The sequence below is a fragment of the Coregonus lavaretus genome (genome assembly GCF_964263955.1).
Source record: "Coregonus lavaretus genome assembly, chromosome: 12".
Taxonomy (NCBI): Eukaryota; Metazoa; Chordata; class Actinopteri; order Salmoniformes; family Salmonidae; genus Coregonus; species Coregonus lavaretus.
In genome coordinates this window covers 47,094,970-47,239,148 of record NC_139999.1, presented here as the reverse complement: position 1 = coordinate 47,239,148, position 144,179 = coordinate 47,094,970, and the positions used below count along the sequence as shown (strand labels likewise).

At 42.0% G+C, this 144,179-nt stretch overlaps 2 protein-coding genes and 1 pseudogene across 24 annotated transcripts; 2 read left to right on the top strand and 1 right to left on the bottom strand.

Moving 5' to 3' along the window:
* Positions 1 to 11,696: 11,696 nt before the first annotated feature.
* On the top strand, positions 11,697 to 14,957 carry LOC311138224 (T-cell surface glycoprotein CD8 beta chain-like; the record flags this gene model as incomplete). Its single annotated transcript, XM_084172900.1, has 6 exons — positions 11,697 to 11,745; positions 12,816 to 13,166; positions 13,661 to 13,753; positions 13,930 to 14,016; positions 14,479 to 14,512; positions 14,903 to 14,957. The coding sequence occupies 6 exons, from the start codon at positions 11,697 to 11,699 to the stop codon at positions 14,919 to 14,921; spliced, it is 633 nt and encodes a 210-aa protein (XP_084029026.1). The 3' UTR covers positions 14,922 to 14,957.
* Positions 14,958 to 26,644: 11,687 nt separating this feature from the next.
* LOC311138866 lies at positions 26,645 to 30,124 on the top strand (annotated as a pseudogene). Its single transcript has 8 exons — positions 26,645 to 26,703; positions 27,203 to 27,352; positions 27,509 to 27,659; positions 27,847 to 27,922; positions 28,056 to 28,186; positions 28,466 to 28,504; positions 29,864 to 29,937; positions 30,108 to 30,124. The product of its transcript is annotated as an uncharacterized misc_RNA (transcript).
* Positions 30,125 to 31,114: 990 nt separating this feature from the next.
* Positions 31,115 to 99,741, bottom strand: LOC311138536 (calpastatin-like). 22 transcript variants are annotated; one of them, XM_084173252.1, is made up of 30 exons: positions 99,612 to 99,741; positions 97,645 to 97,734; positions 54,510 to 54,575; positions 52,316 to 52,456; positions 51,828 to 51,923; positions 51,301 to 51,456; positions 49,989 to 50,033; positions 49,780 to 49,881; positions 49,585 to 49,665; positions 49,048 to 49,083; positions 46,673 to 46,759; positions 46,390 to 46,470; positions 45,757 to 45,831; positions 45,191 to 45,289; positions 44,973 to 45,089; positions 44,696 to 44,809; positions 44,268 to 44,381; positions 43,859 to 43,996; positions 43,638 to 43,736; positions 43,331 to 43,447; positions 43,064 to 43,177; positions 42,757 to 42,846; positions 42,490 to 42,594; positions 42,171 to 42,263; positions 40,497 to 40,541; positions 40,231 to 40,347; positions 33,063 to 33,149; positions 32,529 to 32,558; positions 32,298 to 32,404; positions 31,115 to 32,075 (listed from the first exon to the last, which is right to left on the bottom strand). In XM_084173252.1, the coding sequence occupies exons 1-29, from the start codon at positions 99,663 to 99,665 to the stop codon at positions 32,306 to 32,308; spliced, it is 2,688 nt and encodes an 895-aa protein (XP_084029378.1). In that variant the 5' UTR covers positions 99,666 to 99,741; the 3' UTR covers positions 31,115 to 32,075; positions 32,298 to 32,305. The 22 variants fall into 22 exon arrangements, with proteins under 22 accessions (XP_084029378.1, XP_084029389.1, XP_084029393.1 ...); XM_084173263.1 differs by lacking the exon at positions 99,612 to 99,741 and adding an exon at positions 98,811 to 99,194; XM_084173267.1 differs by lacking the exon at positions 99,612 to 99,741 and adding an exon at positions 98,811 to 99,159 and having other exon boundaries at positions 49,989 to 50,027.
* Between the last annotated feature and the right edge of the window lie 44,438 nt (positions 99,742 to 144,179).

The following is a 144,179-nucleotide window of genomic DNA, read 5'->3' as shown; positions in this document are numbered from 1 at the left end:
AGGTTGTTACATCAATCTAATTTCAACATAATCATCAGAACTATGAATACGTTGAAATTGTGTTAAATTCCCCCCAAATATTTTTCATCCTACATTTAATATACAGGTAAATGTCAACATAGTGGAAACACCAACATAGTGTCTTAATAGGGCGTTGGGCCACAATGACCCAGAACAGCTTCAATGCACCTTGGCATAGATTTTACAAGTGTCTGGAACTCTATTGGAGGGATGTGACACCATTCTTCCATGAGAAATTCCATTATTTGGTGTTTTGTTGATGGTGGTGGAAAATGCTGTCTCAGGCACCGCTCCATAATCTCCCATAAGTGTTCAATTGACTTGAGATCTGGTGACTGAGATGGCCATAGCATATGGTTTACATTGTTTTCATGCACATCAAACCATTCAGTGACCACTCGTACCCTGTGGATGGGGGCATTGTCATCCTATTTGGGAATAGCCATGGTAGCCAAAATAATGGCCTTCCCCGCATTTTTATACATGACCCTAAGCATGATGGGATGTTAATTGCTTAATTAACAATGGAACCAGCACCTGCTTTCAATATACATTGTATCCCACATTTACTCAAGTCTTTCCATTATTTTTGGCAGTTAACTTTATATTTTTATATATATTTATATATGTACCCTGTTTAGCTTTGGAAACAAACTGTGTACATTTCAGCTGAGCTATCATGCCAACACATTTAGATGTTGAACAGCTTCCATACTCATTTGTGTAGACTACCTAAATAACATTGAATAGTTTAAAGTAACTTCTCTAACTTTTCTTATGTGAAAGTACATTCGGAGTAAGGTTGGGTTTATGTAGGCTACATTGACATATATTATTTGCCCAAAGGACACCATAATTTCAACGTAAAGCTAGGTATACTATCATTCGTCCATGGTTGATTGAATCTTAATGTATTTAAGTTGAAGTTAGATTAGATGAAAACAGTACTGGTTAATGACTTGTTTCAAATCCAATGTAGAGTTGGGTCTGATATTGTCACGCCCTGGCTCTGGGGACTCTTAAATGTTGAGCCAGGGTGTGGATTTTTCTATGTTTAGTTTTTCTATGTTTTCGTTCTAGATCGTTTTGATCTATGTTGGCCGGGGTGGTTCCCAATCAGAGGCAGCTGTAGCTCGTTGTCTCTGATTGGGGACCATATTTAGGCAGCCTGTTTTGCACTAGTCTTTGTGGGATCTTGTTCCGTAAGGTTTGTTTTGTATTAACCTAGGACTTCACGTATTGTTTGTTGTTTTGTTTGTGTTGTGTACTAAATAAAATGTACGCTTATCACGCTGCGCCTTGGTCCGTGTCTTCAGTCAACGATCGTGACAGAAGATCCCACCATAAGAGGACCAAGCAGCGTGCCCAGGAGGAGAAGATGGCGATGTCGCAGGTGGGCAAATGGTGGTCTTGGGAGGAGATATTCGCGGGCAGAGGGCCATGGGCAAAGGTGAATGCCCAGGCAGGAGAGGAGACTGTGGAGGCGCGCTACAGAGAGGAGCAGCGGCAACGCAGAGGGTACCGGCCGAGGAGGAAGCCCGAGAGACAGCCCCAATAATTTTTTTTGGGGGGGCTAAAAGGGTGGTTGGCGGAGCCACGTACTGTGCCGCGAGTGTTCCGGCACAGTCCTGTACGTCCTGTGCTAGCACCACGCACGTGTCGTGCTAAGGTGGGCATGCAGCCAGGACGGGGTGTGCCGGCTCAACGCTCGTGGCCTCCAGGACCCCTCCTCGGTCCCGTATATCCTGCGCCAGTGCCACGTGCTGTAGCGCCAGTACGAGTGCACAGCCCTGTACGTCCTGTGCTGATGCCTCACACATATTGTGCGGAAATAGGCATTCAGCCAGGACGGGTTGTGTCAGCTCTCCGCTCCAGACCTCCAGTCCGGCCCGGCCCGTTCCGGCTCCCCGCACCAAGCCAATGGTGCGTGTTCCCAGTCCAGCCCGGCCTGTTCCTGCTCCCCGCACCAAGCCAGTGGTGTGCGTCGCCAGCCCGGTCCGGCCTGTTCCTGTCCCTCGCACCAAGACTGTGGTGCGCGTCGCCAGCCCGGTCTGGCCTGTTCCTGCCCCACGCACCAAGCCAGTGGTGCGCGTCGCCAGCCCGGTCCGGCCCGTTCCTGCTCCCCGCACCAAGGCAGTGGTGCGCGTCGTCAGCCCGGTCCGGCCCGTTCCTGCTTCCCGCACCAAGCCAGTGGTGCGCGTCGTCAGCCCGGTCCGGCCCGTTCCTGCTCCCCGCACCAAGCCAGTGGTGCGCGTCGTCAGCCCGGCCCGTTCCTGCTCCCCGTACCAAGCCAGTGGTGCGCGTCGTCAGCCCGGTCCGGCCCGTTCCTGCTCCCCGCACCAAGCCAGTGGTGCGCGTCGTCAGCCCGGTCCGGCCCGTTCCTGCTCCCCGCACCAAGCCAGTGGTGCGTGTGTCCAGTCCGGCACGGCCCGTGCCTGTTCCACCGGTGCCAGCTGCTCCACTCCGGAGCCAGAGCAATCCGCTCCACCGGTGTCCAGTCCAGCTCCGGCCAGCGGGGCCAGACCAGATCAGGGGCGCAACGGGAGGGGGGTGGAGAGAGAGTGGTGGTCACGCCCGGAGCCGGATCCGCCTCCGAGGCGGAATGCCCACCCGGCCCCTACCCTCTTGTGTTTTTTTGTGGCGCGGTCGCAGTCCGTGCCTTTGGGGGGGGGGGGTACTGTCACGCCCTGGCTCTGGGGACTCTTAAATGTTGAGCCAGGGTGTGGATTTTTCTATGTTTAGTTTTTCTATGTTTTCGTTCTAGATCTTTTTGATCTATGTTGGCCGGGGTGGTTCCCAATCAGAGGCAGCTGTAGCTCGTTGTCTCTGATTGGGGACCATATTTAGGCAGCCTGTTTTGCACTAGTCTTTGTGGGATCTTGTTCCGTAAGGTTTGTTTTGTATTGTTCGTGTTGTGTACTAAATAAAATGTACGCTTATCACGCTGCGCCTTGGTCCGTGTCTTCAGTCAACGATCGTGACAGATATTTTTGACATCCTTGATAAAGATGAGCAATAATGACTGTATAAAATAAATAATTTAAATACTGAGCTATATTGTATGCTAAAGAAATTACTAATATAATTGCTCAGAGAAAGAGATTTTGTTTAACAAGTAATATATTTTTTTTCTCAAAAAGGTTGAGGTAAAACTTATTGACACCCCTAAAGATTCTTTTAAATAAATTAGTCAAAGGTTTAGTATTTGGTCCCATAATCCTAGCATGCAATGACTACATCAAGCTTGTGACTCTACACACTTGTTGGATGCATTTGCAATTAGTTTTGGTTGTGTTTCAGATGATTTTGTGCACAAAATAAATGAATGGTAAATAATGTATTTGTCATTTTGATGTTAATGTTATTGTAAATAAGAATATAATATGTTTCTGAACACTTCTACATTAATGTGGATGCTACCATGATTACAGATAATCCTGAATGAATTGTGAATAATGATGAGTGACAAAGTTACAGAGGGTCAAAGATCATACCCCCAAGACATGCTAACCTCTCACAATTACCAATTACAGGGGAGGTTAGCATGTCTTGGGGGTATGATCTTTTAACCTCTGTAACTTTCTCACTCATCATTATTCACGATTCATTCAGGATGATCTGTAATCATGGTAGCATCCACATTAACCCTTTAACAGGCAGCTCAACCGGGCGGATTTTGACAACCAATTTTAGATGAAATTAAACATAGGAATTTTGTTTGTCATATTTTATCATCTCAACCAATGCCATTTAGTAAAATGATCATGTGGTTTTCATTATCGGACAAGAGATGATGCAAAACAACTGTCTGTATCTTGTGAAAGAGAAAATAATAAGAGTGCTGATCTTGTTAAAACAAAAAGGAAAAAGGAGAGCTCACCTCTTTGCTATGCTTGGGCCAAGATTTACCATAGGGGGGCAGCAGTCAATCAATCCAACTCTGCAGTCTCAGAGCCTCTTTCACTACCATGAAAAACCCTAAGATGAGCAAGCACACACATGTTGTCTTCAAGAAATGTACTTTTCTAGTTTGTAAATTAGAATGCATATCTGTTATGTTGGCTATAAAAGGTATCAGGTCCTTAGGAATTAAGGCTGAAATTAGTTTACTATTAGTTAGCTACAATGCTGTAGGACTATGTTAGTCTCAGTGTAATAACATTACCAGTAGGAGGAAATAAAACAAATGTGTCTCTGATTGAATGTAGAGGTTGCTTGATACCTCTATCTACACACCGGTAGATCTCATTTCGAAGAGAGTGAGGATCTCTAGAACAATGTTCTGCAGAAAATGCAATGTGTGTGCATGTGTGTGTGAGCTTGCACTTGTGTTGGGTCAAACAGGTGCAGGAGGTAAAAATGAGGACACTTGCTATGGTTTATTGTAGATTTTAAACTGGGTGGTTCGAGCCCTGAATGCTGATTGGCTGGTTTATTGTTGAATGAATTACAGTTTCTATACAGCAGTTACAGTGGGGAAAAAAGTATTTAGTCAGCCACCAATTGTGCAAGTTCTCCCACTTAAAAAGATGAGAGAGGCCTGTAATTTTCATCATAGGTACACGTCAACTATGACAGACAAAATGAGAATTTTTTTCTCCAGAATATCACATTGTAGGATTTTTAATGAATTTATTTGCATATTATGGTGGAAAAAAAGTATTTGGTCAATAAGAAAAGTTTCTCAATACTTTGTTATATACCCTTTCTTGGCAATGACACAGGTCAAACGTTTTCTGTAAGTCTTCACAAGGTTTTCACACACTGTTGCTGGTATTTTGGCCCATTCCTCCATGCAGATCTCCTCTAGAGCAGTGATGTTTTGGGGCTGTCGCTGGGCAACACGGACTTTCAACTCCCTCCAAAGATTTTCTATGGGGTTGAGATCTGGAGACTGGCTAGGCCACTCCAGGACCTTGAAATGCTTCTTACGAAGCCACTCCTTCGTTGCCCGGGCGGTGTGTTTGGGGTCATTGTCATGCTGAAAGACCCAGCCACGTTTCATCTTCAATGCCCTTGCTGATGGAAGGAGGTTTTCACTCAAAATCTCATGATATATGGCCCCATTCATTCTTTCCTTTACACGGATCAGTCGTCCTGGCCCCTTTGCAGAAAAACAGCCCCAAAGCATGATGTTTCCACCCCCATGCTTCACAGTAGGTATGGTGTTCTTTGGATGCAACTCAGCATTCTTTGTCCTCCAAACACGACGAGTTGAGTTTTTACCAAAATGTTATATTTTGGTTTCATCTGACCATATGACATTCTCCCAATCCTCTTCTGGATCATCCAAATGCACTCTAGCAAACTTCAGACGGGCCTGGACATGTACTGGCTTAAGCAGGGGGACACGTCTGTCACTGCAGGATTTGAGTCCCTGGCGGCGTAGTGTGTTACTGATGGTAGGCTTTGTTACTTTGGTCCCAGCTCTCTGCAGGTCATTCACTAGGTCCCCCCGTGTGGTTCTGGGATTTTTGCTCACCGTTCTTGTGATCATTTTGACCCCACGGGGTGAGATCTTGCGTGGAGCCCCAGATCGAGGGAGATTATCAGTGGTCTTGTATGTCTTCCATTTCCTAATAATTGCTCCCACAGTTGATTTCTTCAAACTAAGCTGCTTACCTATTGCAGATTCAGTCTTCCCAGCCTGGTGCAGGTCTACAATTTTGTTTCTGGTGTCCTTCGACAGCTCTTTGGTCTTGGCCATAGTGGAGTTTGGAGTGTGACTGTTTGAGGTTGTGGACAGATGTCTTTTATACTGATAACAAGTTCAAACAGGTGCCATTAATACAGGTAACGAGTGGAGGACAGAGGAGCCTCTTAAACAAGAAGTTACAGGTCTGTGAGAGCCAGAAATCTTGCTTGTTTGTAGGTGACCAAATACTTATTTTCCACCATAATTTGCAAATAAATTCATTAAAAATCCTACAATGTGATTTTCTGGATTTTTTTTCTCAATTTGTCTGTCATAGTTGACGTGTACCTATGATGAAAATTACAGGCCTCTCTCATTTTTTTTAGGTGGGAGAACTTTGGTGGCTGACTAAATACTTTTTTCCCCCACTGTACATCTGGTGTATTTTTGATCAATGTCTATTGGATCATTGTTATCAAGATTCTGATGTTCCACATTTAATTACTTTTTTGCGAACAATAATACAAACATACAGACGGGAAATAATGCTTGAACATTCTTAGATCTCCTATACTGTGTGTTCCTGAACAGACATGAGACAAAATATTTCTCCATTTCAGCTTTGCGACTCGAGAGCCCAACAAAGGCTTGACTTTTCTGAGGCGCGTATAGAGATGCTCTGAAGCCCCCTGAGATCTCCTGTTTTCAAAGAATCCTGTGGTTTGGTTCCCTGTCTCTCTCAAACCCTCGACCCCCGTAGAGCTGTGCCGTGCCCACATCCTCCTCCTATACGACCCCCACCTAGGCCATGTTTCTCCCCCCAAACCCCTCAGCCCCGACACACACACACACTCCAAAAAACCAAGCTCTATAGCCATGCAGTTCTAGCTAGGCATTAACAGTGTACAATTTCAGAATGCCTTTGCTTTGTTGCAGCAAGGTACATTGTTAAAGGGAGTGTTCACCCAAATTACCAAATGAAAAATGTATTTTGTTACCCTGTAAGCAGTCTATGGACAAGGTATGACAGCAATCCATGCTTTGGTTTTATTTACCTGACCGGACTGTTTCCAAATGCTAACCTTTTAGCATTTGTGGCACAAGTCAATGGTACCGATATGAGCATTTTTCATGCTTCAATTAAGTTACTTATAGATGACTTTGACATGAAGCATGTAAAATGCTAATATCGATATCATTGACTTGCATTTGATTAAGCATTTAGAAACAGTGGCCTGGTAAATAAACCAAAGCATGGATTGCTGTCATATTTTTTCGTAATTTGGAAAATATATAATTTTGTAATTTGGGTGAACTTTCCCTTTAATATGACAAACTCTCTCGCAGGATGACGCTAAACGCCAGGTTCATTAGCAATTATATAACAATAACCTATTTAATGAAATGCATTTCTGAACTGATCCCTGACATTGCAGTTACATCGACTTTTAAGCACTTTTGTTTTACTGCACTGTAGTACAGGTTAACTTTGAATGACCCCAACTGTACATCTTCATCACCCTGCTATATATACAGTGAGCTCCAGAAGTATTGGGACAGTGACACATTGGTTGTTGTTTTGGCTCTGTACTCCAGCACTTTGGATTTGAAATGATACAATGACTATGAGGTTAAAGTGCAGACGGTCAGCTTTAATTTGAGGGTATTTTAATCCATATCAGGTGAACCGTCTAGAAATTGCAGCACTTTTTGTACATAGTCCCCCCATTTTAGGGGACCAAAGGTATTGGGACAAATTAACTTATATGTGTATTAAAGTAGGCTGTAAGTTTAGTATTTGGTCCCATATTCCTAGCACGCAATGATTACATCAAGTTTGTGACTCTACAAACGTGTTGGGTGCATTTGCTGTTTGTTTTGGTTGTGTTTCAGATTATTTTGTGCCCAATAGAAATGAATGATACATAATGTATGGATAGTCCTGAATGAATTGTGAATAATTATGTTATTGTAATTGGTGAGAGGTTAGCATGTCTTGTGGGTATGATCTTTGTGCGTCAGTAACTTTCTCACTCATTATTATTCACAATTCATTCAGGACTATCCGTAATCATTGTAGCATCCACATTAATGTAGAAGTGTTTAGAAACATATTCTTTTCTTATTTACAATAAAAGTGACTCCAAAATGACACAATACATTATTTACCATTAATTTCTATTGGGCACAAAATAATCTGAAACACAACCAAAACAAACAGCAAATGCATCCAACAAATTTGTAGATTCACAAGGTTGATGTAGTCATTACGTGCTGTGAATATGGGACTAAATAAATACTTAACTTTGTCTACTTTAATACACATATAAGTGAATTTGTCCCAATACCCATTGATCCCCTAAAATGGTGGGACTATGTACGAACAGTGCTGTAAAACGGTTCGCCCAATATGGATGAAAATACCCTCAAATTAAAGCTGACAGTCTGCACTTCATAGCCATTGTATAATTTCAAGTCCAAAGTGCTGGAGTACAGAGCCAAAGCAAAAAATTAAATGTCACTGTCCCAATACTTTTGGAGCTCACTGTATCTGTGTAATGTTCTTACTGAAAGGAAATCTTTTGGAAATTAAAATAGAAAAGGAACCAATTTTGGGGATCGTTCCACATTCTATTGAATTGTATCCCTTAGTTAGTGTGCTGTGTGCATATCTCAGGGTGCCCATATAAAGGCAGGCATAAAGAGGATATAAAGATTCTGTAAGTGAACAAAACACGACAGCAGGATCACATGTGGGTTGTCAGTGAGTGGTGGTAAATATATTTGTTCATGAGAACCAACATTAAAAACGTATCCACAACATTGTGAACATCTTGTTGTAAGGTTGTGAACACGTAAATGTGAGCTACTATATTTGCTATCAAATATAATATTTTAATATGAAAAATAGGCTACTTTACTTTACTTAACCTCAAAGCTGCTTCAATACATCTTACAGTGGTAAGGTTCATGCTTTGTTGAAATTGTCAAGACTCCGTAGAATTTTATTGACAGATAAAATTACATTTTCAGGTATTTATCAGATTTAGCAATTACAGAAGTACTCATTGAGCTTCATTGTTGATTGGTTGTGTATTTCTTTGACATGAACTGGAGTTAAGGTAGGTTGATTTGCAGCTGTGCTCCAGTACTCAGTGCGGCTGCAGCTGGGCTAGGTCACACACCTGGCCAGAGAGGTTAGGAGAGGTGAAACTTGGCAATTGTGCAAACTAGTCACACCAGAAAAAACGAGGCCTTCGTTTTAAATGTATTGGTATAAAACAATTCCATATACAGTACATTCGAAAGTATTCAGACCCCTTGACTTTTTCCACATTTTGTTACGTTACAGCCTTATTCTAAAATGTATTAAATAATTTTTGTATTAAATAAACTTTTTTCCTCATCAATCTACACACAATACCCAATAATAACAAAGCAAAAACAGGTTTTTAGAAGATTTTGCTCATTTATTAAAAATAAGAAACAGAAATACCTTATTTACATAAGTATTCAGACCCTAAGAGACTCGAAATTGAGCTCAGGTGCACCTGAGTCCACCTGTGGTAAATTACATTGATTGGACATGATTTGGAAAGGCACAAACCTGTCTATATAAGGTCCCACAGTTGACAGTGCATGTCAGAGCAAAAACCAAGCCATGAGGTCGAAGGAATTGTCCGTAGAGCTCCGAGACAGGATTGTGTCGAGGCACAGATCTGGGGGAGGGTACCAAAACATTTCTACAGCATTGAAGGTCCCCAAGAACACAGTGGCCTCCATCATTCTTAAATGGAAGAAGTTTGGAACCCCCAAGACTCTTCCTAGAGCTGGCCGCCCGGCCAAACTGAGCAATCGGGGGAGAAGGGCCTTGGTCAGGGAGCTACAGAGTTCCTCTGTGGAGATGAGAGAACCTTCCAGAAGGACAACCATCTCTGCAGCACTCCACCAATCAGTCTTTATGGTAGATTGGCCAGACGGAAGCCACTCCTCAGTAAAGGGCACATGACAGCCCGTTTGGAGTATGCCAAAATGCACCTAAAGACTCTCAGACCTTGAGAAACTAGATTCTCTGGTCTGATGAAACCAAGATTGACCTCTTTGGCCTGAATGCCAACCGTCACGTCCGGAGGAAACCTGGCAACATCCCTACGGTGAAGCATGGTGGTGGCAGCATCATGAAGTGGGGATGTTTTTCAGCGGCAGGGACTGGGAGACTAGACAGGATCGAGGCAAAGATGAACGGAGCAAAGTACAGAGAGATCCTTGATGAAAACATGCTCCAGAGTGCTCAGGACCTCAGATTGGGGCAAAGGTTTACCTTCCAACAGGACAACGACCCTAAGAACACAGCCAAGACAAGGCAGGCGTGGCTTCGGGCCAAGTCTCTGAATGTCCTTGAGTGGCCCAGCCAGAGCCCGGACTTGAACCCGATCTAACATCTCTGGAGAGACCTGAAAATAGCTGTGCAGCAACGCTCCCCATCCAACCTGACAGAGCTTGAGAGGATCTGCAGAGAAGAATGGGAGAAACTCCCCAAATACAGGTGTGCCAAGCTTGTAGCGTCATACCCAAGAAGACTCGAGGCTGTAATCGCTGCCAAAGGTGCTTCAACAAAGTACTGAGTAAAGGGTCTGAATACTTATGTAAATGTGATATTTACGTTTTTGCTTTGTCATTGTGGGGTATTGTGTGTAGATTGATGAGGGAGAAAAAACTATTTTATCAATTTTAGAATAAGGCTGTAACGTAACAACTTCCTGCCATCCAGGACCTCTGTACCAGGCGGTGTCAGAGGAAGGCCCTCAAAATTGTCAAAGACTCCAGCCACCCTAGTCATAGACTGTTCTCTCTGCTACCGCACGGCAAGCGGTACCGGAGTGCCAAGTCTAGGTCCAAAAGACTTCTCAACAGCTTCTACCCCCAAGCCATAAGACTCCTGAACAGCTAATCATGGCTATCCTGACTATTTGCACTGCCCCCCACCCCCACCCCCACCCCATATTTTTACGCTGCTGCTACTCTGTTAATTATTTATGCATAGTCACTTTAACTCTACCCACATGTACATATTACTTCAACTACCTCAACTAGCCGGTGCCCTCACACATTGACTCTGCACCGGTACCCCCCTGTATATATAGCCTCCCTACTGTTATTTTATATTACTTCTGCTCTTCTTTTCTCAACACTTTTTTGTTGTTGTTTTATTTTACTTTTTTATAAAAAATAAATGCACTGTTGATTAAGGGCTGTAAGTAAGCATTTCACTGTAATGTCTGCACCTGTTGTATTCGGCGCATGTGGCCAATAAAATGTGATTGGATTTGATTGGATTTCTATGCCAATGATTCTAATTTAGATGTTCATCGGTTGGGACATAGGGAAAAGTAATTGTTGATATTATGGAATTGTTCACTTTCTGTTGGTCCATGAGTGGTACTTTATTCTGAATATATACATCTTTGTGTAGCATCCCCTTTACTGCAAAGCAATAGCAGTAAATCCCTGATGAGGGCTATCGCTGGTGGGGTAAGTTTCTCAAAACCAAGTGAAATTATTTAAAAAGTGTCTGGACACTTCTACAGCATACCTCAATACACGTTTTGAATTAGGAGTAAAAAGTGTTATGTATACAAACTTCAAAGGATGATGTTTTTTATTGTTTTATTTTGTGTGTTAATAGTGTATGAAACAGTCATCTCTTAAGTGACAAATACAGACAAAGCCTTCCGAGCAATCAAGTGGATATAAAGCTTATTTCTTATTTGGGGAAAACTTCTGACATAATGTCATTACATATACATTGAACATCATCTCCTCTCTTCATTACAAGTGTGTGTGTGTGTGGCTCGCTCTCTGATAGGCCTGGTGCATGGCTGTGTGTTGTCACGTAGGGGTGTTACCCAGGCGACACTTGGCCATGTTAGTTCAGTTGCTCCCCTGTTCTCTGACAGATGCAGAAAGGGAAAAGAAAGCAGTTTTGCCGACCCTCAGCTAACACTCGAAACATCACATCACAAATACACAACCTCTCAAGATGACCCCATTGGCACTGGTATGGACAACGGTGTGTTTGTGGACAACAGGTAAGGACCCCAATATTCTCTCTACCTACGGTCAACAAGTTATTTTCTGTTGAGGCCTCAGGAACAGCGTTAGGCCTACCTTGACAACTAGTGAGAGTCAGAATGTGAAGTGTATGTGCTGTTGTTATTTGCTTATCATTCCATTTAGGTAAAGGTTGTTATTTCTATCTAGTCTTGTGCATTTTTGCAAGAAGGTTTCACACAAGGAAAGGTTAAGAGAGTTAGAGGAGCGTTGATGAGGCCCCAGTGTTTTCTTTGTATGAAGTCCTTTAAAATATTTCAGTGATTAGAGTGATATGTTGTTTTAGTGATGATCGGATAAACCTAAAGAAAAACAGTAGGCCGGAGCCAAAATGCACAGACCCTCAATAATTGTCATATCTCCAAAACATGACAGACATTCAAAGACAACCAAGAGCTATTCTTAAATCCAACGAGAGCTCTGCAGTTAAGATATTTATACATATTTCTGTGATGCATTACATATAAAGAAGCGAAGCGAAACAGTTCAGCATTGTCTCGCGCAACGTTTGCTTCATAATGTCACCTTTATAGATAAGTCTCTCTTCTAACCTTTTTGTTGTGTTGCTACATGTCATGGTTCCAAGGTGCCATAATTTAACATTTCCATTCTTGCAAAATGATTGGTTTAAACATAGTGTTTGTGTCTGTATCCTTCCACAACCACAGGTTTTTTGCTTCATTTTAGATGGAGCAATCTCAACCCTTCTTTAACTCGTTCTATCTCGCTTGATGTATTTCTGGTATAATTTACCTGTTGTAAATAAACAGGTTTCCACAACACTGTTGAAAGCACAATAATGTATTTACAGTGAAGCACAAGCAGACAAAGTTTCAATCCTGTACATTTTTTGTCAGGTGAAAATATTGTAAGAGCATACCAGTGTTACGGACATCCGTCATGTCTTCTTATCATTGTGATCTCTGTCCATGTCCAGCATGCACAAATGACAATAGGACCTTATTCCATCAATATTGTTTATGTCTTCTTTGATGTGGCGACAGTTTGTCCATCCAAACTAAACCCCCATTCACTTCACCTTTCCCAGTGTACAGCCTGATACCAACCGAGTCCGACTTCGTCCGCTACCCCCCGATCAACGATACAGAGGTCCTCACCTGTGAGTGTTCAAGCCGCTCCTGCCAGACGGTCTTTTGGTTCCGCACTTTCCACAACAACTCCGGCTTCCAGTTCCTTCTTAGCCTCAACAATGCTGACCGGACCAGCCACGGACCCAATCTGGATAAACACCGGTTCAAGGCCAGTAAGCGTGACAGGGGGATTTTCACACTGCGCATCATTAAGATAAGGGCAGAGGACGCAGGGTTGTACTCTTGTATGCTCCAGAACCAGAAAGAGAACGAGCTGTGGAGGCCAGGAGTTCTTCTCAGACCTGGAGGTGAGAGGAAGCCATTACCCTGCACGGCACTGACACTTCCCATTTTTCCTATGACTGATTAGAGATGAGAAGATTTCCTGATTAAACCAGAATTCCTACATTTCCCTCATAGAACCAGTTACACAACTGTGTAACGCACTCACTCACATCTGCTGTATTATATTTTGAATGGCCCGAGAACACAGCAATTTCCGGATTTTCCATGTTCTTCCGAAATAGTTGAACCTTTGATTCAGATTTCGCTGTGTCCCTTCACAGAGCTGGGTTGGAATTAATTACAAAATGTTGTGAAGTCAGGACGTCAGTGCAGAATTCAGCCTTGATGTAGAAAAGAAAAGCAATTAGAAGTTTCCCTTGCGGCAGTTGCAGATCTTGTGTTACCATCTTTAAGCTTCTTCATCTGTCCAAATCTCTCTACATTATGTTTTGTGTATTTTGTCTCCCTCACAGTGTGTCTTATATCCATCACGTTGTGCATTTTTGTCACCCACCAGAGACTCGCCCAACATTAACCCCTGTCACGAAGCCCAAGCCCCAGGGCATCCCAAGAGGCCGCTGCACCAAAAGCAACTATGAAACCCCAAAAGGTGAGTTTCATAACTTTAACAAGTCTGTCTCATAAGTTGTTTGTTGTCTGTGTAACAAGTTGAATGTGTTACAGGTTACTTTTTGTGTATCTAGTTATGTTAATACTTTACAACTGGTTGAATGTTGTGTTGCAAGCTGCTTAAACACTGTAACAGGATGTTGTATTGGGTTCCAGGCTGTGGCTCCAAGGTTCTGTGGCCGTTGGTTGGAGTACTCCTGACCTTGGCTGTGGCTTTGATCTACACACTGTACTACTTCAGCCGTGAGTGTCTTCTCTCCTTCCTTACCTGCCGATTAAGCAATATAGCAGAATCACCCAGCTCCAGTGCTGTTTGTAATTAGAATTGTCAATTGTCAAAGACGCTACTCACGCAGGGCCTAATCCTTACTTGAGATGCACATGCTTAACTCTCGTGTAAACTGTGTATTGACGTCAATGGAATATTTGCCGGAAAACTTGAGTTACGTGGATATCAAATTAGGAATCCAGCCCGAATAGCCACAAACAAATTTTAATCTGCAACATTTCACATTTCACAAAGCAACGACAATAAAATGCATTATTTTGGGAGTAAGCAACAATATCGTAATTGATGCATTCTGTGTGGGATATTAGTGTACCTGCTCCTCCTATGGGGTTGAATCGGGGAGGCTGTAATGTATTCATGTTTATGACTGTTACTATGCTGTTGTTCTGAATTAGTTTTGTGTGTGTGTGTTACAGGACTACCCAAAAAGTGTCGACATCAGTTTGCCAAGTAAGTTCCATGTGTAAACTTTGCATCCCTGTGATTTTATCCTCTCCTCCTCTCCCCTTTTCTCACAACACAATAAAATATATCTCCCTGCTTCTGTATCAATCTCTGACTTACTCTTTGGCTCTTTGATCTGAGCCTGTACTCATAAAGCGTCTGAGAGTAGGATCAGTTTTGCCTTTTAGATCACAATGAATACGATTGCATGGGCAAGGGGGACCAGGATCCTAGACAAGATACTCTGAGACATTTTGTCAATATGGGCCCTGGTCACGCTTCTAATCTCTAATTTTCTGTGATCGATCTGACTTTCTCTATAATTGACACAATATTTGTCCCTGTATTCATCTCTGTGTATTTCACTCTCTTTGACTGTTTGTATCTGCCTCACAGGAAAAGACCATTGAAGTAAGTCAGAGAGCCCACACTGCAGACTCTGAGACAGTGCTGTATGTGTCCTTGGACCTCCTTCGAGGAATCCAATTGGACTGAACCTGAAGACAGTTTTATTAGCATCTCACTTTTCTATTCTTTGTTCATTACAGCAATGAACTTGCCTGAAAATCCAACTGTCTAAAAGGAAACTCTTAGGATTCTGTCCACAATGTTAATGTCTTTGGCTTTGGTTTTCTAATTATGTGGACGTGTCTAATATACCACATTTTTATGAACAGGTATTACTCTCTTACAGTGGGGAAAAAAGTATTTAGTCAGCCACCAATTGTGCAAGTTCTCCCACTTAAAAAGATGAGAGAGGCCTGTAATTTTCATCATAGGTACACGTCAACTATGACAGACAAAATGAGATTTTTTTTTCCAGAAAATCACATTGTAGGATTTTTAATGAACTTATTTGCAAATTATGGTGGAAAATAAGTATTTGGTCAATAACAAAAGTTTCTCAATACTTTGTTATATACCCTTTGTTGGCAATGACACAGGTCAAACGTTTTCTGTAAGTCTTCACAAGGTTTTCACACATTGTTGCTGGTATTTTGGCCCATTCCTCCATGCAGATCTCCTCTAGAGCAGTGATGTTTTGGGGCTGTCGCTGGGCAACACAGACTTTCAACTCCCTCCAAAGATTTTCTATGGGGTTGAGATCTGGAGACTGGCTAGGCCACTCCAGGACCTTGAAATGCTTCTTACGAAGCCACTCCTTCGTTGCCCGGCGGTGTGTTTGGGATCATTGTCATGCTGAAAGACCCAGCCACGTTTCATCTTCAATGCCCTTGCTGATGGAAGGAGGTTTTCACTCAAAATCTCATGATATATGGCCCCATTCATTCTTTCCTTTACACGGATCAGTCGTCCTGGTCCCTTTGCAGAAAAACAGCCCCAAAGCATGATGTTTCCACCCCCATGCTTCACAGTAGGTATGGTGTTCTTGGATGCAACTCAGCATTCTTTGTCCTCCAAACACGACAAGTTGAGTTTTTACCAAAAAGTTCTATTTTGGTTTCATCTGACCATATGACATTCTCCCAATCCTCTTCTGGATCATCCAAATGCACTCTAGCAAACTTCAGACGGGCCTGGACATGTACTGGCTTAAGCAGGGGGACACGTCTGGCACTGCAGGATTTGAGTCCCTGGCGGCGTAGTGTGTTACTGATGGTAGGCTTTGTTACTTTGGTCCCAGCTCTCTGCAGGTCATTCACTAGGTCCCCCCGTGTGGTTCTGGGATTTTTGCTCACTGTTCTTGTGATCATTTTGACCCCGCGGGGTGAGATCTTGCGTGGAGCCCCAGATCGAGGGAGATTATCAGTGGTCTTGTATGTCTTCCATTTCCTAATAATTGCTCCCACAGTTGATTTCTTCAAACCAAGCTGCTTACCTATTGCAGATTCAGTCTTCCCAGCCTGGTGCAGGTCTACAATTTTGTTTCTGGTGTCCTTTGACAGCTCTTTGGTCTTGGCCATAGTGGAGTTTGGAGTGTGACTGTTTGAGGTTGTGGACAGGTGTCTTTTATACTGATAACAAGTTCAAACAGGTGCCATTAATACAGGTAACGAGTGGAGGACAGAGGAGCCTCTTAAAGAAGAAGTTACAGGTCTGTGAGAGCCAGAAATCTTGCTTGTTTGTAGGTGACCAAATACTTATTTTCCACCATAATTTGCAAATAAATTCATAAAAAATCCTACAATGTGATTTTCTGGATTTTTTTTACTCAATTTGTCTGTCATAGTTGACGTGTACCTATGATGAAAATTACAGGCCTCTCTCATCTTTTTAAGTGAGAGAACTTGCACAATTGGTGGCTGACTAAATACTTTTTTTCCCCACTGTATGTGCTAGTATAGCACAAATGCAGCTTGTAATAGATAAATAAAAATACATTACCTGTAAATACGTGCACACTGTATTTCCATTGTTTTGTGTTTACCATGAATTGCCACCTGGAACAACAATACCATGGTTTGCCTATTGATATTTGGCAAAACTGTACTTTCAATAGAGTCAAAGCAATATGAAGCATTGTATTCTGGTTCAGTAGCCTAATGTGATTATCGTATGTGTCCATCATGTGTTGATGAATAAAATCATTTTTTGTATAATTCATTACTTAATGTCCATGTACTTTCATCTTATCATAGGGACCAGAGAGAAGTGTGTGTGTGTGTGTGTGTGTGTGTGTGTGTGTGTGTGTGTGCGTGTGTGGTATTTCCTTGTTTAACTGTTGAGTGGGAGACTTTTAATCTGCGTTTAAACACAGAAACATAATCAAGCCTTCTCCCCACCATTTCACTTCATATTGCATTGGACAGAGTGGAGAGACATGTAACACTCTATATACAAACTGTCTTTATTGATGTCAACCACAATATTAGTCTATATATAATAAACACATAACGATAACGCTTGTTTGAAACAGCATGCACACCTGCAGCATTTTAATGGGGGGATAAAAACATCTGTCTTCCGTGGTTCTTCAGGTCTCAGTGAGTGAACAAGACCCTTTCCTGTGTGACAGAGAAAGAGAGGGAACGAGACAGAGAGAGGAGAGAGCGAGCGCTGTGCACATTGAGATGCTATCACTCTCTCTCTCTTTGTTCTTTCAACTTTGAGCCCCTCTTCTTGACGCTGAAACAAAACAACCGCAGAGCGACCACAGACCCCGCCACAGGCAGAGACAGAAAGAGAGAGAGAGAGGGAGAGAGAGAGGGAGGAAAAGAGAGAAAACACTGTCGTCAGACATTACAAAACCCTCAACTTTATTAAAACTCCCATTGTGTTGTGTCTCACATGCTTTATTTAATTTGATGTTGTATCATGACAAAATAAATGGGAAAAGTTGACTGCAGTGGTTGAGATGGTGGAAGAGAAGTGGGCTTTAGAAAAGTACACATAGAATTGCAGTTTATAGTTACATGTTATTTTACTGAGTTTTTACCTAATCACTTTGTAATAATTCGGGTAACGTGGGGTAACTAGCCACCTGGGGTAACCCATTTTTCCCCCAACACATTCCCTGGCTGCCACTACTCTTTGCTCAACTAAAAATGTTATCTGTCTCATCTACATTTTTTAAGTCACTCTTAGGTAAGTTTATCAAATATTTTTTCATTTAGAAAAAGTTACACTACCGTTCAAAAGTTTGGGGTCACTTAGAAATGTCCTTGTTATCAAAAGAAAAGCAATTTATTGTCCATTAAAATAACATGAAATTGATCAGAAATACAGTGTAGACATTGTTAATGTTGTAAATGGCTATTGTAGCTGGAAACGGCTGATTTTTTATGGAATATCTACATAGGTGTACAGAGGCCCATTATCAGCAACCATCAGTCCTGTGTTCCAATGGTACGTTGTGTTTGCTAATCCAAATGTATCATTTTAAAAGGCTAATTGATCATTAGAAAACCATTTTGCAATTACTGGCCTTCTTGAGACTAGTTGAGTATCTGGAGCATCAGCAATTGTGGGTTCGATTACAGACTCAAAATGGCCAGAAAAAGAACTTTCTTCTGAAACTCGTCAGTCTATTCTTGTTCTGAAAACAATGATAAACTTGGATTAGCAAACACAACGTACCATTGGAACACAGGACTGATGGTTGCTTATAATGGGCCTCTGTACACCTACGTAGATATTCCATAAAAAATTAGCCGTTTCCAGCTACAATAGCCATTTACAACATTAACAATGTCTACACTGTATTTCTGATCAATTTGATGTTATTTAAATGGACAAAAAAATTGCTTTTCTTTCGAAAACAAGGACATTTCTAAGTGACCCCAAACTTTTGAATGGTAGTGTATATATATAATCTGATTAAGTTAGATCTATAAACTTTTGTATATATATATAGTATATACCATTAGGGGAGCCTAAAGATAAATAATCCACTTGTTTAGAGATCTACATTTTTATCAGTTTTTAATAAAGCAGTTAAATCTAAGGTGAGAGTGTTGGGGGTAACTGTTCTTGCTCTGCATATCAACATGTTCCGATTTATTGCACATGTTCACAACAGCCATTACATCTATCTGGAAGGGTATTTGGCTATCCTAAAGAGAGATGTACTGAACGTGTAATATACATATTTTTTTAAATACAAAGAAGAGTAATAACTTGAGAAGGAATATAATAATAATAAGTCATTTAGCAGACACTCTTATCCAGAGCAATTAGGGTTATGCGCCTTGCTCAAGGGCACATCAACAGATTTTTCACCTAGTTGGCTCGGGGATTAGAACCAGCAACCTTTCGGTTACTGGCACAAAGCTCTTAACCACTAAGCTACCTGCCGCCCCATATATATATCAATGATTGTTACGGAAGCATATACAGTAAAAACTATAATTGAAAAGTAATCCTGTGTTTTAATCTATGGTTTCTGTTTGAGCATAGTAGAAAGAATGTATATCACTTTTATAAATATCCACTTGAACAAACACACATTAGTCTATCAATGTAATAACGATTATATGAAAAACAATAGTACTCCTAAAATTCTTCTTCTCTTTTATGTTTTTGAAAGATAATTGAAGAGAAAATGAAACAACCAAACAAAGATATTTATGATAAAAACAATAGTACCATATTTTAGTTAAAAATGTATATGTTTAATCCTTTGCACAAAATATAACATAAGTATTGTTGAAGATATTGTTGCTTATCTTTCTGCTAGTCTCATAACGTTTAGTATTTGTAGTCTCAGTTGTAGATTGTCCTTCTGACAGCAGCCATAATAGTCAACTTGGGCACATCCATTTCTGTTACTTTTTCTATTGTTACACCAAAGGGCAATCTACAGCAATGGCAAGAACCACATTTATTTACATTTTTCTTTGTTTGGTGTTCCCCCTATCATGTGCACATAGCCTACATCACAGTCCAAGTGCATATTTGGTAAAATACTTTACAGAACGTTTTTCATGTATGATCACTCGGCCATGGCTTGGTTATGTACTGTACGAAACATTGAAGTATAGTTGACTATACACAGTGATTAATTAAACAACGCTAGACAAAACATTACACAAAACATTTTAATGAAGTGCTGTATACAGTTTACATTTACATTTTAGTCCTAAACAAACACAGACAAAGCATTAGCAAAACTTAACGCATAAAGTTAACACATCAATCTTTAGAAATAACAGAAACTAGGTCAACCATGATAATAGATAGCTCTCTCAGACAGATTAAACTGTGAACAAATGATGTTGAAGACTAAATATTTCAAATCTGCATCTTGAAAGGCCTCAATGTCATTGCCATCAGCATTCCCAATTAGAAACCCCTTACCAAAATGTATTTAACTATTGTACTCTTATTTAATTTACAATGGACTGATAATATACTTGATCACTATTGTCTTACACATTATCCTATTGTCTTTCATATTGTCCTATTGTCTTACACATTATCCTATTGTCTTTCATATTGTCCTATTGTCTTTCATATTGTCCTATTGTCTTACACATCATCCTATTGTCTTACACATTATCCTATTGTCTTTCATATTGTCCTACTGTCTTTCATATTGTTCTATTGTCTTACACATTGTCTTATTGTCTTACAAATTGTCCTATTGTCTTACACATGGCCAATTCCATATAATTTTTAGTTTGGTTACACATCTGCGAGTGTATACTGGCATAGGTGCATGTACGTGTGTACATAGGCTGACAGTATGTGTCTTTCAGATTGCAGGCCTGTATAGGACAAAGGCAAAGCAGCTAGCAAGCTACTGCTCAGTGTCAGCTGTCACGGGTAGCCTAGCTGTTTGGAGAAGGAGGTGCTTTCTGTATCCATAAGTGTCCAGATATCCGTGTCCTTTGAATTGTTTGAATCCTTCTCGACCGTAATGTGATTTGTGGATTCAAATAAGGTATTTAAAATCTGTCTGTCTCTGTTTGTCTAGTCAGCCATTGCTACTTACTGTATGCTGAGTTCACCCAACTGTAGCTTCTCCGTCTCTTCCCTTTCCACAATCCATAGTGCCCCTATAAGGGCAAGGGAAATGATCCTAATACTGCTTTTGTTGCATCTCAAATTACGGGAGCCTTCTTCTGACTACATGTGAAAGGCACGTTACTCACACTCTCCATTTGTCTAATGTGGTGCTTGGTGCTAAATGTTCAGGGAACTCTCTCTCTCACTGGCATCCCCCGGTCACCCCCCTCCCAACCCCCACACACACACTGCTTGGGGTCGGAGAGCCCTCGGTGTGACTAAGACAGGGAAGCCCAGGTGGGGGTAGAGAGAAAGCACCAGGGAGGGTTAGGTGAGTCAATGCCGATACAGAGGAATGGAAACTGGCTAACTGTCAGGGCCCCTCTGTCTCTGTTTGACTTGCTCTTCCTGGACACCCACCTTCTAACTACAGAACACACCAACACAATCCCCCCTGCTGACTGAAAAGGTTATGAGTTATTGTCTCACTTAGTACACAGTATTAGGCAATGGCATTCAACATGACATTCAGATTTGTGTTACTATAGGATAATCTAAAGTAAGTAAAAGTGCTCTTTTTTTCCAAAGTAAAGGAAGGGCATGAGGTGACACAACGTTATTGCAACATGAACAAGATGAGAGGAGCACTTCATCTCTAAAATGGAAACTCAAATGGAACAGTTTTTACGCCCACAGCCGCAGGTCTAGTGAAGATTGCTTAATATTGAAGATACAGTGCATTCGGAAAGTATTCAGACACCTTGACTTTTTCCACATTTTGTTACATTACAGCCTTATTCTAACATGGATTAAACAGTTTTTTTCCCCTCATCAATCTAATAATAATAATAATATGCCATTTAGCAGACGCTTTTATCCAAAGCGACTTACAGTCATCCGTGCATACATTTTTACATATGGGTGGTCCCGGGGATTGAACCCACTACCCTGGCGTTACAAGCGCCATGCTCTATCAATTAAGCTACAAAGGATCTACACACAATACCCCATAATGACAAAGCAAAAACAGGCTTTTAGAAATTGATGCAAATGTATTAAAAATAAAACACTGAAATATCACATTTATATAAGTATTCAGACCCTTTACTCAGTACTTTGTTGAAGCACCTTTGGCAGCGATTACAGCCTTGAGTGTTCTTGGGTATGACGCTACAAGCTTGGCACACCTGTATTTGGGGAGTTTCTCCCATTCTTCTCTGCAGATCCTCTGAAGCTCTGTCAGGTTGGATGGGGAGCGTCGCTGCACAGCTTTTTTCAGGTCTCTCCAGAGATGTTCGATCGGGTTCAAGTCCAGGCTCTGGCTGGGCCACTCAAGGACATTCAGAGACTTGTCCCGAAGCCACTCCTATGTTGTCTTGGTTGTGTGCTTAGGGTTGTTGTCCTGTTGGAAGGTGAACCTTCGCCCCAGTCTGAGGTCCTGAGCGCGTTTTCATCAAGTATCTCTCTGTACTTTAATCCGTTCATCTTTCCCTCGATACAGACTATTCTCCCAGTCCCTGCTGCTGAGAAACATCCCCACAGTATGATGCTGCCACCACCATGCTTCACCATAGGGATGGTGCCAGGTTTCCTCCAAACATGACTCTTGGCATTCAGGCCAAAGAGTTCAATCCTGGGTTCATCAGACCAGAGAATCTAGTTTCTCATGGTCTGAGAGGCCTTTAGGTGCCTTTTGGCAAACTCCAGGTGGGCTGTCATGTGCCTTTTACTGAGGAGTGGCTTCCGTCTGGCCACTCTACCATAAAGGCCTGATTGGTGGTGCTGCAGAGATGGTTGTCCTTCTGGAAGGTTCTCTCATCTCCACAGAGAAACTCTGTAGCTCTGTCAGAGTGACCATCGGGTTCTTCGTCACCTCCCTGACCAAGGCCCTTCTCCCCCGATTGCTCAGTTTGGCCGGGCAGCCAGTTCTAGGTGGTTACAAACTTCTTCCATTTAAGAATGATGGAGGCCACTGTGTTCTTGGGGACCTTCAATGCTGCAGAAATGTTTTGGTACCCTCCCCCTGATCTGTGTCTCGACACAATCCTGTCTCGGAGCTCTACGGACAATTCCTTCGACCTCATGGCTTGGTTTTTGCTCTGATATGCATTGTCAACTGTGGGACCTCATAAAATAATGTCCAATCAATTGAATTTACCACATGTGGACTCCAATCAAGTTGTAGAAACATCTCAAGGATGATCAATGGAAACAGGATGCACCTGAGCTCAAGTTCGAGTCTCATAGCAAAGGGTCTGAATACTTATGTAAATAAGGTATTTCTGTTTCTTATTTTTAATACATTTGCCAAATTTTCTAAAAACCAATTTTTGCTTTGTCATTATGGGGTATTGTGTGTAGATTGATAAGGGGAAACAAGTATTTAATCAATTTTAGAATAAGGCTGTAACGTAACAAAATGTGGAGAAAGTCAAGGGGTCGGAATACTTTCCGAATCCACTGTATGTATTGAAGCTAAAGTCATTTTTCCACAATTGTACAGGATGTATAGGCTACAGCGTTGCGCCACAGGTGATGTCACTTGGCTGATCGCATGAGTTAGTGTCTGTAGCCTACACTCTTCCGGTAAGGCTATCTTTGAGTCAGGACTCTTTCCATCGAATGTACAGAAGCTTCGTTTTACATGTCTTAGCTAACGGAAGAGAAACAAACAAGCACTAAAGTGTTAGGAGAAAGGACAGCGGCTTTTCTGAAACAGACCAGTAGAAGACGTCATTGGCTCTGTCCAGCGTGTTGAAACCGTCATGTCCTTGGCTAATTTTTGAGAGGGTGGCCAAACTGCTAATATAATGTGGGCGACACATTCGCCTACGCCAACATATAGGCAAGAGGTGATTATAATAGCCAGTATAGGGCTGGTTAGACTGTAGCGTAATAGCCTATCCATGTTGATACAGTCACATGCGTAAAAGGTGATAAATGAAGTGGATACAGTCTACAATGAGTCTAGGCTACAATTGAGTTGTCTTTTGAAAAATGTCAATGTATCAAAACATTGGGTCCTGCAGGCGGGTTTCCTTGCTCATTTTGTCTCTCATCCTCCTCAAAACCTAGGTTGTCCCCACTGAGTCATCGATACAACAGGTGCAGCCATTCTCATTTCCTCGACTTGAATCATCAATGGAAGTAGGCTAAAGTTAAACGGGCATATTTGTATAACGAACATCCCACTGGGCAGAGACATCAATTCAACCTCTATTCCACGTTGGTTCAACGTGGAAACAACGTTCATTGAACCAGTGTGTGCCCAGTGGGGTGAGTTTGGAGGGTTAAAACTATTAAATATTAAGGCATTAATCCTCTCTCTTAAAGCCTCCATTATATCGAAATTATGTCTAAATCCAAACTGGGTTTCCAGCAGGCTACTAAGAGAGACACATACAATGTTCAAAAAGGGGCTTTTTACCGTTATACAGATTAAAACCAACCATTTCCGGTGGATTGACAATGACACCTTTTTTAAAGTATGCTCCTTTTAAAATGAAACCATACAGAGTTGGGTACAATTCCAATTTCATCCTCCAGAGGCAGAACAAATATTACAGCAAATAATAAACTCCAATGTACTGATAGAGGAAAGACCAATTTGTATAAGGAAGGTATCATGTTTATGAATGACATTGTAAATTGTAAATAAGGATGGTAAAATTGTCACACAAGCAATTAACAAATGTGTATGGAGATGTATTCTCAATACAAAAGTCTAACCAACTCACGCAGCTCTGCCACAAAAATGGAAGAAGCAATTACTCAAAGAAAAAGGAATGAATGGGTTTGTTTGCCATCAGTGAAAACCCATGCACGGTTTAAAATGACTAGTATAAATGTAGCAGTTTCACTGAAGGGAGAGAGGTTTGACAACTATGCCGCATAAAATTCAAGATAGTTGGAAACCGATTTTTGAGGGGTTTATGAACGTATATACAAAACAACAATCGACACATCAATCCGTTATTTTCACTTAAACTATTATATAAAATTATCGCCACCAAAATAATGCTCAATATCGGTGGCGTTGAACAGTCAGCCCTTTTGGTACTGTCCTTCAGTGGCTCGCTCTTGGAGTCAGGTCCAGGGATGGTTGTTAAGTCGTAATGTCTGTGTTCAGATGGACCTATAAACAGTACTGTTAGCAGATCTGGAAAAAATAACACCATCAATCAATGGGAAATATGATTATATTCTTAGGTAGAATATTTATTTTTAGGGCAATCTCGGTAGAAATTGTACAAATACAGAAGTTCAAGACCCTCGTAAGACATCACAGTAAAATAGAAGGATGTATTGCAAAAGGAAATAGTAAAATGGTTGAAAATAGCTGTAAGTAGCAGTAGAATACTTATTGTTGTCCATTAGTTTACTCCAATCAGGGAAGGGTTGGTAGGGTTGGGGAAAAATAATAATACAAATAATAATAATAGGGGGATTAGAAATGATTCAAACAATTAGTTGGATAGAACCCAACATCTATCAATGCAAGTAGGCTGTTGGCATTTTTCGCAAAATTAGATTTGACTTTTGGTGAACTATTTCTTGCATTTAGGGGGCGATATAACCAAACATTTATTCACATCACTCAGTATATTTCATGAATAGGCCTTGTTATTTATGAGCCTTTATAGTTTTAGATTGTTATCTAAATTAATCCAAAAGTTATCCAAATTAATTTGATTCAATGTTATTTTATTTGCACAAGAGAGGAACCTTAAATTGTCTTATAAGCAGAGCCTCACCCTTCAAAACAAAAATAAAATGTATTTCAATGTTATCTTATCTCAAATCATGTCATTAACATAATATTCGACCTACAATTTATTGACCAGCTGCTTACAAAAGTCTTGAGAATCCTCGACAAATGAATAGCCTTTCTTTGAATCTTCTCAGAAGTCTTTCGCAATATTGCAGTAGTTTTTCTTTAAAAAAATAAAAAATAAAATATGTTTCAAAAGATCATAAACTATTTTCAGACACCCAGGTGGCAGTTTATGTTCAAACATTTTAAGGAACTATGGCTGTGTGAAACTATTTCAGGGTTATTTCAGATTTCTAATCTGTTAAAGTCTAGGCTATCTATTAAACTTTGACACCATGCACTGATTTAGGCTGTAGATTATTGAAATATAGGCATATAGCCTAATTTGGACATGATATAGGCCTTCTACATGATAAATACATTATGTTGCAAAGATAATAGTAATACCAGAAAGAAATAAAATATGTTTTTGTTAACATTATTTGAAACAAATATTGTCAAGTCTAGATAATAGCCTTTATAATTATAGGCCTACTGATGATATTTTTCGGATATTCTTGCAATAGATGTTTATCAACGGGGCAGCACAGAATCTCGTCCTCAAAAGTGCATCTGCTGCTCTTGTCTTACATTCATTCCCCCCGTTGAAAGTTTGACTTCCATTCGCATTTGGCCTAGTCTTTACCTAGTTTTTGTCGCCACATTGTGTTGTGGGTTAGCGCACAGACCGCGTGCAGTTTGTGTGCAAAGCCAGCCTGTTGTGAGGCGCAGCGCGGATTGGTGGGCTCTAGACCACCTTGGGGTGCACGAGCTTTGTGCAAGACTCCTGCAATGAACCGGTTTAACAGTGATGAAAAATGACTTGGGGCGGGGTTTAAGGTTGTTTTGAGCTCCTCATGATACCGGTTTCTACATCCCAGGATGAAGATCTTGAAAGTATTGCTGTGCCAAAAGACATGAAAATAGTCCAAAGGTGGATGCAGACACTTGTTTTACTGTTATTTTGTCAAGGTAAGTATAGTATAGCCTACGGGTTTATTCCCTTCAGTGTAGGTTGGATAGTTTAAACTAAAGTAATCGATGGATTTCCATGATGTCGCCAGAATACATGCACTCTCATAGGCCTAGTTCATAAGTGTGGCTATATATAATGTTTTAGCTTTATCAATCTGAAATACAATTAGCCTAGGCCTATATGCACAACGTTCTTGGCATTCATGTAGTAAGCTGACTAAATAGGCTACTTTTATTGGAATAAACAATACCATTGTAATAAATAGCAAAGTCTATTTCTATTTTAATTTCCATGTGAAGGGTCATTTAATTTGTGTTGTAGGTTTGTCTCTAGACTGTCTTTTTGTGAACAAAATAGTTTTAGGCTATAAGCTTGTAACCCCATTGAATAATTGATCACGTTTCAGTAATTTCAGTTTTTTAAATACATCTTTAAATAAGAAATGATTTATGTATTTATTTGTTGAATCTCTAATTTTTTCACAAACGCTATCAAAAACTCTCCAACTGAGTTCTCTAACAGAGAAAATGGATGGAGACCGAAACCTAAGGGCAACATGGTGATTTGGTTTCGAGTGAAGGACAACGCTGGAATGGAGTTTATTGCATCGTTTAATTCCAAGGATGGTATTAAGAAAAGCACAGACTTTTTTGACACCAAAGTCTTTTTACATTTTAGTCATTTAGCAGACGCTCTTATCCAGAGCGACTTACAGTTAGTGAGTGCATACATTTTTCATACTGGCCCCCCGTGGGAATCAAACCCACAACCCTGGCGTTGCAAGCGCCATGCTCTACCAACTGAGCTACACGGGGTCTTCAGTGGGGACCAGATAAGCAAAGACATCTTGATACTGAAGGCTTTCAAAAAGGCGCGAGATAGTGGCGTCTACAGCTGTGCATCAATCAACAGTAACGTGCTAGTGTATGGTGAAGTAACTCGACTTGCTGGGCCAGGTGAGTAGGCTAGCTAGGCTACATTACATAAATGAATTGTATCAGAATAATCAAGTTCTAGACAACAATGGCAACAATGGTTTTTCAATCAGAGGTTTATTGTAGCCAAGGCTATAGCCTAAATAAGTTTAAAACGGTCTGAAAGTTATCCATGCTAACAACACCTCACTTTTTCCTTTTTCTCTAGCCCCTCCACCTACAACAACCACGACGACGCCACCAATGACCACAGCCATAGAGCTAACCAGATCTACAACTACCAAGTTTTGATTCATCATCATCATCATCAACATTATTCTAATCATCATTGATATGGTTGTTTTGGATAACCAAAGTTAAACTGACTGGGTATTTGCCATTATCCAATGTGGTTGAACAAAAATGTGTTCCCTGTTTGACTTGTGTTTTTGCAGTGGGAAAGATGGACCCTAGTACATCCTGTGATCTGATCATTTGGGCCCATTTGCTGCTGGCTGTGGCTTCCTCTTCCTCCTCCTCTTCATCACCATATGCCACTGCAACCGTGAGTCCTGCATATGTGTACACCCACTCATATCCTCATGTACCTACGAAACACCCACTTATATACACTCACCTGAAACACTCTTACCCACCAAGCAAAACAAGAGCATTGAACCTAGTTGATGGAAATACACTGTCACCATTACTCAGCTGTAATTTATGGCATTTTTCATACACTTTCTATATTTCAATGTTATAAGTAAATTATATCATTATTATTATTAATACTATATCACTATTCATTATTATTTATTTTTAAATGTTACAATTATTTTTGCTTTAAGTATAAGAGTAAAACGATGCCCACATCATTACAAAAGAAAGTCGGTTTTTACCTCTTTAGTATGGCAAACATATACAGTCAGGTCTGAAATGATTGACACCCTTGATAAAGATGAGCAAAAATGACTGTATAAAATAAATGATTCAAATACTGAGCTATATTGTATGCTACATTTATATTTAGTAAATTCTTTTTTTGTAAAACAATTGGGAAAGTATATTATTTTATACTAATACAATTGCACAGAGAAAGAGATTTTGTTTAACAAGTTTTAAAAAGGTAGGAGTCAAAATTATGGAAAATGATTGTGAGGATAACGACACAGAGCCTTTTTCTAAAATGTTTTATGAGATTGGAGAACATTCATCCATACAGAATCCTTCCAGATCCTTGATATCCTTCGTCTGCACTTCTGGACTGCTCTCTTCAATTCAAACCACAGATTTTCAATGGGGTTCAAGTCCAGAGACTGAGATGGCCATTGCAAAATGTTGATTTTGTGGTCAATTAACCTTTTCTTTGTGAATTTTAAGTAGTGGTTGGGGTTATTGTCTTGCTCGAAGATCCACTTGTGGCCAAGTTTCAGCCTCCTGGCAGAGGCAACCAGGTTTTTGGTTAAAATGTCCTGGTAAAGTTTATGATGCCGTTGACCTTAACAAGGGCCCCAGGACCAGTGAAGGCAAAATAGACCCATAACCAAAGATCCACCACCATATTTTACTGTAGGTATGAAGTACTTTTCTGCATGTGTTTGTGTTTTTCAACACCAAACCCACCACTCGTGTGCTTGGCCAAAGAGCTCTATTTTCATGTCATATGTCCATAGCACCGGTTCCAATCCAAGTGCCAATGCCTTTTATCAAAATGCAGGCGGTGCTATGGTCAGATGACATTAAAATAAGAGTTATTTGGCCATGCACACCAGTGCTGGGTTTGGCGTTGTTTCTCTGAGCAATTGTAGTAGTATAAAATAATATCATTTCCCCAAGAAATGTAGCATACAATATAGCTCAGTATTTGTATTATTTATTTTATACAGTCTCTTTATCAAGGGTGCCAATAATTATGGACCAGACTGTTAAGACTCTATTCAATCCGCATCACAGAAGTTCAGATTTACAGCGTGATATCAATTTAAAGGCAATGTTCCCGCTTTAGCGGAGACTGCTTTCATGGTAAACGCTGCATATGTCGGCTCAATCGGAAATGACCATGACATTTCTATTGCGGAATCAGTAACGCTTCATCTTTACAGATTGAATAGAACCCTATGTACTGTTATAATGTACGTAGAAATTAGAGAAGGTCCGCACTTTTGGGAGTTTTCTCCCCCCAAACGACCCAACAGAGTTTGTAGTTAGAAAGACAAGTTTGTCTTATATTTTTCTCTTGTACTCAGGCCAAGAAGGGGAGCACCAGGGAAACAACATCCTATAGCCAACAACAAACTAATATATTATTTGGAATATTATGGTTCAGTATTTATAGTAAAGTAATTACAACTATTGCTGAAAAAAACAAGACAGCCCAAAACAACTATATATATATTTAAAATATTGAACAGATTAAAACTTCGACCTGACATTCACAATGTAGTTAGTGATGCTTATGACACAGCTGTTCATTGTCTATTCTTCTCACAGACAAAGATTTCCACTGAGAAAGAGGGAAACAAGATGGTGCAATGTCTCTTTGCTATGAACAATTCAATGGATTCTATTTGATACACTTGAATTGTAACACCTTTTATCTAGTTGAAATAGCCTAATACTCACTCTTCATTTCATCAACATACTGGCTTTATGGCAACTTTGTGAATATGATTCATGTCATTACTCTAATAAATGGAGATGTATTGCTTGTAGCTAAGTTTATACGGATGTAATAAGATACTTTTCACTTTCTTACTTTCATGTTCTGTAAATAATACCAAAGACAAGCTCTGCAGTGATGAATCTTCCATAAAACTAATGTAAAAAAAAAAATGTATGCCTCAAATTGTTGTAATTCTTCCCCATACTATTCAGTTTCGTATATTTGGAAGAAAGTAATATTTTTGGAATACTTGAATGATTGTACCATTGTGTATATACAACATGAGTGTTCTTGTAACTGTAAAGGCATGTTAATGTGAAATTCTCTGTCTCCGTTAATTTATATTACTAATCTCTTACAATCTGAATGATGAAACAGAAATGGTAAAACTACAAAGCTTTTTTATTTTAATTTTTTGTTTACAACTCTTTAAATCTATTCAAATTCTACTCCACAAGCGTCCAAGGCTGTTGCACTCTAAAAACCACCAATGTCAGAGGAGGGAACAGCATTGTAAAACTAAACAAAATTTAAAAACTACTGAGCTGCTTCGGACAATAGAAAGATTTTCCTAATATTACATGTGAAATCCTTTCTAAAATATATATAAGTATTCCCTTTACTGCAACAAAATATACAGTAAGTTGCCTATACCAAATGACCCTCCTACAAATTATGTATCCTACTACTGTACATTTTCTTATTGCCATTTTATTGGCAAAGTACATTTAGGCTACCCCATGTTAGCTACAAAAATTGTGTTTCTGTTTTTCGGTTGTTGAGGCACAAGTAGTTACTACAGACACTTGAATACTGAATACACACAGCAAACCAATTATTTTTCACATATATTTTTATTAAATTAGAATTCCCATTTCCAAAATATCTCTCAAGTTTTGAGTTTGAGACCTGCACCGAAATACTATATGTAGAATTCTGTCATACCAGCTTTTTGAGTAGAAGTGAAAGCCCTTGGGACTGTGTTTTACAGTATACAAACAAAAGCAGTTTACAGAGGTAGTGACCACCCAAGTTTACTTGTAAGTGCACTTTCGGAAACCAATACATTCTTCTACGAGGCAAAGTACACACATATAGACCCTTCTTGATAGATATCGCTTTACAGAAAGTAAATATATAGAATTGCATGAGCTCTCAGATGTATCCGTACCAAGCAGATCATTTCCTGTAAATCCTTTTACACGTTTCAATATTGTAAACTAAGTGTTATCATCAAACTAAGCAGACTATGCTGTATGCTAGTGTCTTATGTTGGCAGTCCACATAACAGAAAACTCGCTTTTCTGTGTAAAACAAGATTGCACAGACATCATAATCCTATATACCCACTATATACTGTTCCTAAACCCAGATCACGCTCACTATTACCCAACATTGTAGCAATGTTGAAGCAACGTCACTGCAACATTGGGGCAATACAGACTGTTAGCTAGGATGGACAGTCAGTCAGGCCACTTGTGGGCAACACCTCCATTTTATATTCCTCACAGGATTGGACAGATGCTCTCTCTCTTTCTCTCTCTCGCTCTCTCTTTATTTTGCTCTCCTCATCTCAAAGGAAAGAAACCAAAACAAGTACAATCTTCTGTCATGTGCGAAACCAAGCAGGAAAGGCGTTGCACACAGTGTGTGTGTGTGTGTAAGTGTGTGTGTGGTCATGTTTGTTTTTCATCCAGTATACATTCTCCACCATTTAGAAAAATAGAATCATCGTTCACAGCAGCTCCCTCTAGTGGCGCCTCCATGTGGCAGGGGACATGTAGTGCGCTAGAAACCTGCAATACATAAAAACAGTCAATGTCACAGGAGAAGACAAAGAAATCCTGTACTAAGACACTAAATCAGACTAAATTGTATGTATGCTAGTACTTTAGGGAATATAAGGAATATAGAAGCCTGCATTGTAGCATCACAGTCACATTGTTTCAAGTTGGTTGAGTCTTGTAGGCTACTTTTGAAATCTGTGCTCCTGAGGTACTTGATGGTCAAGTCCTTACCTAGAGGTCTAGCTCTTGCCACCCTTAGTTTTGGATCCTGGCACTACGTCTGAACTCAGCTTTCCAGACAGGTGGTCTATGGCTGATGGGTCCTCCTCCTGTTGTTTCTGAGACCAAAGGTCAAGTCAATTAGCGGACATTTATATTATATCACATGAATATGGGCATGTATCTCAAATGATTATTAGGATCTAATTTCATTCCGGTTTTCTCAAGGTATAGTTTTCTTACCTTTGACTTAGACCGTGACTTGCTATTGCTCTGCAATAAACAAAATTGACACCTTGTTCAGTGTGGATACAACTTCAGGGAGCGCTATGGTAAAGTGATACGGGAGACTTGTAATACATCTCGATAAGACTAGAGGGCACTGTAAGACAATCAACAACCATATCTGTTTCTCCATAACCAGAGAATCAATGGAAAGTTAGTCTTCCAGTGGAGGCTGGTGGGAGGAGCTATAGGAGGATGGGCTCATTGTAATGGGTGGAATGGAATTAATGGAACGGAGTCAAACATGCGGTTTCCATATGTTTGATACTGTTCCATTTATTCCATTCCAGCCATTACAATGAGCCCATCCTCCTATCGCTCTTCCCATCAGCCTCCACTGTTGTCTTCATATACTAGCAGATCTCATTAGAAATATGTTGAATGTTTTGGGGCATAATATGTCAGCTTCAGAGATATGTAACTACAATGGTTAAATGTCACTCTTTTGACATATTCTAATGAGACCATGTTGCTGCTAGATACCCTGCTCACCTTTGGCTTGTCTCCTTTGGATTTGAACTCAGGGGCATCTGGGAGCAGGGTGCCTGCCAGGTCATCCAGAACAGGGCCAGACATGGGCTAGACAGAGAAACACAAACAGCCAGCCAATTCATAAACCTGCCAACCAACAAAACATCTCAGGGCCTGTATTCAAAAAGCATCTCAGTGTAGGTGCTGATGTCCTGTCTATATAATGTTATTCATTATGATCCAAACGGCAAAACTGACCCTAGATCAGCATTCCTAATCGGAGACTCACTTTGGTGTTTGTTTGTCAGTCTGCAGTATGGGGGGAATTCAGACCCGAGTTACGCACGTGTAAATGGAACTTAATTCCCTTTTTATGCACTTTTCTCTCTGCGCTTATTCTGACCTTGAACTTCAGCATGGGGGAACGCACGTGCCAGCCAGCTATACTTTTGGGGTGGAGATCACAGAAATGGAGGAGTCTTCTGAAGTGTTCCAAGTGGAAAAACCTCAACTTTCCTTTTTTTGATAGAAATAACACCATTCTCCATGCACTGTAATTTATAAATTGATAAGCGCTAGGATAATGAGTAATCCATTTGGAGAATGGGGATTGTTTATACAAATAGCAATTGTTTGATATGATTTTTCCTCATGATCACTGGAGACTAATGTGAAACCAGTCATATGGAAGCAAACTGAAAATCATATCAGCATCATGTATTTCGGCCCCTTTTCCACAGTGAAGTAGGCTATAAATAGCTGTGCCGTTTTTCAGAATTGTAATTGTATGTCCTCGTAATTTGCGGGGATTAAATTTGGAGATCCAAGTAGCCGGCTTTTGGCCGATACAAAAAAAATAGAAAAGCGATAAATAAAAATTGCCGACGGCCAATTGTCCGGGAGAAGAAGGAACAAATCCCATTGCGAAATAATAATGTTTTTTAGCCCATTCATTGATGCCAGTCTGGACATACATTTGACTGGTCATGCTTATCGCTGTAGGTTAATTTGCATAATTTTGTGGAATTAAATTTGCACGTGTGTACAGTATATTCGTTATGTATCTTATTTATCACATGCCTACAGCATACAGAGCCTTTGAGCGGTAAATCTGTCAGACAGCACAAGAGCTGCTACTACAGCATCTCAAACAGCAAATACAGAGGCAACGGAAGGCAGGCTTCATCAGCGCGTCACACACCACTTTGCAATGAGCTGAAGGCAGTATACATTTTGAAAACATATACTTAATTGTTTGAAGCCTGAACGTGTTACTACATATTATGAGGCATGTCTTACCTTGCTTCAAAGTAGCCTAGCCAAAATCAGACCATATCCGTTGAGGCAATTATTTTATATCAACTTTCTTTCATTGTCCAGTAGCCAAAGGCCCAATCCTAGTCATATTAGCAACCCATGCTAGTTGTTGCATATTAGACCTCCCCTCTTTCTAAATTTTAAACAGATATTTTTGTCTCCGTCACATGAAACTGCTCGGATCCAGTCACCCAAGTCATTGACTGTTCTCTCTGCTACTGCACGGCAAGCGGTACTGGAGTGCCAAGTCTAGGTCCAAAAGGCTCCTTAACAGCTTCTACCCCCAAGCCATAAGACTGCTGAACAATTAATCAAATGGCCACCTGGACTATTTGCATTGACCTACATGTACAAATTACCTCGACTAACCTGTACCCCCGCACATTGACGGTACCAGTACCCCCTGTATATAGCTTAATTATTGTTATTTTATTGTGTTACTTTTTTAAACTTTAGTTTATTTAGTAAATATTTTCTGTTATGATGAGTTTCTGGTATTGAGAAGTTCAAGATGCAAGAATTTACTTAGACATTCTGTGGAGATTTTATACCAAGTTTTTATTGGATCACGAGCTCGTGGGTTCATCTAACAAACGGACATGGCTTTGCCCTTCGTCAGTTGAACTTCCCACACATACAAATCTAACCTCCTTTATACTCTTGGTTATACTCCCTTTCACATACATCTGGCAGCCATCATAGCACTCCCTTTCTCTGTTGTCATTACCCTTTGCCCCAGGACATTATATCCTGTCTATCAATCATACTACCATAAACATCAGTAATCTCCTTTGGCATAATGGAATGTAGACTTTCTGTCTCCTAACCACTTATCTAGTAACTCTAACCTGTTCCCCACGATACTATGACATGACATCATTACACTATAAAAACATGATATCAATAACTCTATTGTCTTAAAACTGCATTGTTGGTTAAGGGCTTGTAAGTAAGCATTTCACGGTAACCTGTTGTATTCAGTGCATGTGACAAATAACATTTGATTTGATTTGATGTGCGGTTCGGTTTTGACAACTAATTGCATTATGGAACAAACATTCACGCATAGCCTACAGCCTTGTGCGCACTGCTGCGCCTATAATGTGAAGAAATAATCGTTTATCAATATTTTAAGCTAAACTTTCTGATCTGTTGTATCAGACTCATTGCTTAAAAAAAATATATGTAGCCTAGGCCTACTGGTTGTATGAATTTGGGATCCATTTTCCCACAACTGTCCCAGAGTCTGTTTGGAATAGGCTATTTCTTTCTCGACAAGCTGACCAATAGAATAGGTTAACCTTTCTACTATGGAGGATTTTAGATTGACATAGGCTAGTGACTTTGCTGTTCGTTATTCGTCTTGTTGGCTGAGGAAAGGTAAATGTGGACAGTTAGTCTAACATCTTCAAAGTGCGCATCTGAATTAGGTAAGAAGGACCGCACATCGTTGCATCCTCGACTTGCATGTTCTGTTAATATTAATTACCATTAATAGTGCCTAAAGGCTCTCCAAACCAGTTTTAAATACTTTCCTAAACCCTAAATAATCTACAAGATCAGAGTATTTTTAAATCTACCAATTGGTCCTGAAACAAAGACGAATATGCATATATTTAGATGGCTTTCTTTTATTGATCCCCAATATTCTGAACCCGTTCTCTATATTTTCTAGTCTAGTGAATCTTTCAACAACATTCTTAAGGTACACCGTATTTAAAGGGATGGCTTTAGATAAATGTAGGAGAGAGTGGGGTAAATTGAGCCAAAGGGTTAGTTGAGCCACCCCTTGTTTCCAGGAAACCATACACAAAATTAATAATGTGACCAAATATTTAGGAAGAAGTCATGTGAAAGAGTCTGTGAAAGAAGAAACCACATGGAAAAAGTGGTAAGCAAAAACTGATTTTCACAAAGTCAAATGAATTTATTGTGTTATAGGTGTCATGATGCTTGTATCTAAACCTAGGTAGATAGTTTTAAGATTGATTTATACATCAGTTGGGGTCTCTATAAGCAGTGGTGCAAAGTACTTAAGTAGAAATACTTTAAAGTACTACTTAAGTAGTTTTTGGGGGTATCTGTACTTTACTTTACTTTACTATTTATATATCTTTGACTACTTTTACTTTACATTCCTTAAGAAAATATTGTTTTACTCCATACATTTTCCTTGACACCCAAAAGTACTCGTTACATTTTGAATGCTTAGCAGGACAGGGAAATGGTCCAATTCATGCACTTATCAACAGAACATCCCTGGTCATCCCTACTGCCTCTGATCTGGTGGACTCACTAAACACACATGCTTAGTTTGTAAATTATGTCTGAATGTTGGAGTGTTCCTCTGGCTATCCGTAAATTTAAAAAACAAGAAAATGGTGCCGTCTGGTTTGCTTAATAAGCAATTTGAAATGATTTATACTTTTACATTTGATACTTAAGTATATTTTAGTAATTACATTTACTTTTGATTCTTAAATATATTTTAAACCAAATAGTTTTAGACTCATACTCAAGTACAATTTTACTGGGTGACTTTTACTTGAGTCATTTTCTATTAAGGTATCTTTACTTTTGTATGACAATTTGATACTTTTCCCACTGTCACACCCTGGCTCTGGGACTCATTATGTTGAGCCAGGGTGTGTTCATTTCTATGTGTGTATTTCTGTGTTGGTGTTCATTCTAGTTTGTTGTATTCTATGTTTGCCTGAGTGACTCCCAATCAGAGGCAACGAGTGTCAGCTGTTGGCTGGTTGTCTCTGATTGGGAGCCATATTTAACTGTATGTTTTCCCTTTGTGGTTGTGGGTTTTTGTTCCGTGTTCGGTCATTGATACCGTGGACGTCACGAGTCGTGTTTTGTTTTGTATTTTGACGCTTTAACTAATTAAAGTCATGTTTGTTCATCACGCTGCGCCTTGGTCTACTCCTTACCTCGACCTTGACAGAAAAACCCACCATGCAACGACCAAGCAGCGTGTCCAGGGGCAGCCCTTGGGGTGGACATGGGAGGAAGCGCCGGGAAAGGCCCTGGCGAAAGAGGAGCAGCGTGTCCAGGAGCAGGCAGCCTGGACATGGGAGGAGATATTGGACGGTAAAGGGTCCTGGACTTGGGGGGAAATCCTGGCCGGGATGGATCGCCGGCCATGGAGTGAGACGGTGGAGAGGCGACGGAGAGAGGAGCAACGGTGTGATCAGGGTCGTCGTCGGACGGTCGTGAGGCAACCCCAGAAAATTTTTAGGGGGGGGCACACGGCATGGACGACGGGGCTGACGGAGGAGAAAAGGGGGCGGATCCAGAAGGCCACCAGGCCAGGGGTTCACCGCCCTGTACGTCCTGTGCGGATGCCTCACACAGAGTGTGTGAGGGTAGGCATTCAGCCAGGACGGGTGGTGGCCGCTCTTCACTCCAGGCCTCCTATCCGTCTCCACAGCCCGGTTCGGCCTGTCCCTGCTCCACGCACCAAGCCTACGGTGTGCGTCGCCAGCCCAGCCCGGCCTGTCCCTGCTCCACGCACCAAGCCTACGGTGTGCGTCGCCAGCCCAGCCCAGCCTGTCCCTGCTCCACGCACCAAGCCTACGGTGTGCGTCGCCAGCCCAGTCCGGCCTGTCCCTGCTCCACGCACCAAGCCTACGGTGTGCGTCGCCAGCCCAGCCCGGCCTGTCTCTGCTCCACGCACCAAGCCTACGGTGTGCGTCGCCAGCCCAGTCCGGCCTGTCCCTGCTCCACGCACCAAGCCTACGGTGTGCGTCGACAGCCCAGCCCGGCCTGTTCCTGCTCCACGCACCAAGCCTACGGTGTGCGTCGCCAGCCCGACCCGGCCTGTTCCTGCCACTCGCACCAAACCTACGGTGCGCGTCGCCAGCCCGGTCCGGCCTGTTCCTGCCACCCGCACCAAGTCTACGGTGCGCGTCGCCAGCCCGACCCGGCCTGTTCCTGCCACTCGCACCAAACCTACGGTGCGCGTCGCCAGCCCGGTCCGGCCTGTTCCTGCCACCCGCACCAAGTCTACGGTGCGCGTCGCCAGCCCGACCCGGCCTGTTCCTGCCACCCGCACCAAGTCTACGGTGCGCGTCGCCAGCCCGACCCGGCCTGTTCCTGCCACTCGCACCAAACCTACGGTGCGCGTCGCCAGCCCGGTCCGGCCTGTTCCTGCCACCCGCACCAAGTCTACGGTGCGCGTCGCCAGCCCGACCCGGCCTGTTCCTGCCACTCGCACCAAACCTACGGTGCGCGTCGCCAGCCCGGTCCGGCCTGTTCCTGCCACTCGCACTAAGCCAGGGGTGCGAGAAGTCAGCCTGGTAAGGCCCGTTCCTCCTCCACGCACCAAGGCAGGGGTGCGAGTCGTCAGCCTGGTAAGGCCCGTTCCTCCTCCACGCACCAAGCCAGGGGTGCGAGTCGACAGCCTGGTAAGGATCGCTCCTGTTAAGTCCAGTCCTGCTCCAGCCGGCGGGGCCAGACTGGACCAGGGGCACTATGGGGGGTGTATTGGAGGGTGGTGGTCAAGGCCGGAGCCAGAACCGCCGCCGAGGAGGTATGCCCGCCCAGCCCTCCCCTGGTTTGTTTAGTTGAGGCGCGGTCGCAGTCCGCGCCTTTAGGGGGGGGTACTGTCACACCCTGGCTCTGGGACTCATTATGTTGAGCCAGGGTGTGTTCATTTCTATGTGTGTATTTCTGTGTTGGTGTTCATTCTAGTTTGTTGTATTCTATGTTTGCCTGAGTGACTCCCAATCAGAGGCAACGAGTGTCAGCTGTTGGCTGGTTGTCTCTGATTGGGAGCCATATTTAACTGTATGTTTTCCCTTTGTGGTTGTGGGTTTTTGTTCCGTGTTCGGTCATTGATACCGTGGACGTCACGAGTCGTGTTTTGTTTTGTATTTTGACGCTTTAACTAATTAAAGTCATGTTTGTTCATCACGCTGCGCCTTGGTCTACTCCTTACCTCGACCTTGACACCCACCACTGTCTATAAGCTACAATATGAGGTCCTAAACATAGCATGAAAGTGCATCCTTGTAGCTGTTTGAGCTAATATAGTCAAAATGTTTGAGCCAATGGCCACCATACCCCATACAAATTATGATTACATTTGGTCAGTTTTATGCATAAGTATTTTTGCAATGTGTCATGCATATGAACTCAAGTTCTGTTGGGCTCCCGAGTGGCGCAGCGGTTTAAGGCACTGCATCACAGTGCTTGAGGCGTCACTACAGACCCCCTGGTTCGATTCCAGGCTGTATCACAACCGGCCGTGATTGGGAGTCCCATAGGGCGGCGCACAATTGGCCCAGCGTCGTCCGGGTTTGGCCGGTGTAGGCCGTAATAAATAAGAATTTGTTCTTAACTGACTTGCCTAGTTAAATAAAGGTTAAATTAAAAATATATATATATTGTTTTTATTGTTACAGAGCAGACATCAAGCTCTGTGTATACAAATGTAAAACAAGCAGACCCCCTTGAGGTTCTTGAGAGAGCAGCCAATGAACTGAGAGAAAGGAAGAAGTCCATTTGAGCAGCAGCAAGTGATGGAAAAATAGACTGAATGACACTGAAGAGGTACATTGACAAAAAAGAAAATGAACATGTACCTGTGTGAAAGAGAGGCTACGGTAGAGTAGCAGAGGCACACAAGGTTTTATCTGATGATGACATGGAGTCTGAACTAAATATATTAAGAATTTCGCTGACCAGTTTCATGGGCTTAGTAGCCTCAAATGCAGAGAGTGTGCAAGGGATCCACACCTGCAGAGTGGGTTACGCACCTGCATTCGGTGAGTCTGAATACCAACTACTGAGAAGTGCTTAAATCACAAAGCGTCAAAAAGGCATCGATTTCCTAAGTCTGAATCGGGCCCTATGTACGTACCTCCAGACTGGGCTGTGTCTGCTTTGTTGTCACCACTACTGAGGTTGCAGCAGGACCAGCTGAGGAAGAGAAGTCGCTAGACAAGAGGTCGAGGGCATTGCTGTCATCCATAGATGGCTGTAAGGAAGGAGGAAGATGGTCAGCAGTGTACATACGGTTTACATGAATTCAACATTACTTTTATGAGTTGCACTGTGTTCAACACAGTATGACATTGAATACGACTGATCTGTACGCTTATAGATACAATTGGACAGAAACCTCACCTGCTTGGGTCTAACATCAGCCTGGACTTTGGCCTCTGCCATTGCCTGTGAGGAGAAAATACACAAAACCTTATTAAATATACAGCCTTGCTTACACCCTATATTAGTGTTTCCCAAACTCGGTATTTGCTCCTTTCTGATTTTCTGTATTTTTTTTAAATACTGAATGTTATCAGATCTTCAACCAAAACCTAATATTAGATAAAGGGAACCTGAGTTTACAAATCATACTTATTTTATTTATTTAATTAACAAAGTTATGCAACACCCAATTCCCGTGTGTGAAAAAGTAATTGCTCCCTAACACTCAATAACTGGTTGTGCCACCTTTAGCTGCAATGACTGCACACAAATGCAGCAAAGTATCCCCAAACCATCCAAAAAGTTATACTTTTGACATTACATTTTACATTTTAGTCATTTAGCAGACGCTCTTATCCAGAGCGACTTACAGGAGCAATTAGGGTTAAGTGCCTTGCTTAAGGGCACATCGACAGTTTTGTCACCTAGTCGGCTCAGGGATTAGAACCAGCGACCTTTCGATTACTGGCACAACGCTCTTACCCCCTAAGCTACCTGCCGCCTGTCCATAGAACATTCTTCCAAGAGTCTTGATGAACATCCAGGTGCATCCAGGTGCTTTTTGGCAAACTTGAACCAACTTTTTGGACGAGATGGGTCCCATTATGTCTTCTGAAAACTAAACACTGCTTTCCACAGTAGGAACCTCATACCAACGGTCAAGCATGGTGGTGGTAGTGTGATGGTTTGGGAATGCTTTGCTGCCTCAGGACCTGGACAACCTGTCTTAATAGAAGGAACCATGAATTCTGCTTTGTATCAGAAAATTCTACAGGAGAATGTCAGACCATCCGTCTGTGAGCTGAAGCTGAAGTGCAGCTGGGTCATGCAGCAAGACAATGATCCAAAAGCAACACATTTGAAGTTTTGGAAGGGCCTAGTCAAAGTCCAGACCTAATCCCAATTGAGATGTTCTGGCAGGACTTGAAACAGGCAGTTCATGCTTGAAAACCCACAAATGTCACTGAGTTAAAGCAGTTCTGCATGGAAGAGTTGGCCAAAATTCCTCCACAGCGACGTGAGATACTGATCAACAACTACAGGAAGCGTTTGGTTGGAGTCATTGCAGCTAAAGTTCGCACAACCAGTCATTGAGTGTAAGGGAGCAATTACTTTTTCACACAGGGGCATTGGGTGTTGCATAACTTTGTTTATGAAATAAATGAAAAATAAATGAAAGAAGTATGTAATTGTTGTGTAATTTGTTCACTCAGGCTCCCTTTATCTAATATTAGGTTTTGGTTGAAGATCTGATAACATTCAGTATGAAAAATATGCCAAAGTAGAGAACATTTGAAAGGGGACAAATACTTTTTCACAGCACTGGATATACTGTTAACCATTTAGTCCTAATCCAATATAAAAACAAAATACGAAAGTGGGCAGAATTGTACAGTATTACTTATGTGTTATTGTGGAACGTTCACGTATGTAGAAGAGTGTAAAATAATGTACGGGCCATTTAGTACCATTTTATTTGGTGTATTGCATTCACCACATATTAGCGTTAGCATTTACTTTATCATCAGCACATTACGTTAGCATTTTAAGGATTACCCCTTTTATTTCCTACTATAACCTTGTATATGTTACCTTTAGGTCTTCCTCTGTGGTCCGGTACTCAGCTGGAAGGCTGTCATCTCTCTCCCCCATCTTGATAAGCCTCTCCTCCATGATCTTCTTCTCCTAGAATAAGCAGAGAGCAGACTCGGGTGAAATAACAGATAGCATTAGCATTAGCTCATAATAAATGCTAAAGGTTTCGCTGCAGTGAGGTAAGGCTTATTTCTTTACCAAGGAATAGCCTTCAACAGTTGTGTTGCAACATAGTGAATTTCCAGTTGGTCACACTTTAAACTAAATACATCTTGTGTAGGCTTAATGAAGCCTTCATATCACCCTTTATAAGTACCTTGACAATGTCCTTAATTGAGACGGGAACAGGCTCTGGGATAGGAGTCATGTCCATCAGGGTGTCTGACAAGGCATCCAGAGCATCTACCGTCCCTGTAGACAGCTACACACACACACGCGCGCACACACACACACACGGTTACATGTCACTGCTGACAATGAGGATCTGACTGAGCCACTAAATATGAATTAGGCATAGGACAACAATAATCTCACATTAAGTGTGTGTGTGTGTGTGTGTGTGTGTGTGTGTGTGTGTCAGTACCTGGCGGTTAGCAGCAGATTTGACTGCAGGGGCAACAGCTGGGGCTACAAATTCCCCTGCCAGGGCATCCAAGGCAAAGTCATCTGTGGTCTACAGACACAGAGGAGGAGAGGAGAGACGGAGGGAAAAAGTAAGAGCAAGGCATGTATATGTTAAGTGAGCTGTTCTGTTACCGATGAAAAACTAGGAGCCACTTAAAGCAACCAGACATAAAAACACTTATTGGCTGGTCATAGATTTATACAGAGCAGACCAAACACTGGATGGTTTGATAAGTGAGTGACCAATGGTGGAGGGTGTTGTTCACCTGTTTTGGAGGAGCTGGGGGGCAGAGGACAGGAGCCTGGACTGCTGGAGCCACAGAGGAAGACATGAAGTCACCTGACAGGATGTCCAGAGCCTCACCAGAGTCCATGGAGGGCTGGAGAGAGGGGAGGAGCGGACGGGAGAGGAGAGGGAGGAGAGCTGTAGTTATGATTTCTTCTTCGTTTTTATTAGTTCTTCTCATGGTGAAACATAATCGGTCTTTTTATTTATCTCCCAATGACTTGCGCTTTGCGTATATGAGGCTCACCTCTTTCTTGGGAGGAGGCAGGTCTTTGCCTTTGTCCTTTGTGAACCTGTACTCTGGTGGGAGAGTGTCGTCCCTCTCACCCACAAACACACCCGCCTCTGATGTCAGTTTGCCCTCCTACACATCACACACACAAAAACACACACACATAAACACACGTGTATACACACACACAAGCAGAGTTGAAATGAATTATATCTTTTTTTTTAAAGGATCACAGGGACTGATACACGATGTACTGCACTATAAGCTAGTCATTGTAAGAATAGAATAGAATAGGGTCACTTTATTTTCAGTGTATGTATACCGTGACAATGTCCTCAGGTCTGATCTTGGGAGGTTCAGGCGCTGGTTCTGAAGCAGCCAGAGTGTCTCCCAGAGCACTGAGAGCATCCAGGGACATACCCTGGAGACACACACAGAGAGAGAGGGATCAGCTGTGTGCAGGGACTTTTTTCTTCAGTTGAGTCTCTTACTGTATCTTCCTGCGCCTTAGATTTCCCCTGTGTCTACAGGTAGCATGGTTACCTCATCAGTGGTGGTTTTAGTAGATGCTGCGGGTTTAGTAGGTGCTGCGGGTTTAGTAGGTGCTGCGGGTTTAGTAGTGGCTGCGGGTTTAGTAGGGGCCATGTTGGGGGCTTCAAGGTCAAATGTACAGATGGCTATCTATAGACAGGAAGCAGGGGCAAAACACATACACATGATATGACCTGACAGTCCGCGAGGTATACTGTACATCTGCTTATGCATGCACACACGCACCATGACCCGACAGTCGGCAATACACAAGGTACACACACGCCTACACAAGCACTTGTACATACACACACACACACAAACACAAACTATATGATTTGAATACAATGAACGCACACACACACCACATAACTAAACTACAGGACAAACTCAAAATATACAAACACCTCAGTGAGTTTACCTGTGGGGGTTTGTCGAGGTGAGGCAACACGGGGGCCTGGACAGCAGAGGCCTTAGTAGGGGCCACAAAGTCTCCAGCCAAAGCATCCAGGGCTGATAATTCATCTATTTTGGCCTGGGAGAGATAGACTCACATACTTACAGCTTATAATGCCTTCATAAGGCTGTCATAAGATTGACAAAATGCCTGTTATATCATGCCATGAGCATTGATGACAACCCACTTTCTGCAATATCAGTTGATTCTTACTGACATGCCATATTATGATAGCCCTAAAGTAATGGCATTGGAATGACTTTCACTTAGAAGATTACCAACAGACCCATAGAAAATGAAAGTATTGGAGGGGTAATTCGATTCATAACAGAGTTGACCAATTAGGGGATGGTTAGATAAGTGAAAGACCAATGATAGAGGGTGTTGTTCACCTGTGTGGGAGGAGCTGGGGGGCAGAGGACAGGAGCCTGGACAGCTGGAGCCACAGAGGAAGACATGAAGTCACCTGACAGGATGTCCAGAGCCTCACCAGAGTCCATGGAGGGCTGGAGAATGAGAGAGAGAGAGAAAACAGAGTAGAGATGGGGAGAAGTATGAGTACTGTGACTCAAATTTCAGTATACTATAACATTAGATCCCTTTGGAGGTCGCCACTGGTATTTACTATAGGTGTGATGAAAGTGGGACATGAGGCGTTTGATGACTCACCTCTTTCTTGGGAGGAGGCAGGTCTTTGCCTTTGTCCTTTCTGAACCTGTACTCTGGTGGGAGAGTGTCGTCCCTCTCACCCACAAACACAGCCGCCTCTGATGTCAGTTTGCCCTCCTGCAGAACAGAAATGTGCACAAAAATGTTTTACACACACGTACGCACGCTATGCGCACACACAAATGTAGCACAGACGGAATACAAGTCAGTGTGAGTACCGTGACAATGTCCTCAGGTCTGATCTTGGGAGGTTCAGGCGCTGGTTCTGGAGCAGCCAGAGTGTCTCCCAGAGCACTGAGGGCATCCAGGGACATACCCTGGAGACACACAGACAGAGAGAGGGCCAGAGAGGGACATGAAGAAAGAAATACAGACAGAGAAAGGGGGACAGATACAGAGAGGGGGACACAAGGGGTGAGATAAAATGATCAACAAGCACATTGGATGATGCATAGTACAAAAGTAACAGTATTTCACTGGTTAGATAGAAACTGTATCCCTCCTATGACAAACCTTATCTGTCTTAGGCTTGGTGTCCAGTGGGGAGTCATAACCCGACAGAAGTATTACACGGAATAGATATTTTGCATGTAATTCTTTTTTTTGCTGACACAGTACAGTACCCAACCCACCACAAAGCATGACAGGATGCAATGATGAAATACCCAATATAACATTGGAAATGAGCGTTTGTCAGTGTCTATGTAGGGCTCATTACATTGTTACGCATGGCTTATTAATGTGTGATCATGACGTAGGACCTGCTTTCTTTGGTGGTATTTACCTTTTCCACCTTAGTTTTCATGTCTGCGGTGGGAGCAGCAGACTTGGTCACAACAGTAGACTTAAACTCAGCTTTCTGGAATGGAGGAGAGAGATTATTTGATTCCGTTGAATACTGTTTATTGGGTTCTAGTTGAGAGGAAGAGGGGAAACCCTTTGGTAAAAGCTCACTTGAACCATTCACTATAAAGCTGTCTTCACAGCAGCTTCACAGCAGCTTACCTTTACATAACAGTTGTCATAAGCTATTACTGCCGACATCGGTGTACGTCAAAATTACATGACACTGTCATGTTGTATGCAGCAGTATGCAGGGCAGGCTATTCATCAGAACCATCACATAATAACCAGTAGGTGGCTAGCGAGTTAGCAGTCCGACAAGCTAGCCAAAATGTTGCTAGGTGTCATTATGACCATGTTATGTCAATTGACATAATAATAATAATACGCCATTTAGCAGACGCTTTTATCCAAAGCGACTTACAGTTGTGCGCATACATTTTTACGTATGGGTGGTCCCGGGGACATAACCTGACATTAGTGTTCATAACAGTTTACCATGTCATGCTAATTTATTTTACAATACAGTTTTACAATGGAGGATTCAAGTGAAATATCATCACTCTTCATTTACCTTGACAGGAGCGGTTGGAGGTGGAGCGAAGTTGGAGAAGCCAGCAGACAAGGCATCAATGGCAGCCAAGTCCTCCACTTTCTGTTAATAGATTAAATGTCATCGGTTTATAATGACACCTCACTTCTTATTCACAGTATCACTATCATATATTAACATGGAAGAGTCAGGACCGCGGTCTCACCCAAAAGACTATGGGACTAATAATAATCCTGTTACCCAATGTATGTTTCAGGGAAAATGGCCTCTAAGTGATTATAACCTGTAAATAGTGCAGTCTCACCTTCTCCTGTTTCTGAGGGATGGGAGCAGTAGAGGTCTTGAACCCAACGGAGAGGGAGTCCAGAGCATCATCTGTGCTCATGGGTTTCTGATAGAAGTAAACAAACAAAGCATTGTAATACACAAAGGATTCCAGTAAAAGTTGTGTCTTCATAATACACCACTAGATGGCGCTTTAGACTAACTCAAATGAAAGACTGCAGAATAATGTAGACCCTGTGTGGCAGACCAGAAGGAAAAGTACTGACACACCCATCACATTCCCTAGGATCTTACTCACAACCAAGCACTCGGCAAACGACTCTGAGCAGACTCCCTTTACTTAGCATCAGGTTTAGAGCGTCAGTTGTATTACAAAAACCAACACATAACCAATGGGCAATTTTAGACAACTCACTTTTGACAACATATTTGATGGGTAAAAGAGTTTGCCTCATATCCAAAGAAGTTCTTAGAAGCAGAGGTATACAACAGAGAGAACTACAGTGCAAAACAAGGTGTGGCCCAAAGTTGGGACAGAGGGTGAATAAGTGTGTGTATGGGTCGTTCCAAGAAATGGGTGTCTTTTGCGTCCCTTTAATATTTAAAGTAGAAATTGTGCACCAATATTGAATTTTAAAAGCCTGTTATATTAAATGAAGTGACCTTTAATATAGACCACATGAATAATTAAATCAATCTGAAGAATTCAATGTACCAAAATTCTGCATTTTGACTAGTCCCAACGTCAACCCTGTGTCTAAGATTTTAACCCACTTAACCACAAACTTTTGCCAAGTTTCACCAACATCATACAGCCCTAGTTAATTTGTTGCTTTTACAAAGTCATTTCTGAAGATTATTATTTATTTCATGTGATTAGTGATTCATTTACATCTGTCCCTCATTTTAAGGTCAACCCTGTTATGTGAACTGAACTCTCATTTCAATATGGTGAAACTATTCCTTTTAAAATATTTTTTTGCAAAAGAAACATTGAACATATAATAGTCAAATCATAGTGTAAAAGCAGGTGAGCTGGTTCTAGTCTTTTTGGCCATGGTCTGGTTGTTTTGTAACACGTCAAACCTGTTACCAATAGATAGACAGGCACTTTTTGTTTAACAATTGCATTGTTTTTGTAAAGCTTGCATTTAACAGATAATTTTATCCTAAACGTCCACTGAGCGGCGCAGAGACACCATTCAAATGTGTACAGGACATGTTGCAACTTCAGCTTTAAGCACAATTTTGTCTGTCTGTGACCAAAAGAAAGTGGTATTGTTTCAATTCTATGAAATTATTTAGTATTTTTTCATGTTGAGGGCTTTAAATCCGGCTGAGAATATCACAGTGAGATGAAACCACAACGCCTGGATCCGTTAGACTGTCACCGTTCATATGCCGTCTCACAGGCCGGGCTCATTCGCTCAGAGGAAGAATGAATCAATTATTTGTCTGGATAGGCCAGAATATGTGACACATCTCTCCCTATGCAAATGTGGGGTCTGAAAGCCGGAAACTTAAAGTCAGCTGCACTAAGAGAGTGGTAGCAGGGAGCAGACAGATGGGGCTTTCTGGCATTATAAGGCACAGGACCCTACAGCGTTCACAGAGTGCTTTGTACACCAAAATATCAGTCGGAACCGGTCCAGAACCGCTCAAAGTCCCTTACCATCTATTAATAGGCACTTAATATATATATATATATATTTTTTTTTTACCTCGAGATGGGAAAATGAGTTTTCTATGAAGTTGAACATGTGCTCTTTATGACAGATTGTTAAAATTAGGTCAAATCAAACATTTTTGGGGACCAAGTTACACTTCTCAAAAAGCACCAAATTGGTAGAACGGCCTGTATACAGTATGTTTGTGTAGGTGTGTATGGGTGAATAGGTGTGGAGTATGAAAAATATTTATGCACTCACTAACTGTAAGTCGCTCTGGATAAGAGCGTCTGCTAAATGACTAAAATGTAAAAATGTAAAACGAGTAATGAGTGATTGTGTGTTGACTATAAATCCTCTGTTAGTGTGTGTGTGTGTGTGTGTGTGTGTGTGTGTATGTGTGTGTGTGTGTGTAATAGGGTTTGGCACAACTAGAACCTGCTGGTTGAGATGGGTCTATTGTTGTTTGCAGAGCCAACATCCCTCAGTGCAATGCAACATTCCACACTGTAGAGGTAACCAACACTGTCAGAAGAGACCAGGGAATCACGCCTACGGTTTATTTCGTTCAGTGTGTGTGCGTGTGCATGTGTGAGTCCGTTTGTGTATGTGAGAAAGATTGAGAGAGAGAAGGAGAGAGAAAGAGGAAAGGAGAGGGGGAGTCAATATCTCTGTGTTTTCGCCACAGCATACAGTGCATTGCCTGGCAGTTAATACAATGACTTACCGGGACATCCTTTGGCTTGACATCTGCAACAGGGGCCTATGAAAATGAAAACCATTTTAAAAGTTAATAAATTACATAGTTGAGTATGCCTAGATTTAAATAGAATCTGATCATGTTCTGAAAAGAATGACAAAAGATGATTCAAGGGCGGTAACTATACACAGGCTTTTCCAGCCTGGTCCAGAAACTAACCCTAGCCCTGACCCTAGCATTTAGATCTGAAAGAATTGCATACATATGGTAGTAGCTCCATCTTGTTCTCTGATCAGCTTGGTGGACATTTGGCCATATTGCTTACACCTATCAAGTCATCTCCGAACTACACAAGTGTCCAGGGATAGGCTAGGGGCTAGGAGACCTGATGACCAAGAGTTTCAGTCAAATGTGTCATGTCAAAGAGAGCACTGCGGTGCAAAGCTAAAGACACACAAACTCAAAGTTCTCTAACAGCAACAGAAGTGATGATGATGATGATTATGATGAGGAGGAGGAGGATGAAGACTGGAGGAGAAGGGTGATTAAGAGTTAGGGACTGACCATGTCCTCAAATCGGTATGCTGGGGGCAGTGGGCAGTTGTTCCCCCCACATATAACTGCTTCCTGATGGGTCAAGCCATGCTGTGTGACACATGCAATAACACACACTGTTACATTTGGTGACTGGGTGGACACACACACACATCTATTCAACTCGCACTGTGCGCACACACACACTATGTGAGGGTGCTGTACCTCTATCACCTCTGGCCCGGTGTATACAGGGCCTGCAGCGGGGAGAGGCTCTGACGAGGGCAAGAAATCAGCCAGGGCATCGAAGGGGTCCGCAGCAAGCTCCTACACATGATGCGACACAACTCAAACACGAGCAACGCAACTCCATGCCATTCATTTTTGTGCAATATAAAACCCACATAGAGAGAAAACATAGATCTATTATTTACCGCTTTGGCTGTCTTGGCTGCTGGGGGACCTACCTCCACCTGTACCTGCAACCCAGAGCAGGAGAGGTTAGTGAATACAACACTGGGCTACTATATGTGATACTGCTCAGATCCTGTGCCCAACTGAGCTTCTGGGTGGTTGTGGGTTCAATTCAAACAAACCCACATAGGTAGTAGTCACGCAGGAGCAAAAAGCACTCTCTTTTTCCTGTAGTCAAATTAAATATAGAATGGTACAGTAAACCTTCCTCACTGCTTCCACTGTTATAATTCATGGTTACATAGTGTGAAAACAGAGAAAGAATGAGGAAGACACAGGGAAGTGATCAATGATAACCCCCTAACACCAGGGATAGCCCCACCCCCAAGAGTCGCCTTCTACTACAGCGTAGTTAATATCCAAAAGTAATCCGGAGTCTACCTTGGTCTCTGGACCCTTCAAAGAGGCGCCTCAAGCAGCGGCACCGCCTGCAGAAACAGCCTGAGGCAACATAGCAGGATCCTTTTTACCCATGTCAGCTTTGCTTGATGTGGTGGGCACACTCTATAAATGCATATGGCCTATTCCATTAGACTAGGTGTAGAGCAGAGCTCAGAGAGCTGCGCATAATCTTAGTCAAAGTTTAGTAGAGTGATAGGACGATAGTTAACACCTTATCTCCCATAGGTAATGATAAAGGAAAGGCATAAGTACCTAATCAGAATTTGTCATTTGTCGTCACTGTTAAGAAAAGTAATAGGACGGTGGTAAGCACTGCCATAGGGTTTCAAAGAGGGTACAGCGAAACAGAAATACATGAACAGGACCCCATCAACCTAAACCAGGTACGCAAAGCTGGAAGCAATACCCAGAAAGCAATACAAGATGTGGTGCGAAGCAACCAGACGAAAAAGCAAAGGTGGAAATATATTGTGCCTTCTCTGTGTTGATGTGTCAGACTTGACAGGCATGGTTTGTCTTGACGTGTCGAGCGTAACACAAGTGTGGGCATGCTGGTAAGACTCAGTCACATTAGAGCTTGAGAGCAGAAGTGTCCGTTCAATTCCCAGTTAGACACACAGACACCTCCAGGCCAAAACTAAGGAATCCAAAGCAGAGATACGTTTTGAAGTATATCGGCAGAGAGAAAATGGAGGATATAAAGGTGTGGAAGAATATGGAGACAAAGAGAATGACTAAAACCTCAAGGTCTGATGATGACGAAGAAGACATGGAATAATGACGCAGGAAGAGAGTGTTGAAAGGGAGAGTGAGGTTAAAGAGAGCTAGGCCGGGCAAAGAATAAAGATGGAGGAGAAAGAGGCGCCGCACCACACTCATCGACTGTCTGCCATCTACCGTGGCTGTCTGTTTCGGAGACTCTTTGAGCTTCGGTACTTCAGCTTTCCACGGTGTCGCCGCCACTCCTACAATATTTACTCCTCCAGGGGTAGGAGGTGTAGCTTTGGCAGGTTGCATGGGTGCAGTCTATAATTAAGAGGAATGACTTAAAACTCAATGGATACAACACAAACAGAGCAGATTCAATGTATTGACACCCTTTAAATTCAAATATGTAAAGGTGAATGGGGGTCCAGTGAGTGTGAGGTGCAGGGGTTATTAAAATCTAAAGTAGGGTAAAGTTGGCCCTAGACACTAAACTAGGTTCAGTTTTGCATTCACTTCCCATATTGGTTAAGTTAGGCATTTAGAGAAGGTAAGCTGATCCTAGATCTGTGCCTACGGGCAACATCTACCCGGAATCTGAAACCCAGCAGTCATTCAGACTATTAACAGGTCATACAACGGCCAGAGGATGAAACCATTACTATATTTAGGGGAGGGGTGTTTGGCGTTACCTTTGGGGTGTCTTTAGGACTGCCTCTGGTCCCAGGTGTTGGTATGTCAATAATAGTAGCACCTGCTGCCGCAGTGTTAGGAGAGACAAGTGCCGTCTACAAACCAAGAAGCAGGTGTAGAACACATTATGGAAATGTGGTTAGGAAAAACCAGCCAACAACATGTTACGCACATCTCCAATAGACAGTGAAGAGCCCTAATCCCATTCTCCAGCATGTAAAAAAGCTCAGTCAATCAATAAGCTCATTGCGGTCATAGTGAAGAGTGATGGCCAAGCTGTGAAGGAGTCAATGGCAGAGAGCCCAAGCAGATGTAAAGAGCTTGTGACTGAAGGGTTGCAGGTGAGAATAAAGAGTAGAAGAGTGAGATTCCATTTAACAGAGTGTACACTACACCCATGGGAATGCATTTGGGAAGAGAGTTAAGAATGTCAGAATAAGCAATGATTGTCCCACGAGAATCTCCATAGACACAGTAACCAGTCTACCTCTGGCATCATCACTTTGGCCGTTCCTCTCTGCATTGTCCCGGCTGTAGTAGGACTTCCTCCCGCTGCGACACCACTTCCTGTGGCTTTACCCATGGCTCCACCTGGCTTCGTAGCCATGGTCGAGGCGGCAGATGCACTCTGTAATGCAACAAGGATTGTGATTGGCTCGGTCACATTTGATTCCTTTCAGCTTGCGTTATCCAATTGCTTATCTATATCATTCTGTGCCTAGTGACGCTTTCCCCTCAAAAAACTAACAAATGACTGACAAGAACAAAAAAAATTGGAAAGTAAAAATGATGACCATACGGCAGAGTATGTACAGATGCATATAGTACTATACATAACCGTGTGCGTATGCATAAATCTCTACATAGGTATGCAGTGCATGCATTTGATACAAGTGAAACCTGAGTAGCTTTCCTACGTAGCAAACAGTCTGTCACAGCTTCACAAGCCAAAGGAATTTTCACTCTTCCTGGGTTTCACGCGGAGTCAGACACCAGAATAGGTTACATTTTATGTTGTGTTGTCATGGAGTTGGGGGACATGTGAATACGCCACCTCAGGTTGGCATCTCTGCCCTTTGCTGTCACCATGGCATTGTTTGGGCATAGGAGAGAGGAATTTTGGAATAGATTCAGGAAAGTGATTCAGGGAACTGATACAACTTCTCTATGGAAACCAGTTCGGTAATTCCTTTGTCCTGAGTGGTCAACGACCTACCAAAACACCTAAATCAAGGTTGTAAACTTTGGTTACACGTTGATTAAAACCCTTTAATTTTAATTTTTTTACTTTCAGTTCCCCCACTGCCCGCCCAACCCCACAACAACAAAAAACGAAATTCAACCAAAGGAACAGTTTGTCCAATCTGTAGGCCCTATAAATATTGGGCTGGAGACCAGTTAAAGAAGATGCTGTGCAATGTGTGCTGACTATAGGCATTCTCTGTAGTTCATCTTTCTATTTTCTGGAGAGAAAGCAACTAAAACAGTGCTACTGTTTAGCATAAAGCTTTTGAACTGACAGTACATTTTTACATTTTTAGTCATTTAGCAGATGCTCTTATCCAGAGCGACTTACAGTTAGTGAGTGCATACATCATTTTTTGTATTTTTCATACTGGCCCCCCGTGGGAATCGAACCCACAACCCTGGCATTGCAAACACCATGCTCTACCAACTGAGCTACATCCCTGCCGGCCATTCCCTCCCCTATCCTGGGCCAATTGTGCGCCGCCCCATGGGTCTCCTGGTCGCGGCCGGCTACGACAGAGCCTGGATTCGAACCAGGATCTCTAGTGGCACAGCTAGCACTGCGATGCAGTGCCTTAGACCACTGCGCCACTCGGGAGTAGTAGGGAAGACATTGACTGTTGCGGATGGCCAAGTGCATCACTACTGCCTTCCTGAAACCTAGAAATACTGTCCCCCCGGATCCAGAAATACTGTCCCCCCGGATCCAGAAATACTGTCCCCCCGGATCCAGAAATACTGTCCCCTGGATCCAGAAATGCATTGGATTTTCTTATTCTTAACAACCTATTTTAACAGCCCATTTCCTGAATGGGTGACAACATAACAACACTGGTGTGAAATTATGTCTGGAGGTCATCACCTTTACAGAGTCAAGAATTTAAAAAAATGTCCCTCAATAAAGCCAAGCACATAATAAACACAAAATACCAAGCCTATTAGAAATGTATAGAATAATTCAGGATATGTTTAAAACATTCTAGTTGGAAGCATTTACAAAATCAAATGAGCTGAATAACATAAGCCTATATTTCATTCTAAAGCCATTGTTCCACTCCCTGAACATTTGGGTGTGACCAATCCTTTGCCTGAATGGGAGGAAGAGGGGAGTTTTCTTTTTCTATATAATCTTGCTAAATTGTTTTCCCTATCCTTTATGGTTTTATGGTAATAACACAGACTGGAACACACTGGGCAGCACTACTCTGTCGAAACAGGAAAGACATTAACAATACCAAGCATCGCCCAAAGAAGGGGCCAAGGGTCAAATAAACTGGAAGCCAGATCAGAAACTGGGACCTATCCCAAAGAAAAGAAGGTGAAGGCTGGGCAGAGGAAGAGGTGTGTGAGACAGAGAGAGGGAAAAGGAGAGAGGGACAGGGTGAGAGAGAATGAGAGAAGAGGGGTTAAGGAAGAGTGTGTAGTAATGTTACCTCAAATTGTGCTGGATTCACAGCAACCTGTGCCACTGAAGTGGGTGAATATTGTCTGGGCTGCGACTGGAGAGAGAGAGAGAGAGAGAGAGAGAGAGAGAGAGAGAGAGAGAGAGAGAGAGAGAGAGAGAGAGAGAGAGAGAGAGAGAGAGAGAGAGAGAGAGAGAGAGAGAGAGAGAGAGAGAGAGAGAGAGAGAGAGAGAGAGAGAGAGAGAGAGAGAGAGAGAGAGAGAGAGAGAGAGAGAGAGAGAGAGAGAGAGAGAGAGAGAGAGAGAGAGAGAGAGAGAGAGAGAGAGAGAGAGAGAGAGAGAGAGGAGAGAGAGAGAGAGAGAGAGAGAGAGAGAGAGAGAGAGAGAGAGAGAGAGAGAGAGAGAGAGAGAGAGAGAGAGAGAGAGAGAGAGAGAGAGAGAGAGAGAGTTAAAAAACATACAATGAACGAGAAGTTTTCGTCACTCATAGTAGAAAACACAGACTTAATCATTGTCAGAATCACTGACACAATTTAGCATATTCTTGGCTTGAAATGACCACAGCAAAACAATACATTCCATGCTTGTCAAATGTCTGTACCATTTCCTCACACACATTTTGCATGACAAGGGCAGAGAAACATCACATGTAGCAATCCTGTTCCATTGATAAAATGACCAACGGTTCTAGAATGTCTCCTATTCACTAGCTATTGTGGCACATAGCAGCGAAAAGTGAAAAGCTGACTGATTCACACACTTATAACACTATTACCTGTGGGTAGATCCATTTGAATGCAAACACTTTTTGACAGCATCCCCATTGATTTAAACCAAACTTTCCATACATGTTTGCCCATGGAAGACATGGTCAGAAAGTGACGTTTTGGACCTGAATGCCAAAACATTCAGGAGATAGAGGTGTTCAAAGTTGACCCATTTTGCATACCCCACCATACCATGAGACATCACTGAAAAGATAAACGGTTGAGTTTGATATCATTTAAAAGCTAACAAACAGGGTTGTCAAACTATTTAATAATTGCTTGAAAAATCTGTTGTTTTTTAATTATGACATTTACCTTCAATGTAAATTATCAAAAAACGCGTAAACCCCAATTTTTTTCATATTCACATACAGTGGCTTGCGAAGGTATTCACCCCCCTTGTCATTTTTCCTATTTTGTTGCCTTACAACCTGAAATTAAAATGGATTTTTGGGGGGTTTGTATCATTTGATTTACACAACATGCATACCACTTTGAAGATGAAAATATTTGTTCTTGTGGAACAAACAAGAAATAAGACAAAAAAACTGAAAACTTGAACGTGCAATTCCAGCTGCAAGTCTCTTGGGGTATGTCTCAATAAGCTTGGCACATCTTGCCACTGGGATATTTGCATATTCTTCAAGGCAAAACTGCTCCAGCTCCTTCAAGTTGGATGGGTTCCGCTGGTGTACAGCAATCTTTAAGTCATACCACAGATTCTCAATTGGATTGAGGTCTGGGCTTTGACTAGGCCATTCCAAGACATGTAATGTTTCCCCTTAAACCACTCAAGTGTTGCTTTAGCAGTATGCTTAGGGTCATTGTCCTGCTGGAAGGTGAACCTCCATCCCAGTCTCAAATCTCTGGAAGACTGAAACAGGTTTCCCTCAAGAATTTCCCTGTATTTAGCGCCATCCATCATTCCTTCAATTCTGACCAGTTTCCCAGTCCCTGCCGATGAAAAACATCCCCACAGCATGATGCTGCCACCACCATGCTTCACTGTGGGGATGGTGTTCTCGGGGTGATGCGCCAGACATAGCGTTTTCCTTGATGGCCAAAAAGCTCAATTTTAGTCTCATCTGACCAGAGTACCTTCTTCCATATGTGTGGGGAGTCTCCAACATGCCTTTTGTGTTTGCTTATTTTTTTCTTTAAGCAATGGTTTTTTTCTGGTCACTCTTCCGTAAAGCCCAGCTCTGTGGAGTGTACAGCTTAAAGTAGTCCTATGGACAGATACTCCAATCTCCGCTGTGGAGCTTTGCAACTCCTTCAGGGTTATCTTTGATCTCTTTGTTGCCTCTCTGATTAATGCCCTCCTTGCCTGGTCCGTGAGTTTTGGTGGGCGGCCCTCTCTTGGCAGGTTTGCTGTGGTGCCATATTCTTTCAATTTTTTTATAATGGATTTAATGGTGCTCTGTGGGATGTTCAAAGTTTCTGATATTTTTTTATAAGCCAACCCTGATCTGTACTTCTCCACAACTTTGTCCCTGACCCGTTTGTAGAGCTCCTTGGTCTTCATGGTGCCGCTTGCTTGGTGGTGCCCCTTGCTTAGTGGTGTTGCAGACTCTGGGGCCTTTCAGAACAGGTGTATATATATACTGAGATCATGTGACAGATCATGTGACACTTAAATAAAGTCCACCTGTGTGCAATCTAACTAATTATGTGACTTCTGAAGGTAATTGGTTGCACCAGATCTTATTTAGGGGATTCATAGCAAAGGGGGTGAATACAAATGCACATACCACTTTTCCGTTATTTTTTCATTTCAATTCACCAATTTGGACTATTTTGTGTATGTCCATTACATGAAATCCAAATAAAAATATATTTAAATCACAGGTTGTAATGCAACAAAATAGGAAAAACGCCAAGGGGGATGAATACTTTTGCAAGGCACTGTATGTTGTAGCTTAGACCCTACTTTACATCTGAGGTGTTTGTGTTGTGCCCGTCATCGGTTGAGACACAACATTCTCTTGAATACAGGGTGTATTCAAGAAATTATAAAAGTTTGACAACCCTGTTTGTAAGCTTTTAAATTATACCAATCTCAAACGTTTATCTTTTCCAGTGATGAAGACATGGATGTCTCATGGTATGGTAGGGTCTACAACTATGATGTGGTGGGGTTCAACTTTGAGCACCTTTATCTCTTGAATGTTTTGGCATTCAGGTCATAAAAGTCACTTTCTGAACACTTCTAAAATGGGCTAATATGTATGGAAAGTTTTGTTCAAATCAAAAGGGTGCTGTCAAAAAGTGATTGAATTCAAATGGATTTACCCTTGTGTTATTATAATGCCTAACTTGTAGTTCTTCGTGATATACATTTTCACTTATATATTCAAGAAGACCACGGGAATCGACGATACACTTTCTGGAAATGTATCTAGACTTGGTCAGAACCGATATCACAGGAAATCGGAATCTTTCTCTCATGCCCTAGCTTACGTTCACACATCAAAGAGGACCCATCAATTACCAACCTTAGGTGTGTATTCCAGAGGTTATATATCCCCTGTTATACACGCTACAACTGTGACATGTGAAGCAGCTGATCTCTAGAGAGAAGGGGAAATGATATGACATGACTGACACCCCACATGTCAATGGACTGATAGCATCATATGAGATAATCAAAACAGTTTGTCCAAGGATTCTCTACAGCTTTTCTCATGATATTACGTAACCAAGCAGATCCCATATCCTACTGTTGGGTGTATGTGGAATTGTGACTGAAGCGGTGAGAATAACTAACTAACATTGCAGGTTTGAGGAATGCAGAAACCAGGTGGAGTATGTTAAAGGGGACCCTTTTAGTGGAGGTGACCCACGGGGCAAGAAGACTTCATACACCCTCTCCACCCATACTGGCTATGGGAGAATCTCAATTGCATACTCCTCGTGTCCTCTCTCCACTCTCCCTTCTCAAAACTCATTGGAGGAGAAGGTGAGAGTGGCAGGACCTTAGATTTGACCTCTGGCTTTCTTATCCAATGGGTTTTGAGAAGGAGGCGAGGAGAGAGGACACGAGGAGTATGTGTTTTGAGATTCTCCCTATGTCCCAGAGTTACAGCACAGCATACTGTATTTATTATGCTATGATTCCCAACAATGTGTGTGAGTGTCTCATACCCTGCTAAGTATCTTTAAGATGTTTAGATTGAACCAACCAGTCAAGCCAGTTTAAAATGATTCTACTGTTACACAGAGATGATAGAAATGGGAGAAAGAGACAGAGCGAGAGACAGATGGAGAGAGCGAGAGAAAGAATGACAGAGGTTGAGATCTTACTAGTCAAACTGTATCCTAAATTCTTACTAGTAAAATACTGTCCTATACTACTTATACTATTCAGATTAACTTTATTTTGCCATTCAACATTCCTTGGAGTGATTACTGTTGTTCACTCTGACAACATTACTTCCTCTATGCACTCTTAGAAAAAAAATATGCTATCTAGAACCTAAAAGGGTTCTTCGGCTGTCCCCATAGGAGAACCCTTTGAAGAACCCTTTTTGGTTCCACCCTTTCCACAGAGGGTTCTACATGGAACCCAAAATAGTTCTACCTGGAACCAAAAAGGGTTCTCCTATGGGGACATACAAAGAACCCTTTTGGAACACTTTTTTCTAAGAGTGTGTCTTGTGGGAGCACAGTTGTGTTGACCTTGTCAAAACTAAAGGCCTTAGCGAGCTGGGTTTGAGGCAATCCCTGATTTAAACTGTACGTGATTAGATATGTGATATCATGGTTGCAGCCTGGTGTTTTCACCAGTAAGTGATAATCAGTAATGAACCTTAAATGAAGGAAGGAAAGGAGGGAAGGATTTATCAGTAAAGTATTGGAACAAGTCCCCCCAGACGGGCTGGGAGGAAGTAGGGAGGGGAAAGTGAGGTCACATACACCCAGGGGCGGAAAGTGGGCTAACGAGTCACGCTGCCCTCCTTTTGCATAAATATTTTTGCGCTAGGCAACACACCAGATTCTGCCGGCGAATGAAAGGACAGACAAAGAGAGGGCGGTGGCTTGGCATGGCACCTGGCTGGCTCATCTTTTGGCAACCAAAGAGATACAATTAGTTTGTTATCTGTATCTCTATGTTGGCAAAACTATACCAGAGCACTCTATTTGAATGCCTCTAGTTAGACCCAAGCTACTCAAGTATGTTTATTTCAAATTAAATTACAGACTATTGTGGTTGATTAAAGAATGTTGAGGGGGAAAACAAACCCAAAACAAAGACGTTGATTCAAAAGGCATTTGGTTGCAAATCTACTCATGTGATCATGGCAGCAAAGGAACATGGGCATCTCACTGCGAGCTTTCTCCTCTGTCTTCCAACCAACAGCACACGACAAAGGAAGTGGCTTTGGGTGTGTAAACAAACCACACTTCTCATTTCTAATGCAACAAAACCTACTTCAACGAACCCCACTGACTCTAACTACCCTGCCCCTCTGGCCTTCATGTTGTATGAAGTCCTTGTCCAACCTAACCGAACGTAGCAGGCGTAAAATAAACGCCTGAAACTAGATCCCCTACATACTGTTCCTGACGAGAAGACTGTCAGAGGAGGTTATCTTCTGCACTGTTCAACCAATCCAGTAAATGTGGAGGAGGAGTTATGATGGAGTGTCGCCTTGTTAACTTCCAAAAGCGGAAGTCGCGTCTTTCCATTTCCCCTGAAGACCGGAACATCCAGTTGTTTGGTACTCGGCAGAGGCTAATAGCATACAAGCTAATAGCCATTCTAAACTTACCAAGGTCTGTCTTAGCTCTTGATTCAATGTCAAAAAGTACACACCAGACATCAACTCAGAGACATTTTTGTCAAGTCAAGTGAAAGATCAGTTGGATCAGTTAGTCCGCATTCACTACACAAGGGTAATGATGAACAGAATTGTAGCACATTTGGCTAATGTGTACGAATGGGATTTCTCCTCTGGTGTGCTAACGGCTAGCTAGGCCAGAGAAGAATAATGCTAAACAGGCAACTGAGGGTCTCAGGAATGGGAAACATTTACCACCTAGCTGATGTCAGACCAGTGTGTGATAACTGTTGACCTTTGACATCTCATTTACATTCCGTAGTCAGTGACCTCACGGCTGCAGATTGAGGATGACTGACCTTCTGCAGCATGGTTACTTACTTCAGCTCTACACACTGATTCTCTATAGCTACTCCAGCCATACTGTTCTACACTCCAGCTATACAGCCTATGACAAGGGAAGGGAATTGCCAGGGACCTCACGATACGATATTATCACGATACTTTGGTGCCGATACGATATGTATTGCAATTCTCACAATTCTATATGTATTATGATTCGATACTGTTACTTTATTGCGATTCGATGTTCCAAATATATATTTGCAGAGGGACGAGAGAGCCATGAGAAAACAACTATATATATATATATATATATATATATACACACACACACACACACACACACACTGGAGTTTTGGTGCAGGTACAGCCAACTAGCGCAAAAATAATATTGCGATATTGTCAAAACTATACGATATATCGTCAAAAGTAACATCCCCATATGTAACTGTATCAATGTTTTCCCTCATCACTACCTATGACCCCCTATTCTCAAATCTGGCCTCAAGGTCCACAGCATTCTTCCCGTCCAATAAGAAACTGATTTACACCTGGAACACCAGGTGAGTGAACTCTCTGGACAATCAGTGGCATTAAGTGCATACTAGTGTACACAAAAGTATGCTGAATGGATTTGTATCTGCTTGGGTGGCACACCATTAAAACCACCAGTCACAACAACAACAGTTTTTTTCCCTTCAAGGCTCTCTCTCAGGGAAAATCCTGGAGAAGGTGTCCACCCATGCAGACACACACGTGATCTGTAGACATGTTAGGCTAGCTCACCTAGCTCCCAGAACTACCCAGATACCTTTTAATACAGGCAGATAGATAAACAACAGTCAGCCCTACTGCATACAGTCCATTAAGAACCACACAAAGCACTGGCAGGGTAGAGAATAGAGGGCAGGTACCAGGCAGAATAAGAACATGTCTCAATGTCAACAGTGACTGTACAGCGGAAACCAGTCAACCACACAAATGCATCTCTCGGGGTCCAACCTAAAAAGTGTTATAAACTACGACTAACCAGTCACTTTTACTGGGTGTACCTTATTGGAGGTAGGCCTACTTCATGAGTCTAACACAGTATTCTGTTTTGCTATTATTATTATTAGTATTATTATTATTAGTATTATTATTACTACTGAATAATAATAGCAAAACACTATCACTAAAATAGACATGTAGCTGTTTTAAGGACCAGTTGCCCTGAAACCAGTTGAAACTATCTATGCACGCACGCACACACACACTAAGTCAGAGTCCTATAGCCACGCCCGAGAAGGGTGTGTATCAAATGATGGCACAGAAACATTACTCACAGCACCACTTAAAATACTGCATAAAGGGGCAGCCAGCGTGGCACAGGAGCCAATGCTGCCATGGTTAATAATATATTCATATGTCAGTCTGTGTAACCAGGAGAGAGTAGGGTTGTTCCTCCTAGGGGTTTAATATGAGTGCTTATTCAACCATAGGGTTAAAGAGATTGTCTTTACTTTACTGAGCTGGGCTATGAAAAGAGTTGACTTATACTGGGCCCCACCCCACAGACCACAACAGACATGTGAAAAGGGCTGGGTATAGCAACACGGCTAGCTGCTACAGGGGAACAGGGCTGGGTATAGCAACACGGCTAGCTGCTACAGGGGAACAGGGCTGGGTATAGCAACACGGCTAGCTGCTACAGGTGAAAAGGGCTGGGTATAGCAACACGACTAGCTGCTACAGGTGAAAAGGGCTGGGTATAGCAACACGGCTAGTTGCTACAGGGGAACAGGGCTGGGTATAGCAACACGGCTAGTTGCTACAGGGGAACAGGGCTGGGTATAGCAACACGACTAGCTGCTACAGGTGAAAAGGGCTGGGTATAGCAACACGGCTAGTTGCTACAGGTGAAAAGGGCTGGGTATAGCAACACGGCTAGCTGCTACAGGGGAACAGGGATGGGTATAGCAACACGGCTAGCTGCTACAGGGGAACAGGGCTGGGTATAGCAACACGACTAGCTGCTACAGGTGAAAAGGGCTGGGTATAGCAACACGGCTAGCTGCTACAGGTGAAAAGGGCTGGGTATAGCAACACGGCTAGTTGCTACAGGTGAAAAGGGCTGGGTATAGCAACACGGCTAGCTGCTACAGGGGAACAGGGCTGGGTATAGCAACACGGCTAGCTGCTACAGGGGAAACGGGCTGAGTATAGCAACACGGCTAGCTGCTACAGGGGAACAGGGCTGGGTATAGCAACACGGCTAGCTGCTACAGGGGAAAAGGGCTGGGTATAGCAACACGGCTAGCTGCTACAGGGGAAAAGGGCTGGGTATAGCAACACGGCTAGCTGCTACAGGGGAAAAGGGCTGGGTATAGCAACACGGCTAGTTGCTACAGGGGAACAGGGCTGGGTATAGCAACACGGCTAGCTGCTACAGGGGAACAGGGCTGGGTATAGCAACACGGCTAGCTGCTACAGGGGAAACGGGCTGGGTATAGCAACACGGCTAGTTGCTACAGGGGAACAGGGCTGGGTATAGCAACACGGCTAGCTGCTACAGGGGAAAAGGGCTGGGTATAGCAACACGGCTAGTTGCTACAGGGGAACAGGGATGGGTATAGCAACACGGCTAGCTGCTACAGGGGAAACGGGCTGGGTATAGCAACACGGCTAGCTGCTACAGGGGAACAGGGCTGGGTATAGCAATACGGCTAGCTGCTACAGGGGAACAGGGATGGGTATAGCAATACGGCTAGCTGCTACAGTGATGACAAAGCATTTGGCTAACATGGACACAAAGTATGTCATTACTTTGGAATTGACCCAAACCCTGATAGCAACAGCAAGCTAGCTGCTACAGTGATACCAAATGAGTAAGCTAACCAGTGTAGGCTACAAAGTATGTCATACCGACCTATATAGGGACAATTCTGTCTAGTAGTGTCATGTACTGGTTCAGCTGGTGTTATAGCTATGCTAATAGACATTTCCATCCAAAAGGACCCATGAGCACCAACATGTAAAGTTCATAAGAACATGTCAAATTGGGTGTCAAATGAAAGCAAAGAGTCTATATTTTTGAGAAATTAAGGCATTTATACATTTTATACCCATTTTCATCCTACAAATTAGGAATAAGCAAAGGCTTTGATTTCTGGTCAAACACATGGAAAAGGGGTCTTAGACAACATCTACCAGAAAAAGTCAAAAGGTATTAGAAATAAATCAAAACACAATAATGGTGAAGTAAAGACCCTTGCCTGCTAATATCAACACTTATATTTAGCTTTGGATACATTATTTACCTTCTGTAAGTTTAAGAAACATTGCATTGTGCCTTGTAATTCCGTTACCAAAAACCCACATATCTTTAAGATATTTTCACATTTCTCTCCCTCATGAAGAAGGAGGATAATAAAAGTTAACAGAAGTAACAAGTAAAGGTAGACCTACCAATTTGTTATAATATTTTTACTGATATCAAGTTTATTTATTTATTATTTAGTGATTAAAACATGTAATTCAGTTACCAAATCGGTAACGGAATTACCCCAAAATCTGTAATGGAATTACTGCAACTGAATTGGCTACAATGGGAAATCACAGTAGTAACAAACCATATTTGGGTCACCTGCTACTGTCCTCCCTTCATTTTACATTTTAGTCATTTAGCAGACGCTCTTATCCAGAGCGACTTACAGTTAGTGAGTGCATACATAAATATTTTTTTTCATACTTACATTGGCATCCTGTTATGTTCAGCTCATAACTGGGGTTTTTTCTATTTTTGTCATCTGGTGGTCAAAGCAAGACTGAAAACAGTCTGGACAACCCCTCCCTCTCTCTGCCGCTCTCTCTCTCTCCCCCCGGTAATGTCACCTACCATGACACCTACCCTCTTTCCATTTACTGTAACAAGCATCCTCACCCACTGAATACCGACCGACACCGGGTGTCCATGGACGTTGAAAAGTACTTGAAATTTGGTCAGTCAGCCCAGGCCGGACCAAATCTGAACCAATCATAGACATCTATGTTTCACAAGTTTGGACAGCACAGTATTGTACAGTACAGGACAGTAAAGAAAATAAAAGTACAGTATAGTTCAGTACAGTAAAGCACACTAGAGTAGAGTACAGTATAATGTACTGCATTGTACTGAACATATCAACTATACTTTACTGTACTCTACTGGGCTCTTCTGCAGTGGTTCCCAACCTTTTTTGGTGACCGTAGCACCAACTGAATTTTGCTCTGCCCCGAGTACCCCTGAAGTATCCTCCCATATAAACCTTACCAGTAGGCCTATGGTCTCAAAAAAAAAAAAAAAAAATGTATTCTTAAGTACCCCCAAAAGGATAGGTCATTACAATAATAGTCAGTGTGTAGAATAATACTAAAATATGCAAAAGATGGATATTGCATATTTCTACCTTTGTGTACCTATTCAGGATACATCACCATGAAGAGAATGATATTCATATGCATAATTATGCATTTCTGTAAAGTACAGATCAGGGACCAATGATGTAATTCCGTTACCGTAATTTCGTTACGGGATGTAAATCCACTTCACCTACTGTAAACCAAATTATTATAATTTTGTCATAGTTGACACCCCATTCTTTCTGCAGACATCTTTCAATCTTAATTTGGAGCAGATATTTAACAGAGTTTTTGGAAAATGTGGTAAAAAAAAACGGGAGGGAGATTTTACCGTACTTTTGTTACCAAACTTTGCATCTGCACAGTTCTTCCAGTAAATGTGTTTTTGTGAAATGTTCTATGTGAATTGCTCAAAGTAGTCCTTGTGAATGGAGTTGAATGATTTGTTAAACTTGGAAATCAATGGTTTTTGATTGGCATACATTTTAAAGTAAAAACGTAATTCTGTTACAGTGGAATTGCCCTAATGTAAATAGTGTGATAGTTGGAGTAATTTGGAAAACAGACATCAATGACTAGAATGCACTCATATAACATGAAAGAGCTCACGACTGCCTGGACTCATGCTTTGCTTTGCAAAGATGTCATGCAGTAATATCTGACAAGTCTAAAACACTGTCACGCCCTGACTCAGGGGACTCTTAGATGTTGAGTCAGGGTGTGTATATTCTTTGTTATATATATTCTATGTTGTAGTTCTATTATGTGTAGATCTATGTTGGCCGGTGTGGTTCCCAATCAGAGGCAGCTGTGGCTCGTTGTCTCTGATTGGGGACCATACTTAGGCAGCCTATTGGCACTAGTGGGTTGTGGGATCTTGTTCCGTGTAAGGTATGTTGTTTGTGTCTACCTTGGACTTCACGGTTCGTTTAGTTTGTTGTTGTGTTTATTCGTTATAATAAACATGTATGCATATCACGCTGCGCCTTGGTCCGTCCCGTCCTTCAACGAATGTGACAAACACAGCATACCAGTGAAGGCTCCTCAGCAGAGGAAGTGGGTGAATGAATTTCATAAAAATGTAAATAGTGAAACATTAACAAAGTTATCCTTTTTAGATAAAACTACACTAAATATGTTCACGTCACCAAATAATTGATTAAAACACACTGTTGTGCACTGAAGTCCACAAGCAAAGGGAAAAGGTGAGAGGAGGAGAGCGCATTGAAGCAAAAAGGAATTATCCAACGATCAACGCTTTTTGTATGTAGCTACTATGAAAGTGAACTGTGTTTGCGTGTGATCAGGGGTGTGTTCATTCCACCAATTATGTTGAAAAATGTTTCTTAAAATGAAGCAAACGGAACGAAACGGGGATAAACAGACCTGAATTTGTCCAATAGACACTCTTGTTTGCAACTGTTGGACTAATGATTACACGCTAGATCAGCTAGATGCAGGCAAGATTGTGCAAGGAGGTATTGAATGTCAATGTTTGTCACCTTGATTACTCAAATTTCTCTCGACCTGTGCACGTAGGTTGTAAACTTTCATTCATAGGCTAGGTTGTAGCAACCTCATGATGGGTATAGGGAAAGTTTGAGTATCGTATAGTAGCCCACACCTATTGATGTTACATTGAGCTGGGTGAACGAAATATGAATGACAGTCATCTAATATGCTGTAATAGAAATAAGGCCACGCTCATTTAAAAAAAATGTCCTCCCTCATCTTAAACCGACACTGCAGCATACTTCCTGTTGTCATAATAATGCTTTTTCACAGCGGATTGTCACGTTTGTCAAATGTCACAACAGCAATAAGTGAATTGACTCACAGTTCACAGTAAAAGTCAGAATGTGTGTGTGTGTATAAAAGCAGGCTCTCTCTTATCCTCAAATGATTTTTGAGTCTAAATGTCGTATTGTGAACCTAATATAATCTCAACAGATCACTATATCTACACCGCCAGCAGCACTCTGATGACATCACAGAGTTCCCTTCCTCGACCAGGTAACATCTTACAGTACAGAACAAGTCTGCCAGAGTTCAATTTAATAACGAAGCAATTTGCCTCCAAGCGATCTCTGTAATTTCCCCCTCGGTCACATACAGCTGTTTTGAGCTCTTTGCTAAGTTTCCTAGTTAAGATGTTAAGAGCTGTAAACTACATGTAAACATCAGAAGCCCCATGGCTTCATCTGACTGACTCAAGTAACATCTGTGGTGGATATGTCTGCTCATAAAAGATAATGACATCACTCACCACAACAGTGTAGGTCAACTGCCGCTTCAGCAATATGACAAAACCATCAAACTAAATCTATAGGGCTGGCACCAAAAGAGGAAACCACAAAACACACACACACAGAAAAGCTGTGTTTAGGTACATACCATAGATTTGAGTGTGAGTGTATCCTGTATTTATCTGGATAGTCCCCGACTCTGTGCTGAGGCTAAATTACCTTATATTCCCTCTGGATGAAGCATATAAGTCCCACAAACACACATGCATACAAACCACAGACTAGAGATAAAAACCTCTGCTCCTCCCACTTGGACAAGCCCGACAGGACAGTAATGCTCAAGCACCTCCCCTTTTCCAAAAAGGAAGTGGAGATGCCTGGATCTGATTGGTTGAAAGGGGACACTGTGCCCACCTCCTTCACAAGGCTAGCCAGGAAAAACAAACAAGACCGTCAGTTCCATTGAGGGAGTTCGATTAAAATAAACCGCGGTGCACCGGTCTATGGCCCGTGGCGTGACGGGAAAAAGCGGTGAGGAAGGAGCGCCCTTCTAAAATCGAACAGTAATCTGTGCCGCTCGGCCATGTTGTCAACAAGGCAGCATGGTACACTGTTCAGAAACATACAACATGACTTTTCCATAAAATATATGTTGGAATATTCTAACTCGTTCTCATTGGGAAGGCAGATAAAGTATTTTTATCAAAAGCAATCACTTTTGCATTTGAAAACACAGAATCCTACGCATTACTCCACGTGCTTAACCTACGGCACTTTTGCACCTGGATCACGCCTGGGAGGCAGTCCGGTTCCAAAACGAACGCAATCACTTTTCACCCGGTGCCTACTCCTCCCACCGGGGCAACCCGGGCCAGATAATCAAATCCCCTACATGTGTGAGGGAAAGTTTGGGCTGGGTCTTCTGACTGTGTGTGTTTGTGCATATGTGGCGGTACTAAAAAACAGATACAACAGCCTTCATGTAGAAATGAGTAATGATGATTAAGCAATGAATGTATTGTATGTGCTGTAATGTGAGCTGACCAATTCCTAAGCATATATTTAATAGTGATAGAGATGGGTGGAGTCGAAGCAGGCTGGGCAGAGGTGGCTTTGCTGCAAGGACTGTCTGTCTGTCTGTCTGCAATAAGGTGTGTCTGATACACTCACTGCTTAGGAATCTGAACAGCAGAGCCACTCAAAACCAGAAAGAGAGAGAGAGAGAGAGAGAGAGAGAGAGGAGAGAGCATAAAGAGGGAGAGAGAGAAAGAGAGAGGAGGTGCTTCAACATCTGCATCGCTTGCTGTTTGGGGTTTTAGGCTGGGTTTCTGTATAGCACTTTGTGACGTCTGCTGATGTAAAAAGGGCTTTATAAATAACATGTGATTGATTGATTGTATATAAAAACAGACAAATGGTATAAAGAACGAGAATGAGGGAGAAAGAGAGGGAGTGAAAGCGAGAGTGTGACATGGAAGCTCTAGCCCAAACCACACCCTTTTACAGAGAGGAGCAAGGGAGGGGGGAGAGCGAGACCAATGATTATATGCTAAAAATGAAAAGAGAGGGAGGAAGAGGAAATAGCAAGGACGGGAGGGAGGATGAGAGAGAGGATAATGGAGGAAAAATATGTGCTTCTTCCCTTACCCAAAACAGTCTTCAAAGACCTTGTTGTAGCTACTATGAAAACACACAGGAAAATGTCGCGACGGGACATTAGCCAAGCCTTATGGAGTGCGGAAAAACATGGCTACGCGAACTCATGCTTATGTTTAAACTACGATGTCATATGAGCTTGAATTCAATTGATTTACCAATGGTTCAATACTTCCATGCCACAAAACTCAATAGATATTAGACGTTGTTTTCTTAACTCCTCAGATAGAAGTCAGCTTCTTAGATAAGTCAGCTTCTAAGATGTAGAACCATTAAGTAAACTGAGAAGGGCCTGTCTAGCAGGCTGGCTCCCACTAGTGTCCAGAGACAGAGTGGCACTTACTGTAAACTACAGATATGAGTGTGTTTGAAAGAGAGCAAATTCTAAGGGGAAAGTCCCAAACTCTCCACCATCAGTGTGACACTCCTTCAATGTTCCTTTCCATTTAATGTACTTGTTACTTTGTATCTGTAAATAATCAATGTGTTCTGTGAGACAGAAGGGGTTTAAATGACATGGAATGTCCTCAGTCAACGTTTGTTGACAACGACACATAGAAGATAGAAAGGGACAGATCAGGCAGAACTTGTCTTGGGTGGTCATGTTGCCCTGGGAGGTTTTAAGATGTCACAACTACAGACTAGGAAACGTTTAGTTGTTTCATGTAATAATGTCATGTAATATTGATATATCCATGCAGTGTTGTGGAGAAGTGTATTGTTTGTGTAGTGTAACAAGGTGAAAACTGTACTTTGTTATGATTGATAATTATGCATTTAATTGTTAAATGCATTTAATTTGTTTAATGTAATATTTTTGTTTTGTGTTTTGTGCACACATACAGTGAGGGAAAAAAAGTATTTGATCCCCTGCTGATTTTGTACGTTTTCCCACTGACAAAGAAATGATCAGTCTATAATTTTAATGATAGGTTTATTTGAACAGTGAGAGACAGAATAACAGCAAAAAAATCCAGAAAAACGCATGTCAAAAATGTTATGAATTGATTTGCATTTTAATGAGGGAAATAAGTATTTGACCCCCTCTCAATCAGAAAGATTTCTGGCTCCCAGGTGTCTTTTATACAGGTAACGAGCTGAGATTAGGAGCACACTCTTAAAGGGAGTGCTCCTAATCTCAGTTTGTTACCTGTATAAAAGACACCTGTCCACAGAAGCAATCAATCAATCAGATTCCAAACTCTCCACCATGGCCAAGACCAAAGAGCTCTCCAAGGATGTCAGGGACAAGATTGTAGACCTACACAAGCCTGGAATGGGCTAAAAGACCATCGCCAAGCAGCTTGGTGAGAACGTGACAACAGTTGGTGCGATTATTCGCAAATGGAAGAAACACAAAAGAACTGTCAATCTCCCTTGGCCTGGGGCTCCATGCAAGATCTCACCTCGTGGAGTTGCAATGATCATGAGAACGGTGAGGAATCAGCCCAGAACTACACGGGAGGATCTTGTCAATGATCTCAAGGCAGCTGGGACCATAGTCACCAAGAAAACAATTGGCAACACACTACGCCGTGAAGGACTGAAATCCTGCAGCGCCCGCAAGGTCTCCCTGCTCAAGAAAGCACATATACAGGCCCGTCTGAAGTTTGCCAATGAACATCTGAATGATTCAGAGGAGAACTGGGTGAAAGTGTTGTGGTCAGATGAGACTAAAATCGAGCTCTTTGACATCAAATCAACTCGCCGTGTTTGGAGGAGGAGGAATGCTGCCTATGACCCCAAGAACACCATCCCCACCGTCAAACATGGAGGTGGAAACATTATGCTTTGGGGGTGTTTTTCTGCTAAGGGGACAGAACAACTTCACCGCATCAAAGGGACGATGGAGGGGGCCATGTACCGTCAAATCTTGGGTGAGAACCTCCTTCCCTCAGCCAGGGCATTGAAAATGGGTCGTGGATGGGTATTCCAGCATGACAATGACCCAAAACACACGGCCAAGGCAACAAAGGAGTGGCTCAAGAAGAAGCACATTAAGGTCCTGGAGTGGCCTAGCCAGTCTCCAGACCTTAATCCCATAGAAAATCTGTGGAGGGAGCTGAAGGTTCGAGTTGCCAAACATCAGCCTCAACCTTAATGACTTGGAGAAGATCTGCAAAGAGGAGTGGGACAAAATCCCTCCTGAGATATGTGCAAACCTGGTGGCCAACTACAAGAAACGTCTGACCTCTGTGATTGCCAACAAGGGTTTTGCCACCAAGTACTAAGTAATGTTTTGCAGAGGGGTCAAATACTTATTTCCCTCATTAAAATGCTAATCAATTTATAACATTTTTTACATGCGTTTCTCTGGATTTTGTTGTTGTTATTCTGTCTCTCACTGTTCAAATAAACCTACCATTAAAATTATAGACGGATCATGTCTTTGTCAGTGGGCAAACGTACAGAATCAGCAGGGGATGAAATACTTTTTTCCCTCACTGTACTTGATATCGTGTCTATACATGATATATACGGGCTGGGCATCAATTGGTGTACGACACGGAAATAAGTGTTCCCCAGATGTCTTGGATCTGAAGGCTCTGTCTTATGTCTGCACTCCTCCAACCAGATTGGGTCTGTCAAAAAATATCCTAAAAAGGAAAACCAAACGAACCACTGACCTCTCTGCTTGTTACGTAATCGCTCCCCTTTGCATTTATTTGTGTTTTATTTTTTGTGACTAAATCAAGTCCTCCCCACTAGTGTGTGTATGCGTGACATGCTTACACTGGGGTGGAACAACTCGGGTGGGACCGACTCACTCGGTAACTCTTGGTAACCTTTGGGCGTGTTCTTAAAGCATTGACAGCAGTCAAAATCAGGCTGTTGCAGTCAGGGGAGAAACAGAAAGTTGCTGTCAGTGGTTGTCTATTAACAAGGCTCATAACATTACATTTACATTTTTACATTTTAGTCATTTAGCAGACGCTCTTATCCAGAGTGACTTACAGTTAGTGAATACATTTATACTGGCCCCCCGTGGGAATCGAACCCACAACCCTGGCGTTGCAAACGCCATGCTCTATCAACTGAGCTACATCCCTGCCGGCCATTCCCTCCCCTACCCTGGACGACGCTGGGACAATTGTGCGCCGCCCATGAGTCTCCCGGTCACGGCTGGCTGCGACAGAGCCTGGATTCGAACCAGGATCTCTAGTGGCACAGTTAGCACTGCGATGCAGTGCCTTAGACCACTGCGCCACTCAGTGTTAATATGCTTCCATTGTGTATAATAGTTTTTTGTTAGAATGTCAAAATAAGCTCTTCTCTAACCCCCATATCATCCTAAAAACACACTCATAAACTGAATATCACACTAGTTGGTGAGAAAGGTTTCTTAAATATCCCGTTCATTTAAATAGCTTGTAAATGGCGGCAGAACATTTGCTCTGTTTCAGTCATATCCACATGGGTCGAGCAAAACTCCCTAATGATCGGTGGACAATTGTGCCTCTCATTGGCTGCGTTCGAGAGCATAACATGATGTGAGGCATTGTCCGTAAATGGTGACAGACTGACTGATACACAAATAACAATGATTCGTTGTTTAGGATTTGTAGATCAGTCAGTCTGCAGTTACCGACTGCAATGCAGTCGACCTCAAACATTATGTAGGTGATGGCTGCAGGGTGCAGTTGATGGGAAACAACCGCAGATACAGCAATAATCAAAAACTGCATTAGGTGTTTGTACGCGTGTACACATGCATATGCACACACTCTCATTCAAACAAACACGAGCACAAACACGGACACACATGTAAATAGTGCCATACATGCACTCCAACATATTCAGTTGGTCTTGCTGTTATGTTTTCTGTTGTCCTTGATGTCTTTTGTTTTTTGCATAGTTGTTTTCAGTTTTTTTCAGTTTTGTTAATTTTGTTGGTTGTTGGTGCATTGGGGGACGGAATTATTTTATTTGATCATTATAATTTTTTTCGGGGGGGGGGGGGGGGTCTCGGATGGTTGCGGGGCAGCTCTCGAGGAACTGTGGGGAGGGCTGGAGGGCTGGCGGTTGGGAGCTTGGGCCGGTGGCTGATAGGTCGCTGGTTCAGGTCCCCGTTTTTGACCTTGAGGGAGATCTGTCGACGTGCCCTTGAGCAGGGTGTTGACCCTGGTTGCTTCTGTGGGTTGCTCTGGATGGGAGTCTGTTAGATGACTAATGTGGTGTAGTTGTTGAGCGGCTTCACTGCAAGTAGATTGTATATTTTAAATATTAAATACAAAAACAAAAAATATATAATAACTGCATGACCCTCGATTTTGTGGTTATTGTAAAGTTCATGAAGTCAACATGTAGGCGCAAGTCAGATAACGTTTATCCCTATAATGCAACACACATAAAAATGTGCTGATCAGCAACTGCACAAAATTGATGCTCTCCAACACGTCCCTTATATCTGTTGACAACTGAATGCTTAGCCAAAGCAAGGCCCCACCCATCTCAGGGGACTAGTCCCGTGTAGCTCAGTTGGTAGAGCACGGTATTTGCAACGCCAGGGTTGTGGGTTTGTTTCCCACGGGGGACCAGTATGAAAACAAAAACAAAAATGTTTGCACTCACTAACTAAGTCGCTCTGGATAAGAGCGTCTGCTAAATGACTAAAATGTCAATGACTAGACCAATCAGATATCTTGGCCTGCATCAGGAACAAATCAGTGCAGGTGGGAGGGTTCAGTCTAGAAGTTTTGTTCCTAGGGAGATAATAGTCAAACTGAGTGTGAACCATAGAGATAGTTAGAGGAAGCAACATTGTATTGGCGTCTGTGAGAGCATGGGCAGCACAATCGAGGCCATCTTCTTCTACTTCTTCTATGAGTTGGTAAACAAACTAAAAGGGTGCACACTGCCACCTGGAGTGTGTTGTTTGAACAGGTATAAAGCCAAGGTTGGTTATTCACTGCCACCTGCAGTTTTGGAATGTTTGCTCACGAGTATAATTCATTGGCTGATCCCTCCTGATGACCTGGATAGAATTATGTGATCCTTACATAACCCATAGGAAGTCCCACCCAGTTGACTACTTAAAAATGGTGAAAGTCCTCAATGGGGCTGCATGCTAAAAGTCCTCAATCTCTCTCTATGGTGTGAACTCCTACTACAACTGCAGCGTAACAATAGCTTACTGCAATTGCACTTCATGGGTCGGTACAAAGCACAGTCAGTGAGGGTAAAAACACATAAAATACAACATACACTATATATACAAAAGTATGTGGACATCCCTTCAAATTAGTGGATTGGGCAATTTCAGCCACGCTGTTGCTGACAGGTGTATAAAATCGAGCACGCAGCCATGCAATCTCCATAGACAAACATTGGCAGTAGAATGACCTTAATGAAGAGCTCAGCCCGGTCAACCGTGAGTGTTGTTATTGTGAAGTAGAAACGTCTAGGAGCAACAACGGCTCAGCCGCAATGTGGTAGGCCACACAAGCTCACAGAACGGGACCGCCGAGTGCTGAAGCGTGCAGCATGTAAAAATCGTCTGTCCTCGGTTGCAACACTCCCTACCGAGTTCCAAACTGCCTCTGGAAGCAACGTCAGCACAAGAACGGTTCGTCGGGAGCTTCATGAAATGGGTTTCCATGGCCGAGCAGCCGCACACAAACCTAAGATTACCATGCACAATGCCAAGCGTTGGCTGGAGTGGTGTAAAGCTCGCCACCACTGGAGCAGTGGAAACGCGTTCTCTGGAGTGATGAATCACACTTCACCATCTGGCAGTCCGACGGCAAAATCTGGGTTTGGAGGATGCGCTAACGCTAATTGCCTGAATGCATAGCGCCAACTGTAAAGTATGTGTGGAGGAGGAATAATGGTCCATAAGAGACCACTTGCATGTCATGTAGCCAGGCAGTTCTGCTTGGGCAGTTCTCTCAGCATGGGAAAAACAAGTTATGTAGCTACCTAACTCAGTGAATTAACAACATTTTAGCATATTTAGCATTATTGTTAGCTATCACAAATAAAGTTCTAGGGCAGGGGTACTCAAGTACTATTTGAAAAGGTCCGGTCACACATATTTCCTAGGTGGCAAAGGTCCGGATGGATAATGTAATTTATCGGCGTAGTAACAAATCCCCCACCTCGCAACCCCAAACTGTTCACATCCCTCTTTTTGGCGGAGAGAAAATGTGCAGTTTTAAAGCTAATTTTGCGCAATTCTACACATTTTGCATGGGGCAGAGATTTTCTTTGCTGTTTTAAAGCTCATTTCCTGAAATTCTATGCATTCTTCCATGTCTTATGTGTGTTTATATGATACCAGGGGTCAAAGCTCGACCGAGTAAAAACAATTTTTACGGGCTCTGCGGTCCGTATTGGCCCCGTTCTAGGTCCGGATTCGGTCTGCAGTTCGCCAGTTGAGTATGTATGTTCTAGGGTAACGTTAGTAAACTGACTTTAGCTTCATATCTAGCAAAGTTAGCTCTATTCTGAATGTTGTTGTTTACCTAGCGGTATGTTGCATTGTTAGCTCTATTCTGTATGTTGTTGTTTACCTAGCGGTATGTTGCATTGTAAAGTGCTGCAGCCTGTATGGACATTGTTTTGCCTAACAGTAAATTAATTATCACTTTCTCCACTCAGTGTGGCATTATAAAAGTGCAGCATGACTGGGTAGCTATAGCAAGCAGCCCAGACGTTCCTCGAGGACAGGCTAACTAGCAATGAGTGGCGACGGCTTGCAGGAGTTTCACACGAGAGGCAAGTGCGCTCACGCTATAAAAGGGAAATAGTCTGTGCCGATACTCAAAGACCGATAGCCGATAGACTAGAAAAGGCCAAAAGTATCGTCCAGACCGATTATCGGTCGTTCTCTACTATGGACACACATACTTTCAAACACATGCATAGACAAATGCACACATGTACACACACACACACGTCATGTCAGTGTTCAGAAGTTGCCAAAGATCAAGTAATTTCTCTCTGTTAAGACACAGACATGTAATTGTTCTGTCATGCAGGTGAATACTCAAAAGACAATTGTCTTCAACATCCTTTTCTGTTGAACTAACGGACATAACAGCTGACTGAGTGGCTGCATGAGTGTCAATGACCGTTCTGTGCACGCTCAGATCACATCTACTGATTTTCGTCTCTGTACCGTGCTGCTATATTTAGCACTGTACATTCTATGGTGGAGTGTTTGCCCTCACTGCCTGTCCAACACTACATGCACACAAGTGGCTAAGTCCGAATATTTTCAACATTCAAATATTCGTGTTGACATGAGGACCAACAGCTCAATGGATGATATCACCTCACCACTGTGTGTGATTGCTCAGGACATTGCTCATTGTTTCCTGTTAAACACAAAAATATCTAGTAACAGCAAATAGGGCTCTGTCTCAATAGTCTTAACTCACTTCCTTTCCTCACATCCTTTCCTCCATTATCCAGTTATTTTTATTTTGCGTATCAGTAGCAATGAGGGAAAGGAGACAAGTGAAGGAGACAAAAGTTAGCAGGAAATTAACTTATTTTAGAGTATTGGGACAGAGCCAGGGTTTGCCTCAACCATGATAGATGGAAATAGACAGGAGAACAAACGAGCAAACGAATAGCCAAATGCCATGTTGTTCAACGCCCTGGTAAAAAGCACATTCTCAGGTAAGCCCAAAGGCCTGGAAACCCTCCCAGAGGGGCTTTTATATAACCACAGCATGAGAGAGCCACTGAGCATGTCAGGATTGGATCAGCAGTCAGGCTCAAGACAAACTGACAGTGGAGTGAGAAATCTAACGGCTGGACTATCTTTCTGATGCACACAGAAACATGTAGAAACACACACAGAGACACACAGTACTGTAGGTATTCAAAAGGAAATGGGTAATTCCACGGTAGCGGACCACGTTTTCAAAAAAAGTATGTTAAATATCTGCTCCGAATTAAGATTTAAAGATGTCTACAGAAAGAATGGGGTGTCAGCTATGACATGACACCTTGAGTTTGAACAAATCTATTTTGGTTATTGAACTACAGTAAGTGAGGTGGATTTACACCCGGTAACAGAATTGCGGTAACAGAATTACATCATGGGTCCCTGATCTGTACTACACAGAAATGCATAATTATGGATATGAAAGTAATTATCTTCATGGTGATGTATCCTAAATAGGTACACAAAGGTAGAAATACAGTGCCTTTGGAAAGTATTCAAACCCCTTGACTTTTTCCACATTTTGTAACGTTACAGCCTTATTCTAAAATGGATTTAAAAAAAATATTCCTCAGCAATCTACACACAATACCCCAATAAAACAGGTTTTTAGAAATGTTTGCAAATTTATAAAAAATAAAAAACAGAAATACCTTATTAACATAATTATTCAGACCCTTCGCTTTGAGACTCAAAATTGAGCTCAGGTGCATCCTGTTTCCATTGACCATCCTTCAGATGTTGCTACAACTTGATTGGAGTCCACCTGTGGTAAATTCAATTGATTGGACATGATTTGGAAAGGCACACACCTGTCTATATAAAAAGGTCCCACAATTGACAGTGCATGTCAGAGCAAAAACCAAGTAATGAGGTCGAAGGAATTGTCCGGAGAGCTCAGAGACAAGATTGTGTCGAGGCACAGATCTGGGGAAGGGTACCAAAACATTTCTGCAGCATTGAAGGTCCCCAAGAACACAGTGGCCTCCATCATTCTTAAATGGAAGAAGTTTGGAACCACCAAGACTCTTCCTAAAGTTGGCCGCCCGGCCAAACTGAGCAATCGGGGGAGAAGGGCCTTAGTCAGGGAGGTGACCAAGAACACATTGGTCACTCTGACAGAGCTCCAGAGTTCCTCTGTGGAGATGGGAGAACCTTCCAGAAGGACAACCATATCTGCAGCACTCCACCAATCAGGACTTTATGGTAGAGTGGCCAGATGGAAGCCACTCCTCAGTAAAAGGCACATGACAGCGCACTTGGAGTTTGCCAAAAGGCACCTAAAGACTCTCAGATCATGAGAAACAAGATTCTCTGGTCTGATGAAATCAAGATTGAACTCTTTGGCCTGAATGCCAAACGTCACGTCTGGAGGAAACCTGGCACCATCCCTACGGTGAAGCATGGTGGTGGCAGCATCATGCTGTGGGGATGTTTTTCAGCTGCAGGGATTGGAAGACTAGTCAGGATCGAGGCAAAGATGAACGGAGCAAAGTACAGAGAGATCCTTGATGAAAATCTGCTCCAGAGCGCTCAGGACCTCAGACTGGGGCGAAGGTTCACCTTCCAACAGGACAACGACCCTAAGCACACAGCCAAGACAACGCAGGAGTGGCTTCGGGACAAGTCTCTGAATGTCCTTGAGTGGCCCAGCCAGAGCCCGGACTTGAACCTGATCGAACATCTCTGGAGAGACCTGAAAATAGCTGTGCAGCAACGCTCCCTATCCAACCTGACAGAGCTTGAAAGGATCTGCAGAGAAGAATGGGAGAAACTCCCCAAATACAGGTGTGCCAAGCTTGTAGCGTCATACCCAAGAAGACTCGAGGCTGTAATCGCTGCCAAAGGTGCTTCAACAAAGTACTGAGTAAAGGGTCTGAATACTTATGTGAATGTGATATTTTCTTTTTTTTCTTAGCAAATAAATCAAAAAAACTATTTTTGCTTTGTCATTATGGGGTATTGTGTGTAGATTGATGAGGGAAATAAACATTTTAATCAATTTTAGAATAAGGCTGTAACGTAACAATGTGGAAAAAGTAATGGGGTCTGAATACTTTCCGAAGGCACTTAATAAAAAATGTATAAAATAAATAGACTCTTAGCTTTTATTTGACACCCAATTTGACATGTTCCTATGAACTTCACATGTTTGTGCTCATGGGTCCTTTTACATGGAAATAGTACATGACTAAATAGTACAAACTCAGACACACGCTTTAGGGTATCACAGACATTTCCACGTGCTTGACTACAGGTCCCTACCCTTTTTAAAGCTCTGGCCAATACAACAGACACATCCACACATTACCACACAATGGGCCTTCACTTACCTGGATCTATAATATGCCTATTAAATTTGTGTGAATATGTTCTTATTTTCATTGTGTAGAATGTAAAATCCATGTAAACAATGCATATGTGTCAATATATAACAAAAATATGAATACAGTATATGCTGCATATATTGTGAAATATATTTCAGTCATCCTCCTTGCAAGCTCTGTACAGCTTAGAGTTACTGTATATAGAGTTGCATGTACGTGGCAATACTGAATGTGTGATTAGGACATGTATTGGGAAATATACAATTTATGACAGCAGTTTATATTTCAGCACACAGTGCTCTGCTAATTGCATTAGTGTGCAAAAACAAGTGTCAAATGTCACACCCTGACACTCACTAGTCCTTACTACATCCCACTTAACCACTTACTGACACGTGTGTTTGACAGAAAGCATATACAGTGAGGGGAAAAAAGTATTTGCTCCCCTGCTGATTTTGTACGTTTGCCCACTGACAAAGACATGATCAGTCTATAATTTTAATGGTAGGTTTATTTGAACAGTGAGAGGCAGAATAACAACAAAAACATCCAGAAAAACGCATGTCAAAAATGTTATAAATTGATTTGCATTTTAATTATGGAAATAAGTATTTGACCCCTTTGCAAAACATGACTTAGTACTTGGTGGCAAAACCCTTGTTGGCAATCACAGAGGTCAGATGTTTCTTGTAGTTGGCCACCAGGTTTGCACACATCTCAGGAGGGATTTTGTCATACTCCTCTTTGCAGATCTTCTCCAAGTCATTAAGGTTTCGAGGCTGACGTTTGGCAACTCGAACCTTCAGCTCCCTCCACAGATTTTCTATGGGATTAAGGTCTGGAGACTGGCTAGGCCACTCCAGGACCTTAATGTGCTTCTTCTTGAGCCACTCCTTTGTTGCCTTGGCCGTGTGTTTTGGGTCATTGTCATGCTGGAATACCCATCCACGACCCATTTTCAATGCCCTGGCTGAGGGAAGGAGGTTCTCACCCAAGATTTGACGGTACATGGCCCCCTCCATCGTCCCTTTGATGCGGTGAAGTTGTCCTGTCCCCTTAGCAGAAAAACAGCCCCAAAGCATAATGTTTCCACCTCCATGTTTGACGGTGGGGATGGTGTTCTTGGGGTCATAGGCAGCATTCCTCCTCCTCCAAACACGGCGAGTTGAGTTGATGCCAAAGAGCTCGATTTTGGTCTCATCTGACCACAACACTTTCATCCAGTTCTCCTCTGAACCATTCAGATGTTCATTGGCAAACTTCAGACGGGCCTGTATTTGTGCTTTCTTGCGCAGTGGGACCTTGCGGGCGCTGCAGGATTTCAGAGTTTCACGGCGTAGTGTGTTACCAATTGTTTTCTTGGTGACTATGGTCCCAGCTGCCTTGAGATCATTGACAAGATCCTCCCGTGTAGTTCTGGGCTGATTCCTCACCGTTCTCATGATCATTGCAACTCCATGAGGTGAGATCTTGCATGGAGCTCCAGGCCGAGGGAGATTGACAGTTCTTTTGTGTTTCTTCCATTTGCAAATAATCGCACCAACTGTTGTCACCTTCTCACCAAGCTGCTTGGCGATGGTCTTGTAGCCATTCCAGCCTTGTGTAGGTCTACAATCTTGTCCCTGACATCCTTGGAGAGCTCTTTGGTCTTGGCCATGGTGGAGAGTTTGGAATCTGATTGATTGATTGCTTCTGTGGACAGGTGTCTTTTATACAGGTAACAAGCTGAGATTAGGAGCACTCCCTTTAAGAGTGTGCTCCTAATCTCAGCTCATTACCTGTATAAAAGACACCTGGGAGCCAGAAATCTTTCTGATTGAGAGGGGGTCAAATACTTATTTCCCTCATTAAAATGCAAATCAATTTATAACATTTCTGACATGCGTTTTCCTGGATTTTGTTGTTGTTATTCTGTCTCTCACTGTTGAAATAAACCTACCATTAAAATTATAGACTGATCATTTCTTTGTCAGTGGGCAAACGTACAAAATCAGCAGGGGATCAAATACTTTTTTCCCTCACTGTATACATCTCAGCAGGAAGTGATCTGGGGAAGCAGATTAACGTGACACCATTGTCCATAGTTGGAATGTGTAGCACAGATACATTTCCCCTTTGGCTGTTTTCTATGTGTTTGATGAAAGCAGCAGATGATGCTGAGCCGGAATGGCAGAGTGCACAGTCAGTGTGTTGACAACGCAGGTCTGGGAAAGTAGCCCAACTAGCCCAAAGCAGAGCCAAAATTCCCCTCAAAACACAAACAGAGACCGCGGGATATTAGACTGCAGCCTACTCAGTCACAAGTGCAACCGTATAACACAAAACTGATACTCATGTCATATAAATACTACTAGAACACATGGACAAACACAAACTCCTGAGTAACACAACTGTAAATCATCAAAATAAGCATCTGTAAAGTATTATAAGAAATATGCCTGGACTCAATCCACCACCAGAATTACATACACGTCCATTCTATGTCGCACCATGACACATAAACAAACATTGAGGAACAGAACATGATCAGCTCATCAATACCTTTTGGTCAATGTATGACCAGGTAATAGCGGTATAGGGAGTTTTTTCTGGTCACTGTGCCTCATATTTATTGATTGTGTCATTAAGAACACAATTTGTTTTACAATATCGACCTGAGAGGCCTCAACATTTTTGGGGTCTTTGGGGTCTAGGTTGGTTCAGCAAACAAAGGGGTGCTCAACAACAATGACAAAAATCACGAGAATGGCTTACCAAGAAAAACTTCCAAAAGGACTAGTTCGAGGTAAAAAGGAGTTGGAGCACTCAACAAAAATATGTATTTTTGCTCAATTGAATCCATTGTTCAGGATGCGAACAGGTGACTGACGTTTCGACGTCAAGCTGACGTCTTCCACTACTGCTGATGTAAAGAGTTTGATAAATATATTTGATTGGTTGATTGTATAATACTCTAACTAACCAACACACACACAAACACCATGCAAAGGAATAAACTACAGACACAGACACACTGCCACAACTGGAAGCAACACACTATGTTGGGCCATGTGAAGAGCACAGCCCTTCTCTTTGCCTCTGTGAAATATCCTCTCTATTATTACAGTACAGACTGTACTGTACTTCTGTTCCCAGTTGTGGACAGACTACCATGACTTTCAATGCTTGAGACACTGACACAACTGGAAGCAACACACACTTTGCTGGTGCCATGTGAAGAGCACAGCAAAGCTTTTGTATTTGTCTTGGTTCAATATAAACCAGGACTTGGTTCAATATAATACAGTACAGTCTGTACAATATAATATAATTCTGTTCCCAGATGTTGACAGAGCAGCTCTCACACATTCCACCACTCCTCCTCCCTCCTCGACCAGAGAACGACGTCTGACTTGGATTAATGCCAGCAAACTTTTCCTCCTGACTTGCCTTCCCTTATAAGCCCTCTACTAAACATACAAAACAATACATGCCACACACATTAAAGAGTTCTGATTCACAAATACACAGCCGCACACTTTATCACTGACACCAATTTTCTTCATGCGTAAAACACACACATAGACACAAACAGACACACACACACTCCCCTCTAACCTGTGAGCAGGGTTACATTATGAAAGCTCACCTGTTGTTCCACGGCCACATCCTGTAAGGCCTGATTGTCCCGAGGAGCTCGGATCCAGCTTAGTAACTGGCCCATTTTCACCTCTATCTGTTGTGAGTGTGTGTGTGAGTGTATGTGTTTGACTCTGTTCCTACTCTGTGAACTGCAGCATGTACCCCAGCCACACACAGGGAAGGGGCGGGGACAGGGAGAAAGGGGGCGGGAACAGGGAGAAAGGGGGAGGGACAGGGAGAAAGGGGGAAGGACAGGGAGCACACAGGGGCAGGGTTAAAGGGAAGGGGAAGGATGAAAGGAAAGGCTATATAAGGCCAATACAATTTGAAATAATTAAAGGGAATGAAACTCTTCAACTTTTTGGAATGAAACTCTTCAACTTCATATCGTTTTTTCTGTGCTCATTTGAGCTTGCCTGGCTTAGTAATGAACCAATAGAAAAGTCCAAGACTGCAAACCCTGCCCATCTGACACTCAGGTAGACTTAAGCAAATGCTCTGAGTATTTTAAAGATGGCCACATCTGAGTCGCTTCTCAGGGAAGCGGACACGGACCCACACATGAATGACCACACACACACACACCAATAAATCAGACACAAATACACATACATGAACACATCCCAACTACAAATGTGCATAATGCACACACTGTGTTAAAATGCACTGACGGAAAAGGAACCCACATGACCATACACTGAGTGTACAAAACATTAAGAACACCTGCACTTTCCATGACATAGACTGACCAGGTGAATCCAGGTTTAAAGCTATGATCCCTTGTTGATGTCACTTGTTAAATCCACTTCAATCCGTGTAGATGGAGGGGAGGAGACAGGTTAAAGAAGGATTTTTAAGCCTTGAGACAATTGAGAAATGGATTGTGCATGTGTGCCATTCAGATGGTGAAGGGGCAAGACAAAATATTTAAGTGCCTTTGAATGGGGTATGGTAGTAGGTGCCAGGCTCACAGGTTTGTGTCAAGAACTGCAACGCTGCTGGGTTTTTCACGTTCAACAGTTTCCTGTGTCTATCAAGAATGGTCCACCACCCAAAGGACATCCAGCCAACTTGACACAACTGTGGGAAGCATTGGGGTCAACATATTTTTATTTTTTTATAGTCATTTAGCAGACGCTCTTATCCAGAGCGACTTACAGTTAGTGAGTGCATACATTATTTTTTATTTTTCAAACTGGCCCCCCGTGGGAATCGAACCAACAACCCTGGCGTTGCAAATGCCATGCTCTACCAACTGAGCTACATCCCTGCCGGCCATTCCCTCCCCTACCCTGGGCCAATTGTGCGCCGCCCCATGGTCTCCCGGTCGCGGCCGGCTACGACAGAGCCTGGATTTGAACCAGGATCTCTAGTGGCACAGCTAGCACTGCGATGCAGTGCCTTAGACCACTGCTCCACTCGGGAGGCATCCCTGTGGAATGCTATCAACACCTTGTAGAGTCCATGCCCCGATTAATTGAAGCTGTTCTGTGGGTAAAGGGGGGGGGGGGGGGGTTTCAACTCGATATTAGGAAGGTCTTCCTAATGTTTGGTATACTCAGTGTATTGACCTACAGTATACAGCGCACACTTTTAACCACAGAAGAAAAGCACACACCCTCTTCCACATGGAGTACATCTCACACAATCACTGAGCAATAAGTTGTGCAAACAACATCATTATGTGGAGGAGGAGGAGAAGGGAGGGGCAGGAGTTCTGTTTTCTATGAATTTTCACTGCCAAGTGTGGCCAAGTTCAACCTTAACTTTCTTGACTGTGTTACCGTAAACAGCAGTGGTTAAAGGCTACTGGAAGAGGCTAGCATTCCACTGTTGGAAGACTGGCACTGAAATCATAGGGGGAGAATCAAAAGGAATAATGCACATACAGTGGGGAGAACAAGTATTTGATACACTGCCGATTTTGCAGGTTTTCCTACTTACAAAGCATGTAGAGGTCTGTAATTTTTATCATAGGTACACTTCAACTGTGAGAGACGGAATCTAAAACAAAAATCCAGAAAATCACATTGTATGATTTTTAAGTAATTAATTTGCATTTTATTACATGACATAAGTATTTGATCACCTACCAACCAGTAAGAATTCCGGCTCTCACAGACCTGTTCGTTTTTCTTTAAGAAGCCCTCCTGTTCTCCACTCATTACCTGTATTAACTGCACCTGTTTGAACTCGTTACCTGTATAAAAGACACCTGTCCACACACTCAATCAAACAGACTCCAACCTCTCCACAATGGCCAAGACCAGAGAGCTGTGTAAGGACATCAGGGATAAAATTGTAGACCTGCACAAGGCTGGGATGGGCTACAGGACAATAGGCAAGCAGCTTGGTGAGAAGGCAACAACTGTTGGCGCAATTATTAGAAAATGGAAGAAGTTCAAGATGACGGTCAATCACCCTCGGTCTGGGGCTCCATGCAAGATCTCACCTCGTGGGGCATCAATGATCATGAGGAAGGTGAGGGATCAGCCCAGAACTACACGGCAGGACCTGGTCAATGACCTGAAGAGAGCTGGGACCACAGTCTCAAAGAAAACCATTAGTAACACACTACGCCGTCATGGATAAAAATCCTGCAGCGCACGCAAGGTCCCCCTGCTCAAGCCAGCGCATGTCCAGGCCCGTCTGAAGTTTGCCAATGACCACCTGGATGATCCAGAGGAGGAATGGGAGAAGGTCATGTGGTCTGATGAGACAAAAATAGAGCTTTTTGGTCTAAACTCCACTCGCCGTGTTTGGAGGAAGAAGAAGGATGAGTACAACCCCAAGAACACCATCCCAACCGTGAAGCATGGAGGTGGAAACATCATTCTTTGGGGATGCTTTTCTGCAAAGGGGACAGGAAGATTGCACCGTATTGAGGGGAGGATGGATGGGGCCATGTATCGCGAGATCTTGGCCAACAACCTCCTTCCCTCAGTAAGAGCATTGAAGATGGGTCGTGGCTGGGTCTTCCAGCATGACAACGACCCGAAACACACAGCCAGGGCAACTAAGGAGTGGCTCCGTAAGAAGCATCTCAAGGTCCTGGAGTGGCCCAGCCAGTCTCCAGACCTGAACCCAATAGAAAATCTTTGGAGGGAGCTGAAAGTCCGTATTGTCCAACGACAGCCCCGAAACCTGAAGGATCTGGAGAAGGTCTGTATGGAGGAGTGGGCCAAAATCCCTGCTGCAGTGTGTGCAAACCTGGTCAAGACCTACAGGAAACGTATGATCTCTGTAATTGCAAACAAAGGTTTCTGTACCAAATATTAAGTTCTGCTTTTCTGATGTATCAAATACTTATGTCATGCAATAAAATGCAAATTAATTACTTAAAAATCATACAATGTGATTTTCTGGATTTTTGTTTTAGATTCCGTCTCTCACAGTTGAAGTGTACCTATGATAAAAATTACAGACCTCTACATGCTTTGTAAGTAGGAAAACCAGCAAAATCGGCAGTGTATCAAATACTTGTTCTCCCCACTATAGCCAGTGAGAAATTGCAATATAATCTATGACTAGTTCTTAGGTGTGCAAAGGTCTTTGGCAAATTGCTTTGTGAGGACTGGAGGCATGCCTTCATTTCACTCATTTGTCTTGAACAAACAACTTTACTCTGATGTGAGTTGTCAATGTGACGCCTATTCACAAAACTCCAATAGTTCATAGGTCAGTAACATGGTGTTGGTCCATGGTCCAGCAATGATTACTCTTGGTTAAGATAGCTAACTTTTTGACCTTACAAATCTGCATAGAATGCAATGTGTTTTTGAGTGGACTGTAGATAAAGGGAATACAAACAAGTTAGACACAAATGTAAATGTTCTCCTGCCTTTCATGCAGGTATCAGTATATTTCCCTCATGCTAAAAACTTGAGACTATAAGTCAAATAACAATCCCCTGACTCTGTCTTATTGCCAAGAGATATACCTAATCCATGACCTCACTGTGTCCCTCGAGGTAATCCTTGGGTGGGGTGGGATAACAATGCAGTCTTTGAGTGAGTCATTGTGACAGAATCAGTATGTGACCTAAGGGTTGAGCTGTGTCCTTGGTCCCCCAGTATTAAACTATTAGTGGTAGTCCCAGTATTAAACTACTAAGGGTAGTCACAGTATTAGAACTACTAGGGGTAGTCCCAGTATTAAACTACTAGGGGTAGTCCCAGTATTAAACTACTAATGGTAGCCCCAGAATTAAACTACTAATGGTAGCCCCAGTATTAAACTCCTAGGGGTAGTCCCAGTATTAGAACTACTAGGGGTAGTCCCAGTATTACACTACTAGGGGTAGTCCAAGTATTAAACTACTAGGGGTAGTCCCAGTATTAAACTACTAGGGGTAGTCCCAGTATTAAACTACTAGGGGTAGTCCCAGTATTAAACTACTAGGGGTAGTCCCAGTATTAAACTACTAGGGGTAGTCCCAGTATTAAACTACTAAGGGCAGTCCCAATATTAAATTACTAGGAGTAGTCCCAGTATTAAACTACTAGGGGTAGTCCCAGTATTAAACTACTAAGGGTAGTCCCAGTATTAAACTACTAGGGGTAGTCCCAGTATTAAACTACTAAGGGTAGTCCCAATATTAAACTACTAGGAGTAGTCCCAGTATTAAACTACTAGGGGTAGTCCCAGTATTAAACTACTAAGGGTAGTCCCAGTATTAAACTACTAGGGGTAGTCCCAGTATTAAACTACTAAGGGTAGTCCCAGTATTAAACTACTAAGGGTAGTCCCAGTATTAAACTACTAGGGGTAGTCCCAGTATTAGAACTACTAGGGGTAGCCCCAGTATTAGAACTACTAGGGGTAGTCCCAGTATTAAACTACTAGGGGTAGTCCCAGTATTAAACTACTAGGAATAGTCCCAGTATTAAACTACTAGGGGTAGTCCCAGTATTAAACTACTAGGGGTAGTCCCAGTATTAAACTACTAGGGGTAGTCCCAGTATTAAACTACTAAGGGCAGTCCCAATATTAAATTACTAGGAGTAGTCCCAGTATTAAACTACTAGGGGTAGTCCCAGTATTAAACTACTAAGGGTAGTCCCAGTATTAAACTACTAGGGGTAGTCCCAGTATTAAACTACTAAGGGTAGTCCCAATATTAAACTACTAGGAGTAGTCCCAGTATTAAACTACTAGGGGTAGTCCCAGTATTAAACTACTAAGGGTAGTCCCAGTATTAAACTACTAGGGGTAGTCCCAGTATTAAACTACTAAGGGTAGTCCCAGTATTAAACTACTAAGGGTAGTCCCAGTATTAAACTACTAAGGGTAGTCCCAGTATTAAACTACTAGGGGTAGTCCCAGTATTAAACTACTAAGGGTAGTCCCAGTATTAAACTACTAAGGGTAGTCCCAGTATTAAACTACTAGGGGTAGTCCCAGTATTAGAACTACTAGGGGTAGCCCCAGTATTAAACTACTAGGAGTAGTCCCAGTATTAGAACTACTAGGGTAGTCCCAGTATTAGAACTACTAGGGGTAGTCCCAGTATTAAACTACTAGGAATAGTCCCAGTACTAAACTACTAAGGGTAGTCCCAGTATTAGAACTACTATAGGTAGTCCCAGTATTAAACTACTAGGAGTAGTCCCAGTACTAAACTACTAGGGGTAGTCCCAGTACTAAACTACTAGGAGTAGTCCCAGTACTAAACTACTAGGGGTAGTCCCAGTATTAAACTACTAGGGGTAGTCCCAGTATTAGAACTACTAGGGGTAGCCCCAGTATTAGAACTACTAGGGGTAGTCCCAGTATTAGAACTACTAGGGGTAGTCCCAGTATTAAACTACTAGGAATAGTCCCAGTATTAAACTACTAGGGGTAGTCCCAGTATTAAACTACTAGGGGTAGTCCCAGTATTAAACTACTAGGGGTAGTCCCAGTATTAAACTACTAAGGGCAGTCCCAATATTAAATTACTAGGAGTAGTCCCAGTATTAAACTACTAAGGGTAGTCCCAGTATTAAACTACTAAGGGTAGTCCCAGTATTAAACTACTAGGGGTAGTCCCAGTATTAAACTACTAAGGGTAGTCCCAATATTAAACTACTAGGAGTAGTCCCAGTATTAAACTACTAGGGGTAGTCCCAGTATTAAACTACTAAGGGTAGTCCCAGTATTAAACTACTAGGGGTAGTCCCAGTATTAAACTACTAAGGGTAGTCCCAGTATTAAACTACTAAGGGTAGTCCCAGTATTAAACTACTAAGGGTAGTCCCAGTATTAAACTACTAGGGGTAGTCCCAGTATTAAACTACTAAGGGTAGTCCCAGTATTAAACTACTAAGGGTAGTCCCAGTATTAAACTACTAGGGGTAGTCCCAGTATTAGAACTACTAGGGGTAGCCCCAGTATTAAACTACTAGGAGTAGTCCCAGTATTAGAACTACTAGGGTAGTCCCAGTATTAGAACTACTAGGGGTAGTCCCAGTATTAAACTACTAGGAATAGTCCCAGTACTAAACTACTAAGGGTAGTCCCAGTATTAGAACTACTATAGGTAGTCCCAGTATTAAACTACTAGGAGTAGTCCCAGTACTAAACTACTAGGGGTAGTCCCAGTACTAAACTACTAGGAGTAGTCCCAGTACTAAACTACTAGGGGTAGTCCCAGTATTAAACTACTAGGGGTAGTCCCAGTATTAAACTACTAGGGGTAGTCCCAGTATTAAACTACTAGGGGTAGTCCCAGTATTAAACTACTAGGGGTAGTCCCAGTATTAAACTTCTAGGGGTAGTCCCAGTATTAAACTACTAGGAGTAGTCCCAGTATTAAACTACTAGGGGTAGTCCCAGTATTAAACTACTAGGGGTAGTCCCAGTATTAAACTACTAGGGGTAGTCCCAGTATTAAACTACTAGGGGTAGTCCCAATATTAAACTACTAGGGGTAGCCCCAGTATTAGAACTACTAGGGGTAGTCCCAGTATTAGAACTACTAGGGGTAGTCCCAGTATTAGAACTACTAGGGGTAGTCCCAGTATTAAACTACTAGGGGTAGTCCCAGTATTAAACTACTAGGGGTAGCCCCAGTATTAGAACTACTAGGGGTAGTCCCAGTATTAGAACTACTAGGGGTAGTCCCAGTATTAGAACTACTAGGGGTAGTCCCAGTATTAGAACTACTAGGGGTAGTCCCAGTATTAGAACTACTAGGGGTAGTCCCAGTATTAGAACTACTAAGGGTAGTCCCAGTATTAGAACTACTAGGGGTAGTCCCAGTATTAAACTACTAGGAGTAGTCCAAGTACTAAACTACTAGGGGTAGTCCCAGTATTAAACTACTAAGGGTAGTCCCAGTATTAAACTACTAGGGGTAGTCCCAGTACTAAACTACTAGGGGTAGTCCCAGTATTAAACTACTAGGAGTAGTCCCAGTATTAAACTACTAAGGGTAGTCCCAGTATTAAACTACTAGGGGTAGTCCCAGTACTAAACTACTAGGAGTAGTCCCAGTATTAAACTACTAGGGGTAGTCCCAGTACTAAACTACTAGGGGTAGTCCCAGTATTAAACTACTAGGGGTAGTCCCAGTATTAAACTACTAGGGGTAGTCCCAGTATTAAACTACTAGGGGTAGCCCCAGTATTAGAACTACTAGGGGTAGTCCCAGTATTAAACTACTAGGGGTAGTCCCAGTATTAAACTACTAGGGGTAGTCCCAGTACTAAACTACTAAGGGTAGTCCCAGTATTAGAACGACTATGGGTAGTCCCAGTATTAAACTACTAGGGGTAGTCCCAGTACTAAACTACTAAGGGTAGTCCCAGTATTAGAACTACTAGGGGTAGTCCCAGTACTAAACTACTAAGGGTAGTCCCAGTATTAGAACGACTATGGGTAGTCCCAGTATTAAACTACTAGGGGTAGCCCCAGTATTAGAACTACTAGGGGTAGTCCCAATATTAAACTACTAGGGGTAGCCCCAGTATTAGAACTACTAGGGGTAGTCCCAGTATTAGAACTACTAGGGGTAGTCCCAGTATTAGAACTACTAGGGGTAGTCCCAGTATTAAACTACTAGGGGTAGTCCCAGTTCTAAACTACTAAGGGTAGTCACAGTATTAGAACTACTATGGGTAGTCACAGTACTAAACTACTAGGGGTAGTCCCAGTATTAAACTACTAGGAGTAGTCCAAGTACTAAACTACTAGGGGTAGTCCCAGTATTAAACTACTAGGGGTAGTCCCAGTATTAAACTACTAGGGGTAGCCCCAGTATTAGAACTACTAGGGGTAGTCCCAGTATTAAACTACTAGGGGTAGTCCCAGTATTAAACTACTAGGGGTAGTCCCAGTACTAAACTACTAAGGGTAGTCCCAGTATTAGAACGACTATGGGTAGTCCCAGTATTAAACTACTAGGGGTAGTCCCAGTACTAAACTACTAAGGGTAGTCCCAGTATTAGAACTACTAGGGGTAGTCCCAGTACTAAACTACTAAGGGTAGTCCCAGTATTAGAACTACTAGGGGTAGTCCCAGTATTAAACTACTAGGAGTAGTCCCAGTACTAAACTACTAGGGGTAGTCCCAGTACTAAACTACTAGGGGTAGTCCCAGTACTAAACTACTAGGGGTAGTCCCAGTATTAAACTACTAGGAGTAGTCCCAGTATTAAACTACTAAGGGTAGTTCTAATACTGACCATGTGAGACCATGGCCAATAGGCACCCCACACCACTCCCATTGCACCATATACCTTACGACACTGAGTAAGAAAAAGGGTATGACCACATGACAGATTGTGAAAACTCGATTGGTACCTGCAATATGATATTGAACCAACCAAGCAGTGACACATATCTTCAGTGCATAGCTCAGGCAATATATATGTAAACACAGAGGTAGGCCAGGACACTTTAGATGAGAAAGACAGATGGATAAAGAAATACAATTCTGTGTCAGTGTTGTATCAAACACTGGTCAGACGTAATCTTATAACTCTATCTAGGAAAAATGGGATAGACCATCTTAAAAGTCAATTTCAGACATGTAAATCCTAGTGACCATTTTAGAACTTTGTGGTTGGTCAATAATCTAACTTGTGTTGTAAAGATGTTCCTCCCTAACAGTAGGGGGAACCTGGAGGCACCTGTTGTTAAGGCAGATCCCATTTCTGCCACCAGTTGCATTGAAATGTGGCCTCACTACTCAGTACTAACTGTACTTTTTACAACAAGATCTCACAGTTTGACTTCAGTATTCGACACTGGCCAGGGGGGATACATTTAAAATGTAATTCCGATTAATTCCGAATGGTTTAGGTAAGGGTTAAGGTTTGGGATAGAGCTAAAACAGGACCACTATTGTTTTCACTATATATTTTACCTCTTGGTGATGTCATTCGGAAACACAATGTTAACTTTCATTGCTATGCGGACGACACAGAGCTGTACATTTCGATGAAAAATGGTGAAGCCCCAAAATTGCCTAACCTGGAAGCCTGTGTTTCAGACATAATATTTCAAGGACAGCTTTTTTCCATCTTTGTAACATTGCAAAAATCAAAAACGTTTTGTCCAAAAATTATGCAGAAAAGCTAATCCAAGCTTTTGTCACTTCTAGATTAGACTACTGCAATGCTCTACTCTCCGGCTACCCGGATAAAGCACTAAATAAACTTCAGTTCGTGCTAAACACGGCTGCTAGAATCTTGACTAGAACCCAAAAATGTGATCATATTACTCCAGTGCTAGCCTCTCTAGACTGGCTTCCTGTTAAGGCAAGGGCTGATTTCAAGGTTTTACTGCTAACCTACAAAGCATTACATGGGCTTGCTCCTACCTATCTCTCCGATTTGGTCCTGCCGTACATACCTAAACGTACGCTACGGTATTGCATCAGAATGCCCAAATCACTGCCAAAGGTGATTCTAACATGTATTGACTCAGGGGTGTGAATACTTATGTACATTAGATATTACTCTATTTCATTTTAAAACATTTCTAAAATGTCAACAACAAAAAAATTCACTTTGTCATTATGGGGTATTGTGTGTACATGGGTGAGAAAAAAATATATTTAATACATTTTGAATTCAAGCTGTAACACAACAAAATGTGGAATAAGTCAAGGGCTATGAATACATTCTGAAGGCATTGTACATATATTCAGCAATTGCACTCTTCTCATATTACTCTGTAGGCTACTGACAAATTCAAAGCGAGGAAGCTTGTTCAGTAGCTACAGAGTGGAATGAGAAAAGTGCATCTTCCTGCATCTCACATCTGCCTTTAATTATTGAACTTTGCCTGCTGGACCCATGGGTTGAGGCAAACTTTGTCATATCCAGGATGGAGTGTCATGCACTCCAACCCTCCTGCCACCACCTGACTGTACCTGTCCATAACCTGTAATACATTACATAGATGAAAGGGACTTCATCACCCACTGGAGACTTGAATACAGAACCTCACTCAGAGAGCTGTGCATGTCAGTGTGTGGTAAGATAGCCAAATCCTTAGAATAGAACAGAATGCCATGCTAGTTCTTGGACAACTGAAGTTATACCAAATATTTGTATGCGGTTGTACTCTACACACAACTTATTTTCATTTGCTAATGTAGGGCATACTGTCTTTATAAGCATATCAATATGATAGCCTATTTACAGCAAAATTGTTTTTGTCTTTGTAACAAACACACCCATCGATTTTTTGTTGATTAATGTATCTACACTCAAGCTGGCCATGTATGTGCAATGTCCACATGTAGCCTAAACCTGTAGGGATATTAGTTCTGGGATGTGTCCCGCGGAAAATATCTATCAGCGGACATAAGGAGAGACTAGCCAGTTATAGAATATTGTGTTGACAGCTGCGCTAACTGAAGACTGGGCATTCACCTCACAGTTGATGATATCGTTTCCACGATAACGTGTCTTTACATGACCTGATAAAAACGTTACGTCGCAAGCTACGTTCGTAGCAAGGTGTTGTAGAACGAGTGTCTCGTGAAATACATTCCAGACACTGGTACTTCTTGCTATCTTGGCATAACTGTGATTTGACAGAGAAATATCAGCTAGCTAGATAGGCTAGCCAGCTGTAGCTAGCTAGCTGCTGTCAGGTTAGCTAACACAAGGTCAGCGCAGGCTTTAGCCTACACATAGAACTGAATTAGCAAATCATCTTGAGATGGCGAGTCAGTCAAGAGGGGAGAAGTCCTCAACTTCAAAACTTCTCTCCATAGCAATGCTAGCTTAGCTTATCTTATCTTGCTGTCACTAATTTACTCACTACTGCCCTTGTTTGTTTGTTGTGATTGAATGTTAAAGACACACCCACATTAAACCACAACCCAAAGACAACTCTCGTTTTGGCTTCAGTAATGGCCGCTGCATTTCTTAACGAGCACATGAAAAACACATGCGGAATCGGTGAGTGCAGTTCACCTTTTAAAAAAGTATAACTAAAACGAGTGCCTGGCACTGGGACTGACCCAATGATTTATATACTAGATGACTAACAGGGGGAGCTGTTTTGAAGCCACTGTGCCTCCATCTTGGCACTCCCCCACCATCGTAAAAAATATTTAGGAAGCTATAGAAATGCATTTATTAATGTCTACATTTGTTTTTGCCACGTTTATTCTATTAGATACCTTAATGCATATTTTTTTTATTATATTATGTGTGCTAAACATAAAAATACATTTTTAGAAAGTTCTAATGTTACTGTCCCCACTACAACTAAAAAATACTTAAATACATGTGATTTTGTCCTTGAAACATTTAATTGAAATACTGTAGAATTCCATTAATTCCTATATAGGACTGCTCCTTCTGGGGAGTGCCAATATGGCTTAAAAGCCTCTCATTGGCCAATAGATAGCATCAGCAATCCAGGGTTTATATACATAATTGGATTGAACACCTTGAAGCCGGAGCTCGCTGCTTACATGCGACCCTCAGAGCCGGAGCTCGCTGCTTACACCCATCCGCCATCCCTATCCGCAACGCCCTAGCAAGCCGCAAGCCTACTTGATGGTAATAGCGCTCACCGTTGCCCCTAGTGGCAGGTTTTGAAGGCATCTCCCAACGTCCTGGGGACCTGGACGAACTTCGAATATCGCCTTGGATTTCGAGTGACCTGGCTGACTTTTTCACAGTTGAAAACATGCGAACACACATCAAAGCACGTGTACACACACACATAGCCTACATATTTAAACGTATACATTGAGTGTACAAAACATTAGGAACACCTTCCTAATATTGAGTTGCACCACCTTTTTCCCTCAGAACAGCCTTAATTCGTCGGAGCATGGACTCTACAAGGTGTCGAAAGCGTTCCACAGGGATGCTTGCCCATGTTGACTCCAATGCTTCCCAAAGTTATGTCAAGTTGGCTGGATGTCGTTTGGATGGTGGACCATTCTTGATACACACGTGAAACTGTTGAGCCTGAAAAACCCAGCAGCGTTGCTGTTCTTGAGACTCTCAAACCAGTGTGCCTGGCACCTACTACCATACCCTGTTCAAAGGCACTTAAATCTTTTGTTTTGCCCATTCACCCTCTGAATGGCACACATACACAGTCCATGTCTTATTGTCGTCGCCAAACCCACTGGCTCCAGGTCATCTATAAATCACTTCTAGGCAAATCCCCGTCTTATCTTAGCTCACTGGTCACCATAGCAACACCCACCCATAGTCTGCGCTCCAGCAGGTATATCTCACTGGTCATCCCCAAAGCCAACACCTCCTTTGGCAGCCATTCCTTCCAGTTCTCTGCTGCCAATGACTGGAACGAACTGCAAACATCTCTGAAGCTGGAGACTCTTATCTCCCTCACTAACTTTAGGCGTCAGTTGTCAGAGCAGCTTACCGATCACTGCACCTGTACACAGCCCATCTGTAATTAGCCCATCTGTCACGCCCTGACTCAGGGGACGTTTAATTGTTGAGTCAGGGTGTGGATATTCCGTGTTGTGTTGTTTTCTATGTTTAGTTCTAGATCGTTTAGATCTATGTTGGCCAGGGTGGTTCCCAATCAGAAGCAGCTGTAGCTCGTTGTCTCTGATTGGGACCATACTTAGGCAGCCGTTTGGCACCAGTCTGTGTGGGATCTTGTTCTGTATAGGTTTGTTTGGTGTAACCTTAAGACTTCACGTTTCGTTCGTTCGTTCGTTCGTTCGTTCGTTCGTTCGTTCGTTCGTTCGTTCGTTCGTTCGTTTGTTGGTTGTTTTGTCGTGTGTTCAGTACTTTAATAAAATGTACGCTTATCACGCTGCGCCTTGGTTCAACCAATCCTTAAACGATCGTGACACCATCCAACTACCTCATCCCCATATTGTTATTTATTTTTCTAATTTGCACCCCAGTATCTCTATTTGCACATCATCTTTAGCACATCTATCATTCCAGTGTTAATACGAAATTGTAACACTTTGCACTATGGCCTATTTATTGCTTTACCTCCATAATTTACTACATTCGCACACACTGTATATATATTTTATGTTGTATTTTTGACTTTATGTTTTGTTTACCCCATATGTAACTCTGTGTTGTTGTTTTTATCGCACTGCTTTGCTTTGTCTTTGCTTTATCTTGGCCAGGTCGCAGTTGTAAATGAGAACTTGTTCTCAACTGGCTTACCTGGTTAAATAAAGGTAAAATAAAAAATAAATTGTCTCAAGGCTTAAAAATTGTTCTTTAACCTATCTCCTCCTCTTCATCTACACTGATTGAATTGGATTTAACAAGTGACATCAATAAGGGATCATAACTTTCACCTGGATTCACCTGGTCAGTCTATGTCATGGAAAGAGCATGTTCCTAATGTTTTGTACACTCTGTGTATAGATAGGCACTGAGGCACACAAACCCACATTCCAGACTTGTCTTATCCACCCATCATCAAGCACACTCATGCTTCTAAACACACCTTCAGAGATGTGTTGTGTCAGCTCACCAAGCCTGTAAAACTAGGTGTTGCGCCTTGGGAAGAGACACTGGAACATTGTGAACTACCTCCAGATCGATTTTAATCTCTTGATAAGATGTGCATGTAACATAAATATTATATTTAAATTAAGTCAGTAACTTCAAGAAAACCTTTTGAAGCAAAGAGAGAGTTTACCACCGCCCTCTGAAGAGAATGAGTGTTCACAAATGTTTGAATGTTGTGTAAGTATGTGGTTTTGGGTTCAACATGCATGCACGCATACTGTGTGTGTGTGTGTGTGTGTGTGTTTGTGCGTGGTGCCAGCATGCATGTGAATGTGTGCATGTGTGTTACTGAGTGCCATGAAGTTAGTGTGTCCACCCTGGTTTAATTGTCTCATTAGAGTACTGGTCTGTGTTCCCTTGGCCTGGACTGTTTGTGTCTGTCTGCGTAACTGGACTCCTCAAAGAAGTGGAGCTCCTCACTATATTTAGATACGTAATTCATCACAGTCCCTTATTGCTCCAGTGGAAGCTGTTGAGGGGAGGACGGCTCATAATAACGGCTGTAACGGAGTATTATGGCTAGAATGGAGTGAATGGAATGGTATCAAACTATGTGTTTGATACCACTCCATTCCAGCCATTATTATGAGCTGTCCATTATTATGAGACTCCACTGTAATTCTTGTGTCACCAGACCTGGAAATACAGCCAAACGTTGCCTCATAAGTCCCCTCAGAAGTCCCCTCAGAAGTCCCTTCAGTTATCAATGAATACAGGTGTTTCTAAACAATCATAGGTAGGTTCATTCCCTTTTCCCGTCTCCTTTATTAACAGTGAACATGAATAGATTGATGTCAACTATATAATAGACAACTAATCTTTAAACTCTGATGAGGTCTGCACTCATAAGGAGAAAAGGAAGGGAAGCCATTTATGCCTTTTGGGACAGAGGCAGAGCCCAAATCACAACCTAAAATGGTGTAAAATGCCTGTTAGATGTAGTAGTTGTTGTTAACAGCTTTAGACTTACAACTTTTACAAAAGTTACAACCAAACAAACAAAGTCCCAGAGAGCCTTGTGAAACCAGATCACTGATATGGCTAAAGAAAGGGATCCAGTCAAGTGTGTGGTGAAATTAGCAGCCTGCGACTAAGCACATGCCTCTTTAACCCACTAGAGGGCAACACATTCTACAGAGTTAAAGTAGAATAGAATATGATAGAATAGTATAGAATAGAATAAAATAGAATAGCATAACTTGATTTTTCCCAAAGGGAACGTCAGCTGTGGCACAAAAAAAAGTATAGCTGTTGACTCGGAGAGAACACAGGTCCTCAGTTCAAAGTCAGTTATTCATCACATCAGTGTGGTTGAGTGCACCACCTCTGCACTAACAGAGGTAACTGTCAAGTGTATCCGCACCAAGATGTGAACATTGTTTAGAAGGGTCTTACCTGAGCCTTAGAAGCTGCAGCAGCTCGAGTATTATAAGACCGGCCATCCACCTTCTGCTCTCCAAGTGTGGTACTAGGACCTGTTCTCTGCTGCAAAACACAAATGCACGCACACACACACACACACACGGAATCACAAGCACGCACACACATACACACGCACACAAAGATACAATGTGAATGTTAAACAAATCACATGTAGTCAAGACAACTGAGTGTGTGTGTGTGCTCCAATACCTAACTGCACCCTTTGAAGGCCAGTTCTTAGGTCTGTTGTTGTTGGCTATCTACCAGAGCAATCCGCTACAGCCACAGACAACCGCCTGGGTCTTGTAAGGAAGTGGTCATCTGCACCTATTGTCTGAAAGGTCACTAACGTTGGTTTGGATAGTCCCTAACTTGCAGTAAAGCCTATAAATGTTCTGAAGGCAATGAAGTTATGCTCCATTTGATTATTTTAGAAGAGTGACATTTACCTGTAATAGTGGGTTATAACAACCAGCTTATGATACTGTAAAAAGTTCCATCAAAATTCAAAATGGTAGCATGTAACTGCCATATTGGTTTTACAAATTATCACATATGTGCCATGGTACTTTAAAAACTACTTTATGAGATATGTAAGTGAAGAGGTAACAAATGATTCAGTCTCCACTTGGACTTGCACACTCAGGAGATGTTCAGAGAATGGACATAAAGACCATATTTGGATATCTAACAGGTATATTCAAATAAGAGTTAAAGGTGATAGACTGACCAACCCCAATGTCTCTCTAAATCTGCACCTGTAAAAGTCTAGGCAATGGTGCCAGGAGCTGAATGTGTATTTTATCAGTCACGTGCCCTACAAAATAAAGTTCTATCCTGCCAAGAAATGCTGGCCCAACCCTTTTTATGGTTCAGAATATGTCATTCATTTCATATCAATAGGCTTTTTGTTGATTGTACAACTTATTGTAAACTAATACATCAACACAACACAGGGTGTATGAACTTTACCATGACAAAAGTTGGAATGGCTGTTTGTATAACTATTTAAGGCAAGGTCTCTACTACAATAATGCTTCCTCGAATGGAGATGGATTTGCTCAGACACATCCCTGCCAGAGGGATGTTATGTTAATACAGAAGTTGGAGAAATCGGTGGCTAATAACCATATACTTACAAGGCTGGTCCAATATGCAGCATACGCCATGATGGAAACAGTGAGAAGCGGTGAAGAAGAGAAGAATCGACTATTGCCTACGGATACCTCTGTCTAAACATGTGTAGCCTCTAATCTAGCCTGTCTCCTGTAGAAGTATTTCCCATGCGTTCCAGAGGGCCACTCCCGTCCCGTATGTTCAAACAATGTTACAGTAAAGTCGACTGATCATTATCGTACCCTAAACGAAGTGTCTATATAGGGCGGTTGTGGCGATGTCAAGAGACTGCTATGTTTGCTTTTTACGGCATATAGCTAATTTTCTTTTTAGTTAAGTTTGCCCAATGAGTCTATCGTTTCCGCATAACCCACTGACAATCGACGGCTGAACTGCATTTATAGCCCATCATCCAAAACCACAATTCATGTTTGGGGTTGATGGGGTGGGTGGGGTGGGGGTGGGTTGCGCAATTGGTGAGTAAAGCAAAAGCAAAAGCCTCAGATAAAACGATTGTTGTTGCTACGGGTGTGTTGCGCAATTGGTGAGTAAAGCAAAAGCCTCAGAAAAACGATTATATCAGCAAGTCGTTTCTCAAAGTTAGTTATTAGAGATAAATGTACCTGTCTACGATCTGTAAGAGGATGCCAATTGAGGCAAAACTGGCGCGTAGCCTACTCATTGGACATTACTGCATCCAAACGTTGGACTGTTGTTTGGTCGATTGTACAGTTGTGGCGAGCTCTTGACCGAGGTTTATTAATTCAAACATTTTTATGAAAAAGTAGGTTACCCCGCAACAACTATTTAGAAGGAAAACTCACCTCCTGTGACTTTTTATGATGGCCATGGGCATGGCTTCTCTTTTTGTGTGGCATCGCTGCAACGCAAATACCTTTTTTATTTCCAAAACTTAACGGTGGCTCAACAGATATTCTTATTGGAACCGCTAGCTTGCTGGGGAACAGAGTGAGTGAAATTGGCCCCTCTGGCGTGAAAGTGTGCCCCTCCCGCTAAGAACTCAAAATATTTTTGCTCAAATAAATCAAAGTGTGTGTGTGTGTGTGTGTGTGACTGTGTGAATCTGGGGGTTAAAGTGCTTAAGAAATGGGGGCTTTTGTCTTTAGTTTCTTATTTTATCAGTAGCACCCTTGCTTCCTATAGTTCCCAGTTACTTTAATAGACCAGCAACCACCCCCCTTGATAGATTGATATTGTTGGCCAAATATAGCCTCGCCAGCCGCATGAGGGGTATACTAAATTACAAAGCAGAATCAGTGGGATCAATGAGTTAGCCAGTTAACTTGCCTAAATATTCTGAAATAACGTTTTATTTTTTAGAAAGATAAGCTTGAAATGGGCATGGCCCAATTGACTCAACAACCAAAAACACATATCTAAATTCAGATTTCACAATGAACCAGAAAATCTGTAGTTATTTCTGGTTGTTTATCGAAGTTAGCTGGCTAACTCATTGATCATGTTTGTAGTAGGCTATACCCCTACCGCGAGTTTACATGAATGTTTTCTTTTATCAATATTGTGGATTTCCTTTCTTTGCTTAAGTTACTAGATGGAAAGATGAGTTCTCGCGGTTGTAAACATACTTTTGTCCTGGTTTTTATTTGCAGAACAGGGAGAAGCCACACCCCATTATTCAATAAAACGTCTGAGTCACACATGCTTGTTTTCATTACACTCACAGTGGGGGTTCTATCATTTATGCCACCTGGTGGTATTCAATGATACTGGTTGCCACAGGGACATTCGATAAAGGATATTCCCACACATTTGATCTATATTGACAAATAAATCGTTCTGTTCTCAACCCAGTAACTCCATAATAAAGCTTCATCAAGAACTGAAGTATTGATAGACATGATCAGATTTAAAAAAATAAAATAAAAAAATAATTGGTCATTTAGCAGACGCTCTTATCCAGAGCGACTTACAGGAGCAATTAGGGTTAAGTGCCTTGCTCAAGGGCACATCGACAGATTTTTCACCTAGTCGGCTCGGGGATTAGAACCAGCGACCTTTCGGTTACTGGCACAACGCTCTTAACCACTAAGCTACCTGCCGCCCATTAAAGTCTGTAAGGGTGTTGTGTCGGATATTGATGATGCACTTGCTGTCCATGGAACACATGTTGTTGTTTCATGTTTCATCACATTTTATGTATGTTTCTATATATGTACCAAGATGTTCAAACAAATAAATCATGGCCGCTTGAGTGTGGGCAGGTGAATTATTGGATGCCTTTTTTTGGTTGAAATTACTGTCTTAAATAGTTTCAAAAAACATATATATATTTTTTTTGATTTATCGACCGACGGCCTGTAAGGTCCGGAAAGATATATCCATATTTTGTTTTGTTATGTTTTGATATTTACTTTAAACATTAACACTACAATTAAAATAGCTGCTGCAGTTGTGGCTATGTCCAGCGATGCAAAAACTGATGTCAAGGAAAATGAGACCTGGAGCAAGGTTGTGGGACAAAATGCCCCAAAGGAGACTGTTTTACCTATTTTTATCATGGAGAGAGAAATCCTGACAAAGGAGGAGGCCATAGCCAACCCCATTAAGCATGAGGAGCTCTACCACAGTCTCATACATGAAATTGATGAGGTTAGTATAAAGAGTACACTCTGGCCTATACAGTATATCTTCTCAGGAAGGAAGCGCAAAGTTTCTGATCAGAGGAATAACAGTCAGAGGAAAACAGGTTGTGTTCAAAGTGAATAATCCTGTCAGTTTGAAGTCGGGCATGGCTGACCAGAACTCAATTCAAGTTACAATTAAAGAACTACCTGAATCAGCAGATGAAATGGTCTGTGATCTCTGAGTTTTTTCCTGTAAGTTTTGTTTTCCCAGTTTATATTGAAATCGCACATGAAGATGATCTCCTTCTTATGATCACATTCTTTAAGCACTCAGTTGTGACTGAGTTTCTGACTAAAGCTGGATGTAAGGTGGTGGGGAGGGTGATGAGGTGCATGATAAGATACAAGGGTCAACTCACAAACTGCTCCAATGGAGATCATTTTGTATATGTTGAAGCAGCACCCATCACTCCCGTAACACAGTCTATAAAGACTGTCCCTCACTGGATCAACGTATTTTATGATGGACAAGGCCCTGCGCGTAGACAGGACTGGCAGACACAATCCCACTCTATAGGGGGTCAGGAGATGGTAGAGTACAGTCTTACTACACTGGAAAACACAAGGTGCAACTTTTTCACAATATGTGCAGGACAACAATCCTGTACCAATGAGTAGGGCAGACTTATCACATATCCCGTCTGAAATAACAGAAAGTGAGACTGAGGTTGGAGAGGATAATTTCTCAGCTCCCAAGGACAAAGGCGGAGTGAATGAAACATTGGAGTTGGTACCTGGTGAGCCAGAATCTACAACAATGACCTCTCATTCTAAGAAGAAGAATAAGAGGGGAAATGGAAAGTGGCTACTGAGACCAGTGACAATCATAACCCAATAGAAAACTCTGAGGATAATAAGGGGCCCCGAAGGCGGTGCAACTCTCTGGGAAGTACAAAGGCAGCCAAACATCAATGCTGGCCTTCATTCAAACAATACAGAATCAACAAACACCCAAGTGTCTCAGGGTACCAAGCTCCCTATCAGAGTCTGGAGTTAGGACACCTGCAGAAAAGAAGCCTGATATGGAGGATGTCATTCTGGGAGAAGTGGAGAAAAGTCCTCCGAATTAGCCATTCAGACGGAAATCATTGATGAATGGTGGAACATTCTAGTAGCCTTTATTATCTTGTTCAGAGAAGGACATTCTGTGTATGTGAATATAACCTCTGTCACTGACATGGCTGTTCAAGAGAATGAGCAATCTGCAGATAATCTCATTTTAATGCAAACTCTTGATACATGTCCCTAACGAAAACCCACCTTCGAGACAGAAACTCAGTTCCCTTAACCCAGCTATTAGAATACATTGTACCATTAACCTTTTTCAAACCAGGCTAAAATCCTCTGGGACCCTTGTCCCAAGCCTAATGGAATATTAGGAGGTCTTCTGAATATTTGTAGCATTATTTCTAAGAGTGAACGAGTGGAACATTTATTGACTGACTCTAATCTTGATTTTCTTTTCTGTTTCTCTGAAACATTGCTGAATAAATCTTCTCCTATTTCTGCCTTTAATGTCCCTGGATATTCCATATTCAGGAGTGACAGGGGAGAGGGCAGAGGGGGTGGATTTCTTATGTTTACATTTTAGTCATTTAGCAGACGCTCTTATCTAGAGCGACATACAGTTAGTGAGTGCATACATTTTCATACTGGCCTCCCGTGGGAAACGAACCCACAACCCTGGCGTTGCAAGCGCCATACTCTACCAACTGAGCTACAGGGGACTATGTACATGAAAGATAACTTTAAATGCAATCATATCATATTGAAACATGCCATTGACCTTGAATGTCTTCCTCTCCCCTCATGTGTCTCACTATTATTGGATTATATCGACCACCAACATCTGATACCTCGTTTTATGACCATCTAAATGCCATGCTTAAAGAATGTGATCATAAGAAGGAGATCATCTTCATGTGCGATTTCAATATAAACTGGGAAAACAAAACTTACAGGAAAAAACTCAGAGATCACAGACCATTTCAACCCGACTCAAATAATACAAGGACCAGCCAGAGTAACACAGACATCCCAGACTCAAATTGATCTGGTGTTCTTTAACAGACCTGATCGAATAACTAAGTCCATTAACTTATTAACTGGCATATCTGACCACAATGTTACATTGGTGGTTAGAAAGCTCACTAGAAAGAGATTTAAGAACCATATCAATGTGCAACAGTACAATAAAAAAAAATCAAGAAAAGTGAGCAGAGTAACTACGATGCAGCTATAAGTCAAATTGACTGGTCTGATCTGTTATGCAATGAAGACCCAGAGTCAACACTATATTTCATTTTATCTCTGGGACCCTAGCATGGTATTTTTTCACTGTAATAGCTACTGTAAATTGGACAGTGCAGTTAGATTAACAAGAATTTAAGGTTTCTGCCCATGTAAGACATGTCTATGTCCTGGAAAGTTTGCTGTTACTTACAACGGTCATGCTAATCACATTAGCGCACGTTAGCTCAACCGTCCAGTTGACACCGATCCTATAGAGGTTAATGTGTCAACTGAAGTCATTAGTTGGATGTATTCCTATCTGACAAATAGAAGCCAAAGGGTTAGTCTGGGGGACACTCAGTCAGACTTTCTTTACTATAACATTGAGGTCCCTCAAGGGTCAATATTAGGCCCCCTTCTGTTTACCATCTATATAAATGATCTCCCACTTGCTTGCCCACAAGTTGACATGCATATGTATGCAGACGATACAGTCTGCATACACAAGTTGTTAACAAGTTAACTGAAGCTATGCTAAATGGATGACTGATTCTTGCCTGCATTTAAATATTGACAAGACTGTTTGAATGTACTTCTCAAAGAAAACCATTGATTCTTCCCAACGAGCTGTTCTTGTCAATGGGGAGAATCTGAAGGTTGTGTCTATCTTCAAGTATCTCTGCGTCATTTTGGACTCCAACTTGACATTTAAGAAACAGGTGAAGTAGGTGGGTAACATGGTGAAGTTTGGATTATCCAACTTTAGGTTTATACGACCTTATCTTCCCCTGGTGGGGCAAACTCCCATTTTTTTTAATGCATGCCAGCAAATCCACTACACTACACAACCCTATACAATACATTAATTGCACTATAACAGTGACAAATGGTGCCCACAAACTGTTAGGGCCAACATAAAGCTGTCCCGACAACAGAGCTTTCCTTTCAGCACCATGGAGTGAATTCTTACCACCGCTACACCTGGCTATCAGCGGAGAATGGTCTGGCAGAGAAACAGTTCATTCAGCCTCATTTATGGACTTTTTAAAACCATAGCTGATATGGCTGACTTGCTTAAACAAATGTGGTTTCTACTGACTCCTTGTGGATTTTTGTAAGTCGAAAAGAACTGCATTGTCTTTCAATAATAACGATGCCAACATGAGCTTTGACTTTTGAACCATACACAAACATTATTACATTTATGTTCAGTAAATTCATAATGTTTGTTCTTATATCATTAACACTTAGCTCTAATTATAAGCAAGTGCAAGCAAATGAGCTGCGATGAGGTAGGCGTATTCGTTCAGCACTTTCAAAATGGACATCGACAGAAGTTCAGATAGATTCAGATGAATTCAGCAAGATGTTGAGGCCTTAACTTTACTCTTCTTTAAGTCACCACACAGAGAGAGAGAGAGAGAGAGAGAGAGAGAGGGAGAGAGACTCGGTTAGCACTACCATTTGAAGTATTTTATTAGGCCTATGTGGTCTAAAAAGGAAGGAAATTACAATCACGAGGATCCACTTTAATAGACAATATACCGACCCTCAGCAATATCAACTGGAATTACATGGGTCTATTACCCAATTTTTTGTTGAAAACAAATATTTGAATGGGAAGAGACTGTCACTGGCAAACATGGTTACAGACCCAACAACATTACATAGTATCCCCTCATCATGAAGAAAAGCTCATGAGCTAATTTATGCAGCAGCATACAATACATTTTTGGACTCACCGTTGTTGTGCTGTGCTCACTTGAACAGGAAGGTGGCGCGGCGGTCCTTCTTGTGGGCAAATTTTGTCATCAAAGGTGATTTCAAGACAACTGAGAACTCGAGAAAAAAAACAAGGTCGAATCATGACGTCAGTGACTTCAGGTCGGAGCTCTAAAAAGAGGCCAGAGTTCCCGGTTTGGAATTCCATTTGTTTTGAACGCGGCAGAAGTCATGGAGGATTGACAGCATGGCCAATGTATTCAACCTTTTCTGGCAGATGGTGTTGCGAGTGAATATGTATCCTTTCAAGCTTAGAAAATATACAATTTCAGACAGATGTTTTAAATCCTTAAACCCAGACTTGGACCACACACCCTCTCCACCAAATAGCAGGCAGGCAAAGAAAATAGTGATTGCTTTGCAACGCTTGCAGTTAACCACTGATTCCTTCCAAACCCCTCATTGTGGAATTTGCGATTTACGACTTGTTGTGTAATGTTTATGTCCAATGGCTGATGAGCACCGATGCCTTTTATCTATAATTGATCTTCATATGACAAGGATTGAAAAGGATTTGCCAGTAGATTGTCGACGTTATTCATGATGATGACTGCTTGTCTAGCTTGCGAGCTAAGATTTTGAAAGTAACATGATCAGTCCAATCAAAGCTACGGTAGATATAATGTGATTTGACGTCATTTTATCTGTGGCCAATGAACTTGAGCCTTCTTGGATGGGCACTTCTAATGTAAATCTATGGCAGCACCCAAAGGGGCTTGAACTGCCTAGCTCTCCCTGTAGATTCTGCGGTGACGTAGTGTCTCCATGAGTGACAGAACACTGAGCCAATCATGTAGTAACCAAAGAAGTGTTAAACAAATCAAAATATATTTTATATTTGAGATTCTTCAAATAGCCACCCTTTGCCTTGATGACAGCTTTGCACGCTCTTGGCATTCTCTCAACCAGCTTCATCAGGTAGTCACCTGGAATGCATTTCAATTAACAGGCGTGCCTTCTTAAAAGTTTATTTGTGGAATTTATTTCCTTCTTAATGCGTTTGAGCCAATCAGTTGTGTTGCGACAAGGTAGGGGGGTATACAGAAGATAGCCCTATTTGGTAAAAGACCAAGTCCATATTATGGCAAGAACAGCTCAAATAAGCAAAGAGAAATGACAGTCCATCATTACTTTAAGACATGAAGGTCAGTCAATACGGAACATTTCAAGAACTTTGAAAGTTTCTTCAAGTGCAGTCGCAAAAACATCAAGCGCTATGATGAAACTGGCTCTCATGAGGACCGCCACAGGAATGGAAGACCCAGAGTTACCTCTGCTACAGAAGATAAGTTCGTTAGCGTCAACAGCCTCAGAAATTGCAGCCCAAATAAATGCTTCACAGAGTTCAAGTCACAGACACATCTCAACATCAACTGTTCAGAGGGGACTGTGTGAATCAGGCCTTCATGGTTTAATTGCTGCAAAGAAACCACTTCTAAAGGACACCAATAAGAAGAAGAGACCTGCTTGGGCCAAGAAATACGAGCAATGGACATTAGACTGGTGGAAATGTGTCCTTTGGTCTGGAGTCCAAATTTGAGATTTTTGGTTCCAACTGCTGTGTCTTTGTGAGACGCGGTGTGGGTGAATGGATGATCTCCGCATGTGTAGTTCCCACCGTAAAGCATGGAGGAGGAGGTGTTATGGTGTGGGGGTGCTTTGCTGGTGACACTGTCTGTGATTTATTTAGAATTCAAGGCACACTTAACCAGCATGGCTACCACAGCATTCTGCAGCGATATGCCATCTCATCTGGTTTGGGCTTAGTTGGACTATCATTTCTTTTTTAACAGGGCAATGACCCAACACACCTCCAGGCTGTGTAAGGGCTATTTTACCAAGAAGGAGAGTGATGGAGTGCTGCATCAGATGACCTGGCCTCCACAATCCCCTGACCTCAACCCAATTCAGATGATTTGGGATGAGTCGGATGGCTTAGTGAAGGAAAAGTAGCCAACAATTGCTCAGCATATGTGGGAACTCCTTCAAGACTGTTGGAAAAGCATTCCAGGTGAAGCTGGTTGAGAGAATGCCAAGAGTGTGAAAAGCTGTCATCAAGGCAAACGGTGGCTATTTGAAGAATCTCAAATATATAATATTTGTTTAACACTTTTGGTTACTACATGATTCCATATGTGTTTTTTCATAGTTTTGATGTCTTAACTATTATTCTACAATGTAGAAAATAGTCAAAATAAAGAAAAACCCTTGAATGAGTAGGTGTGTCCAAATTTTTCACTGGTACTGTATAATATTTTTGCTAAACAGGTGGGGCTCTGCCCTGAATGACGGGTCGCAACTGATTACGAGGCTAGGCCTAATGGTCAGTTGTCTTTTATCTAGATTGTGGATTTCCTTTCTTTGCTTAGGCTACTTGATGGAAAGCTGAGTTCTCTCAGTTGTAAACATACTTTTGTACTGGCTTTTACTTGAAGAACAGGGAGAAGCCACACCCCATTATTCCATAGAATGTCTGAGTGACACATGATTGTTTTCATTACACTCCCAGTGGGGGTTCTATCGTTTATGCCCCCTGGTGGTATTCAATGATACTGGCTGCCACAGGGAAATTCCATAAAGGATATTCCCACACATTTGATCTATATTGACTAATGAATCGTTCTGTTTGTCAACCCAGTAACTCCATGATAAATCTTAATCAAGACCTGAAGTATTGATAGACATTATCAGATTTGAAGTCTGTAAGGGTGTTATGTCGGAAATTGATGATGCACTTGCTGGCCATGGAACATGTTGTTGTTTCATGTTTCATCACATTTTATGTATGTTTTTGTATATTTACCAAGATGTTAAAATAAGCCTAAACCTACAGTATATAGGACCCTTTTGGTACATGTAATATAGAATATACACGTTTCACTCATTTGATACATTTTCACATCTCAGTAACACCCTTAGTGTAATGGCTAAGGTGTTGGACTGACAGTCCTAGGGACCCGGATTATATAAAGTAATTGGCTGCAGGTATAGGTCTTATCTCCCTCACTAACTTTAAGCATCAGTTGTCAGAGCACCTTACCGATCACTGCACCTGTACACAGCCCATCTGTAATTAGCCCACCCAACTACCTCATCCCTATATTGTTATTTATTTTGCTCTTTTGCACCCCAGTATCTCTATTTGCACATAATCTCTTGCACATCTAGCATTCCAGTGTTAATACTAATTGTAATTATTTTGCACTATAGCCTATTTATTGCCTTACCTCCATAACTTGCTACATTTGCACACACTGTATATATATTTTCTGTTGTATTTTTTTTGACTTTATGTTTTTTTACCCCATATGTAACTCTGTGTTGTTGTTTTTATCGCACTGCTTTGCTTTATCTTGGCCAGGTCGCAGTTGTAAATGAGAACTTGTTCTCAACTTGCTTACCTGGTTAAATAAAGGTGAAATAAAAAATAAATAAAATAGTGATGCAACCCCAGGTCGCACTCGCAGCATGGGAGTTTTGCCCAGGAGGTGGTGCAATTTTCAAAGTATCTGTTCTACTGTTATTGCTTTCAATGTTACTGCTAATATTCTTACATTTCTCCCCAAAAGCACTGTTTTGGTGATAGCCATTACTAGCAATTGGTAACTATTGGTGGTACTGATTTAACCCTACTGCCTTTCATGGCATTTGCCTATTTTAATAGTATTCCCAATGCTCTTCATTTGAAACATGCAAATACCTGCTCATATATTTCTATATATTCAGTATGGCATGAAAAATCTTAAAGCATATGGTGCTCAATAAAAAACAGCATTTGTAGCACAGGTTCCATTGTATAATGTGAAACGTGTTGAGGGCATTTCATTAGAAGTGCTGGGTTGGGAATGAAGCAGTGAAGCCTACTGCCCCCACCCCCTGGTTTTTAGACTGTGACGAGAGAGAGGGAGATGTGCGTCACCAGCGTGTGTGAACATCAATGAGTGTGACCCAGGGATCAGACCTGTGTGTCTGTGTGTGCGCTTGTGTATGTGCGTGAGTGTGAGTGTGTGTGGTCATGCGCGCGAGTGTGTGTGCGTGTGTGTGTGCACTTGGAGGAGAAATTATGCTGACTGAAATATTACCATATTTCTGTCGTGATGAATCCCTTTTCAACTGAGAGATATGGTCTATGGGATATGGTCGCTCTTCAGAAAAACACAGTGCCTTCATAGTCCTGTCATAAGAACGGCATAACATCTGTCATAACATAACTTGTCATAAGATTTTCTTTATAAATTACCTATGTGGCTGTACACCATCCTTCAGATGAAATCTCAAACAGAGGTAGTACAGAATAGGAGGAGTCCTGGCTAAATTCCCAACATGCCCCTCATACTGGTCATGTTCCTAGCTGACTACATTGCAGACACATGCCAGATCTCACAACGCCTGGATAGGTGTTTAATATCTCAGATAACCACATCATATGACATAGCAATCTGATGCCCGACTGCCCAGTCGATGACGTGGCACACAACCATTGGTTGATGCAATGCATGTAGTTGGCCAGGAACGCAACCTCTATCTGGGCCATCTAATCATCCCCTGCTTCCCAACTGGCATGATTCACTCCTTGCCTCTGTGAGAGCTGATGTGTGGTGACCTTTCTGGCTGTGAAGGAGTTGCTCTTAGCATGGGAGGTTTCAGTGAGGAGCAGACAAGATGGTAGCGTTGCAATGCCCTGGATAAGGTGTTTATTTACTGCAGAGAGTAGTTTGCAAACGGTAGACTATATGTAAGGCCTACAACAAAACAAGAAACATGATGTGGACTGGAAGGTAACATAAACTGAGAGTAAACTGAATGTAAATCAAATAATAAGTTGAGCTCAAAATAACCAGGCCTCTATAATGCCTTAACCCGCAGTATGCCAACCTTAACCCTATCTGGTCAAGAGAAAAATGACTAGGTTTAAATAGGAACCTGGTGAACATCCCACATTAAATCCTAATAAACATATTCAGGTAACACGTTTTCATTTACCATAAATATATACCATTTATATAATAGTGTAGAACCTTGCAATAAGCAGAATTAAACCGGGGTACACATTTCTCTCCCCCTTGGGATTTAGCAACATTGCATTACCCAACACCACAGGATAATTAGGGATAGGGCTAATGCAGCTCTGTTTCAGCAATTCAACCCCCTACCTAAGCCAAAAGTATGCCGCTTTCATAACCAAGTGGGAAGGTGGTATTTACCACATACGACTGGGAAAGAGCCACATGAACGCCCCTCCAACTGGTAATTACTATTGGGAAACTCGTCTATCATCCCTTAGCTCCAACTTCTCCCACATGCTGACCTCTGACATCACCTACTAAGGACATTTCCTCGATAACTGCATTTTCAGAAGTTAAATGCAACAAAACATTCTTTATAAAAAGCAATCTATTAATATGATTTTTAAATACTATAATTTTTTTTACAAGCATGATAGCTGTAAAGATGTAGGATCTTAATTTGAGCCAGTTTGCTACAGCAAAATAATACTGCAGCAACAGGAAATTTGAATTATTATGTGGATTATAATTAATATACACTTTTGTAGGGGTTGATACATTTTTCGTAAGGGAAAATCAAGTCTGACATTTCAAACAGGAAATTACAAACTTCAGAAGCCTTTTTAAACCTCAAATACAATAAAAGTTTTACATTTCCTGCAAAGTTCTCCTGCAACAGGGTGATCAAATTAAGATTCTACATCTGAATTTTTAGCGTATGATTGACACAGCTTGTTGGCCATTAGCCAATCATAGTTTCTCTCAACCGTTCAAAGCAAGTGAATGCATTCAACTGGTCTTTACGACTTCACAACCACCTTCCCACCTTCCCACTTGGTTATGAACGTTATTTTATTTTACTTCTGCTCTTTTTTTCTCAACACTTTTTTGTTTTTGTTTTATTTTACTTTTTTATTAAGAAATAAATGCATTGCTGGTTAAGGGCTGTAAGTAAGCATTTCACGGTAATGTCTACACCTGTTGTATTCGGCGCATGTGGCAAATACAATTTGATTTGATTTGATAAACCAGGTAGTTCGGATCCTGGATGCTGATTGGCTGAAACAGCATTTCAGCTGTGTGTATATCAGAAAACATACCACCGGTATGATGCAAAAATGCTTGTTTACTGTTCTATTTACAGTATGTTGGTAGCCGGCCGTGACCGGGAGACCCATGGGGCGGCGCACAATTGGCCCAGTGTCGTCCAGGGTAGGGGAGGGAATGGCCGGCAGGGATGTAGCTCAGTTGGTAGAGCATGGCATTTGCAATGCCAGGGTTGTGGGTTTGATTCCCACGGGGGGCCAGTAAGAAAAATAAAATAAAAAATGTAACTGTAAGTCGCTCTGGATAAGAGCTTCTGCTAAATGACTAAAATGTAAATGTAACCAGTTTATAATAGCAATAAGACACCTCAGGGGTTTGCGTCATATTGCCAATATACCATGGCTAAGGGCTGTATCAAGGCACTCCACTTCGCGTCATTCATAAGAACAGCCCTTAGCCATGGTATATTGGCCATATACCACACCTTGGGCTTTATTGGTTAATTCACCTCTTCAATTATGAGGATTAACAGGTAAGTTTGCAACATTTCTTAATGTAGAAATAGTGATTTAATTACCAACAAATATTAACTTTGTAGTGGTAACAAATGGTATGATTAGAAGTGCTAATATTAGAGCAGCAACAAACAAATGGTTTGCACGCTAAAACCAATTACTTGCCGGCGTCGAACTACATGCGTTTACTTTTCTTTTACATCGGCAGAACCGGAGGACATTGCATTACAAACAAACATTAAATTAGTAAATTATCAATAAACCATTTAACATATCTGGTTAGGCCTATTCAATAAGGCAGGTCAGCCTATAAAGCACGGACTAACAGCAACTCTGTGACACTAGCTCAAAATGGCTGCCATGGCATCAACCATGCTACACATCGGGGGTTGTGGATAAGGTGAGTTTTTCCTTACTATGTAAAGTGCTTTGAACACTTGGAAAAAGGTGCTATCTGTCTGAATGGCCTTCTCTTTTGTCTTCCTGAATGGGGTTTTCTTGTTTGTGTAATAAGACCTTGTGAGAAGGTTGGATTGGGGGGGAGATACTGAGATTGGGCCATTGGCCCTGAGCACCGAAGTGGTGTGACACTGATGACATTTAATCAGAGACGACAGGAAATGAAGAAGGCTGCTGCTGATAGGGTTGTCTAAGGGCCAATGAGTAAGTTCTGTATGAACTGAGCTCAGAACAGCTCTCCTGACCAAAATCACTCATCTTGAGAGAGAAAGGATACAATGAAATCATGTTAAAGCAATACGAAATAAGAGTGTGTGCCTACACCTAACCTTGGCTTACCCTAACTATAACCCTAACCTCTCGCTAGCATTGTCTCAATTTAAAGCTGTTGCGCTTGCATGTAGATATCAGACGTTTTGTGTTTTGGAGAATAAGTTGTGAGAGTGTTAGTTAAGAAGTGTTTGTTGTGAAATCAGGAGTTATTCAGATAATATGGCATACAGCCTTATGCTCTTTTACAAAGAGGAGTAAGAATTGTAGTGACCTTAACCCAACATCTAGCAACATCGTCAAGATCTTCGGATCTCTTGGCGTAATGGTTAATTAGATGGGTTGACAGATGCTGGGCCCAGATTCTAGTCCTGGTCGAGGCTACAGTACCCCAAAAATTCACTACAATATGTTTGGTATAATACAACTCTGCTGGTTCAAAAGTTCCTTTTCAAATACAGTATATGCATTGTTTGTCAAGAAGCCCTGTACAAAAACTTGGCGGGAAAAAAATTAGAAGAACACAGCTGCAGAACTGATATAACTGCAGAACATATAACCACAGGCTTACGTGGCAATACACACGTTTCTGAAATGGCTGTAGTGCTGCTGACACTTTTTGACGGTAGTGAGAAATTATCTTCCTGAAAAGCATTGTAGTGCTGCTGACACTTTTGATATTTTTTTTGTTGAGCTGAGATAAATACACTGAGTATACAAAACATTAGGAACACCTGCTCTTTCCATGACAGACTGAATCCAGGTGAAAGCTATGATCCCTTGTTACATTTTTATTTTTATTTTTTATTTCACCATTATTTAACCAGGTAAGCCAGTTGAGAACAAGTTCTCATTTACAACTGCGACCTGGCCAAGATAAAGCAAAGCAGTGCGATAAAAACAACAAACCAGAGTTACATATGGGGTAAACAAAACATAAAGTCAAAAATACATACAGTGGGGAAAAAAAGTATTTAGTCAGCCACCAATTGTGCAAGTTCTCCCACTTAAAAAGATGAGAGAGGCCTGTAATTTTCATCATAGGTACACGTCAACTATGACAAACAAATTGAGGAAAAAAATCCAGAAAATCACATTGTAGGATTTTTAATTAATTAATTTGCAAATTATGGTGGAAAATAAGTATTTGGTCACCTACAAACAAGCAAGATTTCTGGCTCTCACAGACCTGTAACTTCTTCTTTAAGAGGCTCCTCTGTCCTCCACTCGTTACCTGCATTAATGGCACCTGTTTGAACTTGTTATCAGTATAAAAGACACCTGTCCACAACCTCAAACAGTCACACTCCAAACTCCACTATGGCCAAGACCAAAGAGCTGTCAAAGGACACCAGAAACAAAATTGTAGACCTGCACCAGGCAGGGAAGACTGAATCTGCAATAGGTAAGCAGCTTGGTTTGAAGAAATCAACTGTGGGAGCAATTATTAGGAAATGGAAGACATACAAGACCACTGATAATCTCCCTCGATCTGGGACTCCACGCAAGATCTCACCCCGTGGGGTCAAAATGATCACAAGAACGGTGAGCAAAAATCCCAGAACCACACGGGGGGACCTAGTGAATGACCTGCAGAGAGCTGGGACCCAAGTAACAAGCCTACCATCAGTAACACACTACGCCGCCAGGGACTCAAATCCTGCAGTGCAGACGTGTCCCCATGCTTAAGCCAGTAGATGTCCAGGCCCGTCTGAAGTTTGCTAGAGAGCATTTGGATGATCCAGAAGAGGATTGGGAGAATGTCATATGGTCAGATGAAACCAAAATATAACTTTTTGGTAAAAACTCAACTCGTCATGTTTGGAGGACAAAGAATGCTGAGTTGCATCCAAAGAACACCATACCTACTGTGAAGCATGGGGGTGGAAACATCATGCTTTGGGGCTGTTTTTCTGCAAAGGGACCAGGATGACTGATCCGTGTAAAGGAAAGAATGAATGGGGCCATGTATCGTGAGATTTTGAGTGAAAACCTCCTTCCATCAGCAAGGGCATTGAAGATGAAACGTGGCTGGGTCTTTCAGCATGACAATGATCCCAAACACACCGCCCGGGCAACGAAGGAGTGGCTTCGTAAGAAGCATTTCAAGGTCCTGGAGTGGCCTAGCCAGTCTCCAGATCTCTACCCCATAGAAAATCTTTGGAGGGAGTTGAAAGTCCGTGTTGCCCAGCGACAGCCCCAAAACATCACTGCTCTAGAGGAGATCTGCATGGAGGAATGGGCCAAAATACCAGCAACAGTGTGTGAAAACCATGTGAAGACTTACAGAAAACGTTTGACCTGTGTCATTGCCAACAAAGGGTATATAACAAAGTATTGAGAAACTTTTGTTATTGACCAAATACTTATTTTCCACCATAATTTGCAAATAAATTCATTAAAAATCCTACAATGTGATTTTCTGGATTTTTTTCCCTCATTTTGTCTGTCATAGTTGACGTGTACCTATGATGAAAATTACAGGCCTCTCTCATCTTTTTAAGTGGAAGAACTTGCACAATTGGTGGCTGACTAAATACTTTTTTCCCCCACTGTATACAGTGTGTGCGAATGTAGTAAGTTATGGAGGTAAGGCAATAAATAGGCCATAGTGCAAAATAGTTACAATTTCGTATTAACACTGGAATGATAGATGTGCAAAAGATGATGTGCAAATAGAGATACTCTGGTGCAAATTAGCAAAATAAATAACAACATGGGGATGAGGTAGTTGGGTGGGCTAATTTCAGAATGGCTGTGTACAGGTGCAGTGATCGGTAAGCTGCTCTGACAACTGACGCTTAAAGTTAGTGAGGGAGATAAGAGTCTCCAGCTTCAGAGATTTTTGCAGTTCGTTCCAGTCATTGGCAGCAGAGAACTGGAAGGAATGGCGGCCAAAGGAGGTGTTGGCTTTGGGAATGACCAGTGAGATATACCTGCTGGAGTGCAGACTACGGGTGGGTGTTGCTATGGTGACCAGTGAGCTAAGACAGGGATTTGCCTAGCAGTGATTTATAGATGACCTGGAGCCAGTGGGTTTGGCAACGAATATGTAGTGAGGGCCAGCCAACAAGAGCGTACAGGTCACAATGGTGGGTAATATATGGGGCTTTGGTGACAAAACGGATGGCACTGTGATAGACTACATCCAATTTGCTGAGTAGAGTGTTGGAGGCTATTTTGTAAATGACATCACCGAAGTCAAGGATTGGTAGGATAGTCAGTTTTACGAGGGCATGTTTGGCAGCATGAGTGAAGGAGACTTTGTTGCGAAATAGGAAGCCGATTCTAGATCTAACTTTTGATTGGAGATGCTTAATGTGAGTCTGGAAGGAGAGTTTACAGTCTAACCAGACACCTAGGTATTTGTAGTTGTCCACATACTCTAGGTCAGACCCACCGAGAGTAGTGATTCTAGTCGGGTGGGCAGGTGCAAGCAGCGTTCGGTTGAAGAGCATGCATTTAGTTTTACTAGTGTTTAAGAGCAGTTGGAGGCTATGGAAGGAGTGTTGTATGGCATTGAAACTCGTTTGGAGGTTTGTTAACACAGTGTCCAATGAAGGGCCAGATGTATACAAAATGGTGTCGTCCGCATAGAGGTGGATCCGAGCGTCACCAGCAAGAGCGACATCATTGATATACACAGAGAATAGAGTCGGCCTGAGAATTGAACCCTGTGGCGCCCCCATAGAGACTGCCAGAGGTCCAGACAACAGGCCCTCCAATTTGACACATTGAACTAGTAGTTGGTGAACCAGGCGAGGCAGTCATTTGAGAAACCAAGGCTATTTAGTCTGCCAATAAGAATGCGGTGGATGACAGAGTCGAAAGCCTTGGCCAGGTTGATGAAGACGGCTGCGCAGTACTGTCTTTTATCGATCGCGGTTATAATATCGTTTAGGACCTTGAGCGTGGCTGAGGTGCACCCATGACCAGCTCGGAACCGGATTGCATAGCGGAGAAGGTACGGTGGGATTCGAAATGGTCGGTGATCTGTTTGTTAACTTGGCTTTCAAATACTTTCGAAAGGCAGGGCAGGATGGATATAGCTCTGTAACAGTTTGGATCTAGAGTGTCACCCCCTTTGAAGAGGGGGATGACCGCGGCAGCTTTCCAATCTCTGGGTCTCTGTATGGGCACAGACCTGGATAGTATGATAGAGCTCTGCAGGCTATCTCTACAGTAGATTGCAACCCCACCCCCTTTGGCAGTTCTATCGAGACGGAAAATGTTGTAGTTGGGGATGGACATTTCTGAATTTTTGGTGGCCTTCCTAAGCCAGTATTCAGACACTGCTAGAACATCAGGGTTGGCGGAGTGTGCTAACGCAGTGAAAAACTAAAACTTAGGGAGGAGGCTTCTGATGTTAACGTGCAAGAAACCAAGGCTTTTACGGTTACAGAAGTCAACAAATGATAACGCCTGGGGAGTAGGAGTGATACTGGGGGCTACAGGGCCTGGGTAATCCTCTACATCACCAGAGGAACAGAGGAGTAGTAGAATAAGGATAGGCTAAAGGCTTTAAGAACTGGTCTTCTAGTGCGTTGGGTACAGAGAAAAAAAGGGGCAGATTTCCGGGCGTTGTAGAATAGATTCAGGGCATTATGTACAGACAAGTATATGGAAGGATATGAGTACAGTGGAGGTAAACCTAAGCGTTGGGTAACGATTAAAGAGATAGCATCACTGGAGGCACAGATTGAGTCGGTCTCCGCGTATATGGGGGGTGGGACAAAGGAGCTATCTAAGGCAGGTTGAGCTGGGCTGGGGGCTCTACAGTGAAATAGTACAATTAGAAATAACCGAAACAGCAATAAGCAAGGCATATTGACATGGGAAAGAGGCATAAAGCAATCACAGGTGTTATTCGAGAGAGCTAAGACAACAGTTGGTAATGGCGACAACGTTTAGGCTGAGGCTAAACATAAACAGGATGCGGTACCATATAAAGGAACAGTCCAGCAGGCATCAGCTGTATAGCTGAGTTATCATAAGGTCCGGTGAACAGCAATAGGATAGTTTGGAGGTAGTTCGGGGGCTGCTACAGCACTGGCGAGCAAGAGGCCACGTCTTGCATGTGCTAGCGGGCCGGGGCTAGCAGATGGATCTTCGTGATCAACGTTGTAACGGGAAGCCTGTTGAAACCACATCAGACAATTTCGTCGGCAGACCAGTCGTGTTGGATCGGCGGGGCTCCGTGTCAACACTAGGAGATCCCGTCCGGTTGACAGAGAGGTAGATAGCCGGGAGATGGGCCTGGCTCGAGGCTAGCTCAAGGCTAACTGGTGCTTGCTAAGGGGCAATGGTAATTAGCCAATGACAACAGCCATTCGGTGCAGCTAGCTAGTTGCGATGATCCGGCGCTAGGGTCCAGTGATTCCGGCAGAAAATCTGATATGCTCTGGGTCGATAGCACGCTGTGCAGACTGGCCGACAAATTGTCCAGGCTAGAGCTAGAGCTGGCTGGTGGGTAGTGCAGGCCATGGACACTAATAGCAAGTAGGTGGCTAATAGCAAGTAGCTAGCTGGCTACCACAGCCATTCGGTTGCAGCTAGACTAGTTTCAGCTTAAGGTTCTTGATAAAAGTTATAAAGAAATAATAGAATCCTTTCACAGTTGGGTGAGGCGGGTTGCAGGAAAATATATTTAGTTAAAGAATGAAAAGTAAAATTGAGAAATATATACAAAATAGACAAAAAACAAAAAAACTGGCTATTTACACAAGGACACTACAGAAAACACGACCGCACTGCTACGCCATCTTGGCTTTCTCAAAACCACTTCAACCAGTGTAGATGAAGAGGAGGAGACGAGTTAAAGAATGATTTTTAAGCCTTGAGACAATTGAGACATGGATTGTGTATGTGTGCCATTCAGAGGGTGAATGGGCAAGACAAAAGATATAAGTGCCTTTGAACAGGGTATGGTAGTAGGTGCCAGGCGCACCGGTTTGTGTCAAGAACTGCAACGCTGCTGGGTTTTTCACGCTCAACAGTTTCTCGTGTATATAAAGAATGGTCCATCACCCAAAGGACATCCAGCCAACTTGAAACAACTGTGGGAAGCATTGGAGTCAACATTGGCCAGCATCCCTGTGGAACGCATTCGACACCTTGTAGAGTCCATGCCCCGATCAATAAAGACTGTGTGCATACAAACTCTTATGGAGTCAAGCTGTGGAATGATCTCACCTGCTCCACTCCTATGGCCTTTGTATGTGCCGAATGTCTCTGCTCGTCAGCTGTCGGTCAAGATGGAGGGGCTGTCCCTGCTTTCCTGATACTTCAATGCTGAAAAGAAACCTTGGTTTTTAAATAATAAATAAACACATTTTATTGAAAGTATAGTTTTTATTGAAATCAATGTTAATGAATTGTAAACACAACTAGAAAAGGTGAATTTTCTGAAGAAAATGGCAGTAGAAGGTGTAGTTGTACCCTTAAAAGGACAATCTGGGATTGCTACATTCATTTTCAGATGAGGAATGTTTTGAAAAACAGTCCACATTCACTCTGACTTAATTTCTTCCTCTTGTGTACGACTCAACACAATGACCAACAGTGACCATTGATTTTATATTCACACAAACACACAGGTGCACCACTTGTACACTCCTACACCCACTGGTTTGTTTTCAGCCAGGGATTGTTTCAAACACAAGTGCTCTCCTTGGTAGCTTGTTAATTGTCTCTGATGACTAGGATATTCTGGGAAACAGAAATGTTCAGAGATGATGATGTCATTAGTTGAAGTGCCTCTCTTTCCAGGTATTTGAAAATTGCCATGAAATGCCTATCTTCTTCAATTGGATAATGCATTTTTATAAAGAACTTCATGCATCTATTGAGTCATCTACATTTATATGGTAGCGGGTGTATTTTTACATGATCATGTTTTTCAGCATCTTTGATTGGGTTCTGTTGTAGGTTAAATTTGGGGTCAATGAGCCCAGAAGGATGACTCACTGTCTAGTTTGATTGGATTTAAAAAGGAAGGCAACCGTCTCGCTTCTACTTCCACCCTACTGGTAGAACTAATTTACTGAACAAATGACGAAGTCACCCATGATTCACCAAATTATATTTTGAAGGAGGAAGCAAAGTACTTTAAGCATATGTTTTCGTTTCAGTCGCCTCCATCTCCTCTAACTGAAGCTAATTGTAGAGATTTTTTTTCTATTGATAATGTAAAATTAACAGCCATACAGAAAGACTCATGTGAAGGTGAAATTACAGAGGAGGAACTTCTGGATGCAATTAAAGACTTTAAGTCCGGGAAAACTCCAGGGTTGGGTGGCATACCAGTCGAGGTATACCAAACCTTTTTTTATATACTCAGAGGACCGTTATTAGCATGTTTTAACCACTCCTATGTAAATGGTAGATTATCAGACACTCAAGAAGAAGGTCTGATTTCATTATTACTGAAACAGGATACAAGTGGAAAATATAAAGATCCAGTCCATACACTTACACTTCAGTGCTGTGATGCAAACATTCTAGCAAAATGTATAGTGCATAGAATTAAAAAGGTATTGTCGGACATTATTCTAATCAGACAGGTTTTTTACATGAACGATATACATTGTAGATAATATAAGGCAAGTACTGGAAACAATAGAACACTATGAAAAATCTGGGAAACCAGGCCGGCTGTTCATAGCAGACTTTGAAAAGGCATTTGATAAAGTACGACTGGGGTTTATATATAAATGCCTGGACCATTTCAATTTTGGAGAATCTCTTATAAAATGGGTTAAAATCATGTATAGTAACCCTAGGTGTAAAATATTAAATAATGGCTATTTCTCAGAAAGTCAAGAGGAGTGAAATGAGGTTGTCCACTATCGGCATATCTATTTATTATGGCCATCAAAATGTTAGCTATTAAAATCAGATCCAACAATAATATCAAGGGATTAGAAATCCAGGGCTTAAAAACAAAGGTGTCATTGGACGCTAATGATTCATGTTTTCTTTTAAATCCACAACTAGAATCCCTCCAAAGCCTCATAGAGGATCTAGATACATTTTCTAACCTCTCTGGATTACAACCAAATTATGATAAATGTACTATATTTCGTATTGGATCAATAAAAAATACATTTTTTACATTGTCATGTAGTTTACCAATAAAATGGTCTGATGGTGATGTGGATATACTTGGAATACATATCCCAAATGAATAAATGATCTCACTCCAATATGTTTTAATAGAAAGTTAGCAAAAATAGATAAGATCTTGCTACCATGGAAAGGTAAATACCTGTCTATTTGTGGAAAAATCACCCTGATTAACTTTTTAGTATTATCCCAGTTTACCTATTTGCTTATGGTCTTGCCTACACCTAGCGAACCGTTTTTTAAATTATATGAGAAAAAAATATTCAATTTTATTTGGAATGGCAAGCCAGACAAAATTAAATGGGCCTATTTATATAATGAATATGAATTCGGAGAACAGAAATCACTAAAAGCTTCAGTCATACAAAAGTTATACTTAAATCCGAACTGGTTCTCTAGCAAATTAGTGAGATTGTCTCACCCAATGTTCAAGAATGTCATTTTTCCCTTTATTCAGATTACAACCTCTCACTTTCATTTATTTGAAAAGGAAATCATCTCCCAAGTATCACTATTTCTAAAACAAGCCATAGAAAGTTGGTTGCAATTTCAATTTAATCCTCCAGAAACGACAGAACAAATAATGCAACAAATATTGTGGTTAAACTCAAATATACTAATTGATAAAAAACCATTATCTTTTGAAAGAATGTTTAAAAAAGGTATAATCTTCGTAAATTATATCATAGGTAGGACTGGTGGAGTTATGTCGCACATGCAGCTAACAAAAACACATGGAAATGTCTGCTCTACCCAAGATTCCAACCAAATAATTGCAGCATTACCGCAAAAATGGAAGAGGAAAGTGGAAGGGGGGAAAAGTAAGGAACTTGACTGTCGGCCCTGCATTAAAGAACATAATTGGTTAAAGAAAATTGTGATAAATAAAAAAGTATACCAGTTTCATTTAAGGACCAAAGGATTGACAGTCGTCCCATATAAATTGCAAAACTGTTTGGAAGAGATTTTTGACGGACCGATTCCATGGCATAGTGTTTATGAACTGATATGCAAAACGACACCGGATTCAAAACATAGCATTTTTCAATTTAAATTATTATACAAAATTCTTGCTACCAATAGAATGTTATTTATATGGGGGATACAATCTTCCCAGCTCTGCAGAATTTGCTGTGAAGAGACAGAATCATTAGATCATTTGTTTTGGTACTGTCCATTTGTAGCTTGTTTTTGGACACAGGTCCAGAAATGGCTAAAGGATTGCAATATTTACCTGGAGCTAACCCTGCAGATAGCACTACTGGGTGATCTGAAAAGTCATAGTCAATCGATCAATAATATAATAATACTTTTAGCAAAAAAAAATATTTTCAATTTACAATCTGTAGAAACAATGAGAATAGAAGGGTTCAGAACTTTTGTAAAACATCACAGTACAGTTGAAAAATATATGGCAAATAGAAATCCAATATGGATGGTGTTAAGAGATAGATGGGAGGTGTTGAATGGAGTTGAAGGATGGGACTAATAACAACTAACAACAACTAATAACAACAAGATAAATAATGTAAAGCATACTGTGTCCATAATAAGTATATAGGTTATAGGTTGAGAGCTTTTGTGAAAGAGCACAGTTAGAAAGATATGGCATATAGAAGCAAACCGGATGGACATCATGAAAAGGATCGGAGAGGTTGAGGGTAGAGGAAGTTCAGGAGTAAAAACAAACAAAATATAATTATTGTAAAATTGTCTGTGTCCATAAAATATATATAGTATGTATAAGCTGGAAGTAGAGGCCTAAGCATTGTTGTTCACTTGTTTACTCCAATTAGGGAAGGGGTGGTGGGGTTGGAAAGTAATAAAGGGAAATATATTTTAAAAAAGGATATGTACAGTGGGGGAAAAAAGTATTTAGTCAGCCACCAATTGTGCAAGTTCTCCCACTTAAAAAGATGAGAGAGGCCTGTAATTTTCATCATAGGTACACGTCAACTATGACAGACAAAATGAGATTTTTTTTCTCCAGAAAATCACATTGTAGGACTTTTAATGAATTTATTTGCAAATTATGGTGGAAAATAAGTATTTGGTCAATAACAAATGTTTCTCAATACTTTGTTATATACCCTTTGTTGGCAATGACACAGGTCAAACGTTTTCTGTAAGTCTTCACAAGGTTTTCACACACTGTTGCTGGTATTTTGGCCCATTCCTCCATGCAGATCTCCTCTAGAGCAGTGATGTTTTGGGGCTGTTGCTGGGCAACACAGACTTTCAACTCCCTCCAAAGATTTTCTATGGGGTTGAGATCTGGAGACTGGCTAGGCCACTCCAGGACCTTGAAATGCTTCTTACGAAGCCACTCCTTCATTGCCCGGGCGGTGTGTTTGGGATCATTGTCATGCTGAAAGACCCAGCCACGTTTCATCTTCAATGGCCTTGCTGATGGAAGGAGGTTTTCACTCAAAATCTCACGATACATGGCCCCATTCATTCTTTCCTTTACACGGATCAGTCGTCCTGGTCCCTTTGCAGAAAAACAGCCCCAAAGCATGATGTTTCCACCCCCATGCTTCACAGTAGGTATGGTGTACTTTGGATGCAACTCAGCATTCTTTGTCCTCCAAACACAATGAGTTGAGTTTTTACCAAAAAGTTCTATTTTGGTTTCATCTGACCATATGACATTCTCCCAATCCTCTTCTGGATCATCCAAATGCACTCTAGCAAACTTCAGACGGGCCTGGACATGTACTGGCTTAAGCAGGGGGACACGTCTTGCACTGCAGGATTTGAGTCCCTGGCGGCGTAGTGTGTTACTGATGGTAGGCTTTGTTACTTTGGTCCCAGCTCTCTGCAGGTCATTCACTAGGTCCCCCCGTGTGGTTCTGGGATTTTTGCTCACCGTTCTTGTGATCATTTTGACCCCACGTGGTGAGATCTTGCGTGGAGCCCCAGATCGAGGGAGATTATCAGTGGTCTTGTATGTCTTCCATTTCCTAATAATTGCTCCCACAGTTGATTTCTTCCAACCAAGCTGCTTACCTATTGCAGATTCAGTCTTCCCAGCCTGGTACAGGTCTACAATTTTGTTTCTGGTGTCCTTTGACAGCTCTTTGGTCTTGGCCATAGTGGAGTTTGGAGTGTGACTGTTTGAGGTTGTGGACAGGTGTCTTTTATACTGATAACAAGTTCAAACAGGTGCCATTAATACAGGTAACGAGTGGAGGACAGAGGAGCCTTTTAAAGAAGAAGTTACAGGTCTGTGAGAGCCAGAAATCTTGCTTGTTTGTAGGTGACCAAATACTTATTTTCCACCATAATTTGCAAATAAATTCATTAAAAATCCTACAATGTGATTTTCTGGAGAAAGAAAATCTCAATTTGTCTGTCATAGTTGACGTGTACCTATGATGAAAATTACAGGCCTCTCTCATCTTTTTAAGTGGGAGAACTTGCACAATTGGTGGCTGACTAAATACTTTTTTCCCCCACTGTATATCTATGTATGTATATGTATTTATTTATATGTATGTGTATATGTATGTGTATGTATGTATATGTATATAGGTCAATATGACCTCTGCATCAACATCCACGTGAATGGGCTGAATACATCTAAATCTGTTCATCCAAATATAATTTCATTGGAAAATTGTTTGGAGTTATATGTTAAGGAATGTAAACAATTCTTACCCCAAGACTCAAAACAAAACAGTCCCTTTCTTAATTTCCTCTACCACCTCTCCCTCTCTCTCTCTCGCTCGCTCTCTCTCTCTCTCTCTCTCTCTCTCTCTCTCTCTCTCTCTCTCTCTCTCTCTCTCTCTCTCTCTCTCTCTCTCTCAATTCAATTTAATGGCATTATTGGCTTGGGAAACGTATGTTAACATTGCCAAAGCAAGTGAAGTAGATAGTAAAAAAAAGTGAAATAAACAAACAATAAAAATTAACAGTAAATATTACACTCAGAAGTTCCAAAATAATAAAGACATTTCAAATGTATATATATGTATATATACAGTGTTGTAACAATGTGCAAATAGGGAAAATAATTAAACATAAAAATGGGTTGTATTTACAATGGTGTTTGTTCTTCACTGGTTGCCCTTTTCTTGTGGCAACAGGTCACAAATATTGCTGCTGTGATGGCACACTGTGGTATTTCACCCAGTAGATAAGGGAGTTTATCAAAATTGGGTTTGTTTTCGAATTCTTTGTGGATCTGTGTAATCTAAGGGAAATATGTGTCTCTAATATGGTCATACATTTGGCAGGAGGTTAGGAAGTGCAGCTCAGTTTCCACCTCATTTTGTGGGCAGTGTGCACATAGCCTGTCTTCCCTTGAGAGCCAGGTCTGCCTATGGCGGCCTTTCTCAATAGCAAGGCTATGCTCACTGAGTCTGTACATAGTCAAAGCTTTCCTTAACTTTGGGTCAGTTACAGTGGTCAGGTATTCTGCCACTGTGTACTCTCTGTTTTGGGCCAAATAGCATTCTAGTTTGCTCTGTTTTTTTGTTAATTCTTTCCAATGTGTCAAGTAATTCTCTTTTTGTTTTCTCATGATTTGGTTGGGTCTAATTGTGTTGTTGTTTCCTGGGGCAGTGTGGGGTCTGTTTGTGTTTGTGAACAGAGCCCCAGGACCAGCTTGCTTAGGGAACTCTTCTCCAAGTTCATCTCTCTGTAGGTGATGGCTTTGTTATGGAAGGTTTGGGAATCGCTTCCTTTTAAGTGGTTATAGAATTTAACAGCTCTTTTCTGGATTTTGATCATTAGCGGGTATCACTTTGCATGCATTATTTGGTGTTTTTCATTGTACACAGAGGATATTTTTGCAGAATTCTGCATGCAGAGTCTCAATTTGGTGTTTGTCCCATTTTGTGAATTCTTGGTCAGTGAGTGAACCCCAGACCTCACAACCGTAAAGAGCAATGGGTTCTATAACTGATTCAAGTATTTTTAGCCAGATCCTAATTGGTATGTTGAATTTTATGTTCCTATTGATGGCATAGAAGGCCCTTCTTGCCTTGTCTCTCAGATCGTTCACAGCTTTGTGGAAGTTACCTGTAGCACTGATGTTTAGGCCAAGGTACAGTATGTATCGTTTTTTGTGTGCTCTAGGGCAACGGTGTCTAGATGGAATTTGTATTTGTGGTCCTGGCAACTGGACCTTTTTTGGAACATCATTATTTTTGTCTTACTGAGATTTACTATCAGGGCCCAGGTCTGACATAATCTGTGCAGAAGATCTACAGTTGAAGTCGGAAGTTTACATACACCTTAGCTAAATACATTTAAACTCAGTTTTTCACAATTCCTGACATTTACTCCTAGTAAAAATTCCCTGTCTTAGGTCAGTTAGGATCACCACTTTATTTTAAGAATGTGAAATGTCAGAATAATAGTAGAGAGAATGATTTATTTCAGCTTTTATTTCTTTCATCACATTCCCAGTGGGTCAGAAGTTTACATACACTCAATTAGTATTTGGTAGCGTTGCCTTTAAATTGTTTAACTTGGGTCAAACGTTTCGGGTAGCCTTCCACAAGCTTCCCACAATAAGTTGGGTGAATTTTGACCCATTCCTCCTGACAGAGCTGGTGTAACTGAGTCAGGTTTGTAGGCCTCCTTGCTCGCACACGCTTTTTCAGTTCTGCCCACACATTTTCTATAGGATTGAGGTCAGGGCTTTGTGATGGCCACTCCAATACCTTGACTTTGTTGTCCTTAAGCCATTTTGCCACAACTTTGGAAGTATGCTTGGTGTCATTGTCCATTTGGAAGACCCATTTGCGACCAAGCTTTAACTTCCTGACTGATGTCTTGAGATGTTGCTTCAATATATCCACATCATTTTCCTTCCTCATGATGCCATCTATTTTGTGAAGTGCACCAGTCCCTCCCGCCGCAAAACACCCCCACAGCATGATGCTGCCACCCCCGTGCTTCACGATTGGGATGGTGTTCTTCGGCTTGCAAGCTACCCCTTTTTTCATCCAAACATAACGATGGTCATTATGGCCAAACAGCTTTTTTTTTGTTTCATCAAACCAGAGGACATTTCTCTAAAAAGTACGATCTTTGTCCCCATGTGCAGTTGCAAACCGTAGTCTGGATTTTTTATGGTGGTTTTGGAGCAGTGGCTTCTTCCTTGCTGAGCGGCCTTTCGGGTTATGTCGATATAGGACTTGTTTTACTGTGGCTATAGATACTTTTGTACCTGTTTCCTCCAGCATCTTCACAAGGTCCTTTGCTGTTGTTCTGGGATTGATTTGCACTTTTCGCACCAAAGTACGTTCATCTCTAGGAGACAGAACATGTCTCCGTCCTGAGCGGTATGACGGCTGTGTGGTCCCATGGTGTTTATACTTGCGTACTATTGTTTGTACAGATGAACGTGGTACCTTCAGGCATTTGGAAATTGCTCCCAAGGATGAACCAGACTTGTGGAGGTCTACAATTTTTTTTCTGAGGTCTTGGCTGATTTCTTTTGATTTTCCCATGATGTCAAGCAAAGAGGCACTGAGTTTGAAGGTAGGCCTTGAAATACATCCACAGGTACACCTCCAATTGACTCAAATGATGTCAATTAGCCTACCAAAAGCTTCTAAAGCCATGACATCATTTTCTGGAATTTTCCAAGCTGTTTAATGGCACAGTCAACTTAGTGTATGTAAACTTCTGACCCACTGGAATTGTGATACAGTGAATTATAAGTGAAATAATCTGTCTGTAAACAATTGTTGGAAAAATGACTTGTGTCATGCACAAAGTAGATGTCCTAACTGACTTGCCAAAACATTAGTTTGTTAACAATACATTTGTGGAGTGCTTGAAAAACGAGTTTTAATGACTCTAACCTAAGTGTATGTAAACTTCCAACTTCAACTGTAGGTGCTGCTGTAGGCCCTCCTTGGTTGGTGACAGAAGCACCAGATCATCAGTAGACATTTGACTTCAGATTCTAGTAAGGTGAGGCTGGGTGCTGCAGACTGTTCTAGTGCCCTCGTCAATTCGTTGATATATATGTTGAAGAGGGTTGGGCTTAAACTGCATCCCTGTCTGACCCCACAGCCCTGTGGAAAGAAATGTGTGTGTTTTTGCCAATTTTAACCGCACACTTGTTGTTTGTGTACATGGATTTTATAATGTCGTATGTTTTTCCCCCAACACCACTTTCCATCAATTTGTATAGCAGACTCTCATGCCAAATTGAGTCAAAAGCTTTTTTGAAATCAACAAAGTTTGCAGTTTGTTTGTTTTTCAATTAGGGTGTGCAGGGTGAACACGTGGTCTGTCGTACGGTAATTTGGTAAAAAGCCAATTTGACATTTGCTCAGTACATTGTTTTCACTGAGGAAATGAACTAGTCTGCTGTTAATGATAATGCAGAGGGTTTTCCCAAGGTTGCTGTTGACGCATATCCCACGGTAGTTATTGGGGTCAAATTTGTCTCCCCTTTTGTGGATTGAGGTGATCAGTCCTTGGTTCCAAATATTGGGGAAGATGCCAGAGCTAAGTATGATGTTAAAGAGTTTAAGTATAGCCAATTGGAATTTGTGGTCTGTATATTTTATCATTTCATTGAGGATACCATCAACACCACAGGCCTTTTCGGGTTGAAGGGTTTGTATTTTGTCCTGTAGTTCATTCAATGTAATTGGAGAATCCAGTGGGATCTGGTAGTCCTTAATAGTTGATTATAAGATTTGCATTTGATCATGTATATTTTTGTGCTGTTTGTTCTTTGTTATAGTCCCCTGTAGCTCAGTTGGTAGAGCATGGTGCTTGCAACGCCAGGGTTGTGGGTTCGTTTCCCACGGGGGGCCAGTATGAAAATGTATGCACTCACTAACTGTAAGTCGCTCTGGATAAGAGCGTCTGCTAAACGACTAGAATCTAAATCTACAAAGATTGGAGAAGTGGTTTACCCATACATCTCCGTTTTGGATAGATAGCTCTTCGTGTTGTTGTTTGTTAAGTGTTTTCCAATTTTCCCAGAAGTGGTTAGAGTCTATGGATTCTTCAATTACATTATGCTGATTTCTGACATGCTGTTCCTTCTTTTTCCATAGTGTATTTCTGTATTGTTTTAGTGATTCACCATAGTGAAGGCATATGCTCAGGTTTTCTGGTTCTCTATGTTTTTGGTTGGGTAGGTTTCTCAATTTCTTTCTTAGGTTTTTGCATTCTTCATCAAACCATTTGTCATTGTTGTTACTTTTCTTCGGTTTTCTGTTAAAGATGTTTAGATTTGATAGGGAAGCTGAGAGGTCAAATATACTGTTTAGGTTTTCTACTGCCAAGTTTACACCTTCACTATTACAGTGGAACGTTTTGTCCAGGAAGTTGTCTAAAAGGGATTTAATTTGTTGTTGCCTAATTGTTTTTTGGTAGGTTTCGACACTACTTTCCTTCCATCTATAGCATTTCTTAATATTATTCAGTTCCTTTTGGCTTTGATGATTGAGGATTGCTCTGTTCAAGTAGACTGTGATTTTGCTGTGGTCTGATAGGGATGTCAGTGGCCTGACTGTGAACGCTCTGAGAGACTCTGGGTTGAGGTCAGTGATAAAGTAGTCTACAGTACTACTGCCAAGAGATTAGCTATAGGTGTACCTACCATAGGAGTGCCCTCGAAGCCTACCATTGACTATGTACATACACAGTGTGCGACAGAGCTGCAGGAGTTGTGACCCGTTTTTGTTGGTTATGTTGTCGTAGTTTCTCTCTCTCTCTCTCTCTCTCTCTCTCTCTCTCTCTCTCTCTCTCTCTCTCTCTCTCTCTCTCTCTCTCTCTCTCTCTCTCTCTCGTTATCTCTCTCGTTTTCTCTCTCTCTCTCGTTATCTCTCTCGCTCTCTCGTTATCTCTCTCGCTCTCTCGTTATCTCTCATTCTCTCTCTCGCTCTCTCTCGTTATCTCGCTCTCTCTCTTGTTATTTCTCTCAATTCAATTCAATTCCAGGGACTTTAATGGCATGGGAAACATATGTTTACATTGCCAAAGAAAGTGAAATAAAGGAAAAAAAATGAACAGGAAACATAGTTAAAATACAAAAGGGAAAATAAGTAAATATGGGTTGTATTTACAATGGTGTTTGTTCTTCACTGGTTGCCCTTTTCTTGTGGCAACAGGTCTTGCTGCTGTGATTGCACACTGTAGTATTTCATCCAAATCAAAATTGGATTTGTTTTCAAATTCTTTGTGGGTCTGTGTAATCTGAGGGAAATATGTGTCTCTAATATGGTCATACATTTGGCAGGAGGTTAGGAAGTGCAGCTCAGTTTCCACCTCGTGTTGTGGGCAGTGTGCACATAGCCTGTCTTCTCTTGAGAGCCAGGTCTGCCTACGGCGGCCTTTCTCAATAGCAAGGCCATGCTCAGTCTGTACATAGTCAAAGCTTTCCTTAATTTTGGGTCAGTCACAGTGGTTATTTCTCTCTCTCTCTCTCTCTCTCTCTCTCTCTCTCTCTCTCTCTCTCTCTCTCTCTCTCTCTCTCTCTCTCTCTCTCTCTCTCGCTCTCTCTCTCTGTCAATACTCCTCTTTCTTCCCACTATCTCCTCTGTCTCTCATCTCTGTCTCTCCTTCATCAGAAAGGGCATGGATGACGTGTGCAGCAGGGTGTTTTGTTTAGCTCAGCCCGCAAATGCAGATGACTGTTCGTGGCCAGGTGGCCAGGTGGCCAGGTGGCCAATTAGGTGACAATGACGCTGTGAGCTGTGGCGATGGCTCTCACAGATACAGCTGACCTTCAGACTCTATCTCCTCCACACAGATAACAGCCTATCGCTACCACACAAACGTTGGGGGAACGTAAGTGGAACTAACATTCCTTCAATGTTTCCAAGGTCTACGAGCCCCATTGTTGTGTTGGATTTTGGAGGTTGACGGAGAGGACACTTCATTTCAATCAGGGTGACATTTTAACCATGTTAAATTGTGGAGATTCAGATATGTATTGTTCACTGTCTATTACGATACACTTTGAAATGTTGTCTGCGGCCATTGAATTCCGGCCTTAGGCTCTGTTACCACATTTGGGCTGTCAACCAGCTCTTGAGTCTGCCGCAGTCCACTCCATTCACCTAACCTGAATGGAGAATCAATGGACTCTAAGGCAAACAGTGTCGTTAACTGTCTTTCACACACAGATGTTTGGTAATGGTTCCCACTGTCGTCTCTTCACATTATCTTCCCAAGCAGCTGGAGTGTACACACACACACACATTCGCGCACATACACACAAACACACACACACAGCGACTAGCAAGGCTTGACAAGGACTGAAACTGCCTGGACCTTGGCTCAATCTCAACTGGTCACATCAATATAGTTGCACACTTCCTCCTCAATCTGGATTTCTCTCAGGGGAATCCATATGGCAGGAGTGTGCAGTGGGAGGGAAAGTGTGCACATAACAGATTGGTATTTGGCCCCACTTTTTTCCTCTCAAAATTTAAAAAAAATGTTTTATCACATTTTCCAATAATAAAACAAATCATACAGATATATTCTCATGTTCACAATTCACTTGCTCCAGCCTGCTGAGGGCCGTTTGTGTTGTGCCAAACAAGCCCAGAGCCATTTCTATGACTCATAACTGAATGTTGTTTGTAGAACTGTTCCTGTAAGAGTTGTTATGAAGAAAGAGCCCGTGGGAGACAGACAGGGCTAAGAAAGAGAGAACCGGTAATGATCGCTCTGTCATTATCTTACCCTTTTGTTTGACTCTCTCCATCCACAAACACAGGTGCTTCCACACACACCACACACTCCACACACACCACACACTCCATGGCAGTAAGAGAGATGGGAGGAAAGGGATGACAGGTGATGAATGACATGGTCGAGCTAGGAGAAGTAGAGACGCAGAGTAGGGGAAGAAAGAGTGGTAGAGAGAAAAAGAAAATAAGAAAATATTGTTTTTAATGCATGTCTGCGCATTGTGATCCTAAATCTGTGTTGGTTTACATTTACATTTACATTTTAGTCATTTAGCAGACGCTCTTATCCAGAGCGACTTACAGGAGCAATTAGGGTTAAGTGCCTTGCTCAAGGGCACATCGACAGATTTTTCACCTAGTCGGCTCGGGGATTAGAACCAGCGACCTTTCGGTTACTGGCACAACGCTCTTACCCACTAAGCTACCTGCCGCCCTTGGTTGGTTGATTTCATTTTATTTGGGATTGAGACCGTCTCTATTATCTTCTGGCTTTATTGATTTAGTCTTTAAGGCTCTGACTTTGGGATGGTGCTATCAACCATACCCATATAGATTAGCTGCCCTAAGGCTAAAATGTATGTAGTAAGGAGTGGGTGTTTTCCAAGCCTACAGACCATATTGTCTCCATTGTCTTGCTGCTCTGTAAGCAATAAAAATGGCACTGAATATATACTGTTGAAGGGGTTGTGTGTGTGTGTGTGTGTGTGTGTGTGTGTGTGTGTGTGTGTGTGTGTGTGTGTGTGTGTGTGTGTGTGTGTGTGTGTGTGTGTGTGTGTGTGTTGCCTACTTGCTTGAGGTACAGTATCTGTGTTGCCTACTGCAGTATGCCAACAAATCTAGTGCACATTATCAAGAATGAAGCCTGAATATCAGACCTTCCATAGAAAGGTAACGGTTCTGATGCCTCTGTTGGTTGGAGCATGGTGCTAGAAACACCAGGGTTGTGGGTTCGATTCCAACACGAGCCACATATGCTGTAATTCGATTAGGATAAAAGTGTCTGCTCCAATGACCATGAATTGCCTTAGCAGTAGCACAGTGCAATCCATTCCACAGAACTCTATTCTGAACTATTCCAGAGAAAGCCAGTTATTGCGACACTGAGAAGCTTGCTGATGTCCCCCTTGGAGAGTGACACGTTGACACATGTCTCCTCGGCTGACTCAGTCTCCACTGAGCCTGTACAGGACAGTCATTTCCTGTGGTAGGGGCTCTTTAGCGGTAGCGGCTCCACAAACAGACGTCATTCTACACATCATTAGACTTGGGCTTTCCCTTCCCGTGCACCTCTCTGTAGACACAACCTGATTGGAGCTGGAAAAAAAAAACACAATTAGGTGACGGCAATAGGGCAGAGTGTAAGTTGATCTTTTTTTGTAACACTTTACATTAAAGTGTGCAGTACTTTGTAAAGGGTTTATTGTAGTTTCTCTTCCCTCCTCTTCTTCTTCCTCCTCCTCCTCCATTTTACATAGTACCCTCCTCCGTCCAAAACGAGAGGGTGGTTTGGACACAAAAATAGACAAAGCTTCAGAAATATTCCTTGTATGTTTTTAAATGTCGTTTTTCTTGCTTACACAGCAATCAGTGGATTTACTATAACTTCACATAGACATCGGTGTCACCCTTCTTCAGTGTGTGTAACATGTTCCTAAAACGTCAGCGGGTTATAGCATCTCCTCCTCCTCCTCCTCTGAAGCCTGTTTTCCTGTGTAAATTCTATCAGGCTATGCTCTTAGTGAGTGTTCTGCTAAAGCAAACAGGTGTTGCTAGGTAGAGGTGGAAACCATGTCAGATCTGCTCCTATCCTGTTTGCTCACAGCCAGGTGACAAGATGAGAATAAGCCTAGCCGCCCCTGAGAGGGCAAGTCTTCACATCCTGCCTCATCACTCTTGGCTCAATGTGTAGATTTAGTAAACAGTTTTATTTCCAAATTTCTATTATGTCTTAGATGTCCATTATTCGCTTCAAATAAATCTGTTTTGTATACTGACTGTCTGTATTGGGCTATAATTTCAATTCTCTCTTCAATTTAGGTTGTTTGTTTGTGGTCAATATACACTGAACAAAAATATAAATTCAACATATGTTGGTCCCATGTTTCATGAGCTGAAATAAAAGATCCCAGACATTTTCCATACGCACAAAAAGCTAATTCTGTGCACAAATTTGTTTTACGTCCCTGTTAGTGAGCATTTTTCCTTTGCCAAGATACTACATCCACCTGACAGGTGTGGCATATATGAAGAAGCTAATTAAACAGCATGATCATTACACAGGTGCACCTTGTGCTGGAGACAATAAAAGGCCACTCTAAAATGTGCGGTTTTGTCACACAACACAATGCCACAGATGTCTCAGGATTTGAGGGAGCGTGCAATTTGAATGGTGACTGCAGGAATGTCCACCAGAGAATTTGGTAGTACAGTGGATATAAAAAGTCTACACACCCCTGTTAAAATGCCAGGTTTTTGTGATGTAAAAGTATGAGACAAAGATAAATCATGTCAGAACTTTTTCCACCTTTAATGTGACCTATAACGTGAACAATTCAATTGAAAAACAAACTGAAATCTTTGAGAAAAAAAAGATTTAAAAAATCACAATAACCTGGTTGCATAAGTGTGCACACCCTTAAACTAATACTTTGTTGAAGCACCTTTTGATTTTATTACAGCACTCAGTCTTTTTGGGTAGGAGTCTATTAGCATGGCACATCTTGACGTGGCAATATTTGCCCACTCTTCTTTGCAAAAGCGCTCAAAATCTGTCAGATTGCGAGGACATCTCCTGTGCACAGCCCTCTTCAGATCACCCCAGAGATGTTCAATTGGATTCAGGTCTGGGCTCTGGCTGGGCCATTCCAAAACGTTAATCTTCTTCTGGTGAAGCAATGCTTTTGTGGATTTGGATGTGTGCTTTGGGTCGTTGTCGTGCTGAAAGGTGAACTTCATCTTCAGCTTTCTAACGGACACCTGAAGGTTTTGTGCCAAAATTGCCTGGTATTTGGAACTGTTCATAATTCCCTCCACCCTGACTAAGGCCCCGGTTCCAGCTGAAGAAAAACAGCCCCAAAGCATGATGCTGCCACCACCATGCTTCACTGTGGGTATGGTGTTCTTTGGGTGATGTGCAGTGTTGTTTTTGCGCCAAACATACCTTTTGGAATTATGGCCAAAAAGTTCAACCTTGGTTTCATCAGACCATAACACATTTTCCGACGTGCTTTTGGGGGACTTTATGTTTGTTTTTGCAAACTTCAGCCGGGCTTGGATGTTTTTCTTCGTAAGAAAATACTTCCGTCTTGACACCCTACCCCATAGCCCATTCATATGAAGAATACGGGAGATTGTTGTCACATGTAGCACACAGCCAGTACTTGCCAGAAATTCCTGCAGTTCCTTTAATGTTGCTGTAGGCCTCTTGGAAGCCTCCCTGACCAGTTTTCTTCTCGTCTTTTCTGAAATTTTGGAGGGACGTCCAGTTCATGGTAATGTCTCTGTTGTGCCATATTTTCTCCACTTGATGATGACTGTCTTCACTGTGTTCCATGGTATATGTAATGCTTTGGAAATTATTTTGTACCCTTCTTCTGACTGATATCTTTCAACAATGAGATCCCTCTGATGCTTTGGAAGCTCTCTGCGGACCATGGCTTTTCCTCTGAGATGCAACTAAGAAAATGTCAGGAAAATCCTACTAGAACAGCTGAACTTTATTTGTGATTAATCAGAGTCACTTTAAATGATGGCAGGTGTGTAATGACTTATATTTAACATGAGTTTGAATGTGATTGGTTAATTCTGAACACAGCCACATTCCCACTTATGCAACCAGGTTATTGTAAGGTTTTTATTTTTCATTTTTCCCCCTCGAAGATTTCAGTTTGTTTTTCAATTGAATTGTTCACATTATAGGTCACATTAACAGTGGAAAAAGTTCTGACATGATTTATCTTTGTCTCTGTCTTTTACATCACAAAAACCTGGCATTTTAACAGGGGTGTGTAGACTTTTTATATCCACTGTACGTCCAACCGGCCTCACAACCGGAGACCACGTGTAACCACACCAGCCCATCACCTGCGGGATCGTCTGAGACCAGCCACCCGGACAGCTGATGAAACTGTGGGTTAGCACAACCAAAAGATTTCTGCACAAACTGTCAGAAGCCGTCTCAGTGAATCTCATCTGCGTGCTCGTCGTCCTCAATAGGGTCTTGACCTGACTGCAGTTCAGCGTCGTAACCGACTTCACTCGGCAAATGCTCACCTTCGATGGCCACTGGCATGCTGGAGAAGTGTGCTCTTCACGGATTAATCCCGATTTCAAATGTACCGGGCGAGCGGTTTGATGATGTCAGCGTTGTGAACAGAGTGCCCCATGGTGACGGTAGGGTTATGGTATGGGCAGGCATAAGCTACAGACAACGAATACAATTGCATTTTATTTATGAACATTTGAATGCATAGAGATACCTTGACGAGATCCTGAGGCCCATTGTCGTGCCATTCATCCGCCGCCATCACCTCAGGTTTCAACATGATAATGCACGGCCCCATGTTGTAAGGATCTGAAAATGTCCCAGTTCTTCCATGGCCTGCATGCTCACCAGTCACCCATTGAGCATGTTTGGGATGCTCTGGATCGATGTGTATGACAGCTTGTTCCAGTTCCCGCCAATATCCACCAACTTCGCACAGTCATTGAAGAGGAGTGGGACAACATTCCACAGGCTACAATCAACAGCCTGATCAACTCTATGCGAAGAAAATGTGTCACGCTGCATGAGGCAAATGGTGGTCACACCAGATACTGACTGGTTTTCTGATCCACGCCCCTACCTTTTTTTGAAGGTATCTGTGACCAACAGATGCATATCTGTATTCACAGTCATGTATCTGGTGTGCCTATTGCAGCATTTATTTACATTTTCCCGGGAAGCCCAATCCCCTCACAATGATCTCAAACTGTGTTTTTAATACACAATAGAATTAAACACAGACTACTCATTGCTAATCAGGAAACGCTCGAGTATGTTGTGCTGGACTGTCATTACAATTGCTTCACAGGAAGCTGGTCAAATTAAGTTTGTAGAGTGGCTAGCCACTGAATGGCTCTGAATGCACTGTGCATGCAGTCACTTTTGTAGCTAATAAGTGCTCTCAAATCGTTTGCTGATGTCGACAGCAAATGAGAGTTATATTCCTAATATAGCCAACTTAGCAAGCTAACATTGCCTACATTTAGAGAAAACCAGTTATATTAAGTGGCTAGCTAGCGAGCGTTTGCAACGTTTGGTGGTCAATGAGACTGAGCAATAGGTAGCTAACCAATGATGTACTGTATATTATCCCTGGTTTGCTGACGCTATGTATTGTCCATTGAGAGGCTTTGAAGCCACCGGTCGGCCACATTGGTACTCCCCAATTGGAATGAATGGAATTCTACAGCATTTCCAATTAAATGTTTCAAGGGCAAAATTACATGCATTTAAGTATTTTTGTTGTTGTAGTGGGAACAATAACATTAGGCATCTCTAAAAATGTTAATATATATTAACTTTTTATGTTTAGCTCACATAATATAATTTAAAAGTATGCATGAAGGTGTATGTAATAGAATAAATGTGGCAAAAACGAATGTAGACATTAATAAATGCATTTCTACAGCTTCAAACTGTCACGATCGTCTAATGAGGCGGACCAATGCGCAGCGTTGAAGGTGAACATGACTTTATTCAATTAAAGCCTAAACACGAACGCAACAAAACAAATGACGATCATGAAGTCCTCAGTGACAACGACTGAACATAGAACAAAAACCCACAACACTAAGGTGAACACTGACAGTTTAAATATGGCTCCCAATCAGAGATAACGAGCCGACAGCTGACACTCGTTACCACTGATTGGGAGTCACACGACCAAACAATGAAACACAACCAAATACAACACAACCAAATGAACACACCCTGGCTCAAAATACACAGTCCCGGAGCCAGAGCGTGACAGTACCCCCCCCCCTAAAGGCGCGGACTCCGACCGCGCCTACACCCCAAATAGGGAAGGGCTGGGTGGGTATTGCTCCTCGGAGGCGGCTCCGGCTCCGGGCTTGACCACCACCCTACTACAATCCCCCCGTAGTGCCCCCAGTCCGATCTGACCCAGCTAGCTGGATCAGGACTGCCGACGCGCACCCCTGGCTTGGCGCGTGAGGCAGGAATGGACCGGACCTGGCAGACGATACGCACCCTTTGCATGGTGCGTGGAGCCGGAACAGGCCTCACCAGGCTGAAGACTCGCATCCCTGGCTTGGTGCGAGTAGCAGGAATGTGCTGAATCCGGCTGACGACTCGCACCCTTGGCTTGGTGTGAGTAGCAGGAATGGGCTGAATCCGGCTGACGACTCGCACCCTTGACTTGGTACGAGTGGCAGGAATGGGCCGGACTGGGCTGGCGACGTGCACCACAGACCTGGTGCGGAGAGCAGGAACGGGCAGAGCCGGGCTGACGAGACGCACCACAGGCTTGATGCGGAGAGCAGGCACGGGCCGTGCCGGACTGACGACGCACACCACTGGCTTGGTGCGGGAAGCTTGGATGGGCCGGACTGTACTGGGGACACACACCACTGGTCCTACACCGGGATCTGGAACGGGCCGGACCGGACTGGCAACACACGCCAGTACCTCTCGCCGTGCCTCTACTTCCTCCATCCCCTCTTCGACCAGTGGCCCCCGTAACTCGGCGGCCTTCTCCAGCAACCCACTGGACCGCTCTATCGCGGCCTCCTGCTGGTCCGACGTCGTGAGCCCCCCCCTAAAAATTTTCGGGGCGTCTCTCCTACCCGTGGACCAGGTCTCCATATCCCTCGCCAGCCTCTCGCCCTTCTGCCATGGTGTCAAGCCCTTCTCCTCCTCACTCGGCTTGACCCAGTCCAGGAGGCGAAGGAGATCTGTGAGGGATCTCCCTGGCGACGGCTCCTGGACACGCTGCTTGGTCCCATCTTGGTGGGTTTTTCTGTCACGATCGTCTAATGAGGCGGACCAATGCGCAGCGTTGAAGGTGAACATGACTTTATTCAATTAAAGCCTAAACACGAAAGCAACAAAACAAATTACGATCATGAAGTCCTCAGTGACAACGACTGAACATAGAACAAAAACCCACAACACTAAGGTGAACACTGACAGTTTAAATATGGCTCCCAATCAGAGATAACGAGCCGACAGCTGACACTCGTTACCACTGATTGGGAGTCACACGACCAAACAATGAAACACAACCAAATACAACACAACCAAATGAACACACCCTGGCTCAAAATACACAGTCCCGGAGCCAGAGCGTGACACAAACTTATATTTTACAATAGTGGGGGAGTACCAAGATCTAGGCACGTTGGTTTCAACACAACGCCCCTATCAGTCATCTAGTGTATACAGTTGAAGTCGGAAGTTTACATAAACCTTAGCCAAATATATTTAAACTCAGTTTTATGAGCTTTTATTTCTTTCATCACATTCCCAGTGGGTCAGAAGTTTACATACACTCAATTAGTATTTGGTAGCATTGCCTTTAAATTATTTAACTAGGGTCAAACGTTTCGGGTAGCCTTCCACAAGCTTCCCACAATAAGTTGGGTGAATTTTGGTCCATTCCTCCTGGCAGAGCTGGTGTAACTGAGTCAGGTTTGTAGGCCTCCTTGCTCGCACACGCTTTTTCAGGTTAGGGCTTTGTGATGGCCACTCCAATACCTTGACTTTGTTGTCCTTAAGCCATTTTGCCACAACTTTGGAAGTATGCTTGGGGTCATTGTCCATTTGGAAGACCTATTTGCAACCAAGCTTTAACTTCCTGACTGATGTCTTGAGATGTTGCTTCAATATATCCACATAATGTTCCTTCCTCATGATGCCATCTATTTTGTGAAGTGCACCAGTCCCTCCTGCAGCAAAGCACCCCCACAGCATGATGCTGCCACCCCTGTGCTTCACGGTTGGGATGGTGTTCTTCGGCTTGCAAGGTCCCCCTTTTTCCTCCAAACATAATGATGGTCATTATTGCCAAACAGTTCTATTTTTGTTTCATCAGACCAGAGGATATTTCTCCAAAAAGTACGATCTTTGTCCCCATGTTCAGTTGCAAACCGTAGTCTGGCTTTTTTATGGCGGTTTTGGAGCAGTGGCTTCTTCCTTGCTGAGCGGCCTTTCAGGTTATGTCGATATAGGACTCGTTTTACTGTGGACATAGCTACTTGTGTACCTGTTTCCTCCAGCATCTTCACAAGGTCCTTTGCTGTTGTTCTGGGATTGATTTCCACTTTTCGCACCAAAGTACGTTCATCTCTAGGAGGCAGAACGCGTCTCCTTCCAGAGCGGTATGACAGCTTCATGGTCCCATGGTGTTTATACTTGCATACTATTGTTTGTACAGATGAATGTGGTACTTTCAGGCGTTTGGAAATTGCTCCCAAGGATGAACCAGACTTGTGGAGGTCTACAAATTTTTTTCTGAGGTCTTGGCTGATTTCTTTTGATTTTCCCATGATGTCAAGCAAAGTGGCACTCAGTTTGAAGGTTGCCTTGAAATACATCCACAGGTACACCTCCAATTGACTCAAATGATGTCAATTAGCCTATCAGAAGCTTCTAAAGCCATGACATAATTTTCTGGAATTTACCAAGCTGTCTAAAGGCACAGTCTACTTAGTGTATGTAAACTTCTGATCCACTGGAATTGTTATATAGTGAATTATAAGTGAAATAATCTGTCTGTAAACAATTGTTGGAAAAATGACTTGTGTAATGCACAAAGTAGATGTCCTAACCAACATGCCAAAACTATAGTTTGTTAACAAGGAATTTGTGGAGTGATTAAAAAAAGTCTTAATGACTCCAATCTAAGTGTATGTAAACTTCCGACTTCAACTGTATATACATCATGAAGCTAACCAGTTGAGCTAGCAAACAATGTAAGAAAATTATAATTTCGATTGGAATAATACTCCATTAACAGGCTCTGCATTTCAGGAATCACAGTGGCAAGTACCCCTGGTGCACTATTCAATTATTTAGCCAAATAAACAATACACATTTTAAGAAAAGTCAAAAAATGTCCCACTGCCCTCAGTGGCTTTCATGCCTTTCAAATGTGAGCTTGTCCGAACAGTGTGTCAGACTCGACAGTTGCTATCCAGTGGAGCGCTGTGATTGGTTGCCCAAAATTCCGGGATGGGGCTTACCGAAGGGTCAATTGATTTAGCTGCTCGAGAAGGCAAGATAACTCTTCTCAAACACAGCGCAATAGCATGTCAAAGAAGGGAAACACAACATCAAAAAGGACACTTTGTTTTAATACAACCAAGTGACTTTGTTGCTATGCTCATCAAAGCCAACCTGGACTCAGGGGTAGACGTAAATTAGTAAATAAAAGTATATCCGGAACATTCCAATTAGTATGATGTGTTACGTTTCGTATGGTATGTATTAATTTGTGGATGTCCATCATCCATTTCGTATGATATGTTACGAATGAAAATGTGTATGATATATGTTAAGAATTGCAATTCGTACAATATGTCACAAATTGCAATTCGTACAATATGTTATGAATTTCAAAATGTATGATATGTTACGAATTCCAATTTATTGTGGCTAACATTAACTAGGTGGCTAGGTGGCTAATGTTAGCTAGCGGTTAGGGTTAGGGGTTAAGGTTAGGGTTAAGGTTAGGGTTAGGAGTTATGTTAAAGGGTTATGTTTAGGGTTAGGAGAAGGGTTAGCAAAGTATCTCAAAAGTAGTAAGTAGTAGCAAAATTGCTAATAAGCTAAAATGCTAAAGTTTTCTGTGATGAGATTCGAACACACAACCTTTAGGTTGCTAGATGTTCGCGTTATATATATTTTGCCTTAAGTAACCTTCTGTCTTATATAACCATACCAAACATAACTTATCATACTAATTTACGTTTACTATGTTACGTCTAGTCTATGAGACCAAACTGTCAAAGCGCTCAACACACTCCTTGCTTTGATGGGAGGGCATGGAATTAGCATTAATTATGTGTGAGAACACGTTTTAAGTGGGCCGGATTTTGATTAAACCAATTTTCGCCATTGTGGCTGGATGATGCATTGTGACATTAGTGTAGATGGTTTAGGTTATGCCTATTTATGAGTTAATTTGAGCCCTTAAAGGTCCTGAACAGTCATTCTGAAAAGTACTTTTTCTCTCATGGCTAACTACGAGGAAGTTTGAAAAGACAGGGCGGGGAGCTTATATTCATGAGCTTGCCTTGACTGACAGCTCTGTGAAATGCCTATGTCAAGCAACTTGGATGCACTGAGCAGTGTTGCAGTAAATTAATCTCAAGCAAATTTAGTGATGCACAAAGCAACTCAAACATTTAAATTGCATCAATGATATACTTTTATTTATTTATATATTTATAGTCTCCTGTAGCTCAGTTGGTAGAGCATGGCGCTTGCAACGCCAGGGTTGTGGGTTTGTTTCCCACGGGGGGCCAGTATGAAAAATGTATGCACTCACTAACTGTAAGTCGCTCTGGATAAGAGCGTCTGCTAAATATGTAAAATATACATCTCCCGTTTGGTATGTCTCTTGTGATGCGGTGTCAGAGTTTTGAACGACCCTTCCCCCCTTCTGTTCCATGCTAGCTGAAGACCTAGTTAGCCAGTAACTATCTAACACCAGACACAGATGAAAGGGGAAACATATAGTATCTTTGCCATAGACGAATAGGGTAAACTTTTTATTATATTTTCTGACACCCTACAGTCACATTTTGGCACCAGTAGAGTAGCTATCTAGCTGTATAAACCACACCCCTCTGCAAACACACCTTCTCCAATGTTGTTTACAAGGTGGTACTTATTTAAATTAGGTAAGAGAATACCATGCTACCATTGTTGTGTTAAAATTAGAGTTAAGGTGATGTCACATTGTCCCCTTAATAATGAATCGAAGTGTTAGAAGCACTTGCTTCAATATAGAAGCAACAGTCATTTTCATACTTTGGTCATCATACTTTGATCTGGTTTCCTTCAAATATCATCCAATATCATGAAAAACATGATTTTGACTGTTCATATCCTTTAACTCCAATGTCTCTTCTCATTATAATAGCTTTACGATCCTCGCAAATGTTGCTGTAACTACAGCCACAAATGCTCTTATGTAGCCTATTATCTGTGTTTATCGTTGAATAAAATGAAAGAAAAACGTATTTGTAACTGTTTAACAATGGTGGGAATTCTTACATCAATCTATGCCAATTCCAAATAACATACCCTACATAGTCTAACAAATATTAATAGACTACTTAGGCTACTTCGTTAGCCTATTCTAATCATATGTCTCGGCTATATAATAGGCATGTGCCAAATTTTTTAATGAAGTATCATAAACATAGGCCTAGTATTACGTTGTATGCCCTTTAAGCCCTACGCCCTGTTATACGGGCTGTTATACACTGAGTATACACAATCCACAATCCATGTCTCAATTGTCTCAAGGCTTAAAAATCCTTCCTTAACCTATCTCCTCCCCTTCATCTATACTGATTGTAGTGGATGTAACAAGTGACATCAATAAGGGATCATAGCTTTCACCTGGATTCACCTGGTCAGTCATGGAAAGAGCAGGTGTTCTTAAAGTTTTGTATACTCAGTGTATAAAGATTATAATATATGACCTAAATTCAAAGCACACAGTAAATATCTATTTCAATCATCCACGTTTTTCCCCGATAATAATTTGCCCAACTGAAACCACTTGCTTGCTTTAATCTTGTCCTCACCCAAAGAGCTATCCAATGCGGTGGTGCTGAAACAGCGTCTACACTCCCGTGACGTGCGCTGCACAAATGCGTCACCACAGTGGGGGGGGGGGGGGCATGTAACAGATACACTTGAAGACAATTGGCAATCTAAGGTACTGAAATGAAGTCGTGCCATTATCTTACACATCTCAAAGACCTACAATATACTGCAATGCTGGCATGATTTGTCACACATAGGCTAATAGTCAATCCCCATTCAAGTAGTGTGGTCTCTAAAAGACTAGTGCCTATATTAGCTCTTGCATTTTCCTTACACAATAACAACAACAAATCATAGAGATAACGCAGTAATAACATAATCATTAAGTTTGGGCGTGCTTCAGATGATGGTCTACTTAGCTGATGTAGGCTATGCGTTAGACTCTGCACAGACATGTTTGGTGCACATACATTACTATTATAGTAACCTAGTATTAATTATTATACTCCTGCTAGCTTGAATAAAAAAATTGAGGGATATTTTTAGATATAACTTTCCCCTCTGACGCTCCTTCTCCCCGCCTGTCTCTCTCCGGACTCGAGCATAGACTCTATCCCAGCTATAGACTCGTTGACGTCAGAGAGCCTTTGTAATTTGACGTGTAAACATTCTCGTCCCCTTCCACTGTTTACCCTCCGCTTGCTTTCCTTGATGGTTCAATAAGGCAATAACGCCGTGAGAGGTCCTCTCATTCCCACCCAGCACTTTGAAGGAAAAAAGACACGAACTAAGTGGAACCAACAGAAATTGATTTATTTAAT

What these genes read in the sequence shown, in the direction of transcription:
- LOC311138536 (XM_084173252.1), bottom strand. Translation starts at nt 99,665, where the DNA reads ATGCCACACAAAAAGAGAAGCCATGCCCATGGCCATCATAAAAAGTCA. An exon ending in AATCTGCTGCTAACCGCCAG is followed by an intron (nt 42,595 to 42,756) that starts GTACTGACACAC and finishes GTGTGTGTGTAG; the next exon opens with CTGTCTACAGGGACGGTAGA. An exon ending in AGACACAGCCCAGTCTGGAG is followed by an intron (nt 33,150 to 40,230) that starts GTACGTACATAG and finishes TTCTCTGTCTAG; the next exon opens with CCCATGTCTGGCCCTGTTCT.